Source organism: Onychomys torridus, chromosome 5, assembly GCF_903995425.1.
Source record: "Onychomys torridus chromosome 5, mOncTor1.1, whole genome shotgun sequence".
Taxonomy (NCBI): domain Eukaryota; kingdom Metazoa; phylum Chordata; class Mammalia; order Rodentia; family Cricetidae; genus Onychomys; species Onychomys torridus.
The window spans coordinates 35,025,049-35,169,227 of record NC_050447.1 but is presented as its reverse complement, the minus strand read 5'-3'; the positions used below and the strand labels follow the sequence as shown (position 1 = coordinate 35,169,227).

The window sequence follows — 144,179 nt, the reverse complement described above, 5'->3', positions numbered from 1 at the left end:
TCCATTCTATTTTGAAATCCAGTCATCTCTTCTGTTACTATAGCTGCTTTACTTAGAGCTAAGAAAGAAGAGGCTTCTAACAATGTCAAAGCTTCAGTGAGGAGCTCTTATCAGGGGCAAATACTGTGTTAGCTTGGGTGATTTTCCCCCCTATTATCCTATCCCTTGATCTTGTGGATGAGAGTGTTGCCTTAAAGCTACCTGGTGGGACTGGAGAGGTGGCTCAGAAGTTAAGAGCACTGGCTGCTTTTCCAGAGTTTCTGAGTTCAATTCCCAGCAACCACGTGATGGCTCACAGCCACCTGTAATGAGATCTGGTGTCCTCTTCTGGAGTGCAGGCAATGCAGGCAGAACACTGTATACATTATGAATGAATGAATGGATGGATGAATGGATGAATGAATGAATAAATAAACCAAAAAACTACTTAGCAGGTGACTTGGTGGTGGTAAATACAGACTTTTAAGTAACAAAGAGGAAAAGGTCAGGAAATAGACTCCCAGGTGGGGTATTGGTTCTAAGTTCTTTGAAAAAAGTTTGCAGAGACACAATTCAAATGAGGTGAGGAACTGGTTTTCTTTCCCTGGTGTGTATCCTAGGGACCAAACTCAGGGGATAGATTTGCTGTCAAGCACCTTTATGGGGCTATCAGTGACCCATACGGTTTTTGGGTCTTGTTTTATGTGAACAGGTGTTTTGCCTGCACGTGTGTTTGTGCGCCAAGTGTAGACGGAGATTTCTTTGGGACCGGTGGCTCTGTCCTGTCAACTGTCACCTGGCTCCCAAGTAACCATGCAGAGACTTATCAATTATAAATGCTTGACTAATAGCTTAGACTTGTCTCCAGCCAGTTGTTACAACTTAAATTAACCCATTTCTATTCATCTATGTGCTGCCCAGAGGCTCGTTTACCTCATCTATGAGCTTTCCATGTTGCTTCTTCGTCATGTGGCTTGAGACTTCTCTGACTCTGCCCTTCTCCCCAGCATTCTCTGCCCCAAAATCCTGCCCAGCCATCGGACAATCCGCTTTCTATTAACAGTGAGAGCAACATGTCTTCACAGTGTACAGAAGGATTATTCCCCAGCAACCGTGTGTCTGCCTGGTGCTCTCAGGCCAGAAGAAGGTATCAGATCCCTTGGGACTGGAATTAGTTGTTAGCCACCAAGTGGATGCTGGGAGTTTAACCTGAGTCCTCTGGAAGAGCAGCCAGTGCTCTTAACTGCAGAGCCATCTCTCCAGCCCCTGTAGATGTTCTTTTGATACTGTAATTATCCAAGGACTTGCTAGTTTTGCCCTTAACTAAAGTTGAAAATCTCTTGTTTACTTGTAGTGACTGAGTTTTCCAAGAAAACTGGAGACTATCCCAGCCTCTCGGCCACAGATATCCAAGTGCTGGCTTTGACTTACCAATTAGAAGCAGAATTTGTTGGGGTGTCTCATCTAAAACAAGAACCAGAAAAGGTACATCAGGAGTATTGGGTTGTTTGGTTGGTTTGGTTTGTTTTTTTAAATTTGTGTATGTGTATGTATCTGTGTGAGCATAAGCATTTGGGGTGATGGGGAGGGTGCCTGTGAGACCTGAAGAGAACGTCCCATCCATTGAAGTGGAATTATAGGTATTTGTCAGCCACTTAACCTTCAACATAGGTGCTAGGATCTGAACTCTAGTCCTCATGATTGAGCACTAAGTGCTCCTAACCCCTGAACCATGTCTCCAGCCCCAGGTTTGTTTGGTTTTGGGGGGTTTGTTTGTTTGTTTTTCAAGACAGTTTCTCTGTAGCTTTTTGGAGCCTGTCCTGGACTAGCTCTGTAGACCAGGCTGGCCTCAAACTCACAGAAAACCACCTGCCTCTGCCTCCTGAGTGCTGGGATTACAGGCATGTGCCACCACTGCCCGGCCTATATTTTTTAAAATGTATGTAGAGCCTCCTCCTCTTCTCTCCTCCTGCTTTAGAACAAAAACAAGGCAGAAGGAGAAAGTGGGTCCTAGAAAGCTTGTCCTCTGACCTCCACCTGTGTGTAGTGTGGCACCCACACTTCTGTACTCCCTGTCTGTCTCACACAAAATAAATGGGTCTTTATGTTTATTTATAAGGCATGGGGTCTCACTGTGTTGTTCAGTCTGGGCCTGAACTGTTTTTGTTTTGTTTTGTTTTGTTTTGTTTTTGTTTTGAGACAGGATCTCACTGGGTAGCCTTGGTTGTCCTAGAACTCACAGAGATCTGCCTGCCACTGGGATTAAAGGCGTGTGCCACCACACCTAGTTCATTTTATTTTGTATGTTACATTTATTTTTGTGTGTACATATGTGTGTGAGCCTACCACAGCTTACTTGAGGGGTCAGAGAACAACCTGTGGAGCTTGGTTTTCCTCCCTCCACTGTGTGGGTCCTTTAACCTGCTCAGCCATCTTTCTATTCCTAAATAAATTAATTGTAGAAATAATAACCTTGGGCTGGGGATGTTCCTCCCTCAGTAGAGTGCTTGCTTCATATGCATAAAGCCCTGGGTTCAGTCAGTAGCGGTGTATATGTTGGGAGTGGAAGCTCACTCATGTCCTGTAATCACAATATTTGGAAGTTGGAGGCAGGAGGATCAGAAATTCAAGGTAGATTGGTTTATAAAGTAGTGTAAAGTGAGCCTGGACTAAATTAGACCCTGCCTCAAAAATAACCTCAGAGCCATCATTGGACATAACATTAATGTGAGGCCCAATGTCACCAAATACCCAGTCAGTATTCACACTTTCCCATTCTGTATTTATTAATAGTTTGCTTTGGTGAAAATCTGAGTGAAGTTTATATAGATACCATATTTAATAAATTTAGCAAATGTATTCATCCTTTTTTTTTTTTTAAATAGAATTTCTATAGCCCAGGTTAGCCTAGAACTTGCTATATAACCAAGCTTGACTTTGAACTCTGGATTTTTTAAATTTTTTAAGGTTCATTTAAAGAAAAGTGCAAGGTGGTACTTTTGTGTGTATGAGTGTTTTGCCTGCATGTGTGTATGTTCAGTTTACCTGTTCACTGTACCTGTACCCAGTCCCCATGGAGTTCAGAAGAGGACTTTCAGATACTCTGGAACTGGAATTACTGATGGTCATGAACAACCATGTGGGTGCTGGAAAACAGACTTGGGCCCTCTGCAAGAGCAGCAAGTGCTCTTTCTTAACTACTCAGCCATCTCCAGCACTGACCTTGAATTCTTGATCCTTCTGCCTCTACTTCCCATGTGCTAGGATAATAGGTGCACACTGGCTCATATTCATATAGTCTTCAGAGCTGCCCTCTGGTTTCTCAGTCAAGTTTGGAGGCCTCCAGTTTAAAATAGACTCTCATTTTCTTTTTTATTATTTTATTTTTTGTAGCAGAAGCCTTAGACTGGGCTACCATCGCAGCTCAGTTGGTAGAATGTTGCATAGCATGTACAGGGCCTCTAGATTTCATCCCCAGCACCTCATAAACAGGCACGGGTAATCCTGTGCCTTCAGAGGTAGACACAGGAAGCTCAGAAGTTGAGAGTCATTCGTAGTGAGTTTAGGACCATCCTGGCCTAAGTGAACTGTCTCCCAAGGATTTAGAGCATAGCATGCTTTGACATAGCAATTCAGCTCTCTGGCCTTTGGCCTACAGCTCTCACCATAGAATACTTGCAAGTTTCACAAGTATACACTTCATAGCTTTTGTATTTTGGCACAAATACCCTGAAAGCACTTAATAATGGTGTCCGGATGTCTGAGTGTTGTCATTTTGTCTATATATTCTTGTGACTTCCAGTTTTTTATATCTCATAAACTAAGGAGCGAGATCTTGATTTTTGTTTGTTTTTAATTAGCCTTAATTCTGTATCTTCAACCTAATTGTCCTTCACTGCTGTTTCAGGTTAGAGTGAGCTCTTCCATTCAGCACCCTGAAACTCCTCTTCACATTTCTGGTTTCCATCTGCCCTCCAAGGTAACTTTTCAGGAGCCTGACCCTGGGGTTCTTTTCTACAGCACGTCGTAGCTCTTGATAACAAAGCAGATTGACCTGGGCCAGGAGAGTATTTTTGTAGTACTCCCAGACCCAGCTTGCATATAAAGTGGGTTCACCTTTAAACCTCTCGATTTTCATGTTTTTAAATTATCCTGCTTCGTGGAAGAGTGTTTAGCTGGTATTTATAAGGCCCAGGGTTCATTCCCCTGCACTGAAAAAAGAACTGATGTTTCATTTAATCTCAGCCTAAACCCTCACATGAAACAGTGGATCGTGGCCACCCAGCTGATGGGTCTGAGAACCTGGAATTCAGCTCCTTCATGTTCTGGAGAAACCCTCTGCCTAACATTGATCGTGAACTGCAGGAGCTTCTGGTAAGGCTCTGGCTTCTAGTCTCCTAGTGACATCAGAGCTTCTCGACAAGAGTCCTGAACCTGGGAGTTTGTCTGTTGATGTTTCAGATTGACAGAAGGGAAGAGGAGGAGGAGGAGGAAGAGGAGGAAGAGGAATTTGAAGATAGTGATGACGATGGGGGTGGGTGGATAACCCCCAGCAACATCAAGCAGATCCAGCAGGAGTTGGAGCAGTGTGACGTCCCAAAGGATGTTCGGGTTGGCTGTGTGACCACAGACTTCGCCATGCAGGTACGTGGGGTAGACCCAGGCCAACACTGTGGGGTGAGGGGTGTGGAGCTTCTGTAAACCTGACTATTCATTTTGTTTGAGGGGAGCCTATCATATTAGTGACAGTATGCATAGGGATTCAATTTTTTTTTTTTTTTTAAAGACTATTTAGGGGCTGGAGAGATGGCTCAGCGGTTAAGAGCACTGGCTGCTCTTCCAGAGGTTCTGAATTCAATTCTCAGCACTCACATGGCAGCTCACAATCTGATGCCCTCTTCTGGTCTGTGGGCATACAGGCAGACAAAGCACCTGTATACATTTAAAAAATTTTTTTTAATTTTTTAATTACATTTACTTAGTGTGTGAATATTCTCGTGCCATAGAGTATGTGAGGGTCAGGATAACTCGCAGGAGTCACCTCTTTCTGTTCACCATGTGGGTGCCTGGGGTCAGACTCAAGCTGTTGGGTTTAGTGGCAAGCATTATGCAACAAACCATCTTGATGGCCCTGGGTATTTGTTTTACACACACACACATTTGTGGGGGTTGGGGGACGGTGGGGGTTGGTTTTTTAGACAGATTCTCTGTGTAGCCCTGGCTGTCCTGGAACTTGCTCTAAAGACCAGACTGGCTTCAAACTCAGAGATCCACCTGCCTCTGCCCACTGAGTGCTGGAATCAAAGGCATACACCACCACGCTGGCTTTGTTTATAATTCTTTTTTTTTTTTTTTTTTTTTTTTTTTTTTTTTTTTTTTTTTTTTTTTTTGGGACAAGGTTTCTCTGTGTAGTTTTGGTGCCTGTCCTGGAACTCGCTCTGTAGACCAGGCTGGCCTTGAACTCACAGAGGCTCTGTTGGGAGGCATTGCCAATAAGACCACGCTCTGTCCCTGCAATTGCCCAGTAATGCAGATCCCTGTCTTCTCAGCCAGACCTTTCAGGTGTTCGCTAACAAAAGCCAGGGATTATAAACCAAACTAGAAGTTAGATTCCCATAACGGTGTACAAAATTATTGCCAAATTAATGGTAAAGAAGTTGGTTTAACTTGTTGTTGTAGAATGTTCTGCTTCAGATGGGGCTGCACGTGCTGGCAGTGAATGGCATGCTGATCCGAGAGGCCCGGAGCTACATCTTACGCTGCCATGGCTGCTTCAAGTATGTGGCCGAGGGTCTGGACCCAGGGTGTTTTGTTCCTGTCCCTGCTGATGGCTCCTCAGAAGAGAACCCTTTCCCTCCACCTCTGTTCCCTGTGGCCTACCTACTGTCCACCACACTGAAATCCTTGGGACAAGTTGCCAGTGACTGTCCCTCCACACACCTCTGAGGAGCCTCAGGTTAAGGATGTGGGTTCTGTAACAGAGGTCACTTGTTCTCTGATGACACGCACTGGCCTGTGTAGGAGAGAGGTCTGGGATTTGCTCCCAAGTGACATAGGCAGATGGAGCATAGGGTAGAGATGAAACACAATAACTGAGTTGATGGTCAAGCTGGGTGATGGGCACATGGGGATTCATTGTGTTTCCATGGCTACTCTATGTCTGTGGATTCAGAGTGTTTGGGTTCACATCTAGATGCCTTCTGGCTGTATGATTTGCAAGTTTTTACAGTTAGTTGCCTTCTTAGTTCTTTAAAATGGTCTTCAAATTGAGAGATTTGTTGTAAGGAACTGGGAACATGAGTCATAGGGGTTTAGCAGGGTATTTGGTACATAGGAGATGTTCCCTCTGATGGACTGCCAGTTGACTGGTCGCTCCCTTCTGCTTCCTATTCTGTGGGGGGCTGGTTGCTGTATGTTCCCAGGACTTACGGGCAGGCTTATGGCCATCCTGCATCTTTGGGCTGGGTCTGTGAGCATCTTGTAGTTCATCTGGCAGAGCCCAGCTTTGCAGAAGTCTGGTGTGGGGTGGTGCTGAAGCATTGGGGTGTTTTGCTGGGCCTGAGGGACTCTTGATGAGATTGGAGCTTCCTGGTGTGGGCTTAATCCCCTAGAGGATAATAGCCTCAGCCTTGGCACCACCTTCTACCGTTGTGACACTCCTTAGAGCTGCTTCTGCGGTCTCCTAAGCCTCTGTGATTAACGGTTCTTAGTCTTAAATGCACAAGACTCACGACAGCTTTGTCTCATAAACCTGCTGCTACCATGGCCCCCTGGACAAAAACTCCTAGGATCTGACACATTCTCTCTCTCTCTCTCTCTCTCTCTCTCTCTCTCTCTCTCTCTCTGCCCTTTCCCCTCTAAGGAAGGCAGCTGCCTGGGGCTGCTTTGTCCGTTAGCATGAGGCTAGCGGCCTTTGTTTTGGGAAGATGGGAATAATAGAATTTAGCTTTTACTGCATTTCTTGTCCTCTCGTTCTCTGCGGCTGGAGGTAGGGGCTCCTGCCTATGATGCCAGGGTTCAGCCTTTCTTTTGTGTCTCCCTAGGACAACGTCAGACATGAACCGAGTGTTCTGTGGGCATTGTGGGAACAAAACCCTGAAGAAGGTGTCTGTGACTGTCAATGACGATGGTACCTTACACATGCATTTCTCCCAAAACCCCAAGGTGCTGAACCCTCGAGGCCTCCGGGTAGGTGGCATGTATCTTGTTCCCCTAACAACTTCAGAATCAAATGACCGAGGGAGAACTGGGTGAGTGGTGCACGCCTGGAATCCCAGCACTGGGGTGGAGGCAGGAAGAGCAAGAGTTCAAAGCCAGCCTTGGCTACTAGACCCAGTCTCAAAAAAGACCAGAGGACCAAAGCTGAGCTAACCTAGCACCCACTGGTAGGGCCGGGAGCCCATAGTCTCAGTACACAGACAGGAAGGAAGAGTGTAAAACAAGTTATCTATGTCTGTCTGTCTGTTCTTCCTTCCTCCTTTCTTTTAGATTTATTTATTTTATTATGTATGCAGTGTTCTAAGCCTGCACACCAGAAGAGGGTACCAGATTTCATTATAGATGGCTGTGAACCACCATGTGGTTGCTGGGAATTGCAGCCAATGCTCTGAGCTATCTCTCCATCTTAAGGAGTTTGGGAAAGGAGAAACAAGGAGTGATTCTGGGCAGCGAGTGCTCAGTGGTGGCCATTTGATTTGGTCAAGGCAGAGCTCAGCAAGGGTCACCTGGAACATAGTAGAGGCCGGATTTATACAGCAGTTGTTTAAAGGGTCCGAGCTCAGTGAGGCAGAGGAAGGGGAGTGCCCAGCACAGGAGAGTCCTGAGTTTGTGGGAATGGGTATAGAAAGACAGCCAGGTATAGTGGCTCATGCCTGTGAGTCTAGCACAGCCTCTGAACCAGAGTCATCTGCCACTCTGGGTCTTATAACCTGGCTGGCCTCAAACTTGGCAATCCTCCTGCCTCAGTCTCCTGAGTGCCAGGATTGCAGGTGTGCTTCAGTGTGTTTGGTGGGGGCAGCTTGGCGGTGTTGTTGGGTACTTTTCTGTGTTGTAGCAGAGGGTACATGAGAAGCAGGTGACACTTGTCTCTTGGTGAAGGTGGTTTCTGCACTGTAAAGTTCCAGTTACTCTGAATAAAATAGTTTTTGCTGACCTTGAACAACTCCTGATCTTCCTACCTCTATCTTATACCTAGATTTTGGGTGTGTAGCCCAGCCAAGAATGCTTTTAAGTAGCAAAGATTGCAGCCCTGGATTTGAACCCAGCACCACAGAGTGCATTCAAGGCCACCTCACCTCCATTTATACAACCCCCTTTTCATGCTAATCTGCCTTTGCTTGGCGTAGAACCCATGTGGCCATTTCAGAATTGTTAATGCATACCTTTGTGGAAATGGCAGCAGCTTCTCTGACCATTTGTCTTTAGCTGAGAGTGTATAGTTAAGATGCTGCCTTCAGGTTTTCATCTGTCAGTTGAGGTAAGCATGATGTGGGAAACACATGTCTTGCTGGCACACAGTGGGCAAGACAGTTGTGTCTGCTTGCATGAGGATCTGAAGGGGCTCTTGAGCAGACAGTGACTGGACCCGTGTGAATGGGGTTGCCTGTTCTAACAGCCTGCCCTCTCAATGCAGTACTCGCTGCCCACTCCCAAAGGAGGCAAGTATGCCATCAACCCCCATCTGACTGAGGATCAGCGCTTCCCCCAGCTGCGACTCTCCCACAAGGCCAGGCAGAAGACCAATGTGTTTGACCCTGGCTACATAGCTGGGGTGTCTCCCTTTGTGGAGAATGACATCTCCAGCCGCTCAGCCACCCTGCAGATCCGGGACAGCACCTTGGGAGCTGGGCGGAGACGCTTAAATCCCAATGCTTCCAGAAAGAAGTTTGTAAAGAAGAGGTGACATTGCAAGCCTGTAGGCAAAGCAGATTGCAGCTCGCTGCTGAGGGGCTGGAGTCTCGACCCTGGCGTCTGGTCTGTAAACATCTACACAGAAGCAGTAGTCCAGCTTCTCTGACCGCCTCAGACTTTGTGCTGTGGGAAGCTGCAGGGCAACATGGCTGCCCTGCCTATGAGCATCCAGAGCCAAGACTCGGCCATGGGAAGGGGAGCCGGAAGCAAAAAGAAGGGCACCCTAGAGCAAACACTGAGCCTTCAAAGGTAGAAATGTCCAAATGGTAACCTTTTTCTAATAAACAGTTTAAATTCTCTATCCCTGGTGGACATGGACGCTAACAATGTATGCCTGAGAGCTAACTAGATTTTTTTTTTTTTGCCAGAAATTATAAGTATTCTACAATAAAGCTTTAAATTTTTAACTTTTTTTTCCAAATACAAAACAATTCATTCATCCAGGAGCTTCAGTATAGTAATCCACATCGCAGCCTTTGTTTGGGTCCACATCTGACTTTCTACATGCAAGTGTAAAGTATGTGTCATTCGGGGAAAGGACGGTCATTTACATAACTGCAGTGTATTAATCAAAGTCAGGAAAATTCCTTCTATTAAATACACACTCAGCCCGGGATAGTACAGAGTTACCGAGTAGTTCAGGATGTAGAGGAGTTGACCAGTTATCATCACTAGATGAACTGAGATCCACTTAGTCTGTACATGCTTGCAAACAGTGAATGCACCTGTAGGGATTTTGAGACAAAGGCTGAGCCAGCTGAGGGACTGACACCCACCGGGAGCCTAGCATGTAGGAGAAAGCAGTGGCTGGAACCCGGGGCACATCGTACCTTTCTTCCCATTTCACGGGAGAGTAAGGCAGTACCGTGCTAAGAGCCCCACTTTGTCTGCCATCCATTGTGTTAATGTTTAAAAACCAAAAACCGTGGTGGCGCTCACCTTTAATCCCAGCACTCAGGAGGCAGAGGCAGGTGGATCTCTGTGAGTTCGAGGCTAGTAGTAGATCTATAGAAAAAGTTCCTTGGTAGCCAGAGCTACACAGTGAATCCTGTCTGGGGAAACAAAAACAAAAGAAAAGAACCAAAAAAGAAGGAAAGGGGTACTGGAGAGCTAGTTCAGCAGGTAAGAGCAGTCTAGAGATTTTCATCCATTTCTAATCAATCTGTTCATTTCAAGTACAATCTTTATTTAGATTTGGTGCTGAGGATCGATCATAGAGCCTCCTACATGCTAAGCAGTGTCTCACCACTGAGCTACACCTCAGCCTGAAGTGAATGTCACTTCTGTGGTTTGCTGACTTACAGCATAAAGCTGTGTCCGCACTGCTTACTATAGGTCCGGACTTAAGCCTAAGAAGAGACAAGAGTTTAGCAAGAGAAAAGGGCAGGGTTGGAGCTCAAATGTGGAGTCAGGTTCCTGGATCAGCTGTAACTCGAGGAAAAAGATCTCAGACTAGCCTGGCGGCAGCGGCGACAATACATAACCTTGGGGAGGCAGAGGCAGGTGGACAGCCAGGGCTATACAGAGAAACCCCCTTTTGAAGAAGGAAAACAACTCTGAGACTCAGCTTTTTCCCTGCCAAATGAGAGTGCCGTACTTCACAGAATTGCCACAAGGAGGATATATGATACTTTTATAAGAAGGCACTGCAAGCTGAGAAATACTACTACAATGTCAAGTGACTGGTGTACTTACACACCTTTAATCCCAGCACTCAGAGGCCAACAGGCAGATCTCTGTGAGTTCTAGTCCAGCCTGGTCTATGGAGCGAGTTCCAGGACAGCCAGATGGTGGCTGAGACTGGAGATCATGTGTCTAGACTACAGAATGAGTTCAAGACCAGTCTGGACAACCTAGGGAGAGTTCATCCCAAAAGGACTTTTTCAGGCTAGGTTATAGCTCCATGGTAGAGCACTTAGCTAGCTTGCAGGAGGTCCTGCAATATAGGGTTAGTACTGCAAAAGTAAGTGAGGCTACAAACGATAGGTGGGCATTGTTGCGCATGCCTGAGGTCACAGCAGAAGGAAGAGAGAGGGATAAAGGGCAGTAAGTGAATTGATCGCTGCCAAGCCTGACACCCTGAATGTGACCCGAGACCTCCAGGGTAGAAGGAGAGAACAGCTCCCACACATTGTTCTGACCTCTACTCATGCACCATAGAAACAAATAATGGATTTATTGATTCTTATTTGTTTTGTTTTTTGAGACACGGTTTCTCTGTGTAGCTTTGCGCCTTTCCTGGATCTCGCTCTGTAGACCAGGCTGGCCTCAAACTCACAAAGATCCGCCTGCCTCTGCCTCAGGAGTGCTGGGATTACAGGCATGCGCCACCACCACCTGGCTATTTATTGATTTTTAATTTGAAGAAAAATCAGGACTTTGAAGACAGCCTTGAAAGTAGCACAGAGGGGAAAGGGAGGCTAGAAAAGCGACCAGGTAGTAATGTTCAAGGCTCTGGATTTAGTCCTTAGCAAGGATGGATGGATGGATGACTGATAGAAAGATAGACAGACAGACAGACGCTGGAGAGATGGCTCAGAGGTTCCAGAAGTCCTGAGTTCAATTCCCAGCAACCACATGGTGGCTCACAACCACCTGTAATGAGATCTGGTGCCCTCTTCTGTCCTGCAGGCATACATGCAGACAGAACGCTGAATACATGATAGGTAGATAGATAGATAGGTAGATACATAGATAGATACATAGATAGATACATAGATGGATGGATGGATGGATGCAGGCAGAATGCTGAATACATGATAGGTACATAGATAGATACATATATAGGTAGATAGACACACACACACACACACACACACACACACACACACACACACACACACACACACGATGGCTCAGAGGTTCCAGAAGTCCTGATTTCAATTCCCAGCAACCACATGGTGGTTCATAACCAACTGTAATGAGATCTGGTGCCCTCTTCTGGCCTGCAGTCATACATGCAGGCAGAATGCTGTATACATAATAGATTGATAGATTGATACATAGATAGATGGGTAGATAAGAGAGAGAGATGATAACCAAAAGAGAAAGAAAAAGGCCAGGTGTGGTAGCTAACTTGGGAGGCTCAGGGCACAAGGATCCACAGTTCAAGGTCAGCCTGGGCCATACAAGTTTGATTCCTGTCTGAACTACATGAGACCATGTCTCAAAAAAACTGAAAAGAAGCCAGGCCTGGTGGTAATGCCTGTGAAACCAGCACACAGAGATGGAAAGAAATCCAAAGCTGAGATGGTGAGTGTGTCTACACCTAAGTGCCTGGGTGCTCTTGCACTGGACCCAAGCTTCTTAGGCATGAGACTCTTCTGCAAGCTGAGTCACTAAGAAAGTAATTCTGTGAGCCAGTGGGTGCTGAGGCAGGGTGGCCTGTCATTGATTTGCTTTGGTCTCAAGTGTTTAATGTTTACTCCCACTGCATAGAGCCAGGGCCCTGGATCTGGTGAGGTTTGGGTAAATGCTTGCCATTGAATGCATGCGTCACACCAGTCTGCAGAAAACAGAGAGGACCTTGTCTTTGGTAGCAATTGAGTTCCAATTCCCTGGAGGTCTTCTTTCTCCTGGTGATTGTACAAGCAGAGACAATGAAATCCCTTCTCGACCTTGCCTTCTGTGAGCTGCAACCAAAATTTAAATTGCTACATGAGACAAAAAAAAAAAAAAAAAACCTTCATAGTTTTTGAAGGGCATTTCAATTGAACTATTGTTATAGACCCAGTAGAGGACACTTCGCTGGGTGGAGGAGCCTGTATCCCCAGCTCTTAGGAAGCAAGACAGGAGGGCTACAAGTTTGAGACTGGCCTGGGCTATACATTGGGAGAGATGAGGATTATCGGGTCCAAAGAAACTCCTTTTCCCAAGTTTTGGTTAGAGAAAAGCCAGCATTTCCTCAGGAACTGATGAAGCTAGTCCACACTTCCCAAAAGGCCATTCTCCTTATCTCTGTCAAAAGGGACATGGGCTCTTCCATTAACTTGTGCCTGTGGTGCCTATCAGCGTATCAAGGTCCATGCTGGCCCCAGACTCCTTCACTCCTTCAGTCCCTACTCACAAGTACGAATTACCCACTAGAAAGCTCCCAACCCCCCTCCCAGGCTCCCTCCTCCCAGGTACCCATTCCCTTAGAACCCTGGAGATTTTCCTCTCTTGGCTTTCCCAAGAGACAACCTTGGCAGTTTGGAATAAACTTTTCCCTTTTCCCCCAACGGAGCAGCTATTCTGATTTCTTTATTAGGCCTTCCCATTCGTTTTCCTAATTCAGGCACCATATACTACAGAAAACAAACAAACAAACAAAAAAAAAAAAAAACAATGCAAGAGTGGTGTATCCTCTGCCATAGTGATGGTGGGAAGTGGGAGAGAAGACAGGGTTTACAGCAGAAACTTCTCTCCCCTGAGACTGAGGCCTGTTCTCCCCAGAGAATTGGCTGGCACTCACAGGAACCGTTGAGGACAACAGATACCCAAGTCCCCAGACAGACCTGAGAATGGCTTTGAGCAATGTGCCAAGTCCATCATCGCAGCTCAGGGAAACGCTGGTGGCTTTGGGGACTTCTTGTGCTGAAGAGCTGGTCCACACCTGGACACCGAGTATTAGCAGTGACTAATGAGCCTGTTTGTACGTTCACCAGGAGGAGGAGGACTCCTGGGACTCCACTACATTTTATTTCTAGATAGTGACAACATCAGCAAAGCGGCACAGCACCTGACCCTGCTCTCCCCCTCGGGTGTGGGGGAGGGGCACTGGGAGCACCACTTCAGTCGTGGAGCGATGCCCACTGCATACATAACCCTGTGATGAAGGCCTGTTTCATGCAAGACCATGGGATGAAGGCCCTGTAATGAGCACAAACAGAAATATGATGAAAGCTTAAAGACAGTGCAGTGCTGACCCATGCTCTCCAGTGCTGGCTGGTTTTCTGTCTACTTGACACAAGCTAGAGTCATCTGAAAGGAGGAAGCCTCAATTAGAGAACGCTGCCATAAGATTCAGCTATAGGGCATTTTATTAATTAGTGACTGATGAGGGAGAGCCCAGCCCATTGTGGGTGGTGCTATTCATGAATTGGTGGTTCCAGGTGGATCTCTGAGTTTGAGGCCAGCTTGGTCCACAGAGTAAGTTCCAGAACAGCCAGGGAAGGAAGGAAGGAAGGGAGGAAGGGAGGAAGAAAGAAAGAAAAAAGAAAGCAAGCAGGCTGAGCAAGCCAGTAAGCAGCATGCTACACTCCTTCCTTCCTTCCTTCATGGCCTCTACATCAGCTCCTGCCTCCAGGTCCTTGTCCTGACTTCCTCCAGTGGTGAACTATGGAGAAAGTGTGAGCCAAACAAACCCTTTTCTCCCCAAGGTGCTTTTTGGTCATGCTGTTTCATCACAGCAACACAAACCCTGACTAAGACATCCCAGGCGGGGCAACCCGGGCTCAAAAAGAAGCACACTCGCAGCTGCCCGAAGGGGGCTCGAGAATTCTTTGGGGGCTGGGGATGTTTCTCAGTGGGCGGACCGCTTGGCCAGCACACATGAAGCCCTGGCATCAGTCCCCAGCACCTTGTAAGCAGATGTGGTGGTGCACTCTGGAATTCCCAGCACTTAGAAGTGGAAGCAGGAGGAGCAGAAGGCCTTACCTACATGGGGTGTTCTAGGACAGCCTGGCTACTTGAGGCGCTGTCTCAAAATAATAAGATAAACATTCATTGTTTTTTGAGGCGGGCTCTCATTATATACTCCAGGCTGGCCTTGAACTCACAGTCCTCAGCTTCTCAAGAGCTGAGATTACATGTAGGGTACTACTTAGACTCAAGACTTCTGACTCTGGGCTGCAGAGATGGCTCAGTGCCTAAGAGTGCCTTCCAGGGGACGCAGTTCCGTTCCCAGCATCTACATCAGGCAACTCCCAGTCACCTGTAAGTTCAGCCCCAGAGGAAGACACCTCTGGCCTGCACTTACCTGCACATACATACACACACATAATAAATAAAGATAAATAATTTTACAATGTTCTGACTCACCAAAAGGTGGTGGCACCACCCAGCTCTCAGGAGGCAGAGGCAGGCGGATCTCTGAGTTGGAGGCCAACCTGGTCTACAGAGTGAGTTCCAGGACAGCCAGGGCTGCACAGAGAAACCCTGTCTCAAAACAACAACAACAAAATATGTCCTGACTCTAACTCAGCTAGTGAGTAAGCAGGGGCAGAGAGCCAACTGTGTTGCCTGGGTTTACCTTTTGGACTATTCCTATACATAATGAACAAATCATGTGACTGTTTGGTATGTATCTTTTCTACAAGCTGGGAGCTTTATTCTCTACCTGGTATCACACTCAAGAAGAAAACATTTGTAAACCAGATGTACGGGACTATGAGGGCTCCTGCCCTCACTCTTCCGGGTCTGGCTGGCATCCTACATCATCAGTGGGCGCTGCACCTGCTGTACCTGCTGCACCCACTGCATGGTCATGCAATCCCCACCTTAAAAAGCCGAATGCGGAACCCCACCCTACTCTTTCTGTGTTTCCTATCTGCTCTGCTCCCTCCCCCAGGCCTGGCTCTCCCCCTAATCCCTTTCCCGTCTAATAAAGCTTTTTCTAACTCTGGTAGTTGCGGCCGTGGACCGAGACTTTTCCGGTAATGGAGACTATCTGATCACATAAGCTAAGCAGGGTTGGGCCCAGTTAGTACTTGGATGGGAGGCCAGGCTTGTTCTCACACACCTGTAATCCCATCATATGGGGGTGAAGTCAGGAGGATCAGGAGCTCAAGCTCATCCCTAGATATACATTAATACCAACTTGAGCTACATGAGACCCTGCCTAAAAAAAAGGAGATGAAAACATTTGTATACATTTTCACTTTTTTTTTTGAGACAAGGTTTCTCTCTCTCTCTCTCTCTCTCTCTCTCTCTCTCTCTCTCTCTCTCTCTCTCTCTTCTTTTCTCCCCCCCCCCCCCAGGGCTGATGGCTGAACCCAGGGCCTTGCGCTTGCTAGGCAAGCACTCTACCACTGACCTAAATCCCCAACCCAGAGACAGGGTTTCTCTGTGTAGCCCTGGAGCTTGTCCTGGAACTCACTTAGTGCACCACATCTGCTTACAAGGTGCTGGGGATTGATGCCTGGGAATTCCAGAGTGCTGGGATTAAAGGTGTGCCACCACCGCCTGGCCTGTTTTCACATCTTTGATTAAGCAACATTTTCTTTCTTTACTTACTTTTTCTTTTTTCTGAGACAAGGTTTCCCTGTGTAGTTTTGGTGCCTGTCCTGGATCTCACTCTGTAGACCAGGCTGGCCTCCAACTCACAGAGATCCGCCTGCCTCTGCCTCCCGAGTGCTGGGATTAAAGGTGTGCGCCACCACCGCCCGGCTTGTTTGTTTTTAAAGGGTTTTATTGTTTTGTACTACCAGGAATTGAACCCACGTTCTCCCACATGCTAGGTGACTACTCTACCACCACTCCACTCTGCCTCACTTCCTGCCATCGCAGTCAGGGGACAGCTCTTCATGCAGTCCAGGTGAGGGAGTTCCACCCGTTCCTCAACCTGGACTGTTTGGTGGGCTCTCTACAAACACCACAGGCAGCAGAACAACAATCCAATGCTGCTTCAAACTTCAAGTCTGATGCCAAGTCGTTTATTTTAGGCATATTTAAGCACAGCACGATTTGGTGAAAAGTTTCCTGGTTGATAATTAACTCAATCCCATGTACATAACAAAGCCGAAGACATTATTATATCAAAACTCTTTGTAAAGTACAAATGACATCTTCCATAAGGATAGGTTCTATGGATTAACTGAGAAGACAAATTTGAGACAAGGTTTTGGGGGAGGATATGGTGTGGTCTCAACCACATAGATAGCCCAAAGGTCACCAGGCTATTAACCACATCTGTTCCCAGCCTTCTGAACAGAAAACAGGTTATCCATCTCTCCCTTTGAAGAGACAGCCCTGTGTGTTTAACATTCCTGGTTCCCAAGAACCGCCTTGCCTGCTATACCATGGGACCGCAGTTTCAAGTCTTCCCCAATAAACCAAAGGATGTGTCCTTTCTATTTCCAGGAATAAATCATTTGTAGTCTGTAGATTAGAAATGGAGTCTACTAGGGCAGTGCCCAGCCTGAAGTACCACTGTTTTGTTGTTGTTGTTGTTGGGTTTTTGTTTTTGGGGGTTTTTTTGTTTTGTTTTGTTTTGTTTTTCTAGACAGGCTTCTCTGTAGCTTTGGAGCCTGTCTTGGACTAGCTCTGTAGACCAGCCTGGCCTCGAACTCACAGAGATCCACCTGCCTCTGCCTCCTGAGTGCTGGGATTACAGGCGTGCGCCGCCACCACCCGCGTACGGCTGTTTTTATACACTATGGAGTGACTTAAAGTAAAGCATGCCCTGATCTGAAACTGAGGAAGACATGAACTGCTGATCCTGAAAGAAAAAAGAAAGAAAAGGAGACATGACTGCTCCTAGGTATGGTGGAGGAGAGCATAGCCAGAGGCAGAGACATCTGGGAGAGTCCAGAGGGAACAGGACCCTGAGCCAGGCGGTTGAGAGGGAGTGTTAGGATTTTGCCGCTACTCCAGCGGCATGGCGGCACATGCGCAGTTCAGCAGTTAAGGAAGGGTCATCGGTGCACGCTGGTGATTACATGCGCACGGTGTGGTCACGAAGTCAGAGCATGCGCGTCGTAGCTCCGTAAACCCACCTGCACATGTTCACGGGAATCCTTAAAAAGACTCCTTCATCTCTGTTCTCTCTTCCCCCACTATCTCTGTCTCTGTCTCTGCCTGTGCTTCGTCCCCAGGCCTGGTTCTTTTGTCCACTCCTCCTAATAAAGCTCTGATACTAGGTTTTGTCGTGGATCATCCCTCATGACCTTTCCGCACGGAAACCAGTGCCACTATCATTTTTAAAACAACAGGGAGGAGTGGGGAGGAGAGAGTCAGGAGACCAGGAGATCAAGAGGCCCGGGGGGTAAAGGGTAAAAAGGACCGGTGTAGCCAAAATGGCTGGATTATATAGAGAAGAACCGCTGGGGTAAGAGCAGCCAGCCCCTGGGCTGGAGCTTTTAGGGTAGGGGGCAGGGTATGCCAGCCATACCCTGTACCAGGTAGGGACTGAGGGATGCTGGGAGAACCTGGTGCTAGGTCTGCCTGGAGGTTGGATCTGTTAGATCCAAGGTTTGAGACCTAACAGACCCTGTCTCCCCGTGGTGGAGATCAGATGAAGACTCTGCCTGCGTTCCCTGAAGCTGAGTTACAACTGGTTGTGGGTAGCCCTATCAGGTGCTGGGAAGCAGAGTCCTCTGGAAAAGCAGCCAGTTCACTTAACAGCAGAGTCAGCCACTCCAGCCCCACCTTTACTTGACTTCCTGACAGTCCATCTCCTTTTGTTCTGTAGGATGACTACACCTTCCTAAACATTTTATTTATTTATTTGCTTATTTATTTATTCATTCGCTCATTTATTTATTTGCTTATTTATTTATTTAGAGACAGGGTCTCACAGTGTAGCCTTGACTGCCCTGGAATTCACTATGTAGACCGGGCTGACCTTGAACTCACACAGATCTACCTGTCTCTGACTCCTGTGTGTTGGGATCAAAGGTGTGCACCAGCATGCCCCACAACCATAATTATTACTTATAGAGATTTAAAATCTTTTTGTTCTATGTTCTGATGTAAATCTTTGTGTAAAGTTACTATATTTCACCTGTCTGGCTATACAAATACTTCGGCGTGGCTGCTGTCTCTGGTGCCAGCCTCACTCTAGCTTCCTGAAGGGCCATACTGATCAGTTCTCGACTACCCGTCCATGTCCATCAGGGGCAGAGTTGAGGAGACCCAGGTGTGTGTGGGGGGGGCAGTTTTTGTGGAGTTTCTAAGGACAGAATCAGAGAGCTGCAAAAAGAAAGGAATAATTCATGCACACACCTCGAGCGCTCAGTCTAGTCACAGTGACTTGGCAAAACCTGAGCTAGTTCTTTGCCAGCCCCACCCTGCCCTTTGCGTGCAAAAGCAACTTCCCAGGGTTGAGTAAATAATAATCCACACAGGCGGGATATGCAGGCAGATCCAACAAAGCTTGGGGAATTACTTTTGGAAATCTCCATTTTGTACATAGGAGGGCCGGCAGGGGACAGTTGAATTTACCCCATATGTACCCATATCTTCAAATCCCCTCTCACTCCCTGGCTCCCAAGGAACCCTTTTTGACTTCCATGTGCAGGAGTCCTATTCCAGCCGCAAACTGCTTCTCCCTTCGGGTAACTTGGTATCCTCCACCCAGCGCCTCTGGGTGGGGAGTCCAGCCCCGCCTTCGCTGGCTGTACCACACAGTGAGTGGGCCGGCCGGGTAGGCAGGATATAAAGCCTGGGTTGCACAGCCGGCAGGACATACACTATCCTAGGCTGCACCGCAACGGATCTCTCGGTAACTCTTCAGGGTCGTCCGGGCAACCCGTTGCTCATCAGCCAATCAGCGTCTGGGACTACCATCTGCCCTTAACATCTGGAGCCATGGCGGGTGAGTGGTGCTCCAACTCCAGCCAGATTCATCCCGAGGAAGATGCAGGGTCTTGCTATGAGTGACAAGTGAAGTGATTAAGGTCCTGGGTGAGCCTTGACTAATTTCAGGAAGGGGAGCTGCTGTTCCTAGCCAGAGACGCAGATTATTCCGCAGCTCAGCCTCACCAGAGGGTAACTATAGCATTGCCCCTCCAGCACCCCTTCCCTAACAGAGCTGGCCACTCTCTTTTTGGCCTATTTAGAGACAGGGCTTCATGTATCCAAGGTTGGTCTTAAAACTTCCGCATAACCTTGAACTTAGGGTTCACTTGTGTCCACTGCCTGACTGCCAGGATTGTAGGCGTGCATTGCCATGCCTGGGTTATATGGCACTGGGAACGGAATTGAAACCAGGACTTTGTGCATTCTAGGGAGCACCCTACCACCTGAGCTATGTGAACACCTCCAACCTAGGGCAGAGAATATTTAAGCATTTGGGAATAAGTTGCTAACATTAAAACATACAGAGGCAATTTGTAGGGACTCTTGCTGGGCTTGGCACACACCTTTAATTCCAGCACTTGGGTGGCAGAAGCAGGCAGATCTCTAAATTCGAGGCCAGCCTGGTTTACACAGTGAGTTCCAAGACAGTCAGGGTTACATAGTAGGAGAGAGACTCTGTCTCAAACAAGCAAACAAATGAAAAAGGGATTGTCAGCTGCTGGAAGAAAACAGGAAGCTGTGGAGATGGGGGACGGGCTGGAGCTGGAGGGCAGTGTAACAGAACTGGAACCCAACTCCAGCCTTCCTGGCCCTGGAGAGTTTCCACTGTGACCCTGGAGGGGGAAATCTGATTTGCTATTTGCTCTGTTTTCGTGACAGTCTCCCCTCTTTGCTATCATCCCAGGGTTAAGTGTGGGAGGGGTCCTTGGAGCTCACCACCACACTTGTCCAGTACCTAACTGACACCTACTGCTTTCTTGAGCAACTAGCCTCCAGAGCTAAGCGCTTCCCCACAGGGGCTGGTTCAGCCCTAAGTTCCGGCCACATTTCCTCAGCTAGGGCAGGAGTCTACCTTGCCTAGTTCCTTTCCCTCTGTAGCTACTGCAGCCTTCATAGATTCACTCCAGGTCTTCCCTTGCTGAAAGCATGCGGGTAACAGGAGGATGCTAAGAGGGTCCACTAAGCTCTACCATGAGCTAGCTGCAGGGAGAGACAGCAGGGGAGTTTTCAACCACTAAGACTGTCTGCTGCTTTCCCTGTGTACCCGGCTCCCTTTATCCACGAGGGAATACTTGTTCCAGGAGCCCTCCATTGGAACCGCGGCAGCCCAGAGCCCATGCATATCACGTGATCTTATACCCCCATGCCTGGGGTTCACTTGAATGTTTTTTCATTCACCCATTTGTTCATTTTAGCCAGACTAGATTCTGACTCAACTTGGTCTAGAGATGGCAACAGCGGGCTGTAATACAGGCATCCTCGTTGGCTGTCTGCTATTGTGATAGAACACGGACCAAAAGCAACTCGAAGAGGAGAGGCTGTGTTTCGGTTTACAGTTCTGGGTAGTAGTTCATCACTGGAGGAAACTGAGGCAGGAACTGAAGCAGAAGAACTCTGTTTACTGGCTTGCTCTCCATGACTTTCTCAGCCTGCTTTCTTATAGAACCCAGCGGCACCTGTCCAAAGGTGACGCCAAGGACAATGAGCTGACCCTCCCACATCAATCACTAATCAAGAAAATGCTCCCCCACCCGCCACTAGCCACAGGCCAGTTTGATGGAGGCAATTCCAACTGGCCCCCTTGTCCAGATGGCAAGTAGACACGTCACCATTAAACCATACCCTTTTTACTTCGTGTCCCCAAGATTTCATGTTAATATCACAGTGTAAACAACCCACCTTTTAAAAGCCACACTCCATATTTTCAATATTTTACAACAAAGTTTCCATAAACTGTCCAAAGTCTTTAACTGCAGGTTCCTGTAAAGTCAAAAAACCAGTTAAATACTTCCTGTTCTGAGAGGAAGGCATCAGGACACAGGTACAATCAGATCAAAGCAAAAACAGCCTCCAACTGTGCAAGCAGTTTGGGGTCTGAAATCTGGGACTCCAGACAGTTTGGCAGTCCTGTGTCGAGCTGCGTCACCTGCAGCTCATGCAGCCTGTCTCCCGCCTCCAGGCCAGCTCCACTCTAGACAGCTCCACTCTATACCTGCCGCTTCCTTGGTGCTCATCCCACAGCCCTTGTATCTCCAGCATCCTGGGGTCTCCACTGCCACTGAGGCTGCACCTTCACCAGTGGCCTCTGCTGGCTTCTTACAGTGCCAGGCCTCAGCTGCTCTCCATGACCCCTTCATGCCTTCAAAAACAGTACCACCTGGGTGACCCTTATACGTTACCAAGTCACAGCTGATTTTCCAGCCCCAACTGTCCAGCAGTGGATGTCCCGGGAAAGCAAAGACTTCACTTGGGTGGAGCTAGACTCGGGTCAATCACAGCCGATTCCTCAGCTGACCAGAAACCACTGATTCTCAACATAAAACATCACAAAACAGTCCTGCTAGAGTCTCTGAGGGACTGTCAAACTTCCCTCCGAAATTGCACACACCAGGCTTCCGTCCACACTGTACCGGGCAGTCTCACCTGCCCAGTTCCCACAACAGCTCATTAAGCTCTGAGTGCTCAATAGCTTTTTCAGTCCCAAGCTCCAAAATCATCCCACAATCCTCAAAACAACAACAACCACAACAAAACCCAAACAACACTGTCAGGCCTGTCACAGCAATACCACTCTGGTGCCAACTTCAGTCCTTCTCTGTTTTCCTGTTGCTGTGAGAAAACACTGGCCAAAAGCAACTTGGGGAGCAAAGGGTTTATTCCGTCTTACAGTTCCTGCTAACAGTCTGTCACTGAGGGAAGCAGGGAAGGAACCCCGAGGTAAGAGCTGAAGCAGAGGCCATGGAGGAACGCTGTGCATAGGACTGCTTAGATCACTTTCTTACACAACCCTGGACCGCCCACAAAGGGGTGATACCACCCACAGTAGGCTGGGTGCTCCTAAATCAATCACTAATCAAGAAACTATCCCATTAACATACTCCTAGGCCAGTCTGATGGAGGAAGTTTTTCAACTGAAGCTCCCTCCTCCCAAGTACTAGTTTGTGTCAATTGGACAAAGAGTAACCAGGACACAAGGGTTTTTAAAATATGGGCCAGGTGGTGGTGCATGCCTTTAATCCCAGCACTCAGGAGGCAGAGCCAGGCGGATCTCTGTGAGTTTGAGGCCAGCCTGGGCTACAGAGTGAGTTCCAGGAAAAGTGCAAAGCTACACAGAGAAACCCTGTCTCAAAATAAAAACAAAACAAAAACAAAAACAAAAACAAACAAACAAAAAGAATTAGCTTTGCTGTGGTGGCACATGCCTTTAATCCCAGCACTTGGGAGGCAGGCAGATCTGAGTTCAAGGCTAGCCTGGTCTATAGATGGAGATCTAGGACAGCTAGGGCTACATAAAGAAACCCTGTCTTGAAGAGAGAGAGGGAGAGAGAGAGAGAGAGAGAGAGAGAGAGAGAGAGAGAGAGAGAATTAAAATTAAAAATAACAGCAGAGGCAGGTGAATAAGCTCTGTGAGTTCAAGGCCAGCCAGGTCTCTGTAGTGAGGCCAGCTGGGGCTACACAGTAAGACCCTGTCTCAAAGACAAACACACACATAACTCTAACAAAGCAAATGCTCCTGGCTCTCTCTGCAAGAACATCCTCTTTCTGGTGCCTCTCTGGTCACTCAGGTCTCTTGAGCTGGCATCCATGAAGCCGTGAGGCTCAGTGCAGAGCCCAAGAAGCACCCTAGCTTCTGGGTTGTCTGGAGGTGTGGAGCAAGAATAGGATGAATACTGGAGCAATTGATGGGGACAGCAGTCCATTTCCAGGTGACAGTCCAAAATTTAGTTTCCAGGTGACAGCTACCAAAGTTTAGAGTTAGGGTTGGCAAGATGGCTCCTTGGATAAGGATACCTGCCACCAAGCTTGATGACCTGAGTTTCATCTCTGGGACCCGCATAGAAAGAGAGAACCATCTCCTGCAAGTTCTGCCCAACACTCTCTCTCTAAATATCTCTCTGTCTGAACACATTACTAATGTAACTTAAAAGCACTTGGGTGGTAGAGGCAGATGGCTCTTTATAAGTTTGAGGTGTATATAACAAGCTGCTCCAGGGCATCCAGGGCCACATATTGGGACCCTGTCTCCAAAAACAAAACCACAACAAAACAAACAAAATATATGGGCCTGGAGAAGTGGTTCCCTGGTTAAGCGCACTGGCTGCTCTTGCAGAGGATCTGGGCTCAATCCCCAGCACCCACAGGGGAGCTCAAAACTGTTTGAAGCCTCTTCCCTCTGAGGGTACCAGGCATGCGTGTGTTGCACAGGCAATATATGCAAACAAAACACCCACATCTATAAAATCAATAAATTAAAAAATTAGATGTGATTTAAATTTTTATTTATTTATTCCCTTGAGACAGGGTCTCTCTATCTAGCTGTGGTTGTCCTGGAACTCACAGAGCTCCCAAGTGCTGGGATTAAAGGCTTTCACCACCACACCTGGCCAAAACTTACTGTTCCTAAAGTTTAGGCTCCACAGTAACCTATCCCACGCCCTCAGCCCCCACGATACCTAACAGATGCCCAGTTAACAATTGTGGTACAGCTGAGAGGTTGGTTTCTGATGACATGAGCATTTCGCGGGGTAAACGGAGTGGAAATTAAACGCAGGTGCAGGGGGAGGAGCAAGAATCTCCGGGGTTCAGGGTTCATCGAATAATGAGCCCATCTGTTTCTTGGCAGTGCGCCAGAGGAGGGACGGAGTGGCATTGGCAGAACCGTGCTGTGGCTGTGAGGCTGGCTCGGTAGTAGAGGGTATGAGGCTCCAGGTTCAATCCCCAGGACCTAAATAAAGCAAGTAGATGCTGAGCTATTAGATATGTGCGCTCCGCTGAGATGCAGGGCAAAGCGGAAGTTGAGCTGGAGGTGCTGACCGTAATTTCTGGTGTGTTTCAGAGCTAAGCTGCAAAACAAACATTTAGGTCTTTAATTACCCTGGAAGCTATTTCTGTCTGTGGAATAATTCAAACAAATCTCAGAACTAGAGAGATGACTGGGTTAAAAACATTTGCTGCGTAATCACGAGGACCAGAGTTCACATCTAACAAGTCTGGCACACACCACCCCCCAAAAAAAACCCTGTAACTCCAGCTCCGGGGGAATCCAGTGCCCCCCTCTGGTTCTAGCGGTACCCGCATATAAATTACAGACATACACGAAAAGTAAATCCTTAAAAAAAGTTATTTAACACCAGCCCAAGAAATAATGCTGACAGCACTCAGAGGGCCTTTTTGTAACGCAATCACTATCCCTGACAAGGGTATCATTACACTGATTTTCTGGGGAGATTACTTTATTTTCATGTAGGTGGCCAATTACCTGGGTTCTGAGGATCATCTCTGGGTCACCAGGCTTTGACAGCGTTACCACTGAGCCATCTTCCCAGCCCTCCCTCTCTCCATTTTTATTAGTTAGCTTTTCATAGCTGGGAACAGAGGAGACCCGGGAGTTTGTGGTAGAAGCTCCTCATCTCCTGGCAGACAGGGAGAGAAACAGCCAGAGGGCCAAATCTGATCTTCAGAGGCATGCCCGGAGTGACTCACTTCCTCCAGTCAGTCCCATCCCACCTAGTCCCCTAAACCCCTGCTTCCGAAGTTCCGGCACCTTCTGAAGTAGCGCCACCTGCTGGGGACTGAGTTCAATCCTTGAGCCTGCAGGGACTTGGTTTAGTTTGGTTTGGGTTTTTGTTTTGTTTTGTTTTTCCCGAGACAGGGTTTCTCTGTGTAGTTTTGGTGGCTGTCCTGGAACTCGCTCTGTAGCCCAGGCTGGCCTCGAACTCAGAGAGCCACCGGGCTCTGCCTCCTGAGTGCTGGGATTAAAGGCGTGCGCCACCACCGACCCGCAGGGACTTGTTTTTTAAAGACAGGGTCAGCCTTGCCCTTCAGGCTGGGTTGGAACCTATTATTCTCTGCTCCTGCCTCTCAAGTGCGGGGATTACAAACACAAACACAAACTACTAAACCTAGTGGGGGGGGCGGGGCGGGGTTCACCTTCAAACCATAATAAATTGAAGGCAGAACCAAAGCATGCAAACCTCACACTCCACTCAAGGGCACGCCTAACCCCATTCATTGGCTCTTCGTTTATGGCTGCACTGGACACGGTGCTACAGTTTTAACGGCTCAGTCGATGAAGTGCTTGCCTTCAAGCATGAGGACCTGAGTTCAGATCCCTAGAACCCGGGCTTTAAAAAGAAGGCCAGGTGTAGGAGCATGTGCTTACAACCTCAGGGCCAGTCAAGAAAGTCCCAGGGGCTCGCTGGCAGCCAGCCTAGCCTACTTGGTAACTTCTGGGTTAGTGAGAGACCGTGTCTCAAACAGGGTAGAAGGTGCCTGAGGATGACATGCAAAGTTGTCCTCTAGCTTCCACATGTACGTATGTACCCATGTGGAATCACACATGTGAGTAAGCTCGTGCACATACACACACACACACACACACATACTGGAATTGGATTACCATGTGAGATATTATGAGTAAGGACTAAATGGGACATTAACAAGGTGATTGGGGCAGACATGGAGGTCCCAGAATTTGGGAGGTAGACTTAGGAGGGTCAGGGGTTCAAGGTCATCCTGTACTATACAGTGCATTTGAAGCTAGCCTGGGCTATGTGAGGCCTTCTCTCACAGGAGGGAGAGAGGTGGTTGGGTCACATCAGCTCTGTCCTCAGAAATGATCTAAGCCACTCCAGAACTGTGGATTAGTGTGTGGGGAGATTGTTTTAGAGGAGGGGGTTGGAAGAAGCAGTGCGGCTCTACTTGAATCTGTCCCTCTTCATGTGTGTTACCAGCACTGTCTGAGGACTCCCCAGAGTCCCCACCAGCAAGAAGACCCTCACCAGGTGCAGCCTCCTCCCAGCCTCTAGTGCTGCGAACCAAATGCACCTTCACACATATGTAATAAATCTATCCAGTCTGTGGTGTTCAGTTACAGCAACAGTGAGTGTGATGGTCTGAATAAGAATGGCCCCCATAGGCTCATACATTCAAATGAGTAGTCACGGGGAGCGGCACCATTGGGAAGGATTAGAAGAATTGGGAGGTGTGGTCTTTCTTGTTGGAGGAAGTGCGTCACTGAGGATTTGAGCTTTCAAAAGCCCAGGCCAGGCCGTGTTGCCTTCTCTCTTCCTGTGGATCAGGACGTGCGTAGCTCAGCTACCACTCCAGCGCCATGAGTGCCACCCTGCCCCCACCATGAGGACAATGGACTGAACTTCTGAAACTGTAAGCAAGGCCACTGGTAAATCCTTTCTTTCAGAAGAGCTGCCTTGGTCATGGTGTCTCTTCACAATAGAACAGTAAGTGAGCTAAGACAGACGGATTCCAATAACCTATCAGTTCCCACCTCTTCCCTGGCTTCTAGCTGCTGAAGCTTGGCTGGCTGGTACAGATGGAAAACCTGATCAGAAACGTTCTATCTAAGATCTGAAGCTTTTTTTTTTTTTTTTTTAATTAGTATTAAGGGTGGAGCCCAGAGTTAGGCAAGCATTCTGCCATGAGTTACACTCTCAGCTTTAATTTTTTCTTTCATTTTTCAGATGGGATTTCTAGGCATTCTGAGGCCCCACCCCACCCACATCCTCCCACTGTGCTGAGGGCCTTTTTCTCTGTGTGTTTCTTCACCCCTAATGAACACCTTTCTTCAACTGCAAAAAATAAAATAAAAATAAATAAATGAGACTTTTGGGACAGGGTCTCCCAGTGTAGTAACAGTTGGCCTCGAACTCAGAGATTCACTTGCCTCTGCCTCCTGAGTGCTGGAATTAAAGGGGGTGCCAGTACACCTGGCTTTTTTGGAAACATTTTTGGATGTTGACATGATGTTCAAAATATTTTGGATTTTGGAGCTCTCTGGACTTTGGATTTTAAAAGAGGAATAAATTACATTTATTCATTTTGAGTGTGTGTGTGTGTGTGTGTGTGTGTGTGTGTGTGTCTACATAGTCATGTGGAGGTCAGGATAACCTCAGAGGCAGGTTCTCTCCTACCATTTGGGTCCTGGGGATTGGCCTTAGGTCATCAAGCTTGGCAGCAAGTGCTGTGACCTGCTGAGCCATCTCAGCAGCCTGAAGTCCAGGTTTTCAGATTAGAGCTGTTTAATGGATGATCTTAGCCACTCCCAAGCTGAAGAACTTAAGGTGGAAGCTAAGGTCTGGTCTCAAGCATTTTAGACAAGAGACTCATTCAGCCCATTTGGATTTTCCTTCCATGCCTCACTTTCTATCTAAACAGGGAGAAGAGCCCTGATTGTCCTGGCCCACTCAGAGAGGACATCGTTCAACTACGCCATGAAAGAGGCTGCCATGGAGACTCTGAAGAAGAAAGGTTGGGAGGTGGCTGAATCTGACCTCTATGCTATGAACTTTAACCCCATCATTTCCAGAAAGGACATCACAGGTGAGAACTGTCTCTCTCACTGACAGTGGACCCTGTGGCCCGGCCTCAACCCCTCTCTCCTCCCGACAGGTAAGCTGAAGGACTCAGAGAACTTTCAGTACGCTGCAGAGTCATCTCTAGCATACAAGGAAGGCCGCCTGAACCCAGATATTGTGGCTGAACAGAAAAAGTTGGAAGCTGCTGACCTCGTGATATTTCAGGTATGGCTAGGACAGAAATCATAAGAAAGCAATGTCTGGGGTGTTTGTTCTTATTGCCCTAGACCTGTCACTCTGCACTCTCTCTGAATAAATGATGTCGGTCAGAGGGTGGCATTGCATAGGTTCACAGATGATGTGTAGCTGGGCTGCCTGTGCTTTGTGTATTTATTTATTTGTTTGTTTGTTTGTTTTTCAAGAGTCTTTTTATTTACAAGTTTAAACCCGGGTCTCTCCATCCATCTGATGCAGAAGCTGAGCAAGACAAACCCGAGTCGCAATCAAGCAGGGTTTTTATAATGGTTAGGGTGGGGGATTTGGGGGAATTCCAGTTCTATCTATATTGTGTATTTATTTAAACCTTGCTTATTTGTGGGGGGGCACACTCACCCTTTGTGCCTGGAGGACAACTATCAGGAATTGGTTCTCTTCTTGTACAATGCAGTCCTGGGGATCAAATTCAAGTCATCAAGCTTGGTAGGAAGTGACTTTATCAGCTGACCAGTCCTAACCTTGGTTTTTGGAGACACAGTATTGTTATGCAGCCCTGGCTTGTTTGAAACTTACTATGTGGAACAGGCTGGCTTCAAAATTTCAGCCATCCTCCTGCCTCTGCCTCCTGAGCGCTGGGAGTATAGATGTGCCGACATACCTAGCCCTGGCACACTCTTCTGAGACAGGGTTTGGCTTATGTAGCTTAGGATGGCCCGGAACTCCTGATCCTCCTGCCTCTGTCTCCTGAGCACCGGGGTAAATTATACTTTCATGTAGGAACACGGCCCAGAGGATGACACAGAAGTCCCCAGCTTTTCTCCCCAGTGTGCCTAGTTAGTGGCTCTCCCTGTGGGCTCTGTTACAGTTTGTATTTCTGCTCCTTTTGTATCCCAGACAGTGTGTGGAGTGACGGTGACTTCTGTGTATGTGCAGCAGGCTGCATGGCTGACCCTCCAGGGGTTATTCTCCCTGAAGCAACGGTACCATCAGCAGCTGATATGAGGATTATGTGCGCCTGCTGCCCCATCTCCACCCCACCCCGTGTTGGGGTTACAGGCGTGTAGCAACCAGTTTATGTGGTTCTGAGAATCAAACCCAGGGAGGGCTCCACACATGCTGGGGCTGCGCCACACAGGATAGCTTCTGCATCTTACTGTAGTGCAGCTGAGGGGACAACAGGAGTGTCTTCCAGGTCTTGTCTCTGCGTCATTGTGGTTTAGACATAGGAGGCACTTGGGTGAGCCTCAGGTTTCCCTTCCATCTTTCACTGTCTTCAGTCTTGTGAAAGACTCACAGCAGGTCGTGAGCTGCCAATAGCACATCTAAGGGAAGTGTAAGCGCACCGGACCCAGCATCAGTCTAGTTTGGTTTTCTTATGGTTTTTCAAGACAAGGTTTCTCTGCAAAGCAATCCTGGCCATCCTGGAACTCACTCTGTAGACCAGGCTGGCCTTGAACTCACAGAGATCCTGCTGCCTCTGTCTGCCAGGTGCTGGGATTAAAGGCGTGCGCCACCATCGCCCGGCCAGTCTTGTTTTTTTTAAAATCCAGTTATGAAATTGACCTCCAAGCTGAGTATGATAGCACACAGCAGTAAGTAAGTAAGGATAAGTGAACACAGGCCAGCCTTAGCTACATACATAACAAGTTCAGAGCTAGCCTGGTCTATGTGAGATTATGTCTTTTTGTTTGTTTTTGTCTTTGAGACAGGGTTTTCCTGTGTAGCCCTGGACGTACAATTCACTCTGTAGACCAGGCTGCCCTCGAACTCAAAGATCCATTTGCCTCTGCCTCCTGAGTGCTGGGAGCGTGCTGCCACCACGCTCAGTTTAAGAGACTATGTCTTGACAGGGCACTTGTGGTTGGTGTGTAAAATTTTCACAGGTTAAAATTTCTTAATAATAATAAAAAAGATTATTTTTTTGGTTTTTTCAAGACAGGGTTTCTCTGTAGCTTTGGAGCCTGTCCTGGACTAGCTCTGTAGCCCAGGCTGGCCTCGAACTCACAGAGATCCACCTGCCTCTGCCTCCCGAGTGCTGGGATTACAGGCGTGTGCCACCACTGCCTGGCCGAGATTATGTCTTTAAAATCAAACAATATCCCTGACCTCTGCAGCCCTTTACTGTAGGTCAGGAGTCCTTTAATATGGGACAAAGCGGTTTAGCTTTAATTTTTTTTTTTTTTTTTAATTTTTGGTTCCTGGGTTGGTTGGGATGGATGGGTATAGTTGTGTAGGCCAGAAGATGGAATACCAACCATCTCTTTTGAGACAGGGTCTTTCATTGGCCTTGAGCTCACCAATGAGGCTAGCAGAGAGCCCAGGAATCCACCTGTCTGTGCCACCCCATCTCTCTGGGACTGGAATTAGAAGCACCCACTCCCAGCTTTTCACAGGGGTGCTTGGGAATTGAACTCAGGCACTAATGCTTGTGAGATCAGCTCTTTACCTACTGAGCCATGTCTCCAAGCCCTACAAATTCTTTCTTTGTCCTGGTTTTCCTCCTGGATGTGTTCATGAGCTTCGACCATGTTTTGAGGAGAGTAAAGCCTTGAGCAGACCCTTCTTCACTTTCATTGGGACCAGAGGGTGGATACGATGCAGTTTTGAGGTACTGGGGATGAATGCCAGGGCCTTATACTTGTTTGCTAGGTGAGTGCTCTGCCACTGAACAGTACCCCAGAGAAGACTTTCTCACAGGGCACCTGATGAACCTCAGTCACAGCGGCCAGTGCTCTACATTCTGAGCGGCTTTGTTTGTTCTAGATGATAGGGGTGGGGATCTGTGTGCACAAGGGAGCCACGTCTTGGGAGGATGCCTGCTAACACAAGCTCTTGGGAAAATGTTCAGACATTGCTCACTGAGGCGAACCTGCCTGCAGTCCTTACTCCGTGGACTTTGATGCCAGTTGGACTTCATGGAAATGGATCTTATTTGCAGGAGACTTTCTTCACACCCAGCCAGTGGTTGTAGTTTTTTAGTTTTTTTGTTTGTTTTGAGATGGGGTTTCTCTGTGTAGCTCTGGCTGGCTTGGAGTCATTATGTTGAACAAGCTGTCATAGAACTGACAGAGAGCTGGGTTTAAAGGTGTGTTCCACCATGTCAGGAAAATACATTTTTAAAATTATGTAAGTGGGTATGTGTGTGTAGGTGTAGGTGCCTGTAGAGACCAGAAGTGGGTGTTGGATCCCTTGGAACTAGATTTCTGATCTACTTAACTTGGGTGCTGGGGCTGAACCTGAGTCATCTGGAAGAGAAGTATACGCCCTTAACCTGTAAGCCATCTCTCTAGACCTGTGTTTCTTTTATTTTTATATTTTTATTTTATTTATTTATTTATCTATTTATTTATTTATTTTAATGATTTATTTATTATGTATACAGTGTTCTGCCTGCAGGCCAGAAGAGGGCACCAGAGCTCATTACAGATGGTTGGGAGCCACCACGTGGTTGCTGGGAATTGAACTCAGGACCTCTGGAAGAGCAGCCAGTGCTCTTAACCACCGCTGGGCCATCTCTCCAGCCCCGGAATTATTTATTTATTGAGGATAGGTTTCCCTTTACAGTCATGGCTGACCTGGAACTCACTCTGTAGACCAGGCTGGCCTCAAACTCACAGAGATCCACCTGGCTCTGCCTCCCGAGTGCTGGGATTACAGGCATGTGCCACCACCGCCCGGCTATATTTCTTCTTTTCTTGCTTTTTTGAGATGGTCTTGGTATGTAGCTCATGCTGGCCCTAAATCCTCAATATCTTGGCTTAGCCTCCTGAGTTTTAGAATAACAGATGCTCATTACCACATCCAGTTTGTGTGAGTGTGTGTGTTTGTGTGTGTGTGTGTGTGTGTGTGTGTGTGTGTGTGTGTGTATGGGAAGGGAGTGTTTCTGTGTGTGTGTGTGTGTGTGTGTGTGTGTGTGTGTGTGTGTGTGTGTGTTTCTGCGTGTGTGTGTGACTGTTTCTCTGTGTGTGTGTTTCTGTGTGTGTGTGGGGTTTCTGTGTGTGTGTGTGTGTGTGTGTGTGTGTGTGTGTGTGTGTGTGTGTGTGATACTATCCAGTCTGGCCTCAAACTCTTGACATTCAGCAGCCCTGCAGCCCCAGCCTCACCAATAGTTCATCCTAAGGCAGCAAGGCACTTCCCCCGGTTCCTTGTTTCACTAACAGTGCTAACTTTTCCTGAGGGATTGACAAGGGTCAAGGGCCCTGTGGTGACACTGTGGACAGTTGTTCAGCACGTGAGCTCTTCCTGGCCCTGAGCTGACTGACCCCTTGGCTGTCTTCTGCCCTACAGTTCCCGCTGCAGTGGTTTGGAGTACCCGCCATTCTGAAAGGCTGGTTCGAGCGAGTGCTGGTCGCAGGATTTGCCTACACATATGCCACCATGTATGACAAGGGTCCTTTCCAGGTAGGTAAACCATTGGGTATTTCCTGGGTAGACTCTTCCCAGAGAGCACAGCTGGACTCTAAGAGGGATGCATTGTTCAGCTCTTATAAGTCAAATGATGATTTGGATTTGATTTTTTTTTTTTTTTTACATTTACTTACTGTTTTTGTATATGGGTGTTTTGCCTGCTGTATGTCTGTGTACCATATGTGTGCAGTGCCCAAGGAGTCCAGAAAAGGGCATCAGATCCCCTGGAACTGGAGTTACAGACAGTTGTGAGCCACCATATGGGTGCTGGGAATTGAACCCGGGTTGACTGGAGATCAGAGAGTCTTAACCCCTAAACCATCTCTCCAGTCCCCTATGTAGTTATTTATCTATGTGGGAGGGGCATGCACGGGCCTCAGTGTGTATATGGAGGTCAGAGGATTGCAGATTGAGGGAGAAGACTCGGGTTGTCAGTCTTGGTGGTAAGCCCTCACCAGTCCTAGGACTTTGTTTTTAAAGTATTCCAGAAAAACACCAAAAGTGAGTGCTGAAGGCTAAGATAAAACTAGATTTCAAGATGTTCGGTGGATACTGTGTTGTGCACTTTTTCTCTTCATGTTTGAGATTTTCCATAGTAAAAATAAAATGAAAATTTTACTGACATGGTGGTGGACAGCTGAAATCCCATTTGGGAAGTAGAGTCAGGAAGATCAGGAGTTCAAGGTCATCCTCAGCTACCTAGAGAGTTTTAGGTCAGCCTAGGATACATGAGATCCTGCCTGGAAAAATAAAATAAAATAACTAAAAAAAAAAAAAAAGGCCTTTGTTGTTTGGAGGTCAAATAGTTGCAAAAAATTTTTTTTGACTTTTTTTATTTATTTAAATAAAAAAAATTGACACAGGGACTCACCCTGCAGACCAGGCTGGCCTCAAACTCACAGATCCTCCTGCTTTTTTGCCTTCTGAGTGCTGGACCCCCATGCCGGGCCATCTCCTCATGTTTTAAGTGAGTCTGTGGTTTGTGTCGCAGTCAGGGCTAGCCACAGCCACACACCAGTCACAGGCACAATTGGCACTTGTGCAGAGTCATGCTGAGGCTGCAGAGGAGCTGAAGTCTGAAATAAGAGCGCCAATAGGATGGACTCAATGGCGCCTCTCCCTGGAGCCCTGTTCATTAACTCACTGGGACCCAGGAGAGGAGGGTGACACTTGTTTTCTCTTTCAGAATAAGAAGACCTTGCTTTCCATCACCACTGGGGGCAGCGGCTCCATGTACTCTGTTCAGGGTATCCACGGCGACATGAACATCATCCTCTGGCCAATTCAGGTACCTCGTTGTCAGTGAACTTCCAGGGGAGTTTGTTAGCTGAGTATTCCTTGGAGTCCAAACCTCCAGACAGAAATCGCAAACTGACCTGAGGTGTGAGGAGGAAAGCCTGGCAACCCAAGCTTCCTTCAGGAGCTTATGACATAGATGACCTAGGCCTCTGGGGTACATGGTCAGTCTCTCCTAACCAATGTGCACCGGACCACCACCCCCTTTAAAAAAAAGAAAAGGGCTGGAGAGATGGTTCAGTGAGTAAAGTACCAGCCTTGTAGGCCTGAGTTAGAACCCAGAACCCGTGAAAAAAAGTGGATGCAGTGGCATGAATCTGCAATCCCAGCATGCCAAGTCAAGATGGGAGTCTGGGACAGAGAACTGCCCAGGAGCTCATAGGCCGGCTAGTCTTGACTACACATACCAGGACAGAAAGAAGAGAACCCCAGCATCGACAAGGTGGAAGGCGACTTCCCAAAGTTGTCCTCTAGCGTGTACACACACACTTTTTAAAGTGCACAATTCACTTCCAGGAAGACTGGGGAGCCCAAGGCTTTGACTCCACATGCTGGGGGCAGGTGGGCTGGAGAGATGGCTCAGTGGTTAAGAGCACTGGCTGCTCTTCCAGAGGACCTAGGTTCAGTTCCCAACACCCACATGGCAGCTCACACCTATCTGTAATTCCAGTTCCAGGGGATCCGACACCCTCACAGACATACATGCTACAGTGAATATAATATACAAATAAAAAAGTTATTTTGAAGAGGGGCAGGGTCTCATTATGTAAGCCTAGGGTGACTGGATTTAAGGCATGAACCAGCACATCTGGCTCCCCAGGACAAGTTAAGAACTGAGTTCATTCAGCTTGCCTTAACGGTGGGTGTTGGGGTCATTGGACCCTGAGGATGAAGAAAGGGAATTGGAGAAGACAGCCAGTGAGGCGGAGACAAGAAGAACCGTTTGTAAAGACCAAGCTCATCATGCAGAGAGGCAGAAAAATGCACATCTACATGCTCTCCCTGAGGCAGAAAAATGCACATCTACATGCTCTCCCTGGCAGAGCCATTGCCAAGGAGCAAGCACTCTCCCTAATGTAATAGAACTTCCGGCTCTTTTGGCAGAGGATCCAGGTTGGCACAGTTCCAAGATTTTATTCATTCAAGGGAAAGATCCACCAAGGAGGCTAAATGGGGTGACAGAAAGGGCGGGAGGCAGGAGGTAAGAGAAGTAACTGTGGCAACTCCCCAGGGCACCTCAGGTCTGACTGGACTGTCTCTCACTGGCAAGTCCAGATCACCCTTTTACAAGATTTTTAAAATTTTAGCCAAGCAGTGGTAGCATACGCCTTTAATCCCGGCACTTGGGAGGCAGAGACAGGAGGATGTCTGTGAGTTTGAGGCCAGCCTGGGCTATACAGAAAAACCCTGTCTCAGAAAACAAAAATGATTTTTTTTCTTTTCTTTTCTTTTTTTTTTCTTTTTTTGGTTTTTTGAGATAGGGTTTCTCTGTAGCTTTGGAGCCTGTCCTGGACTAGCTCTGTAGACCAGGCTGGCCTCGAACTCACAGAGATCTGCTTGGCTCTGCCTCCCGAGTGCTGGGATTACAGGCATGCGCCACCACTGCCCGGCTCAACAAAAATGATTTTTAAAACTTTAATTTAAATTTTATTTTATGAGTTTTGCCTGCATGTGTCTGTATAACGTGTGTATGCAGAGGCCAGAAGAGGACACTGGATCTCCTGGAACAGGTGTTACACCACCATGTGGGTGCTGGGAACCCAACCTCAGTCCTCTGGAAGAGCAGCCAGTGCTCTAACCACCAAGCTCTCTCTCCAGCTCCCAGACAGTTTGTTTCTTTCTTTGTTTGTTTGTTTGTTTTAAAAAAAGATTTCTATTTATTTATTTTATTGTTCTGTGTGTATATGCCGCATTTATGGAGGTGTCCACAGAGGTCGAAAAAGGTCATCCAACACTTAGTGCTGGAGTGATAGGCGACTGTGAGTCACTCCACAGGACTGCTGGGAACCAATGTGGGGGGTCTGAAAGAGCAGCAAATCTTAATGGTTGAGCCAGATCTCCAGCCCCCAGACCGGCTTCTTTTTTTTCTTAATAATTTATTTTATTTTAGCTGCATTGCTGTTTTGCCTGCTTGTCTGTGTGAAGGTGTCAGATACGGGAGTTATAGACAGTTGTGAGCTGTCATGTGGGTGCTGGGAATTGAACCCAGGTCCTCTAGAAGAACAGCCTCTTAACCCTCTTAACCGCTGAGCCATCTCTGCAGCCCCCAGACCAGCTTCTGATGCTTGTTTAGAGTACAGCCTGCCAACTGCTCCTACGACTTAGCTTTGTGTTCTGTGTCTTGCAGAGCGGCACTCTGCATTTCTGTGGCTTCCAGGTCTTGGAACCCCAGCTGGTGTACAGTATTGGCCACACCCCACCAGATGCTCGGAAGCAAATCCTGGAAGACTGGAAGAAGCGCCTGGAGACTATCTGGGATGAGCCGCCACTATATTTTGCTCCAAGCAGCCTGTTTGATCTAAATTTCCAGGCAGGATTCTTACTGAAAAAAGAGGTTCAAGAGGAGCAGAAAAAGAATAAATTCGGCCTTTCTGTGGGCCATCACTTGGGCAAGTCCATTCCAGCTGACAACCAGATCAAAGCTAGAAAATAAGATTTTTTTTTTTCTCCCCCTGGACATGTAGTTTTTTTGGTTTGTTTTTTTTTTTTTTTCCAGCTTGTTTGACTTTCTTTTGTTTCTCCCTTTATTCCACAAAGATAGGAAAAGAAGTAGGCTCACTACATACATTTTTGGATAGTTCTGTCATGGAGTGTATGGTTATGACTGCAATATGACCAAAATCAGATTAGGTGCCGCAGGTTGCTTGGGATATGGAGCAGGAGGGCTGGAAGATACTCCTTTAGGTCATCTACACAATATAACCCCTTTCTTAGGGCTAGCCCTGGCTACACGGCATCTCACTCTCCAGAGATTTGTTTCTTTTAATTACCTCTCTGTGATTTAGGGCAGAGGGGAATTGCTCAAAGAAAATAATGGCTGAGGGGCTGACTTGCTTAGCAGTTAGTAAGCTAGAGCCTGTTTATGATGCGTCCTGGTTTCAGTTACTGTGCACTGACTGATGTGCCTCCCAGGGGGATTGCTCTCGGCTCTTCTCTGTCTTGTACACAGCACACACAGGTCCTGGGAAATGAATGCTAAAACAGGTCTCTGTCTCATTCTTCAAATTCATTTTTTGCAGAAATAAATGAACACACAAGGGCATGGTGGTACAAACCCTTCAATACTTAAAAAACAATAGCCCCCTACTGAGCTGGAGAGATGGCTCAGCCGTTAAGAACACTTGTTGCTTCTGCCCAGGACCTGGGTTCAGCTTCCAGCTAAGACACCTACATAGACATTATCAGCTGTCTCTAACTCCAGTTCCAAAGGATGCAGTGCCCTCTTCTGGCCTCTGTAGGCACCGCATGCATACAGTGCACAGACATATATGCAAGCAAAGCATCCACACACGCGGCATAAGTCCTAAATGCCAAAACAAAACAAAAAACTATAGCCTTCCACCAAAACAGTTTCATCTATGCAAATGTCTTGAAGGTTTTTCTATAATGTTGTGAAGTCAATGACATTCCTTTCGCATTTTAAAGATGTTTTATTTTTAATTATGTGTATTCTAGGCATGTCTACCTGAGAGTTTGTGGACATGTGAGTACAGGTGCCCACAGAGGTCAGAAGAGGTCCTTCAGTCACCCAGAGCTAGGGTTACAGGTGGTTGTAAGCTCCTGGAAGTGGGTGCTGGAAAGCACACCCAGGTCCTTTCAAGAGCAGAAAGTACTCGTTAGCTCCTAAACTCTCCCTCGAGCCCTGATGATGACTTTCATTTTAAGAGACTATTTGGGGGCCTGGAGAGCTGGCTCAGAGGTTAAGAGCACTGACTGCTCTTCCAGAGGTCCTGAGTTCAATTCCCAGCAACCACATGGTGGCTCACAACCTTCTGTAATGAGATCTGGTGCCCTCTTCTGGCCTGCAGTCATACATGCTGTAAACATAATAAATAAATAAATCTTTAAAAAAAAAAAAAAGAGAGACTGTTTGGATCTCATGATTTCAGGGATAAAGTTGTAGGTCTTATTATTTATGGTGAATAATTTTAACACTGTGTGTGTGTGTGTGTGTATACACACATGCATTGTGGAAGTAGGTAAAGAATAACATTCTTCCCTTGAAGTACACTCTCAGTTGCTCATTTTGGCATAACAATTTTGGCATGAATTTAATTTTTATTTAGGTATGTTTGTGCAGGTGAGTGGGCCTATGGAGACTAGAAGATGGAGTCACACAGCTCCTGGAGTTACAGGCATCTGGTTGTAAGCCACCTGATGTAAGTGCTCAGAAGTGACTCCATTTGGGCCCTCTGTCAGAGCAGCAAGGGCTCTTAAAGGTTGAGACATCTCTCTAGTTGTCCCTCTCCCCCCCCCCCCCCCGTTGAAATTCTCGAAATGCAAGCTGCCCATGTTGATGGTGTTATGATTATCATCTCAGCATTTAGGAAACTGAGGCAGGGGCTCAGAAATCTAAGGTCTTTCCAGCCCTAAAGATGGCTCAGAGGTTAAGAACACTGACTGCTCTTCTAGAGGTCCTGAGTTCAATTCCCAGCACCCACATGGTGGCTCACAGCCATCTGTAATGAGACCTGGTGCCCCCTTCTGGCCTGCAGGCATACATGCAGGCAGAATGCTGTATATATAGATCTTAAAAAAAATTTTTTTTTAATTTGTCATCCTGAGCTACATAGTGAGTTTGAGGCCATCTTGAGCTATATGAGACCCTGTCTCTAGAAACAAACAAATCTTTAGGTGCATCTTTTTCCACTGTGGGTGCAATTCAAGGAAATTATAATAGTATACCCTCTTGAGATAGATGGCAAGAAAATATGCAAAGCTAGGTGGCCAGAAAATCTGCATACCTGATTTAGTGCTGGATGCTTTGGAATTTGTGGAGAATTCACTCCACCCATGACCTTGGGCTATCTGGCCTGATAGAAGCAGTGCTTCTTATCTGCCTATGTGATAGTTTAAAAGGGAGAAGAAAGGGGGTCTCTCTCTTGGGTGGTGAAGACCAGAGCAGGTGGTGTGAAGCAGCGTGTAATCAGTCCCCAGCTTTCCAAGGACTCTGCAACTGGACTTACCTTATCTGTATCATTGAGTCTATTTCCCCCAGAGAACCCCTTAATAAATAAATAAATAAATAAATAAATAAATAAATAAATAAATAAATATTGCGGTTCTTGTTACAAGTGGTGCAAGCTAAGGGTACGAATAAATAACATTATAATCGAAGGCTGCTGGCTACAGGAGTGAATTGCCACTACAGGAATTCATTTCAACAAATAAACCCACTTCACTGGTACCAGTGGTACAGACATCCAGGTTGATAGACTCAGGGTTCTCTAGAGGAATAGAACTTTAAAAAAATGAATCCAGATAGATAAAGGGGATTTATTAGAATGTTTTCAGACTGTGGTCCAGCTACTCCAACAATAGCTGTCTAACAACAGAAGGACCAAGAATAAAGTAAATTGTTCAGTCCCTGAGGCTGGATGTCTCAGCTGTTCTTCAGTATATGCCAGAATTCCAAAGAAGTCTGCTCTAATGAAGGAATAAATTTGCTATCGAGAGTGAAGGCAAGCAGGTAAAGAAAGAAAGCTTCCTGCTTCCAAGTCCTTTACCTAGGCTACCAGCAGAAGGCATGGCCCGGATTAAATATGGATCTTCCCACCTCAAAGATCTGGTTTAAAAGTGCATCTTCCCAGCTAGTTGGTGGTGGCACACGCCTTTAATCCTCATGTGTGGGAGGCAGAGGCAGGTGGATCTCTGAGTTCCAGGCCAGCCTGGTCTACAGAGTGAGTTCTGGGAAAGCCAGGGCTACATAGAGAAACCCTGTCTCAAAAGACCAAAAAGGAAAAAAAAAGTGCATTTTCCCATGTCAAATCATTTAATTAAGAAAACATTCCCTCACAGGTGTACCCAGCCACCTGAGTTTTAGTTCATTCCAGATGTAATCAAGTTGACAACCAAGAATAGCCGTCACATAGGCCAAAGGGGAATCTCCTGGGAGACCATTTTAGAGATCCAGAAACAAGTGGTGGCCAGGTGATGAAGACTGAGCTGGCCCAGGAAGGCTGCTTCACACTGAGTGGCCATGGACTCACCTGCCCCTGGTACCTACATGGTAGAAGGGGAAGACTGACTCCTGAAAGCCATAATCTGACCACACATGTGCCATGCATATGTGCTTGAAGGACGCGCGCGCGCACACACACACACACACACACACACACACACACACACACACACAAATAAATAATGTAATAGTGTTTTGTTTCGAGACAGGGTCTCACTGTGTAGCCCTGGCTGTCCTGGAGCTCCCAGACCTGCCTCTGCCTCTGAGTGCTGGGGTTAGAGGCGCCCACCTCTGCCCTGCTGCAATTATTTTAAGAACAAGAGGAAAGAAAGTGATGTAGGAATTACAGCACACAGTGAAAATGGGGTCAATGCATGCCCGGGGGGTGGGGGCCGTGTTTACTCTGACATACCCAACTAACGGCCACTCTTCTAAGTACTAAGCACATAGCAGTATGGGCACACTTACCCTTGCAGAGCTGCTTTACTGTGGAAAATGGCAGACACAGGAATAGGTATGCTGGGTGTTGAGAACGCCATGAAGAAGAAGCAGAATTAAAGGGATGGAGCTGGGGCTGAGGGACTGTTTCTGTTCTTTTTCGTTTTCTTTTTTCCAGACAGGGTTTCTCTGTGTAGCTTTGGAGCCTGTCCTGGATCTCGATCTGTAGCCCAGGCTGGCCTCGAACTCACAGAAACCCGCCTGCCTCTGCCTCCCGAGTGCTGGGATTACAGGCGTGCACCACCACTGCCCGGCTGAGGGACTGTTTCATACAGGCCAATAAAGAAAGCTGTCCATTAAGTTCATGCTTGTCAGATCAAGTGCTAAGTGAGACTGCATATCAGGATGTCTTTAATAAATTCCTGGGATAGGATCATGCAAATAAGCTCAAGGAACTGGAAGTTAGCTAGCAGCGCTAAAACAGGAAAGGTCAGAACAAACTGTGAGATCACTGCTGTAAGGAAAGGCCCAGGAGGCTTTTGAGCAGAGGTGTGCTAAGGCTTCTTTGAAAAGGGTAATTCTGGAGCTGGGCAGTGGTGGTGCATACATTTAATCCCAGCACTCGGGAGGCAGAGGCAGGCGGATCTCTGAGAGTTCGAGGCCAGCCTGGTCTACAGAGCGAGTTCCAGGACAGCCTCCAAAGCTACACAGAGAAACTCTGTCTCAAACAAAACAAACAACCAAACAAAAAAAGAGCAATTCTGGTTGGTATGTGAACAATCAAGCGTGAGAGACTGGGGTGGACTTGGCCCTCCCAGGGTGCTGTTACAATAGAGGCAACAGGTGTGTTTGACCAGATCAAAGGTCAGGGTTAACAGGATTTGATGATGGATCTGAAGTAGGTGAAGTCCAAAACTGCAAAGGTATATTGGCGTAAGCAATTGGAAGGACAGAGATTCCATTTGCAAGGATCTGGAAGGAGCATTTTGGGGTAGGGATGGGGAGTGGGAGGGACGGGACTAGCATCTACCTCCCCTCATGTTATGTTTGAGATTCTGAGAAGCTGAGGTGAAGCTGGCCAGCCCACAGCAGGGTCCCAAGAACGTACGTGGAACTTAAGGAATTTATCAGCTGGGTCCACGTGGGAACCTATAGTCTTTAAATCATGAAACTGGAGGCGCTCTCTTAGAGCTGTGGGAGGCCTGCCGACCAATCTCTGAGGCTCAATACTTGAGGTCAAGAGGAGCTTGAAAAGGAGTGGCCAGGGCTGGCACAAAAACACAGCTCTCTCTTCAAGTTTATCCTAGCGCTGAAATGAGTGGACATGGCTTGGGAACATGGATTTAGGTTATTCCAAATTCCCTGTTCCAGTGTGTAAGCACTTTCATAAAGTTACAAAATTATAGATCAGTGCATCTTAAAAATACATTGGTGGAAACATCAGAGAGATGGGTTACAGCCAGGCAGAGGAGATACTGTTTTAGCCCTTGGGTTGGTAGAGAATAGGATTAATACATTCCAAACTTTTTGTTTATTTGTTTGTTTAAATCTATGTGCTGTTTTTGTGTGTTTGTTTTTTGTCAGTCTGACAATCTGGAAAGAGAGAACTCAGTTGAGGAATTGCCTCCTTCAGATTGAGCTGTAGGGAAGTCTGGGGCATTTTGATTAATGATTGGTATGGGAGAGGGCCCAGCTCCCTATGGGTGATTCCACCCATGGGCAGGTGTTCCTGGATTGTATAATAAAGTTAGCTGAGAGAGCCAGTAAGCATCTTTCCTCCATGGCCTCTGCTTTAGTTCCTGCCCTGGCTGTCCTTCCTCTCCAGGGGGCTTGGTCACAGCAATAGAAAGCACACCAAGCCATTTGCTGTCAAGATCTTTGATCTGACACAGAGGTGGGTAAGGAATGGCTTTTTAGGGAGCTGAAGAAAGCCCAAGAGAAACTAATTGGCTCCGGACCTGCAGCATCCAACTTTCTACAGTCACTGAAGTTTTAATTGTTGGGTCTGGGGTCTCAAAACAATGGGGAACAGACCACCAAAGTCTATTACACCAGAAGCAAACTTTATTCCATAAAAATAAAAAAAAAAATAATAATTAAAAAAAATAGAACATGGCAGGGCACAAAAGCTTATCCACTAGGTGAGACCACAGCCAATGTTGGAATTCTGAGGCTGTGGCATCTGGAGGTGGGTTATGAGCCTTTTTATAGTAAGGGGTAAGTATAATACATAGACAAAGGAATTTTTACAATTCTGAAGTTTTAGAGACAAATTGTTTTAGGTTTTTACAATTTTCCATGAACAAGGTTTTAGCTAAACAATATTTGCATATCCCTGCAGCCCTTCTTGACTCAGTTAACTGATGTTTGCCCAAACCTGCAGCTTCTCCTGACATAGCTGGATTTCCCGTGGGAGGGGATACCAAACAATGCAAGAGACATTGTCATGTAGAACTCATTAAAAGTTAACTTTGGTTTCGTAGTGAGTGGTAGGGTTATCGAAGAATAGCTAACCCCAGGGCTGCCAAGGGCAATCTTTAGTCAAAGAAAACTAACCTTTGGGTTGTTGACAGAGCTGCCCATGGTAAAACGTGGAGGAGCCCAGTTAAAAGTTAATCCTTATTTTTTTTTTAGCCACGCCGTTGGCTGTCAGTTTTTATCTCTTAAGCTTATAATTTTGTATTTCTCTATTTTTTGTTGTTGTTGTTGTTGTTTGTTTTTGTTTTTTTGTGACAGGGTTTCTCTGTGTAGTTTTGGTGCCTGTCCTAGATCTCACTCTGTAGACCAGGCTGGCCTCGAACTCACAGAGATCTGCCTGGCTTTGCCTCCCGGGTGCTGGGATTAAAGGCATGCACCAGTGCCGCCCGGCGTGTATTTCTCTATTTCTGAATCCTTAATAATCAAACAGCCTTGGTAGATGCAGCTTCTTCCAGGAATTTTCCTTCACACTGGAGAAGCAGGAGAGCAGACTGTACCGATTTAAGAGCCAACAGAAGAAAGGAGAGACTCATGGAGTGTGTCAAACACTGTAGATAAGCCCAGTAAGATGAGGCCTGAGAACAGAACACCAGGCTTGGTCATGTGGAAACCACTCCTCCGTGATCTGGACAATGGCTATTTCAGTAGAGTGGAATGATACATGGTGTGTTCAAGGAGATGGAGAAAAGTGAACACATTACAGAAGAGAAGTGATCCCAGAGAATTCCTCACCAGATGTTGAAAACAGGCTATCTTCCAAACAAACTGTCGCTATCTTCAGGACTTCTGCAGGGCCTGCTTACAAGAGGGACTCACAACTGGGCTTGTTGACTATTTGCCTTCTTTCATAGGAGGGTCTAGGTGGTCGGGGTTATGGGATCCTCACCTGAGTATCTAACCACTCCTCCCAAACAGTTGTAAACAATTCTAACATAAATGCATGTGGTCTCGAGAGAGGCTAGAGGATATGGATGCTGAAGGATGAGAGAAGGGGACATTCATCTATGCAGCCCTGGGAAAAGCCATCATCCCCTCTCGGGACAGACCTTCCAGTGTGGCTACTTTAACGTCACCTATACTTCTGTCCATACCACTCACCCACAACTCTGTAAGTAAGCCTCAAAATTCATTGTTTTGCCCCAGTGAACACTGGTGGAATCATACATGCCAAGACCTTAGGAGGGGTGGATGTTGTTGACATCTTACCAAGGGAAGGGATTTTATTATTTATGTTTGTTTTAGAAAGATGTTGATTATAGATTTCTAGGTAAGGGAGGAGAGCCATTCCATTTGAGTTAAGCATGGAAGTCAGCCATGACATGAACTGCATGGTAAAGAGACAGAGTAAGGAAGGCGGAGTATTAGGGAAAGTATGCTTAGGCTCTGGCCGGCATCTGGGAGAAGAGGGAAGGATAGCAGAAGGAAAAGGTACACCTGGGCCAGGACTCAGAGAGGAGGCTGTGCTGGCTAGTTCTTATGTCATCTTACCACAAAATCATTTTGGAAGAGGAAGCCTGAGAAAATTCTACCAGACTGGCCAGGAGGGAAGCCTGTAGTGCATTTTCTTGGTTAATGACTGATGTGGCAGACCCAGCCCATTGTGGGTGGGGTCACTTCAGGGCTGGTGGTCCTGGATTCTGTTAGAAAGCAGTCTGAGCAAGCCATGATGAGCAAGCCAGTAAGCAGCACGCCACCATGGTCTCTGCATCAGCTCCTGTATCCAGGTTCCTGTCCTGTTTTGAGTTTTTGCCCTGACTTCTGGAATTGTGAACAAAATAAACCCTATCTTCCTCCAAGCTACTTCTGGTCTGGTGTTTTATGACAGCACACATGGTGTGGATTAAACAGAACCTGGCTCCTGAGGACTGCATTTGGAGCCAGGAATTCTTTATTTTATATTTTAAAAAATTTACACACCAATGGGATAACAGAGAGCCTTGGTGCTAAAGACAATTAAAGGACTGTATCTTTTTTTTTTTTTTTAAAGTTAATTTTATTCTTGAGGATTTCCCGCACATATACGAAATATATCCACCCCAACTCCCCCTTTCAACTCCATCTTCAACAAGCCTCCCTTACAACTTCTTGTCTTCTATTTTTGTGTCCAGTTACTGCTGTCTGTGTGGGGTGTGGGGCCTTCCACTGGAGCATGAGAAATCTTCCAATGGGTACACCTTCCCTCCCCCAGCAGCTACCAACTGCTAATAACACCACAGTAAGGGGTGAGCCTGGAGAGTACCTCTTCTATCTCTGGTAGAACTTTGGCTGACTTAATCTTGTGCAAATAATCTTAGCTGCTGGGAGTTCTTGAGTATGATTATCAATCATATCTTGGACTGGATCTTTCAGTAAAGTAAAGGGAAAAGGTACCTAGCATATGAGACAATAGAACAGGGTGGCATCAGGACTAGTAATGTTAATATTATGTATTTACTGTGAACCAGGAACTTAAGTTAACTAATACATATTACTGGCTTAACTCCGGTGACAGCCCTAAAGGGACAGCCTCTTTTACAGAAAAACAAATTGGTGAATGGTTGTAAAGTACAGGGAGTCAAGGCTCCACACAGGACCAAACTTAAGAGCCCTTGTTTTTATTTTTACACTTATTTGTGTTGTGTGCATTCATGCCATGGTGATTTTGTGGAGGTCAGAGGACAACTTGACAGAGTTAGTTCTTAATTTCCATCTTTTTTCTGGGTTCTGGGGATTGAACTTGGGTTGTTAGGCTTATGAGACAATGAGTCTTGTTTTTGAAAGACTAATTTTATTTATAATTATATGTTCATATGCATGTGTATAAACATATGCATAGAGGTGCCTGGAGAGGCCAGAAGGTGTCTGATCTCATGGAGTTGTAGTCACTTGCTCTGAGATAGTCCTTCTGTACACTGTGAATGTATTATTCTCATTCGCTAATAATAAAGCTGTTTGGCCTACAGCAAGGCAGGATAAAGTTAGGTGGACAATCAAACTGAGGACGGGGATGAAGGACAGAGTTGGGAGATGTCAGCCAGCTGCCCAAGAAGCGAGATGCTAGAGAACCAGTAAAGCTACGGGCCACATGGCAATGCATAGATTAATAGAAATGGGTTAATTTAAATGTAAGAGCTAGTTAGTAATAAGCCTGAGCTATTGGCCAAGCATTCTGTAATTAATATATAAGCCTCTGTGTATTTATTTGGGACCGGGCAGTCAGGACAAAAAGGGTGCCATTTAGTCACTGGCAGTTGTGAGCTGCCTGGTATGAGTGCTGGGAACCAAATTTAGGTCCCTCTGCAAAGCAGCAGATGCTCTTAACTGCTGAGCCATCTGCCCAGCTGCCTTTTCATTTTGGTTATTATACCTTTCCAGTGCTCTTTTAAGCTTATTAATGCCAAATTAACGTTCTCTGATTTTATGTGTACACGTGCGGTGTTTGCACATCTGTGTGTGCATGTGTACATAGTGGTCTGGGAGTCTAGCTCCCTGGGTTACTCAAAGAAAGACTTCTCAAGAGCGGGGAGTAGAAAGATTTCTTATCTATAATAATTCACACATGATCTGAGGGTATTTCTTTTTCTCTCCGGTTCCAAATCTTTGGTTCCAGGTATCCTTAGTTCCAATTCTCACACCTACTCTCGCAATACTTCTTATATTTCTTGGACTTCTTCATCTCTCACACTTTCCTCTCTGCCCACTCAGCTACATCCCTCACTCAGCACACACACACACTCGCACACATACACTTTTCACAGTGGCTTTCTACACAGGCCCTTTTCTACGTCAAACTCAGCACAATTATATGTTACATTTTCAGGGTCCGACCCATTCTCATAACACATGATACATTCCGTTTCTTTCAGGATAGGAAGGTCGTGTTGACTGGCCAGTGAGTAACTCTTGGCCATGCACACAGCTCTTTCCCAGACAGAAAGTGACATTCAGGACTTAACAATAACAGTTATTTGGCTGAACCCTACAACACAAACTGAGGCTGGGAGTATGTGCAAAAAGTCAAATACTGCAGAAGGTTGTGTCTACCAAAGTTGCTTCAAGTCTGACCTTGATTCAGCAAAAAACACTGGGAATTTGTCTTTGTGTATTTTCTGCAGGGACAGCCCATCTGTTTTGAGTTTGTTCTTAAGGTCTTAGTTAAATGTGTAAAAGGCTGTTCTTTGTAACTTTCCTATGTCAGTTATGAAAAATATTCTAGTATTTTAGAATTATAAGCATAAGCAGAAATCATCTTCCTGACCATCCATAGTTATATGTGTGCCCAAAAGATGTAAAACACACTACCAATGGGCTGTGGAAGGAACCCACAGATGTTCTTTTTAGGGAGGAGGTATTGTGGTGGCACATGAGAAAGTTAGTCAGAAAACAACCGGTTTCCATAGCCAGTGACCCCTCTGACTTTGCCTACTGGGGCTTCCCATTAGTTATTCATCTGGTAGGTCAACCTGTTGAATACTAGTTGTCACCCGCTGTATATTACCACGGTCCTCACCATATGTACATGCAAGTACACCTATGTTTGTGTGGAGGGCAGAGGTTGACTTCAGGTGTCCGTTTTGATTGCTCTGCCTCTTAATTCCTTAGTTAGGTTCTCCACTGAACCTGGAGCTCAGAGATTCAGATAGGTTGGCTGGTGAATAAGCTCTAGGGATGCACCTAGAGCTGTCTCTCCAGTGCTGGGGTTAGATGTACACCACATCTAGCTTTTTCTCAGGTGGTAGGATCAACTCAGTTCTTCATCTGCTGTCATACACATTACTGGCTTGCCTTGAAATCATGGACTTGTGCCTGCTTCTGCTTCCTCTGTGCTGGGATTAAAGACGTACCACCATGTCCTGCTGAGGCAGTCTGAGGTGTTCTTTTTTTTTTTTTTTTTTTTTTAAGATTTATTTATTTATTATGTATACAGTGTTCTGCCTGCATGTATGACTACAGGCCAGAAGAAGGCACTAGATCTCATTACAGATGGTTGTGAGCCACCATGTAGTTGCTGGGAATTTAACTCAGGACCTCTGGAAGAACAGCCAGTGCTCTTATCCTCTGAGCCATCTCTCCAGCTCCCTGAGGTTGTTCTTTATATATACTATGTTCATGATGTCCTATATTACTAATTTATTGTTCTTCTTTGATTCCCTCATCATCTGGTTAGTGGACACATTATTTTTTGAGATGCTATGAACTGAAACCAGGGAACTGCACATGGTAAGAGAGTACTCTTATAAGCTACACATGAACCCTTAGAACTATCTGTGCATATCTCACGGGAGATCACAGAGATCTACCAGTAGCTACCTACACTTGGCACACTGTGATAAACACCAGTTCATACAAGTAGAAGCAACTAGCAGAACAGAGAGACTCTGTGTGTTATCTGCACATGTATTCAATATGAACAACTAAAGAGACATCTGGCCCCACTAATATACTAAGTATTCTTCCGGGCAAAATGGTAGGTACAAAATAACAACTCAAAAAGTTTCTTCCTCTGCTTTCTATCACCTCCATAATGGTCTCAAGTTTCAGTCACTTCTCCCCACTGAGGATACATTCAGGCCAACAACACAAAGTCTGAGGAAAAAGACGGCAACACACTGCAAAATGAAAACTTTCAATGTTTTATTTTTGACTGCAGCTGTTTACAGAAATATAATTGCGAGTATACAAATGTTCCAATAGAAGCAAAATATCTTTTTAATATTTAACAAGTTATCACAGATAGCTAAAAACATAGATGCAAATGAAAATTCCCCCAGAGAACAAACTGAGAATATCTGGTGTCAGTGCTCTGATATTCCAACTATGAAGCCATATACACAAATGTCACTCTTACATCATTGCAGGACAATGCAAGAAGGCAGTCAGTGGTTGATCAGTGTGCTCAAGCAGATAAAATTAAATAAAAACTCAAAATGGCAGAATGGCAGCTAAATCACTTGAGAACAGGTTAATGAAATAGTCCAAGTTACTCATTAAAACACAGAGTGAAAGAAAAGCATGAAACTCAGTCAAGTTGCCAGGAAAGCGGCAGTCCCTTGGAGCTTACCCTTGGAAGGAACAAGGTGAGCAGTCATCAGATAGAAGGAGTTAGTTCAATTGCACTGCAGAAGGTCTCTAAGGAGTAAATTGTGATCACTTCAGTGCAGGACAGTTCCTTTTTCTTTTCTTTCTCTGTCTCTCTCTTTGTACTGGGGATTGCACCCACCTTGGGTTCTAACTACCTAGCTCTAACTCCAGCCAGGACAGGTTTTCTTGGTCACAGAAGTTTCATTTTAAACCCACTCTCATGCATCTGGGATTATGTGTGAGTGTAAGCTGTCCTGAGGTTCATGAGCTATAAATAGTAACCAACAGGCCACCCCTACCAACCATACATTACTCCTGGGGTGGTTCTAGGCTGGGGGAGGACCAACATGACAGAGCAAGTAGGGGTGACATGGTTGAAGGCAGGATTTTTAAAGGAGGGATTACAAACTGGGGCTTGAAGACACTGCGTAGAATGCTCTGGGTCCAGCCACAGATGCGGTAATCCAGCGGGGGAGGGGGTACTACAGAGGGTGTCTCTAGAACATCCCAGCAGTTGCCTACTTACTCTCCAGCACCAGTTTGTAGAGTAAGCCACTTAGCACTGCTAGTGTGGGACAGACAGCAGTGATTCTCAGAAAGCAAGTAATTCATTTAGTTTTATTCTGAAAAGTGAATCTTTCATGAGTTAACTCATCAGTGATTTGTAAACAGTGGAAGGAAGATTAATGATGGAAGTGCTGAATTATAAAGGAAAAATATGGATAAATCTGCTTATTTGTTAGGATGCACACAACTGAGAAGGGAAAAATAGCCAGCCAAGTTATACAATGCACTGTCTTATGTTACTAAGTACTTCACTTGAAGCATGAGTTCCAAAGAGAACCACCACTCTACTGCAGCATTTAAATGCCAAGTAAGCTACTTGAAAAGAATCCTTATCAACTAAGAGAAATCAACTAAGAGGTGTTATGTTGGCCTGGCCAGCCATCTGAATTACTATCTCAGATACAAGAAAAATAATATGGAATGGTAATTCTGTTCTGAGAGCTGGTCCAGCCAGAGCAAAACCGTGGCCTGCTGGTAAAGTAAGAGGAAATGAAGAGAAAGCTTGTATTACACTGCCCACAATGTACCCATTTTATGCATAAACAGGAAACTGTAGCACCCATCAATTATTTTAGCTAAGTAAATGTCACACCAATTAAAGAAATAAAGAACATTGCACCTATATATTGAAATCAGTCAGTTAATGTAAACTTTTTAGTCAGTGGTAGGAAAATGCCAAACTAAGTTAAATTAATTATTAGCAACTACACTGTATATACACAAGACATGAATTTCTTAGGCAGTACTGAGAATAAATTACTATTGTTGCTAAATGATCACAGATTACTAGGTAAGACTGAATAAAGAGGGAATCTCTAAGAGTGGGGAAGGAAAGTTTCTCACTTTCACTAGGCTCTGAAACTCAGGTGCATCAGACTCACCTGTGGGCTTGGGTCAGACTGCTGGGCCCCACTGCAGATCTAATTCAGCAAGGCTGGGCTACTGCCCAAGAATGCACACCTCTAACTAGTTTCCTGCTCATACTGATGCTGGTTGCTGGGGTGGAGGACCATACTGGTTTACATAAACCACATACATACAAACTATGCATTATAGTGTTCTTATGTAAGGGACATAAAACATACAAGAAGGAGAATGGTTCTAAGTAGCTCTCCAATATACTCATCAGCCAAACACTTTACTATTCTAAAATGATTTGCTACAGTGCAGTTATTTCTTTACACTACATTCCCAAGTCTTTAAAGTCCTTTAGAAAATAGCAACTTCACACTAATTCCGAGTTACTTTAAAAAGCAGTCAAACACACCAAGCCAGCTATCCAAATAAAAATGGATGCAGTACTCTGAATTTGGAATGATTAAAGTGCACAACAGGGTATTAAGAATATTGCATAAAAGTTTGCCATCTTCTGTCCAACGGTCACAAAAATACTTCCATGGGGAACACAGCTCCACTCCAGTGTTTAATTTACCACTGTCCTTAGTTTGTGGCTGATGGCCCTTTCTTCAGGCACCCCATTTGGTATGGAGCTAGAACAGCAACAAAATGGACAAAACCAGGACACTCAATCCAACTGCATCTAACACTAAAGAAATTACCTTAGCTCTCCCAGGACTCAAATGACTTCTTCCTAATTTTTTTCTGATACTAAGCTTTCCAAGGCCAATTAACTAAAGTTCTGATAGAAAAGAAATATAATAAACTACTTTGTCATGTTTAATTAAAAAAAAAAAAAAAGCATCAACATTACCCTCAGGCCTTACAAAACCTATGTTGTCAATGACTGCTTTTCACCAGCTAATTAGGAGCAGAGGAGGTGCTATGAGCAAGCAGTCTTCATACATTTAACAAACACTGTGTGCATGGACTCTCGCACGCACCCGAGTTTCCGTTACTGCTCTGTAAGACCCAGCTCTAATTTGTTGGGATGAGAAAATTAAAGTTGATCCATGTAAGCCTCAACAGCACACACTCACTCTCCAGGAAATTCTGCCCAAGCACTTTCTCTGTTATTTTCAAGTCAAAGGGACAGACAAAGTTTTCTTCTGTCGTGACCAAGGAATGGAGAAAAGATGGCCAAATGAAGAAGTATAGGTTGGGACCTGTTAAAACCAGTTGTTCATCTATTTCTGGCAACAGTGGAAGGTGGAATTACAAGAAGGGTACACTGGCATGGTAAAAAAGGCACTTTTCCATAAACATTTAATCTCTCTATAAAATACTAATGTAAAAAGTTGCCTGGAAGAACAAGAGCAGTAAAAACAGAATTTTATTAATATACAAGGCTTAAATGGCATGAAAACAGAGTTCAAAAGTAATTAGGGCACCAGGACAACTTACTAACTATACTGTAGAGAGTCAATCTCCTGCATCATGAATGCCACTCCACAGTTTAGCTCCAGTAACAAAAGCAGGCAAACAGGGAAGGCTCTCGGTGTGAGATGGACCAGTGCTAATCCTCTCGCTAATGTGTATACCCAGGTTCTTTTTCTCTCCCTTTTGTGGTGCTGGGGATCAAATTCAGGCCTTGCACATGAGATGTAAACTCTGTACCTGTGAACCACATCCCCAGGCCTGAGTTACTTCTCTACTACATATGCTGAATTAGCTTTTCTTTTTCATTGAGTCCCTCCACATAACCAAAAGCATGCAGCTATAAAAAGGAAATCTTGATTAGAGAAGGAACTTATGCTCCAGATGCAGAGTAAAGCTGCGAGGTCGCCATAACTTTTAACTAATTAAAAATCAGGAAACAGGGATAACAGAAAATTTTACTAGAAAAATTCTGAGGCTAACCCCCGAGAATATGTACAACTATTCTGAGTTTAAGAATCAGTCAGTCATTTTTTCACTGTGGTTCTTATTTGCTGACAGATTCCATTTTTTACAAACAAACATTTACAATGGCTTCAAAAGGCCAAAGGGGCCCAGGTAAGGTGCTTCATCCCTCCAGGCCCAGTACTTGGGCAGCATAGTGCAACCTCATTGAAAACAAATAAAAACAAGCATTCAAATAGGTCAAAAGGAATTATTTTCATTCTAAAGGGACATGTGCACAATTTCTTCCTTCTATTTTTTTCTGGGTAGATTAGCCAAAATTCTGGTAGGCAATAAACCTATGATGAGATTCTAAACTACAACTTACAATATTATATAAAGGTGGGGGCAAGGAAGGATGGGAGAATGGGAGGGAGGGAAAGAGGTCTCTCATTAATACTGCTTTGATAATAAACAAAGCCCTTTAACACTCGTTCTAAGGAGACAGGGTAGACATACCAAAATTGGCTAAATAACAAATAACATGATGTTAGAATTAGAAAAGACTATAGCAAATCTTAGGAACAAATTATCTAAACTGGGCAGTGGTGGCGCACACCTTTAATCCCAGCACTCAGGAGGCAGCAGCAGACAGAGCTCTTGAGTTCAAGGCCAATCTGGTCTACAGAGTGAGATCCAGGACAGCCTACACAGAGAAACTCTGTCTCAAAACAAAACAAAACAAAACAAATTATCTAATTGTCTTCTCCTTGGTGTGGAATGACAATAAGGAATAGCAAGCACACATACATGCATGCATGCATGCTCACCCATGCTCACCCACAGGAGACAGAGAGAGAGAGAGAGAGAGAGAGAGAGAGAGAGAGAGAGAGAGAGAGAAGCTCCAAGCATTTCTATGAGTTGCTGAAAGCAAAAACTGAATGTAACCAAGGAATATAATGTAGTTCACAGTTTATTTAGGTCCTTCTGCCAGATATAAATTTAATAAATCCTGATTCTCAAGGTCTTTACTGGCTCACCGAGTCTTCCCACAGGCAGTTGTAACTGTAACAGTAACTGAGAAGCTGCATTTTTAGCACAAGTATCAACCACTGAGCTAACTCTTCAATAAGAAGACAAATACTTCTTGTAACCAAATCATATATTCAGAACATTGTACTTAACACGGACCTTTAGGGGCAAGGAACATTTAGCAATGTAAGAAAACAAATAAACTTCCATCATTATTGAACAGGAATACGGTAGCACAGCACAGCCCTTGTGTAAATAACCACACAATTGACGAGACTGAAAATGAGGGTTTGCCTCCATCCACTCAAACCACTGCAGTTCAGGTGATGTTCTGTTCTAAACTCAGACATTATAAAACAGAAATTGGTCCCAGTGACTTGGCATTGCCAATCAGCATTTTACAGGGATAAGCTTCTAGTACAGAACAGACAGAAGTCACCACACAAGCCAGACTTCCTGCTGCACTTCATCCACAGTGCGCTAGTAACATTCTAATTTCATCTTGGTGCACAAACAGAATTCCTGAGTCTCCTACATGATCTCAGAAAGTAACTCAGAAATAAATGTAGTTTTAGACGCTGACGCCTGTTCTTCTAAGACCTGCTAGGTCTGCTTTCTATGATGCTCCAGACAACATGCTAGTGTCTGTTGTACATTTGAAAGCTGAAGCACTGAATTGTGTGGCTGACTCTTCTCGTAACCTGAACTATGCTGGGTGATTCTTCCCTGTAGGGAGTGGGGGAGAAGGGAGATATTGAGGAAAATGCTTTTGGTTTAGAGAATTTATAAAGTAGTTCTGGATATTAAAAGATGGGAAAATGTTATTAAAATTACAAACATGGTATTTTTAGTGTCTTTATAAATAAAAGGCATAGGATACAGAAAGCCAATTAATAACAACAACAATAATAAAATATTAAATATATAGTGAACAAAGACACAGTGGCTCATTCTTGTCAAACACCATTTGACACTACCTCAGTAAGATTCCTTGCTCTTTAACACTTTGCTGAGTGAAGATCCAGCAAACACACAGTAGTTGCCTTTAGCTCACTAGTAACATCAAGGAACTGCCTGATGGAATGGCTACAGATAAACAGGCCATCTGTTTCAAAAGGTACTTAAATACTCAATAAAGACATAACAAACCCCTCACTGTTATCAGACGCCACGTTGTGGTAGAACATCAGACAAACTCACAAATTTACCACAAAAATGTGTGGCAAAAGAATAGTTTATATATGTATATATATATATATATATATAAATTTCTATATTTATGCCAATGTACTCACTCAGTACAAATAGCAAAATAGTATACCATTTCCTAAATATAAAATATAGCTTTCCAAAAAAATGAAACACACATTAGATATAAACCATCCAAAACTTGAACGATTGAAACTGTTTTCAAAATTAAATGACCAGAGTAGGTCTCTTTCTGGAAAGTTCCCTTCATATCGGCAAGAAGCCTGTACTACTGAAAACGTAATCCAATGCCTCTCAGAGAGAAAGGAAGGGTTAGGGCAGAGGAAGAACCAAGAGAAGCAAATGACAAGAACGAGAGCCAAAGAACAAAGGAAGATCACGACGGGGGATCTGACCATATGAACAAAACCAACACCACAGCTCACAGCTCCACAATGGAGTGGGACAGGGAGAGACAACACGGAAAGAAAGCGAAGGCTAAGGAAAAGAAACTACAAACTGGCTAATTTTTAGACACTTAAAGTAAGTAAAAGAAACAAACAGGATACCAAAACATATCGACACACAGAAGCCACACATGTTGGCCTTATGCTGCATTGACACTTTCCACATGCCAAGATAAATGAGCCATAAGCATGTGTCCAGATGTAGGTGGTAGTGAGAAGCAGGCACCCCACAGGTGGCAAGAACACCCAAAACTCTACAACTAATGCTACAAATCCAAGTTCTGGAGTGTGTAATTTTGCTCTCTGTAGATGTAACATAAGTTAACTCTTCCTTTTAAATTAATGATGTGACCCTGTAAAGCCCAAGGCTTCTGGGAACATCAACTAAGTGACCACTTCAACTGTAAAGCACTGAGGTGACAAGTGAACTATAGTCACTGCAGCTCAGGAGAAGTACTAGTTTGAGAAAGTTTTGTTTGCCTTATTGTAAAGTGAAAATTTATACTGTTTTTCATTAGAGGGAAAAATGTGAAGACTTCAGAACAGCACCGTTCATGGAAGAAAAAAAAAGAGAGAGAGAAAGAGAATTGGTTTTTCTCAGGAATCAATTCCCAATAATTCCTAAGAGTATTCCTGGCCCAGTCTGCAGGCTGCCAGGTCACTGGATCAATGTGGCTGCCTTCTCTCAATTACTACAGGGTCATAAAGCCAGTGGTATATTAACAGCTGTCTAAAACTGAAGAGGAAAACAATACAAATGCATATAAATTGGGAACACTAGTCTAACGCTGGGTAAGAAGAAAACAGACTAAAATTACTCTGTCAGTTGAAACTACTGAAGGTGAATATGAGAACATAATGTCATATATTACTCCCTTCATTTTCATAGAACAAAATATTTTTATGCAGTTATGGCTAAATCCCTTAGTAGAAATACAGAGAATTAACAACTTTCTAAAAAATGACCTCAGTAACATTCCAGCTGTACCCAGTTTTGAAAGCACGTCATCTGCATGTGTGTGATGAGGAGTCCTCCTATATGCAGCTTTTTTCTAAGTTATACCTTCAGCTTCTTCACGAAAACATGTCACTTTGGCCAACATCCATGCTTTTCACATCAACAAAATCACAGCCTTAGTCATCACTAAACTTTACTTTGTCCTAAGCCATTACTTGACTAAAATAATGTAGGAAAGAAAGTAAGAATGTAAGTAAACATGACAAATATGATTTTCTAATAGCAATAATAACTGAGAGGCCCAGCGTTGCATTTAAAAACTAGGACAAAAGCAACAATTCTGTTAGCTGGAAAAATCAAACAGGTTCTCAGTCATCACTGTTACTAGAAACAAAAAGCACATTGGTGGCGAATTACTGCAACAGGCAGCATGGGTGTGTTCTCACAGTCAGGAAATCTACCCATTTTCTCCAATATAGTTCTTCACAACAGTCCAATAATCTTCACAGAACCACAATTTCTCAGGACATCTTGGAATCATCATTACTTTCTTCATGGAATTTCTGGAGGGAAAAAAAAAAAAAAACAAACCACTAGGGAAGAAAGGCATTTGTGAAGTGTCTGTCACCTTAAATGACCCCCCCAAAGGACACCGTGTATATAGGGAACTTTATCTATCATCTTCAGTCTCTCTTACTTTTTTGGTGGTGCTGGGTATTGAACCTAGGTTCAAGTATGCTAGGCAAGTGCCCAACTTAGATATACCCACCCAGCTTATTATTCTTCTATAGAATTTCCTATCTTACTCTCTTTTCTCTTCTATGATTGAGTCTAGGGCCTTGTGCTAGCTGGATCTTCTAAAGCAAAGAAGCTTCCAGCCAGAAGGAATGCCCAGTATTTCCTATATGACCTAACCTATCATTCAGAGTGATTTGCTCAAAGTAATGTCCTATTTTAAAAGGGTAACGTCTAAGCAGTGCTATGAACCCAAATCTGTTATGAACAAATTAATGCTTTTCACTAAGAAGCCAAAACGTAATACTTACGCATCTCATTAAAAGGAGCCGGTTAAATTGTTCCCTTGGCTCTGCAATGAAACAAGCAAATCAATCTTCTCCATGCTCTGACTGTTGTTCACAGAGGAGGCCAGTGGGGAAGTCTCTGGCATTTGCTGAGAAAGAAGTGTTGTCACAGAAGCCTGGCCCTCATTTTGTGTCTGGCCTGGCTGATTTATGGCCATCAGCTGATCTGGCAAGGTACCTGGTCCAGAGGTTAAAAGCTGACTGCAATCTGTAGAGAAATATCTGATTAGATAAGATTCATGAAAAAATACCTTTTAGCTGACAGAGGAAATTCACTCCTATGCTGATCTAGTACATTACCTAAGCCTAAGAAAATGGTTTTACGCCGGGCGGTGGTGGTGCACGCCTTTAATCCCAGCACTCGGGAGGCAGAGGCAGGCAGATCTTTGTGAGTTCGAGGCCAGCCTGGGCTACCAAGTGAGTTCCAGGAAAGGTGCAAAGCTACACAGAGAAACCCTGTCTCGAAAAACAAAGCAAAGCAAAAACAAAAGCAAAAACAAAAAAGAAAATGGTTTTCACAGGATGACACTGGAGTTTACCTTGGGATTCCTCTAATTTATATAAAAATACTACTTAGGCTGGGTATGGTAGAGCACACCTTAATCTCAGCATTTGGGAAGCAGAGCAGGTAAACTTTTAGGTTCAAGGCTAGCCTGGCCTACACAGCAAGTGCCAGCATAGCCACAGCTACATAATAAGAACCTAATTCTAAATACTACTTATCATCCAACTCCTATGTAATTACTTGACCTAACACGAAAAACGGGTGTCTACCTTCCTCTTTTAAAAAAAATAAGTGGCTGAGATATTATCTGTCCTTATTTCGTTTTCCTTTGAAATTAATAGCTTAAAATGGCAAACGTATTTTTATACACCACTACATTTACCCCTCCTAATATCTTTGTGAGGTCTAACAAATCATTGGCTTTTTTGGTTTCTGTTTCTGAGACAAGGTCTCATGTATCCTAGGCTGTCCTCAAACACACTTTGAGTTTGAATTACTGGCCTTCCTGCCTCTACCTCTGCAAGGCCAGGACTATAGGCATGCACCATCATGACTAGTCTAACATGGTCACTTCTGAAAACATGGACATCTGGGCCCCACGAAGGCCTCAGTCTTCAGTTGGTGGAGTCTGCTCTGCTCTTAAAATACCATGCTTTGTGCTTCCTTATGATAATCTGAACATCTCAACTGAGTACTGAGAAATTTGTTTCTTACTATTTTGAATGCCAAATAAGAACATTCCTGAAGTCTGTTGAGATGAGCCAGGAGAATTTTGTAGTTGGTTCATGGCGCCTCCTGTAGTGTTGTGAAATAAAGTAGCCTGTGACTGGGGTGAAGAGGTGGCTCCTTGGATTCCAGGTATGTTGTTCTGAGGAGAATAAAGAGGAGACTGTTGCATGTCCTGTTGGTTTATACTGGTCTGCAGTGCCGACATGGATGCTGGAGAGAGGAAGAGTGTTACTTGCTGCTCTTGAGAACTAGGTGACCCTTGTACTAACTGGATCTGAGGCGAACTATGGAACAAGGAGGTCTGTGGTGACTCAGACTGCGTAGGACCTGGGTTCTGAAGTGAAGAAACCGTAGGCTGATTCTGAAATTGCATGGGCTGCTGCTCTTGGTTCATTGGGGCCATATTACTTTGCTGGTGAAAAATTGCCTGGTTCTGCTGCTCCTGACTAGCCATTGGGTTTTGGTTTGGGCTAAATATCATGTTTGGTGGTGGCTGCTTCTGAGATGCCATTGTAGCCATGGCATTCTGATTACTGAATAAAATGCTCTGCTGCTGCTGCTGCTGCTGTTGTTGTTGCTGCTTCTGCTGCTGCTGCTGTTGCTGCTGCTCCTGAGATGGAGAATTACTTTGCATACCAACGATTGAGCGCTGTGTTTGGAAAATTGCTCCTTGCTGGCTTTGAGGCATTGGATTAGATGGAAGGGAGCCAAGGGCCACCTGAGGCTGAAATAAACCTTGCTGAGTGGATTGTGCCTGTTCCTGGGAAAGAATAGGGGTTGAGATGTGTGAGATTGGAGGCTGCTGCTGAAAAGCAGCTTGCTGCTCAGCGTTTGACGTTGACTGAAGTGGAGAAATCGAGTTCTGTGCTGCAAAAAATGAAATCTGCTCTTCTTGGGCTACTGTGTTAGTTTGTAGGTTATTCATAGAACTCTGGGAAAGAAATATGTTGGGTGATTGCTGGTCTTGTGGAACTGAAGAGCCTTGTAATACAGTGATGGTATTCTGTGAGTGAAACATTGAAGGCTGCAATTGTTCAGAGGACGCTGTGGAAGTCTGACTGTGGACAATAGGATTTGGACTGTGAAAAATTGAACCTTGAGTTTCCTGGGAAAGGTTCTGAGCATCGGCAATAGGATTTTGAGGATGGAAGAGTTGAGCCTGTGAACGAGAAGACTGCTGTAAAAAGTTCCCAGACTGAAGTGACATCATCTCGTTTCCTTGCTGGAACAAGCCACTCCCTTGCTGCTGGGTACCACTACTCTGAACGCTCATTATATTTTTTGTAGATGAAAAGAGGTTTACTTGAGGTTGGCTGTCTCCACTGTGCTGCATTTGAACCATGGTCTGAAAGACACTGTTCTGAACTTGTTTCGCCTGTGCTCCAGTTCCTTCTCCGTCTCCTGAGCTTGGCGCCTGAAACATAGTGGAGCCAGGGGTTGTAACCTGTGGGGTGGTGGTTGTGGAAGTTTCATTTCCAGAAACTGCAGGGGAAGAAGAGAACAATTCACACTGCATTTGCATGTCCTCGTTGGTAGGCAATGCACTCATCATGTGAGAAGGCTGCTGGTAAACTGGAGACTGCTGAAGGCTTCCATTTGCTGAAGCAGCTGAAGGAAATAGTTCTGACTGAATCTGGGCAGCTGCCTGGCAAATGCTCTGCTGCATCTCCATCACCATTGCAGCAGATGACTCCATCACTTGCTGTTGCTGCTGCTGCTGCTGCTGTTGCTGCTGCTGATTAGATAGTGTGTTTTCAGTTGGTTGATGGACACTGTCAGCCCTCCCAGGTAGTAAGTTATCTGGTCTGGTGTGAACTACAGGCTCTGTTGAAGAAAACATTCCGGGGCTTACACTACTTTGAATTTGACTGACTTGGAAAATGTCTGCGTTAAGCTGTTCTTGAACATTCTCATTACCATCTGGAGCAGAAAACAGAACAGAAGATAACTGCTGTTGTGCCTCTAAAACCTGCTGCACCAAGTCAACACTTCCACCGCTGCCACCAGCAGTGCCCCCTGTAAAACTTCCTGCTTGCAGATGCTGAATGGTACTCTGGAGCTGGCTCACACTATTTGGCGGTGGGAAAATATTTGATGAGATCTGCTGTTGTAGCGTCTGTGCTTGCTCTTGCAGCGGGGACTGCTGCTGCTGCTGCGATGCCTCAGTCAACTGTGACAAACTAACCACTGTGCCATCTGACTGTAATGTATCTCTGGACTGAGCTTCTCTGGTCTGAAACTGTGTAGCCTGCTGCAGTAGTGCATCGTTGCTGGGCAGCTGACTAGAAGCAGAAACTGCTGGAAAAGTCCCAGGCTGTGAGATATCCTGTGTCTGGATAGTTGTCAGGGTCTCTGGGTTGTATGCCTTGGGCTGAAGCTGTTGCTGATTTTCATTTTCAGAAGGTAAGTGGGAAGATGGTGGTGATGAAAAAGAGGCATTTCCTGCTATGTTAGGAATAGCTTCTAAAGCTTGCTGAGTCGAACCAACTGTCTTTGTAGTCTAAAAAAGAAAAAGTCACAGACAATATGTACATATAATCATTAAGTAATCACATTTATTACTTCAAAAATTATTCCTATGAATGCACACAGAATAAACTTTTTACTCTACACTATCAACTAGAAGTTGGTGTTAGGACTGATTTTCGGGCCAGGAGGTGGTGGCGCACACCTTTGATCCCAGCACTCAGGAGGCAGAAGCAGGCGGATGTCTGTGAGTTCGAGGCCACCCTGGGCTACAGAGTGAGTTCCAGGAAAGGCATAAAGCTACACAGAGAATCCCTGTCTCAAAAAACCAAAAAACAAAACCAAAACAAAAGACTGATTTTCTATGACATAATTAATGTCTGACATTCAGTATCATAATCAGTTTTTGGTATGTTTAACAAAATTAAGAATAGTAAGAGAACATTAATCCTTTTAATCCTATGGTTTGTGTGTAATCAAGCTTAAAACACTTCCATATTGTGGATATCAGCAACAGTGCAATGGGGGAAAACAAGTGAAAGGGAGAATTAAAAAGACAGTAGAGAAGAAACCATAATCAAAATGTTTCTACCTCCGAGAATGCTAAAATCAATCAATTTTGGGGGCAGGGTCTTTCCAGGTTGGCCTTGAACTTATAGTCTTGGTTCCTTAGTCCCAAGACCAACTTATAATACCTTTTTTTTTTTTTTTTTTTTGGTTTTTCAAGACAGGGTTTCTCTGTAGCTTTGGAGCCTGTCCTGGATCTCGCTCTGTAGACCAGGTTGGCCTCGAACTCACAGAGATCCCCCAACCTCTGCTTCCCGAGTGCTGGGATTACAGGCGTGCGCCACCACCGCCCGGCTTAATACCTTTATAAAAGTCCCTCATCTCACATGTATTAATTCCTCCTCTTGTCAAAATGTGTATTGGAAGTTACTTTGCAAAAAATTTTACTGACATATAAAGCATTTGCTCTGAAGAGCAAAATTTGTTAAGTATATCCAACGGGAAACAAATGTCAATGAAATAAGGTGAATATAGCAGTTTTCATAGTGAGATAAAGATATGGAGCACTAGTTAATATAACTCACCTGAAAAATAGGGGAAGATCTTTTCTCGGCTGTTACTTCCATTGGAGTAACATCTTCAGTCTTAATCATACTGCTTGACATGAGTGGAGTGATCAGGGCATTAGGAAGAATGTTTACTTTATCTAGGTTACATCCAGACGTTTTCATTGCTACACACATAAAAAAAAATTGTAAATCATCAAAACAACCATAAAAACAATCTATTTACTATAAGCCATTGTTGAAATCTATTTTTTTTGTTTGAAGTAGTCTCTATACAGTCTTGACTGGCCTCAAACTTGTCATCTTCCTGCTTCAGCCCCCAAGAGCTCAAAGTATGGGTGTGTTGTGTCACCATACCTGGCTTAAATGCCTATTACTTATTTACTTAAATGTGTATTTTTTGATGCTATAAGGTATGATACATTTATCTAACTTTTAAAAAAAGATTTATTTATTTATTATCCATACAGTGTTCTGTCTGCACATATCCCTGCAGGCCAGAAGAGGGCACCAGATCTCATTCATTACAGATGGTTGTGAACCACCATGTGGCTGGGAATTGAACTAAGGACCTTTGGAAGAGCAGCCAGTACTCTTAACCTCTGAGCCATCTCTCCAGACCCATTTATCCCATTTTTGAGAGACTCTTGTGTAGTTCAGGCTGGCTTCAAACTAGATATGGAGTCTAGGATGACCTCAAACTTCTGATCCTCCTGCCTTTACTTGGCACTGCATGTGTAGGTCACTATAAATGCAAAGCCAATTATTGAGCCCAGGGTTAATGCATCCTAGGTAGGCACTCTGCTTCCTCTGCTACATCCTTGGTATGGGCTGAGAAGGCATGCCAGGTAATCAAACCTAGGGACACCTGCAAGCTAGAGCACCACCCCTAAAGAAATGTCCCTGATTGTAGGCTAAATAATAAACTGAAATGGTTCAACTATCAAGCTGTATCCCACGAGCCACATCTAAGTGTCCTGAGTTATACACAATGCAACAAGGATCACATTTAGCTTATTTTAGCATACAGACTGGTAATCTCCAAGCATTCCAACCTTTTAAAGGCTAAGACTATTGAAGTATCTCTCAATTTAAGAAAATATCGGGGCTGGAGAAGCATTGACTATTCTTTCAGAGATCCTGAGCTCAATTCCCAGCAACCACATGGTGGCTCACAACCATCTGTAATAAGATCTGGCGCCCTCTTTTGGCCTGCAGTCATGCATGCTGTATACATAATAATTAAATAAATCTTTAAATTAAAAAAAAGAAAGAAAGTATCAAGTAATTTAGAAATTTTTATTCACTGAATCAATGCTTTAGAAACTTGAACAATTAAAGGTGGTACATTACTGAATGCATTTCTCAACCACTTTTTACTTCCATCAACCTCCACTTCCAATAGCTATCGATTTACAGCTAGGAGAGGCAATTACTACTTCCCAATCTGTTTTTACCACCAACCCCTCCTACCCACCCCACCCCCGACTTTGATTCTTTTCTTTTTAGTTTTACTTGAGTTTGACATTGGTATTTTACAGAGGCTACTGCTATTGCTACTTGGCAGTCTCTGAATTGATCATGCAGCTAAAGCCCAAACAAAAGTTTGAGACTCTGGAAAAGAAATACAGTTTTGGTCTGTTTTTTTTTCAAGACAGGGTTTCTCTGTGTAGCCTTGCTGTTGTCCCAGAATTCACACTGTAGACCAGGCTGACCTTGAATTCACAAAGATCTGCCTGCTTCTGCCTCCAAGAATGCTGGTACTAAAGCATGCACCACCACTAGCCCAGCAGAAATAGTGATTATTAAGATGGGTCTGAGCGACTGTGGGACTGGCGGGTAAGAGAGATTTGTCCTGACTATGGGCCAGGCAGGAAAACTCTAACTACAAATGGCGCCCAACGTGGGGCACGAGTTTCCACCTAAAACCTGAGAAAAAAGATTCTAAAACGGAGCTGAAAACAGCTTCCTAGTTGTCTCTTCCAAGTTAGCGGCAGCCTGCCGGTTTGAGCTACTATGGCAGGTTCCTGGCGTGTGCGTCTGACCTGCAGTGTGGCGGGAATGAGGAGTCTACAAGCGGCACTTTACTCTGCTGCATATTGGATTTAGCCTTTGCTAGTTTTAAAAAAAAAAAAAAAGAGTTTCTGGGCTATGCACTGCTTTGATAGAACTGCTTCTGATAGTTAATGGTACACATGGCTCCAGACCCAGAGCTGGCGGTAAACTGTACCACCGCCATGTTGGGAAGCTGGGGTGGGCGGAGCCAGCAGCCACAGCTATGTTTCAGTCTTACAAAGATGGATATTACACAGAGAATCTGGTTTGTCTTGTCTTTGGGATTTTTAACTACAGAAAAAGATTTGATCGTAAAAGCTATTGAGTTAAACAAATATGTAAATTTTAAAGGTACCTTGACTTCAAAATTTGGATATAAGGATATGTTGCTTTAAAAGAGAGTCTCTGCTTTTGTTTCCACAGAAAGCCAGAGGCTATGGATTTGTTCCACATTAAGATACATCAGGTTTGATCAGCCAAGACCACCTGAAAGGTCTCCAATGACACCATGGCCCAGATGATCCAACATCCAAAATGCTTTCAAGGCAACTGGCTCAGAGGTTCACCCTAATGGACTACTCCATAATCCTAAAATTTTCTTTGTGTCCCCATAAGATACAGTGCCCCCCTCCAGCAGGAAGTAGTAAGAAAAACTACGCCCACATTCCCAAAATTATCAAGCTGGCTTTGGAGATGGAATTGGCTCACTCCTTCTCTAAACCCAGACATATTGCTAAAAAAAAAAGGTTAAGAGATTCTTGTGTCCCAAATCAGAAGAGCCCTCTGGTGTGGGACAGAGAAAAAAACATTTTTCTTTAAAGCAGGTTGATTATAAATGAGATCTCTTTCTAAAGAAAAAAAGGGGAATATGATATAGATATAATAGGATGAAAGGGTAGATTAGGGAACTTACTTCTAAAGAGCAACAACTTGTTTAAAATGTTTTACATTGGTTTAGATTTTAGTCTATTGATACAAACTTAAAGTTAATTTTGTTATACTATGTATATATTTCTACTCATGTTTAAGGTATTGTGTTTGTATAGCTCATTTAAAATTGTAATGGATAATTAAAAATAGATTAATAATTAATCATCTGTGATAATCATACTCATAGCCATGTTAGTTAAGTCTTCTAGGGATACATAGAGATATTTCAGATAGATAGGTAATCTTCAAATACTTCAAAGACCTTCAAAATATGGCATTTAAAATATTGTTACAATTTAGACTTTCTGGACAGTGAGACATGTCTGCTCCTGGCAGCACCGATTTACTTCAGAGAGGAAGATGGGCATTAAAAACACTTCATATCTTATCTTCACCTTGGCAAAAATAGCCATTTGGGCTAGAAACTGTTCTTGCCTGGACTGCTTGATCGACTGGACATGTAGGACCCATAGAAAGGTGACCACTAAACTTTGCTTGACAAAATGGTCCTTCAGGTTCCTGCTTCGCAGAGGAAATGGCCAGACATTCTACAGGACACTGAGAGAAGTGACCAAGAGACTCTAGCCCTGTGGGCTGAAGACAGATGCCCAAACTTTACAAAGGAACATTAGGTGACTGTCCAGGCTGCCAGCTGTCTCTGTCTACTCTTGCAAGACTCCTGAAAAAATGCTTACACCCTTCTCCCGGTTCTCAGGTAATATTATATCCTTCTGAGGTCTTTGATGTGGTTGAAGACTAGATAGTTATAATTTTCTCAGTTATGATAAAAGATAAGTTAGTTATAAAACCTTGGACTCACAAATATAAGATAGATAGGATACCTTCTTTCATATTGTAACTGTAATTCTTGCTTGATAATTGTTTTGCTATATGTAATCTTACTATGTAAAAGTTAAAACCTTCCTTAAAAAAAAGGGGAAGTGCTGTGGATATCGCTCTGTATAAATAAAATTCTGTTTGGCCAGTGGCCAGGCAGGAAGTATAGGTGAGACAAGAGAGAAGAGAATTCTGGGAGGTGGAAGGCTGGGTGGGGGGAGACACCACCAGCCGCTGCCATGAAAAGGAACATGTAAAGACACTGGTAAGCCACGAGCCATGTGACAAAGTATAGACTAACAGAAATGGGTTAATTTAAGATAGAAGAACTAGATAACAAGCAGCCTGCCACGGCCATACAGTTTCTAAACAATATAAGTTTCTGTGTGCTTTCTTGGTTGGGTCTGAGTGTCTGTGGGACTGGCGGGTAAGAGAGATTTGTCCTGACTGTGGGCCAGGCAGGAAAATTCTAACTACACTTCTCATATTGTTTTATATTTCAGCTATGAAGGTCAGTTCCCAAAGCTCAATTTGTTCTTAACAAGTAGAGTTTTTATATAAAGGACTAAATTTTTTACCACTAAAAACAAAACCAAACCATGGCTTTTTAAATGTTCAGTGCATGTCCTTTTATATGATATTCCATATAGGATTGGGTTGTGATCTACTGGACCGGATTCTCTATGAACACAGGATTAAGGGATGGACTATAGTCAAGCACCAAGGCTCACACCTGTAATCTTAACATGCTGGAGGCTGAGACAGGAGACTTCCAGGAGTTCCAGGCCAGCCTGGTTAACAGAGTGAGATCCTGCCTCAAAACAAACAGGACAGATTACAAACATACCTGATGTTCTTTAGTAATTAGAGTATTCATCTAACAAACATGAATTAATTGATTTCTTTTTCCTTTTGGTTCTTTTTGAGACAGAGTTTCTCTGTACAGCCCTGGCTGTCCTCAGACTCAGAGACTCACCTGCCTCTGGGTGCTGGGTTGGGATTAAGGGGATATGCCACCACCGCCTGACTGAAAACGAATTTATTTTAATGGCTGACACAGATCTATAGAATGTAGCTGAAACAAAATTTTAAATCAAGTTAACTCAGTTTCTGAGATCTGGATTCTGTTCCTGTGAAGAGCTTGGCATAGTCTACAAGTAAATGCTCAATAAGCAGTAGTTATAATGGCCAGGCCTGAGAGTCTCTTTAGTTAAGTCTCAGAAGCTTCCCAGTCTATTTGCAAATGCATCTTTTTTTCTTTTTCTTTTTTTTGGTTTTTCAAGACAGGGTTTCCCTGTAGCTTTGGAGGCTGTCCTGGAACTCGATTTGTAGACCAGGCTGGCCTTGAACTCCCAGAGATCCGCCTGCCTCTGCCTCCTGAGTGCTGGGATTACAGGCATGCGACACCACCACCCGGCCCATTTTTTTTTTTTTTTTAAACTAATCTATTCTGGAAAATGTTCATGGTCACAATTACAACAACAAGCTGTAAGGAACTATTCTACATGTGAACACTCAGTTTTACTATAGAAAAATTTCATTGTAATTAGTAAGATTTATCAAGCTTCTTATGTCCCTTTATATAACTTAATCCACATGAATTAAAAGGCTGAAAATTGAAAAAAAAAAAAATTACAGAACTGTGCCATTATGTAATCTGCACCTTCATAGGTAAAAGCATAAAAGCATCATCACAACATACTATAAATTGTGGAGCAGTAATCTGCCCTATCACTTTGTAACAGCCTTAAATCACTTTATATTCATGGTTTCCTTTGTCCTTGGGTTTTTTGAGACAGTTTTATTATGTAGGCTAGACAGGCCTGGAGATAATGAAATTCTTGTCTCAGATACCCCAGCACTGGCACTGTGGGCATGTACCATCATACTTGCTTCTGATGTTTGTTTTAAATTGGTAGGGCAGGGCAGTAGTGGTACTTGCCTTTAATCCAAGCACTAAGGAGGCAGAGGCAGGCAGATCTCTGAGTTTGAGTTTGAGTTCCAGGACAGCCAGGGCTGTTACAATCTCAAAAAACAAACAAACAAAAACCTTAAATTGGTAGGTCAGTAAATAAACATGTCAGAAGGAGGAATGGTTAGATCCAAGGCAACTTTTCATATATCTATAGTTCATATTTCAGTATCAGTAACAAGTATAATTCCTTTAAGAAGGAAGATTCATAATCTGCTTTACTTTTTTTTTTTTTTTTTTTTTTTTTTTTTTTTTAAAAAAGCAGGGGAGTGAGGGTGGAGTTTAAGCAAGGTATCTCTGTGTAAAAGCCCTGGCTGTCCTTGAACTTGCTCTGCAGACCAGGCTGGCCTCGAACTCAGAGATCCACCTGCCTCTACCCCTTGAGTACTGGGATCGAAGGTGTGCACCACTGGTAGTAGGCTTCTGTTTTACTTTTTTGTATGGTTTATACACATTACTTTTAAGGGGTTTGGGCTTTTTTTTTTCCTATTTATGTATTTATCTGTGTGTATGTATGGGTACCCAAGTGCCATAGTGCGTGTGAAGGTCAGAGGACAACATTTAAGAGTGGTTCTCTTCTTCCACCATGTGTGTTTTGGGGATTTAACCGTCATCAGCCTACTGGCAAGTGCCTTTATCCACTGAGCCCTCCTAAAGGCCCTTAAGGGTTTTTCTTCTTTTGAATTTTATATATATATGCATATATTGTATGTACATTGGTGTTTTGCCTACATGTATGTCTGTGTGAGGGAGTCTGATCCCTGGGAACAGGGGTTAGACAGTTATGAGCTGCCATGGACATGCTGGCAATGGAATCAGGTCTTCTGGAAGAACAGTCAGTGCTCTAAAATGCTGAACCATCTCTCCAGTCCCCTTGAAGGTTTTGTTCTTTGTTTTTTTTTAAACTGAAGAATTTAAAAACAAACTCCTCAGGGTTGGGGATTTAGCTCAGTGGTAGAGCGCTTGCCTAGCAAGCACAAGGCCCTTGGTTCAATCCTTAGCTCAAAAACAAAACAAAAACCAAACTCCTCTACTCTAACATATTTGTTATCATTTGATATAAGGCCTTGCTACATAGCCTATGGTGGTCTTGAACTCATGATTCCTTTGCCTCCCAAGTGTTAGGATTACAAGTACACACTATCATGTTTGGTCTATTATGTTTTAAAGTATATCAGTATGCTAAATGAAGGAAAATATCAAGTTGAAAAATAAGACTCTGCATCAGTTAAGTTAAACATATTTGTTTTATAATTTGGAAAACACCTTGCTAAGTATCACAATACATCAGAGAAAACAAAGCACTAAGGTTTACTAGTGAACACATAGGATGGCTAAATTAGTTTCCAAGAAATATCAACTTGGTACCTTTCATGGCTTCTTCAAAAGAGCAAGGTCTTGCTGGACTAGATATCTCCTTTTTCACATTTACATTCAAAGCACCAGCTGCTGCTATTAAAAATAAAAGTCATACATTTATTTCAACTTATTGACCCTGGTAAAATATATCTTTTATTATATAATAATAAAAAATTTAAATTATTATTATAATAATTTAATACTAATACTCAGCACATCATTGACTTATTTACTATAAATCCAAGGTTGAGGTAATTTCTACTGCCAGAAGACCACCCTCTAAAATATACTCATCTCCAAGGAGATAGAACACACGATCACTTACCAAAACAGAAAAATTTAAGAAGTCTTTTACTACTGTACATGTTGGTAACAGGAGATGAATGGAAGACTGACACCAAATATCAGACATATAAGACTTAATACTTATATTAGAGCACTAGCAAGAAAACCTTTATCATTTACAAGATTATTCTTTCATTCAAACTTTCAAAAAGAATCGTTACTAGCATTAACAGAGAACTCCAAGGCTACTATTAAACTTTCTATAATAGTTTTTAATTTAATGAGCTCAAGAACAAAGGACATTTCTAAATAATAATATTGCAAATGAGTAGGTTTGGCTTCAAATGGTAATTATTCTATGTTTCATGGATTCCCCTCCACCTTTTTTCTGAGACAAGGGTTCCTTTCCTAGTAGTGTGTTCTCTCCTGCCCACCCGCCCTCTCTTTTGGTTTTCTCAAACAGGGTTTCTCTGTGGCTTTGGAGCCTGTCCTGGAACTAACTCGCTCTGTAGTCCAGGCTGGCCTTGAACTCACAGAGATCCACCTGCCTCAGCCTCCTAAGTGCTGGGATTAAAGGGTGTGCCTCTTTCGCCTGGCCCTCCCAGTGGTTGTCAACTTGTGGGTCACAACCTCACGGGGGTCATTTATCAGATATCCTGCATTCCGGATATTTATGACTCGTAACAGTGGCAAAATTACAGTATTAAGTATCAAAGAAATAATTTTATAGGGGGGGTCACCACCACATGAGGAACTGTATTAAAGGGTCAAAGCATTAGGAAGGTTGAGAACCACTGTCCTAGTTAAACCAGGAGGACATGGATTTAGCTAGACTGGCTGGCTACCACCCCACAGATCTTCCTGCCTCCACCTCCCAGTGCATATGGGTGCTGGGACCTGAACCTGGGATCTCTGCAAGAGCAACAAGTGCTCATAACCACTGTGCTGGCTAGTCTGATGTCAACTTGACACACAACTAGAGTTATCTGAAAGAAGGGAACCTCAATTGAGAGGAGGCCTCCATAACATCCGATTATAAGGCATGTTATTAATAATTAGTGATTGATGGGAGAGGGCCCAGCCCATTGTGGGTTGTTCCGTCCTGGGCTGGTGGTCCTGTCCTGACTTCCTTCAGTGATGAATAGTGATACTGAAGTGTAAGCCAAATAAACCCTTTCCTCCCCAACTTCTGTTTGGGTCATGGTGTTTTGTTGCAGCCATAGAAACCCTAACTAAAAAACCGCCGATCCCTCTCTCCAGCATGCACCACTGTAGTCAGCTTTTTTGTGGTGTGGGCCCTGGTCATGGAACTCAGGGCCTTACGCTTGGGCAGCAAGTACTTCACTGACTGAACCAGCTCCCTAGCCCATATTTTTTTTAAAATTCCCTTTCTTATATGTATGTGTGTGTCCAAGTATGTGTAGATTCATGTTCACATGTGTGCCCATTTGTGTAAGAGGCTAGAGGTAAACCTCAGTTATCTGTCCCTAGGAACCATTGATTTTTGTCTATTAAGGCAGGGTTTCTCATTGGCCTGGAGCTTACTAATTAGGGTAGTTTTGCTGGCCAGCAAGTCTCAGGGACTCTATCTCCAACTCACTGGCTCTGGTACTTACAAAATGTGTTCAGGGAGCAAACTCAGGGTTTCGTGCCCAAGCACACTACAGACTGAACTCTCAAACCTATTAAAAATGTTTTTAATGCAAGGTGGTAGTGGCATACGCCTTTAACCCCAGAACTCTAGGAGGCAGAGGCAGAGACAGGTAGATCTCTGTGAATCCTGCCTTAAAAAACCAAAAGTTTAAAAAAATTACTTATTGTTTGTATGCACGCATACACATGTACAACAGCACATTATGTGGAGGTCAAAGGAGAACTTGTGGGGACTGGTTCTCTTCTGCCACATGGGCCTCAGGGACTGAGGTTGGGCTGCTGGGCCGTTACGCACTGAGCAAGCTTGCTGGACCCCGTTACTTTGATCTAAAACACATTCTAATTTCTATTGTCAAGGCTTGTTTGTTTGGTTTTGAACTGCAGTCTTCCTATGTAGCTCAGGTTGGACTCAACTGGCAATCTTAATGCATTAGTCTCCTGAGTGCTGAGACTACAAACTGGATTCACCTAGCCTGGCTTTCAGTGCTTTAAGCATTTTCTAAAAAATTAATATTAGTATGGGGGAGGTGGGCATGCCATGACCCTCAATTTATTTATTTTACATTTATAAACATATCCAAAATGAGATTTGAATTGGTTTACTTTTAATGAATTATTTCTCATAACAATATCAAGAGTTATTTCTAATTGAATAAAAAGACAAAATTGGGGACTGGGGAGATGGCTCACTTTATTAAGAGCACTTGCTACTCTTATTCGGGACTCAAATTCAGTTCCCAGAATCCACATGGCGGCTCCCAACTGACTATGTAACTCCAGTTCCAGGGGTCCCAACACCCGGGCCGGCAAGCTCCAATGATCTACTTGTCTTTGTCCCGCAGAGCTGGGGTTCTGGGGATTGATTCAAGTCCCCATGGGCAAGCACGTTACTGAGTGAGCTATCTCCTCAGCCCCGCCTTGGTTTTTTGGAGCAGGAGCTTTCTTTCTCTATCACTTTTCCTCACCTCTCTCTCACTGGGTCCTGAAGTATGTGGGAATAACATTATCAATGAACTGCAGATGCAGAACTACATCCTGAAATAGTCCTCATCAGAACAAACTGAGCCAATAATAACTGTAACAGAAACTGAGCCCCCAGGCAATGCAACAAGCCAGTAATTTTCATTTCCAAAAAGCTCTTCCCATTTCTATCAGAGGCTTTAATTCTTCAAGTAACTAAATAAAATAAGGCAAATAACTCATAAGTCATGTTTCAGCTAAACTATCTTCTGTACTTTAAACATTTCAGTTGCTTTTGTGCTCTGATGTTGGAGCCCACTAGGATTCCTGGTGGCTGTACTCAGCACAACAGCGTAAGAGGTTAATTGGACCACGGGCCTGAGTATCAGGCGTTTGTAAGGGTCTACACTTGGTATAGACCTAGCTAGGAGGAGGTCCTTTGCCCCTCCCCTTGGCATTGCTATAAAAAGCCCTTTGGAATAAAGCTCTGGGCTGGTGGATAAGGATCCAGGCTCACCTGAGGCTATCCTGCGTTTCTCTCTGTTTCTCTCCCCTCTTTATTTCTAAGTCTCTCTCTTATCCCTCACTGCTCAAAACTCCCTCACTGCTCAAGAGTCTCTGGGGAAAATAAACATGGGGGTTGGTCTCCCACACTCTGATCCCCTGCCCCCAACAGGGATTCTCGGTTTCTCTAACTGTTCTGGCTATCCTGGAACTCACAGAGATCCACATGCTGGGATTAAAGGCACATGCCACCCTGATTTCTAAACCATGAAGTGCTTAAAATTATATTTGAAACATTATTGTGGGAGGTAGTGGCTCATGCCTTTAATCCTAACATTCAGAAGGCAGAGGCAGACAGCCTGGTCTACACAGTTCTAGGACAGCCAGTGCTATTACACATAGAAACCCTGTCTCAAAAAACCCAAACCAAACCAACTAACCAACCAACCAAACAAACAAACAAATAAAAAACCCACCAAAACATTTATCATCAGTCTGATAGTTTTTGTGTTATTAATTATCATTTCAAGTTTCTCCTTTTCACCTTCTCAGAATGCACACTAGGGCCAGAGGTATATAGTTTAGTGGTCAAGCATGTGGTTAGGATACTAAGGCCCTGGAATCAAGCCCAATGTGATCAGGAGGAGGGGAAAAAAGGGCCTCATAATTGAGACAAACTTGTGAGTTTCACCTTCTGCATTTAAAAGGCACTCAATGAATAGCTAGGGTCTTCACTAGGAAGTAAGCTGTGACTAACTCTGGAGCAAATAGCACTTCAACTCTTTTATTGTTGAGAATAGGTGGAAATGGTTCTAAGAGTAACTGTAGTATCTTATAGCTGTATTCTTAGAAAATATTACTCATCCCCAAATCAAATTAGTAAAAATTCATACTTACAGTTTTCTTTTTGGTTGTCTGGACTTCCAAATTTTTTTCAAAGGACTAAAAATTAATTATTCATTTTAGTTTAGAATTTTTCATTTTGACATACCTGGGTCTGGAGTGTAAGTAAATGGCTGAACATCATGAGATCTTCCAGCATTGGTCACAACATATATTCCCACTGATACAGGCAAAGTTATATGTTGGTCATGATATGGGGGAACTTTCACAATAAGATGGTTCTAATTAAAGAAAAGTATAAAAATCAGAAAGAAAGCCAATGTTTAAAAGGAAAAATAAGAATATTACCTATTACCTGTACAGTTTTTAAAAGTTTGATTAGAGAAAATGCACTAGATTTTTACAGCCAGGTGTTTGCTATGGAGCTCAAAGCTGCCTCAATCTGTAGACCTTCCTGCTGCGCTCAAACCCCACATTCATGGATTACAGGTGTAGGCCATGACACCAAGCAAAAAGTGATGATTTAAAGGTTGATAGGCAGCATGTCATCCATCTTAGTATTTCTTGGTAAAGCCCACATTTTACAACACATCACAAGGTCCCCGCTTGACCAACTTCATTTCATTCCTACTCTCCCGATGGCTTTATACACTAGAGCTAACTGACCTCATTTAAACTTAAATGTTGTCTATCCCTTTAATTACTAAACTCAGCTTTATCTCAGACTTGTATTTTCATCTTCTCAGATGGCAAGTTCCTTACCCATACCCAGGTCTTACGTACAAATGCCACCTCCTCAGAAGTCTTCCCTTCCCCGCCCATTCTTTAGAAGCAGTATTCTTCCCCAACCCAGTCACATTTACCTTCCTAACAGCACTTTTTAACCATCTCAAACAACAAAAAGTAGAAGATCCACAAAGATCTAGGGTGTTCTGCCCACAATCTGTCAGGATAATAGTACCTACCATACACAAAATGCACCCAGACGTCATTTGAAACATCTTACCGACCCAGCCGGCAAGTCTAACTCTTCCCCACTCAGCCTCTAAATGCTGGGTCTTACAGGTGTGTGTGCACCACCATGCCCAGCTCCAAAGTTCTGTTATTTCAACACCTTTTCCTCTCTCTAATACTTCATTTTTTGTTTTCCATTTAATACGAGTTCTAGGTCAGTTCTCTAGGATACCAGATCTTACTCTATTCTAAGAAAATGTTTCCCAGAAAGGAACTTCAATCTCTCAATCTCAATCTCTCTCTCTCTCTGAAAAAAAAAAACTTTAAAAAAATGAGCAAAACCACATAATCAATGACCTATCATGTTATGATTTAGTTTGTTTATAAACTCATTTGCAGAAAGTCCAAGACAGGGCCAGGGAGATGGCTCACTAGGTAAAAAAATGCTTGCTGAAAAAGCCTATTGACCTAGTTTGATCCTGGAAACCACAGAAGTGTGGAAGGAGAGAACTGACTCCACAGAGTTGTCTTCTGACTACCACATGCACACTCCCCCAACACACCCCTATACAATAGTAAAACAACAATAAATTCACAACCCTCTAAAGACCTCTGCATTCCACCTGCCACACAAACCAGATGACCTGGATTTGATACCTGGATCATATATATGGAAGGACAGAGCAAAGTCCATAAATCTGTCCTGACTTACACACACACTACATGCTATGTGTGCTCTCATATACATCATATATATTTTTAAATGTAAATTTAATTATTGGGCATAGCTCAATTGGTAGAGTGCTTGCCTAGCGTGCATGAAACCTGGGTTCTAGCCCCGGTAATGTAGAAACCAGGCATGTGTGTGATCCCAGCACTGGGAAGCAAAGGCTATATAGTGAGTTCACAACTGGCCTAGACTACATAAAAAAAACAAGGGTGCGTGGGTGGGTAACACCCCCACTTCTCAGAAGGGAAGTCAGAATCAACGAATGGATGGAAGAAGAGGAGAGAAAAATGATACAAGTGGGAGGTAAGAGGATGAGGAAAGGATGATAAAGGGGGAGAGAGGGAAGGTAAAGGGGGAGAGAGTACTAAAATAAGGAAGATTACATTAATCTAACCAGTATGTCAAAACCCAAAACATATACATAGTGAGACCCTGTCTAAATTAGTAACAACAACAACAACAACAACAACAGAAAACCAAAACATGTTCACAGCACAAGAAAATATTCTACGGAGTAATAATGCTTCAATTACTAGTACAACTAGGTACATAACAATTAAATTAGAACGAGGGGTTGAAGTGCCCTCAGAAAAAGCAGACTTTAGCTCAAAGTTCACTTTTCCTTCAGGAACAATGAAATGAACTGACAAGTCTTCCATGGGTATCTACGACAAGCTTGGTATGGCAAGGATCCCACTTGTTCCTGTCAATAGTGCTCTGGAGGACATTACTGCTGGTCATGGAAAGTGGGGGGTTACCTGGTTATGTAACAGAATAAATAAATTATCAGAACTAGGAAGAACCTCAAATAATTGAGTGAAGCTTTTCAAATAAAAATGAATTGCTCAGAATAAACAACAAAAATATTTTAAAAGTTTGAGTTATATACCTGATGAAACAATTCCATGTCTATTTCAGCTTCTGATTTCCAAGAGTTTTCATCTGATGGAAATAATAAAAGTGATTTAAAATTTTGAACTTTCACACTCTGTAGCTTTAGCTTTAACTGTGTTTTATGACAAGGGAAACATGGAACACTCTCGACCAGTTATATGCCTACTTACCAGAAACATTTTCCTGAAAAATAACTTTAGTTCCTTTGAGAAAGTTCTTCCCAATTAAAAACACTTCTTCCTCTCCTTTCACCGAACAGCTATGCAAGCTTTTCTTTAAGATTTCAGGAACTCCTGCTGGCTGAGCTGTGGACATACGCACATAAACATTCCATAAAAACAGCCTCCAACACTTAATTCTTATCTACAAACAACTTATATCATGAATCCAGTTTTATTGAGTTGTTTCTGTTGATCATTAATTTTTTTTGGTTTTTTTTTTTTTGAGACAGGGTTTCTCTGTGTAGCTTTGCGCCTTTCCTGGAACTCACTTTGGAGACCAGGCTGGCCTTAAACTCACAGAGATCCACCTGGCTCTGCCTCCCGAGTGCTGGGATTAAAGATCATGAATTTTTTTATTACATTTTTATTTATTTTAGACTGCGTGTTCACCTGTGTCTGTCTCTGTACATGTATGCATGTACACATGCCACAGTGGGTGGGTGGTCTGAGAACAACCTACAGGAGTCAGTTCTTTACTTCTACCATGTGGGTTCAGACTATCAAACTCAAGTTGTCAGGTTCAATCCCCAGCACTTACACGGCTGTTCACAATCATTTATAACTCCAGTTCCAGGGGATTTGATATCTTCTTCTGGCCTCTGTGGGCATCAGGCACAATGTAGTAAACAGATATATATGCAGGGAAAAACAGCCATTCACACTAAGTGAAAATATATTTTTTTAAAAATATTCATGTATTATTTATAGTGGCCCTCCTCCATATATACCTGCAGGCTAGAAGAGGGCACCAGATCTCATTACAGATGGTTGTCAGCCAACATGTGGTTGCTGGGAATTGAACTCACAACCTCTGGAAGAGCAGTCAGTGTTCTTAACCTCTGAGCCATCTCACCAGTCCCTAAAAATCTATTTTTAGTGTGCTTGGGTTAGTGCCATGGCTCTGAAGACTTGACTAGAGTGTCAAATCCACATAGCAGAAGCAAAGAGAACACTCCTACAAGCAGTCTGCTGACCTTGAGAGTGCACCGTGGCACACACACATCTAAATACACAGCACATACATACATACACAAACACACAATAAATAACAGATGTAAAATTTGTGTTTGCTAAGTCAAAGAATAGCTGTGATAATTATTTGACAAACTAGTACAATAAAAACAAAACAAAACAAAACAAAAAATCTCAAAAAGAAAATAGGTTATACTACCTATAATAGGCTAACAGGAAATTCAACAACATGATTTTTCTGTTTTGAAGTTAAATATGAATTATAAAAAAGCAATGCCAAGTCAGGCCTATAATCCCAGCACTTAAGAGACTGAGGTAAAGTTAGGAAGATGCTCAGTCGATACAGTGTCTACCCCGCAAGTTTGGGGACTTGAATCTGGATTCTTAGCAGTCTGTAAAAGCCAGTGTGGCAGCACATGCTGGAAGGTGGAGAAGGAAGATCCCTGGAACTCACTGGCCAGCCGCCCTAGACATACCTATGAGCTGCAGGTTCTGTGAGAGGCCCAGTCTCAAAATAAGGTGGAGAGTGACTAAGAAAGACACAAGCTGTGCACATGCACATACATGTACTTGTCTCCATACTTGTCCATACCAACACAAACACACTCACACACACACACAAGACAAACAAACAAACAAACAAACAAGAACCTGGATGATCTCTACAAAGAGATAGGCTTTCTCTGTGTAGCCATGCTAACCTGGAACTCCAGAGATACACCTGCCTCTGCCGGGATTATTGCCCAAGTATGAATGACCTTTAATGGTAGGCCCCTGATCAAGATCCTACCCCCGTTCCCAAAAGCCAAAGAAAATAACCCAAGCAATTCACAGTAAAAACCTCGAGAAATAGTAATATATTAAGAAAAATTCTCAGAGCTGGAGAGATGGCTGAGCAGTTAAAAGCACTGGCTGCTCTTGCCTAGGTCCAGGTTTGCTTCCCAGCACCATATGGTGACTTCTAATTGTAACTCCAGTTCCAGGGGATCTGATGTCCTCTTCTGACCTCCTCAGGCACCAGGCAGGCACATAATGCACAAACAGACATGCAGGCAAAACACATATGCACATATAAAATAAACTGATCTGTAATGATTAAACAAAGAAGACATTTATTTATTGGTGTAACAATTAAAAACTGTAACAATAGTAAAAAGCACATAACACTATCATTGAACTTAAAGGCACACTTGCACGTGTTTTCTCTTTTATTTTATTTTTTGTTTTTCTGTGTAGCCCTGGCTCTCCTGGAACTCTCTATAGACCAGGCTGGCCTCAAACTCAGAGATCCACCTACCTCTGCCTCCCAAGTGCTGGGATTACAGGTGTGCGCCACCACTGCCCGGCTTCACTTGTTTTCTTTCTATACTAAAGTTAGAGGTAAGAGTTTCATTTCTCCGTGGGCGGAGGTGGTGCACGCCTGTAATCCCAGCACTGGGGAGGCAGAGACAAATGGATCTGTGTGAGTTCAAGGCCAGCCTGGTCTACAAAGCTACAGAGAAACCCTGTCTTGAAAAACCCAAAAAACAAAAAAGGTTTCATTTTCTCATTCACAAGCATTGTGCTGTACCACCACTGCTTGTAACAAAATATGTGACATGCCGTTATTTAAAGTTATTTACAAAGCTTGTTTCACTTTAATGTTCTAACACATGGTAAAGATGCTTGGAAATGCTGGGAGTTGGCAACTGCCTTCTGGCATCCTATTTAAGTGACTTATTTCGGGGGACATAGCTGGGAGACCAATCCAGGCCACTTCAGTGACACTGTCTCCAGCTCAACTTATATGAAGTATTTAAAACTACATTACCGTTTATTTACTGTGTATCACAACTTGTGGGAGTCAGTCCTCTTGCCATGTGGGTTCCAGGGCCGACTCACACCGCAAGGCTCGGCAACAATTACTTTCACCTGCTGAGCCATCTTGACAGCCTCAAATACTTAAATATATATATATAGATAGATAGATAGATAGATAGATAGATATAGATATAGATATATAGATATAGATATATTTTTGTTTTCGAGACAGGGTTTCTCTGTGTAGCTTTGCGCCTTTCCTGGAACTCACTTGGTAGCCCAGGCTGGCCTCGAACTCCCGAGTGCTGGGATTAAAGGCATGCGCCACCACTACCCAGCTTAAAATATATATTTTTTAATTTACCTTAATTGTGTATGTTTTGCCTGCGTGTAAGTCTGTGTACCTCATGCATGCACTGCCCATGGAAATGGAATGGGGCATCAGATTCCTGGGACTGGAATTACAGACAGTTGTGAGCTACCCTGTGGGTGCTAGAAATCAAATCAAGGTCTTCTAGAAAAGCAACCAGCACTCTTAACTTTTGAGCCATCTCTCCAGCCTTTTTACATTTTTAAAAAAGATTTATTTATTTTATGTATGAGTGCCCTATCTGCATGTATGTCTGCAGGCCAGAAAGGCATTAGATCCCACTAGAGATGGTTGTGAGCCACAACATGGTTGTTGGGAATTGAACTCAGGACCTCTGGAAGAGCAGGCAGTCCTCTTAGCCGCTGAGCCATCTCTCCAGCCCTTTTAAAGATCAGTATATATGATGGTCACAGGAACCTATAAATAGCTATATACCTTTGCAATGTATTTTAATATTTTTATATTCTGAGATGGATTTCCAGTAGCTCAGATGTCCTTAGCCTCACTAAGGAGCTACGGATGACTTGCAGTCTGAGACATACCCTGTCTCTCAGAACAGGCAGTCTCCCTGCTTCTACCCCTAGTTACTAGAATACAGTTGGTGCCGCCATACCCAGTTTACCACTGTTATTTTGGGTTTTTTTGTTTGTTTGTTTTTTGTTTTTTTGTTCAAAGAGACAGTGACTTGTTATTTTCTCCAGTCTGGATTTTTAAAAAAAATACTTATCTATTATGTATACAGTGTTCTGTCTCCATGTATGCCTGCATACCAGAAGACTCCAGATCTCATTATAGATGGTTGTGAGTCACCATGTGGTTGCTGGGAATTGAACTCAGGATCTCTGGAAAAGCAGCCAGGGAGTCCTAACCTCTAAGCCATTTCTCCAGCCCCTCCAGTCTAGATTTTAACTCCTGGATTCAAGCTGTCTTCCTGTGTCAGCTTCCCAAATGGCTAGGAGCATGAGTGCTTGCCACTGTGTTCTCTTGACTACAGCTTTAAAATGTTTTCAGTTTGAGATGTTCATGAGCTGAAGTATAAAACATTAAAATTTACAGATACCTGAAAATTGACAGTACGTAAAGAACTCTTCATATATCTGGCTTCTTACTTACTACACAAAATGGGAGAAGAGGGTGTCTGCAGTGTCAGAGTGGAGCCATCTTTCCTTGTGATATTAACTCGAAAAACCAATCGGGCACGAGTGCTCTTTTTCTTGGAACCAGCAATTCCTATTCTGGCTTCAACATCAGCATTCCTCAGCTTCAATATTCCTACACAGTCCACCCTGAAAACAGGAAAAAAAAAAAAAACATACTAAGTACCACTATTATTGTCTAAATAGTACAACTTTTTTTGGGGGGGGGGAGTAGGAGGGTTGAGACAGGATTTTTTCTGTGTATCCCCGGCTGTCCTGGAATTAGATCTGCAGACCAGGCTGACCCAGAACTCAAAGACCCTCCTGAGTGCTGGGATTAAAAGTGAGTGGCACCACTGCCCAGCAATAGTATATTATAAAACAAGTTTCTTCTTTTTTAAAAAAAGGCTGATTCTTTACTAATTCTTTGAACATGTAATAGTCATAAGGCCCCAAAGTCAGAAAATACCAAAGGATAAATTTTAAATATTCAAAGCTCTTAATCGTGTCAATCTTCATTTTAAAATGGAAAAAACAGTAAAAAATAAAATTATTCTTTTTTTTGAGACAGGGTTTCTCTGTAGCTTTGGAGGCTGTACTAGAACTCGCTTTGTATACCAGGCTGGCCTTGAACTCACAAAGATCCACCTGTCTCTGCCTCCTGAGTGCTGGGATTACAGGCGTGCGCCACCACTGCCCGGCTATAAAATTATTCTTAAATGTGAACATAAGTAATGGCCTACAAGAGATTTATTCTGTGCTTTTAAAAAATATAGCGGCAGTGGTGGTGCATGCCTTTAGTCCCAGCCCTCCAGAGGCAGAGGCAGAGGCAGAGGCAGAGGCAGAGGCAGAGGCAGAGGGATCTCTGAGTTCCAGGGCAGCCTGGTCTACAGAATGAGTTCCAGGACAATTAGGGCTACACAGAGAAACCCTGTCTTGAAAAACCAAAGAGAAAAAGAGACAGACCCTCAAAATCTTCTATTTTCTGGAACTAGAAATATTTTCTTGATTATCATAAAAGTTATAATATATAAAAGAACTATCAGACTGCAACCCACAGAACCATGGAGGCTATATATATAGCAAGGGGAACCCTAGGTTGACTATGGCTTATAATAAGTTTTGGTTTCACTCAATTACTGAGCAAGCCTCAATGAAACATTTCACTATTAAGATAAAAATTTATACTGTATCAAGCTGATAACAGAAAAATAAATTAAATAAATAAATAAATAAATAAATAAATAAAGAAAGAAAGAAAGAAAGAAAGAAAGAAAGAAAGAAAGAACGAACCCAGCCATACCACTCTTGGGCATATACCCAAGGAATGTTCAATCATACCACAAAGATACATGCTCAACTATGTTCATAGCAGCATTATCTGTAATAGTCAGAACCTGGAAACAACCTAGATGCCTGTTCACCTGAAGAATGGATTAAGAAAATGTGTAGCTGGGCAGTTATGGTGCACGCCTGTAATCCCAGCATACGGGAAGCAGAGGCAGTCGGATTTCTGTGAGTTTGAGTCCAGCCTAGTCTACAAAGTGAGTTCCAGGACAGCCTCCAAAGCTACACAGAGAAACCTTGTCTCAAAAAACCAAAAAAAAAAAAAACCAAAAAAAAAAAAAAGAAAGAAAGAAAGAAAGAATATGTGGTACATATACACAATGGAGGACTACTCAGCAGAGAAAAACAATGACAGCATGAAATTTGCAGGCAAATGGATGGAACTAAAAAATAATTATCCTCAGTGAGGTAATCCAGACTCAGAAGGACAAACATGGTGTGTACTCACTCATAAGTGGATACTAGATATAAAGCAAAGGACAATCAGACTGCAACCCACAGATCCAGGGAGACTACATAGCAGGGGGACCCTAGGATGACTGTGGCTTATAATAAGTTTTGGTTTCACTCAATCACTGTGCAAGCTTCAGTGAAACATTTCACTATAAGGATAAGAATTTATACTGTATCAAGCTGATAATAGAAAATAAAAACAAACAAACAAAAACAAAACAAACAAACTGAGTCCAAGTATTAAACACGAGTTCTACAAAGAAGACATAATAAGGGAAATTGCTTTTCTATTTCTAACTCTGCTGTGATTTTGTTGTTGTTTTTGTTTTGGGTGGTGTATAAAAATACATTTGGAGGTTGGGGATTTAGCTCAGTGGTAGAGCGCTTGCCTAGCAAGTGTAAGGCCCTGGGTTCGATCCTCAGCTCCACACTAAGAAAACAAAACAAAACAAACAAACAAACAAACAAATATATATATATATTTGATAGTGAAGTGTAAAATAAAAAAGAGCTACTTAGTAGTAAGCCTGAGCTAATGGCTGAGCAGTTATAATTTAAAAGAATAAGAAAATAAGGTAAGATAAAATAAAATAAAAAATTTCATAGGAGCTAGAGAGATGGCTCACAGGTTAAGAGCACTTGCCACTCTTACAGAGAACTTGGGTTTGGTTCCCAGCAGTCATGAAGGCTGGCTCACAACTCTCTGTCACTCTAGATCCAGGAGATCCAACATCCTCTTCTCATCTCTGTGGGCAACTGCACACACATAATGCACATAAACTCACACAGTCATACACACATACCCATAATTTAAAAATTCTGCCAAGAGCCAGTTCCAGCCTGGACTACACAATAGTTCCAGGACAGCCAGGGCTATGTAGACAGATCCTGTCTCCAAAAAGAATAAAACCAAAACTAAAACAAAAAAACCCAACCAAACAAAAAAGTATAAAAAATTTGCCATGCATAGTGGCACACATCACTCAGCACTCAGATGGCATGGCAGACTTCTGTGAGTTTGTGGCCAGCCTGGTCTGTATAGAGGGTTCCAGGCCAGTCAGTGTGACATCCTACAACCTTGCACAGGGAAAAAAATGTATCAAGTACTTACGCCAGTGTCATGTTGTTGCTAGGATCAAGGCCAACTTCTATAACAGTGGTGCCTTCAATGTCCACTTCTTTGCATGGAGTAGTATTTCGTCCAGTCACCCTACAGGCTTGATAAAATCCATGTGGTTTCACTCGACCAGAATCATTGCCCACAAACACCTGCAACACTACTGGTTCATTATGACCTTCCAGCTGGAATCAGATAACATGCAGAAAAAGCACTAGTTAGCATTTCAAATAAGCTCATTATAAACTAAGCATTCAAAATCAAATCCTGGCTGGGCAGTGGTGGCACACGCCTTTAACCCCATCACTTAAGAGGCAGAGGCTGGCAGATCTCTGTGAGTTCAAGGTCAGTTTGGGCTACAGGTGAGTTCCAGGAAAGGCGCAAAGCTACACAGAGAAACCCTGTCTCGAAAAACCAAAAAAAAAATCTTGTATTTAAAACTAGATGAAGAAACCGCACTTGGAAGGCAAAGACAAGCGGATCTCTGTGAGTTCATCTAAAGAGCAGGTTCTAGGACAGGCTCCAAAGCTACACAGAGAAACCCTGTCTCGAAAAACCAAAAAGAAAAAAAAGTTAGATGAAGAAATAGTAAGAAAAATAGGTAAAAACTTTTTTGAGTTGTGAAGACTGAACCCAGGTGCTCACCCCTGAGCCACACACCCAGTCCAAAATCTTTCTTATAAAAAAACTGGAGGGTTGGGGATTTAGCTCAGTGGTAGAGCGCTTGCTAAGCAAGCCCTGGGTTCGATCCTCAGCTCCAAAAAGAAAACGGAATCAGGCATGGTAGCATGCACCTTTAATCACAGCAGACAGGTGGATCTCTTTGAGTTCCAAGACAGCTAGAACTATACACAGTCCTGTCTCAAAAAAATAAAGCTAGCGGAGGGAGCTGAAATAAAGGCCAGGCTCAAAACTAAAGATAAAGAAAAATATTGCACGGGATCTACAATAACTACATTTTAATTACTTTAGATGCCTAAGCTAAACCATCACATAATCTATTTGTATAAGCGAATGGGAATACATACACAACCGCTCAGACAGTGTATCTATTCATTATGCTTTATAGTAAAACACTGAAGCTGCTGATAAAGTGCACAAGAGAAACTACAAAAATGTCACATCTTTATATCCCACTATAGGAGCATCTCTGGGCAGTGACTACCATTATCAGGGAAATAATTAAGGAAATAAGGAAGTGTGTATGCACTCTGATTTCCTTTTACAGATGGATTATGAAATTATTTAGCAGAGAACAGAGAACATGTCAAGTTTTTTGGGATTTTTGTTTGTTTGTTTTTGGAGTGTCTGTTGAGTGATTAAGAACACTGACAAAACAATTAAAATATCCAGCTAAACACACACAAAGCATAACTTGAATTTCCTTCTTGCCTATTATGTGTCCTGGACTTGAGGGATTGGATGCAGATAGATTAGAGCGGTAACACTGGTGTAAATAAATGATCATAGACAAGTTTCCCAATCCTGAGCTTTAATCATGATTTCATTCAAAAATGAAATGACAGTTCATGTTTTCAATAATAATATTCTTTATAATAAATATACCAAGTGATAAAATTTTACTTCAAGTCAAAGTTCTTAAAAGGTAATTCTTACAACTTTAAAAATCTTATTTTTGTTTTGAGACAGGTAGTCCTGGCTGGCCTGGAACTCTCTATAGAGACTATGTTGACCTCCAACTCATGAAGATATGCCAGTCTCTGACTCTTAAATGCTGGAATTAAAAGCATGTGCTACTAGGGGCTGGAGAGATGGCTCAGAGATTAATTTTGTGGAATATTAGGCTAAGATATGTTGTATTTGTTTATGCTGTAGAACATTTGTTTAACGATGTAAAGATGTGTTGCATTTTTATGTTACATTTGTTTAACTCTGTGAAGCTGTGTTACTATGCCTACCTAAAACACATAACTGGTCTAATGAAGAGCTGAATGGCCAATTGTTAAGCAGGAGAGGGAGACAGGTGGGGCAGAGAGGCAGCGAGAAAGAATAAAACAGAAGAGAGGAGAGAGGAGAGAGGAAAGAAGAGGAAGAGGACAACTGAGGCTAGCCACACAGCCAGCAACAGAATAAGAAGGAAAGAGAGGTATACAGAACTGAGAAAAGTAAAAGCCCAGAGGCAAAAGGTATGCAGGATAATTTAAATTAAGAAAAGCAGACAAGAAACAAGCCAATCTAAGGCTGAGCATTCATAAGTGTATTTATCTGGGAACTGGGTGGTGGGCCCCCAAAGGGGAAAGAGTTAAAAAACAAAACAGAAAAACAAAACAAAACAACAACAACAACAACAACAACAAAAAAACCTCACGAACTAGAGTACTCGCTGCTTGGGGCGGTGGTGGCGCATGCCTTTAATCCCAGCATTCGGGAGGCAGAGGCAGGCAGATCTCTGTGAGTTTGAGGCCAGCCTGGGCTACAGAGTGAGTTCCAGGAAAGGTGCAAAGCTACACGGAGAAACACTGTCTCAAAAACAAACAAACAAACAAACAAACAAACAAAAACCACAAAACCCCCCCCACAAAAACCAAAACCAACCAACCAAACAAAAACAAAGAGTACTCGCTGCTCCACTGCTCGTCCAGAGGTCCTGAGTTCAATTTCCAGCACTGACACGGTGGCTCACAACCATCTATAACAGAATCTGATGCCCTCTCTGGCCTGCATTTGTACATGTGGACAGAACACTCGTATATTAAAGAAAAGCTATAAATAAAATCGTGCTCTATCATGCCTGGTTAAGTTCTTAGCAATTTCTACTATGTTTCTTTGCATTCACTTAAAACTGCTTCTTGAATAAAACTTTTCTGGACGAATCTACTACCACTACCAAACAAAAAAGGAAGATAACTGAAAAGCTGTAGATATTTCTTCTTTTCAGAACATACTCTCATCTTTCTAACTAAAATTTAACCAGGCATGCCTATAATTTAAGCACTCAGGAGACTGAGGCAGGAGGTGTGCCATGAATTCAAGGCTGGCCTGGATTATAGTAAAACATATCTCAAAAAAACCCCAAAACCAACCAGCTAAACAAACAACAATTCAAATATTATCTAAGTACTACTATTTGGCTTGTGGCCCAATTAGACATTTGTTTCCTATTATACTGAGCTAATAATTCTATCCTTCTATTCCAGGAAACTTTTTCTGAGGTTTAAATAATTAATAAAAATTAAAGGAAATTCATCACACACACATGCATTATTTTTACAATTATTTGATGGTTGTGTGTAGGGAGCATGTATGTGGGCATGCGTGTGCCATGGCGTGGGTATGTGGAGGTCAGGACAACTATGTAGAGCCAGTTCTCTTTGGGTTCTGGGAATAAACCTTTACTGGCAAAGCCATCTCATTGGTCAGTCTTCACACATTACTAAATAAAATGAGTACCTTCACTGTCGGAAAGCCTTGCTGTGTTCTGTCCTTTACTGAGCCTCGGCTGCCCTCTGTCAGGTACCGAGCTCGGTGCTGGGTTTCAGGCTGTACAACTATCTTCAGTTCCTTCCCCTCACTTTTAACCGGATACTGTCCACACAACATAGGGCTCTTCTTTACTCCAGTTCCCTTTTGGTTGTCCAATGTTCTGAGAAACCAAAGCACAACATGGGAAGAAAACATCAAAAACTTTTCTACAAAAGCTACTTCAATAAAGGAAGAAACAGAAAGATGAAAACACTAAAAATAACTGCTTAGAATATTGATAAAATAGAACACAGCCTAAAGGAAGAAACATCCTATATAACCAAAGTATCTAAAATATTTCTGAACCAAGTATAACTATATGCCATGAAAAAGAAAGCTGGACAGGGAAAAGGGAAAAAATGGTTGGGTGGAAGAAGGAAAACGATGCAGTAATTTCTGAAGTTTTCACACTGCAATCCAGTTAAAATATAGTGTCAAAATCACATGAGTCTTCTAGAAAGCTAAAAGACTATGGTCACATTTTAATCAGATTTGCAAAGCAAAAGAAAAAAGAGAACAGCGAGAACTACGAAGCCAGCACACAAGGCCTACAGGTTCAACAATGGAGGGAGATGTATACATCCTTTTGGATTTCTTTCTCAGTAAATCAAAATAAGAAATTTATAATAAAAAATCAGTGACTCAATTTTTATTGGGAAATGAAGTTTACTTTAAATAATAAGTGTAATTTTTTTCCAGATTATTTTTATCTGTGACTGGTTAAATGAAAAAAGCTCAAAAAAAATCTTATAATCTGAGCTCGATAGCAAAGGTAATTGTACTTAGTTTTTTTTTAATTGTGGAAGCTTTTGTAGTTTTTTGGAGACAGGTTCTCATAATACCCCAGGCTGTCTTCAAGCTGCTGTCTAGCTGAGGATGCCCTTATAGTGCCACCCCACCTAGCACATGCCTGGCTCTAAGACTATGTTTTAAGCATTTGTTTATAATATAATATCCAAAACTGTGATTAGAACTTCTATAAAGTAGCTAATGTAATACAAATACCCGATGAAAATAAGCAGAATAAAACCATACACACCCCTTTGAGCAATATGAAACAGATTTAAAATTATCCATTTTTGTTCCTGAAAAGTCAGGCCTATCATGCTTTTTTACTCACAACAAAGTAACTGGATCCCCAGAAGAGGATCATGATTTTTAGAACAACTTAAACCTGCTCTAAACTTTACCAATACAGATGTAACCAGCTGTTGCCGCAATAAAAACGACCCCTAGGGAAGGGCCAGAAGTATGGAGGAAAGGCCAACCCTGACACAGGATTCAGCAGCACTGACAGGGCAAGCTCACATGAGATGTTTGCTGATGAAGGCAAACAGGAAGAAGAAGAAAAAAAGACTAGGAAAGCCAAGAGGAAAAGGAGCTTCGATAACAGGAAAGTGGGCAAGACCAGACCCTAAGCCATTTACACAAGGCTGACACCATTAAGTCAAAGATTACCTGTATGTGTGAGTCATTTTAAAGGCCCTAGAGGTATAAATCTATGAACAAAAGTACCAGGCTGAAGCTGGAACAATTTGTGACAAATAATGTGTTTATTAGTTTGTTTTTTTAGAGTTCTGAGTGAATTCAAATGTTTGGTTTGAAGAGTGTACAATTTCTTAAACATGAGATTCTATAATGATCTCTTTGTATTCGTCTTATTACCAAAGAGGGGAAAAAGATATATGGAAACTATGCAAACATATCCCCCACATACATATATATACAAGAACTGAAAGAAACTGTAACATAATGATAGTAGCAGTTTACACGAGTGACTAGATTATAGGTTATTTACTTACTTTCTTATATTTTTCAAATATTTATAGTTCATATGTATTAGTCATAATAGAAAATGAAAAATTTTAGACTGAAGTACCAAGAAAACTTGAATGACATGACAACTAATTTTGTCAGGTGTGCTTTTTATATTTATTTATACTAGTCAAGCTAGCATTTTGAAAGTAAATGAAAATGATTCCTATAAAACAAGTATCTTGTTTGGAATGAACATCTGTTGAATGAATTGATATATATGCTAAAAAATATTTATCTTTGATACATATATCAAATATATATTTATATACACACACTAAAATGATAACAGGGGCTGGAGAGATGGCTCTGAGGTTAAGAGCACCAACTGCTCTTCCAGAGGTCCTGAGTTCAATTCCCAGCAACCACATGGTGGCTCACAACCATCTGTAATGAGATCTGTCTCCTTCTTCTGTATACATAATAAATAAATAAATCTAAAAAAAAATACAAAAAGATAACAAAGAATTAAATAATTTCTAAAATACTGAAAATAATTCTGCTTTTTAAAAAATTTTTTTGAGAGAGAGCTCTTATCACACAGCCCAAATGGCCTTGAACTCACTATAAGCCAGGCTCGTTTCCCTCTCATAAGCCCATGGCCTCAGCCTCCCATGTGCTGAGCTTACACACATTTACCACCTACCATGCCTGTTCTTGCAACTATATTCTAAAATTCCCTAGGTTTAAATGGAAAAATGGAAAGCATGTATATTTACATCTATAGACATGGTTGATTGATTTTTGCAGGGCAGGGCATCAAAGCCAGGGCTTTCCTCATTTTAGGAAGGGACTCCATCACTGGAGTCTTACATCTAAATGACAACTACCATAGACAATGTGATGTGGCATGTTCTACTTAGAATGACATTCAGGTTCTGTGCTAGATATTCCTTCAGGTTGTCTATGTCATCAAAGTAATTTTTACTACAAAAAAGTCTAATATGACTTTCATATCCACATAATATCACATCTAAACTTATAGAACTTTAGAAGAAACAAGGCTGCTGAGTCTCAGGCCATTAGCTGAAGAATTTAAGAATGATACAGTCAGCAATATTTACATATAAGCAGCTTTTAAAAAAAGATGTTTCCTTAATAAGCTCTAACTTTTTAGTTGTAAAAGTAACTGTTCTTCTGTCCATCAGTTATTAAGACTTCTGGTATCATGAAGATAAATGAACTGCTATATGCAACACACTCTAAAGTTCATTTAATAAATATTTAGCATTATATAAACTTCAAATTATGTCACCTCATATTGAAGACTATATTACTCATCTCTCAAAACATTTCAAGATTTCATGTTTCTAACATCTTTCTCATCATTGGAAAAAAACAGGCAATTAGCTAGAACTACAGATTAAGAATGGTTGTCCATGTATTTTACATTTGCTTTCATCCTTTCCTCAATATATTCCTCATAAATTCAAATTTTAAACTTCTTCATCATTTCCATATACTATTGTCAAATAATTGTCCATTACCTAAGAAGATGGGCATTTCTTCTGCTGCTTGATGAAGTTTCTGCTTCATGAATTATTTCATGAAAGTTTTGTCTTGACCAATGTCATTATACTTTCCCTGGTAACCTCAAATCATTTCTAAGATATATCTATCATACAAAAGCAGAAGCAGAAAAGATGTACGTCAAGAAATCTTTTCAATCAGCAACAGTAAATCACTGTTTGACTTTGACTATCCCTAAGTCAAAACTTTACTGTTCTTAACTGGAAACTTTAATAACCATTTCAGTACAAATAGAAAAATATCTTTCTCTGAAACTTTATGAAGACCTTTTCCACCGCAGCCCAGAAAGCACACATTTATTGACATCCACACACCTTTCAGATCTGTACTATCAGTCACACTTCCTTAGAGGACTTGGGGTGTTGCATCGTGTTTCAGAGCCTTAACCTACATTTTATAGTTGAATAAAATACTCCTTTTTCAATTTCTGGACTATTAAACTGTGACATATTAGGAAAAGCTGTATATCACGTTTTCTTTTGGAAACTGCCTAATGTAGACTTTTTAAAACTGTAAAGCATTTAAATTATTCAACTAAATCATTCTAAAGGAATTTATTTATTTATTTAAGTAAAAGTATAAAGGGAAAAAAGTAGGCTAATTTTTTTCAAATTAATTTTTAGGTTAGACTATAAGGATATGAGCTTCATTATGGGATTTCAAACTTGTGAGTATAGACTTAACTAATTCTTGCTTAAATGACTGCTATTAATTTTAAAATGTACACAGGGGATCATTTACAGGCACATTTAATATTTATTATGGCAAATATATTACTGAGTTGGATTTTTAATGTAACAGATCAAAGATGTCATCATGGAGTACACCAATCAAAGCTTTTTTTTTGGCAATGTGGGAATTGCAAGTGATCCTGGGTTACCTAAAGAATCATATTCTGCCTCCTTAAAAACTAATTCTCAAAATCTAATGAGTTAAATTTTACTGAATATACTGTAGAAAACTTACTTTCAAAAGTCCAGCAACTAAATATTACAATTAAAATACTAAAGGAGTCCTAAAGTAAATCACGTTAATCTGTATTATAGCATGGAATATTCTGTAACATAACCATTGAAATGGATTTGGTGAGTAGTGTACCAAGGGCACAGATGGAACAGAAAGCTTGAAATGTACCCATGATCCTGTTTCATCGTCTTTCAAGTAAGAAACAGAATGTGGAGGGCGAGAGGGATAAAAAGAGTAACATTTTTTAAAAAAATTCCTGAACTGGAACTATGTATCAAAGAAAAAAAATTCAAACAAAGGAACCTATATGAGAATAGAGTCATCTTTGTTTTTTTCTTGTTTTCATCAAGTAAAGATGAAAAACAAAAATAAAACATAAAATTCTTTTAAAAATATAATGGAATGAACCATATGAAATAAACTGCTAAAAGAACAAATTAACTTCTGGAGAACATTTAAGTGTTTTAGCTAGCATCACCATACTATTACTTATTTCTACAGGTAAATATATTTTTAAATCCTTTTAAAATAAGTCAGTTTGAAGTTTAAAAGTTATTTCAAAACAGATTATCTTTTCTATTACACCTACTACTAAACATACCCATAATAAAATTCCTTTGCTATAATCTACTGCTATTTTAAAATTATTTTTCTAGTAAAATTTGATTTTAAGTTGAAAATTTCATGTACTTCAAGGATAAAATTAGCATTTTTGCTTTATATGCAAATTTGAACTGAGAATTAAGAAAATTTGGGAATGATTTACGTTTTTGCTTTGCATAATGGTGATAGAACTTTAAAAAATGTGGATACCAACCCATTTCCAGCTTTTGAGTTGCCTTTGTTGTCCGTGGTAAGCTGAGAAAGCACATAGTGAGGTGCTTTGGCACTGTCGGCATCAAATATATCCATATTAGATTCTTCACAATCTCGTCGTTTGACCCCCGGCCTCTGCTTTGGATTTCGTTTTCGTGATTTACGAGGTACCTCAGTGTTATCATTGTAGGAACTGGTGCTCATGTTACTGAAGTTGGAGGGGGAATCCTCCATCCACATACTGCAGCTCTGCTCAGATTCCAATCCACACCCCTCATCCTGGCAGGACATCCGACTGTTATCCAGCAAGTCCTCAGGTGGTGGTGAGATGTACAAAACTGTGTGCCTCTTCGGGGTTGATGGATGCTGCTGAACTGTGTTACCGGTTAACTGCTTTTCACTTACCCCTCTGTTACTTACCCCCACGGCTGAGGAGCAGCTCTCCACTTGCATAGCCTTGCTGTCGGTGACTGAGGTAGAATAAATGGTAGGGCTGGAAGAGGTGGTAAAGGAGCTGCAAGCACCGCCCATGGAGGAAGAGGAGGGAGCTGAAGAAGCATCTGCAGTGTACAATCCAAGAGTAAATACACTATACATGTTTTCACCTATGCTGGCTAGCAGTCCCAATGAAAATGTGATTTGTGAACTGATTGTTTTCCCCAAAACAAATAATTAGAATTTGGTTAAGTTTTAGAATATAAGTGCTTTAAGCAATACAAAGCCTAAGAAATACAATTTTTAAAAAATGCCCAAATAGCATTTTTACTTTTGTTATAATTGATAAATTTTTAAGAATCTAATTTAGTGTTTTAAGCTGTAAAGCAAGAATAAAGCTTTTATTGCCTCAGCTGAATGTTCTGTTGAATTTTAATCATTTAAAAGTAATATAGAAAACCCCAATATGAAATATATGTTTGTGGTCCACATTCAATGCCAATTAAATAATTCATTATAGAATTTGAAAAGTGGGACTGTGCTTAGCCACAAAATATTAAAATAAGTTTCTAACCTATGAAGCAGAGAACTACAGGTCATTTTTAATGCAGACACTCCCTGCTTCAGAGGCAAATCCTGGAATAAAAATATGAGAAAATAAATGAGAAAAGAGCTGCTGATTATTCCAGATACCAATTATAAAATGAAAAATAAAGAGAGGGAAAAAAAGATAGTCAACTGAACTGGAGGCAAAATGGAACTGGTACCATCACTGTAACTTGACTGTAAAATCCTTGAGAATAAACGTGAGAGGGTAATGGAGACATGCTTGGTTGCAGAGGATAAACAAACAGGCTGGTCACTGAAAATCTCAAAGTTGGAAACAGCACATCAAAACCATGAGTAACAAAAAAAAATCCATCCTTTAAGAATGAATAAAAAGCAGAAAAGGGTGGATACTAGATGGACTTTTCTTATAAAGTCTTATGTGTTCAAAAATTAGCTTCTTTCTATTAGCTCTCTTTTAAAAAGGCCTGCTAATTGTATATGGTAGTAAACAGCAAATCTTACTGTCTAAAGCCTAGCAAAAAAATTAAGCATGAAAATTTCTAGAACACAAGAATTCCTATAAAAATATCTTAAATCATTTATCAAGTATGCATTGCAAAATTTAAGTAAGTCTCTGCAGAACAGATTGTGCATCAATTAGCAGTAGCACTGAGACATACTAACACTGCTTAGGCTGGAGGTTACCTGTAATTCAAATTACTATTTTATCATGTACAATATATAATTGTACACATAAATAAAAATCGGTAATGTGCTTAAATTTAATTTGTGTCTACAACCATTTATGCTACAGTTTTAAAACTGCACAATAAAAATTCAAATGTGATGCACCATTACTTAAATGTAATGCACCGTTAATGAAATCACTCATTTTCAATTGTAGAGCTAAAATGTAAGAAAGTCAGTGTTTAGGTAATAAAAAGCTGTGCTACTAAATTAACTGAACCCAACTGAAAGCATGTATCAAAACATATGAATTACTTCAAAGAATGACAACCACCCCCGAATTTTTCATTGTTGTCAAGGTTGAAGAGCACAGTCATGTTAGCGATCTGTAATGTGATCTATGTAATGCCACTCAAAAGTTTTCTCCCAACTACCATAAGTCAAAGAACCTGAAGAAGTTGATGATACCAGTTCCACTTTACAGTCTGCATCCTGTCAAATGCAGTAGCTGAAATTAGAAAATTCAGTCACTTTTAAACTGCATTCCAATTTAAAGAAAAATTTATCAAATTTGTATCATGCATTAATGCAATGTTTTCTTGGTAAATAAATATTTTTAAAGATCTGTAAAAACTACAAAATCTAGATGCTAAGGTCAATGACAGTTTAGGAGCTGGTTTGTAGCCACTTTGGGTTTAAATATATTTTTTCTTTTCCTTTGGAAAATACAATGGTGCTCATTTTGGACAAAATAGGAAAGATATATCTAATGTTCCTTCATCTGTTCCAACTATTGGCTATAATGAAACTAAAATTTGTGTTTGTGTGTGTCTATATTCTTGACTTTCAGAGAAATTCTTTAACAGCACGCACTATTTGCAGTGGATCACACAAAGCAAGCAGCATGAATGCTATAAACTTGTATTTTTCTAAAGCACTTACTCCAGCCCACCTTTCTGAGTCTAACTATCATGCGCACAAGAATGCAGAATATGAACATCTCAGAGATCCCTGCCAAGGACAGAGGGAAAGTATATGTGTAAGGCCATAATGAAGTCAACAGCAAATTATGTAGTTCTGATGTTCTGATATATGTGTTTTGGTTTTTGATCCAGGATTCCTGGCTTACAGCTCCTAGAAATCTCCTAAGTTGAATAGAACAATAAGTATCTATGGTTAAAATTTTGGCCTTCTGCTTCAGAATGATAAAGATGGGTTTTGTTGCCTTTTTTTTTTCTTTTAAAAAAACAGTGTCTCTCTTGTTTTCTGGTTTTAATTTATAACAAGCATTTTTCAACCGCCTGAGATTGTATCAATAAGGTAGTTTGGGGGGAAGTTGCTAAAACACACAAGACGGGACAAGGGGCTGATTGCCACAAGAATAAACATGTCCTCAAGTCAAAGGGTTAGTGCTCACAGCCCCATCCTCCCACTTAGAGAGCCTGGAGATTAGGGAAATAAACAACACCAAAAATTTAGCCAATCATATTTATATGTCCTATGAATCATCTCATTGGTCTATTCATTTCTGTGCTTTAAAATACTCTTAAAATGAATTAGAAAATGTGTTTCCTGAGTTCTCTGAGTTGCTGTACTAGAAAATTAATTGAATTAAAAAAGGGGATCATAGAAAGTTCATTTATACGCAGTCAGATGAATACTGGCAAACAAGTTGGGTTGGAGATTATTTAAATGTAAAATCCTTAGATTGTATAGCACTACAGCAGCAGTACCTGATACAGGCAAACTACTGAGAGTTCAGAGATAACAACTTGCCCTTTATCTAGAGAGTCTTTCCTAAAAATATAATGTAACTACTTAGAGATTGCTTATTTACATGTTAACCCTAAATTTACCACAAAAAAAATCTTAATATTATTTCATTAAAATATAAAAACAAGGATAACAAGGACATTTTCAATTTCTAAACACTAACCTGTCAATTTCAAGTATTACTAGAACAATAATACAGAATAATTCTGGGAATACTATAAATATTCTTAAGTTACCTTTAAAGACCTTTCAGGCAATTATATAATCATTCAAAAAATTAACTGGCATTCTATAAAACTGAAGTGATAAGAAAATCCTGCTTGTTTATATTTTGGGGGGCATGATTTGTTTGAAGCAGTCTTACTATGTATCTCTGGCTGGCCTTGAACTCACAGAGACCTGCCTGCTCCTGCCTTTTCAGTAGTGGGATTAAAGGGGTGTGTCGCCACGATCAGCTGTTTTGTTTTTGTGGTAGGGTCTTGCTGTGTAGCCCACGTGGGCCTTGTATTCACAGCACTCTTCTTGCTGCACCCTGCTGAGTGCTGAGATTGCAGGTGTGCACTGCCATCTTGGTCTTGTGCACTCATTTCTATTTGTAAGTTCCTATGAACAAAACATGGTAACACTTCCCTGGCCTGTTTTCAGTACAAACACCCTATTTTGATGTTAGGAATGTTCAGTCTTTGTTAAACTGCTGCTTATTAAAAACACAGAACCCCAAAGTGTTTTAATAAATGCTTTTTTAAAAGTTACAGCTGGATTTTTTTATTTGCTTTTTATTTATTTATTTGTTTGTTTGTTTGTTTGTTTTTTGGAGCTGAGGATTGAACCCAGGGCCTTGCGCTTGCTAGGCAAGTGCTCTACCACTGAACTAAATCCCCAACCCTTAATAAATGTTTTAATCTCTTTTTAAAATGTTTTATTTTGGGTTTATGTGTATAGGTGTTTTGCCTGTCTGAATGAAATTGTACCATGTGCTTGCAATGCCCAAAACGGTCAGAAGAGGGCACTGGGTTGTGTCAGATTCTAGTTATAGACTTGTGAGCCACTAAGTGAGTGCAGGGACTCAAACCCTGGTTCCCAGAAAAACACTCTGATTTTATTGCCTTATAGAGCAAAATAGTTACAATGTATTTCCATGATTAATTACACAATCTTATTTGTTCCTTGAGTTACTCCCCCCCCCCCACGCCCCAGACAGGGTTTCTACCACCACCGCCCGGCTTACCCATCTTTTGTAACCATGGAAGTTTTCCCCTAAACTTATTTACTCATCTAAGTACTATGTGAATACATCTCTATTTTCTTTTGTGAAATAACTGTTTTTAAACTTAGCTTAATTTATATAAGCTAACTATTTTTCCACAAAACTTTCTGTGACCACAGAGAATATCACAAATAGGAAATATCCAGAGGAAAACTGACAATCTACAATTTACTAGTGAAAATTTATTACCTCAGAAGAATATATTAATTAAAAAAAAAATTTTTGGAGCTAAGGATCAAACCCAGGGCCTTGCGCTTGCTAGGCAAGTGCTCTACCACTGAGCTAAATCCCCAACCCTAATTTTAAATTTTATAAATGAAGGGAATCAGCCAGGTGGTGGTGGCACACGTCTTTAATCCCAGCACTTGGGAGGCAGAGGCAGGTGAATCTTTGTGAGTTCAAGGCTAGCTTGGTCTACAAAGCAACTTCCAGAACAGAACAGCCAGGGCTATTACACAGAGAAACCCTGTCTCAAAAAAAAAAAATTAAAAACAAGATAAAAATAAAATAAATGAAGGGAACCTGGGCATAGTAGCATATGCTTTTAATTCGAGAACTTGGGAGACAGAGGTAGGTAAAACTCTGTGAGTACAAGGACAGCCAAGCAAGGGCAGCCAAGGCTATGCAGAATGACTCTGTCTCAAAAAAAAAAAAAAACCACCCAAACAAAAAAGGAAACCTCAGCCAGCGGTGGTGGCGCACACCTTTAATCCCAGCACTCGGGAGGCAGACAGGCGGATCTCTGTAAGTTCAAAGCTAGCCTGGTCTATAGAGCAAGATCCAGGACAGGTGCCAAAGATACATAGAGAAACCCTGTCTCAAAAACAAACAAACAAAAGGGGGGGGGCATCAACATCATGTCTCTCGTGTCCTGTGGTTGTATTCTAGTCTTTGCAAATTAAATGTCACCCATTATGATGAACTTGAACTGTCCATATGGCTTATTTTTCTTATTGTTATAGTTATATATTTACTCTGTGTGTGTGTGTGTGTGTGTGTGTGTGTGTGTGTGTGTGTGTGTGTGTGCTCACATGTCATTGCACACATGTAGAGGTCAGATGACAAATTGTGTGAGTCATTTCTCTTTGTCTGCCATGTGAGTTCCAGGGATCCAACTCAAGTTGTTGGGTATGGTAGCAAGTATCTCAACTCACTGACCCATCTCACTGGCCCTCTTTGGCTTCTCTGAATTGACAGAGGGAATTAAGAGCACAGATTAGTAGCAGAGCAATGCCTACCACTCACGAGGCCCTGGCTTCACTTCCCATTACAAAGAAAATGTTGACACATCATTAAAGGTCACTATGAATGTTCAAAATACCTGGGATAAAAAGATTGTCAGAAAAACATGCCAGAATATACAAATATCTAATTTGTTAAGAAAAAATAAACTAGATTTTAAGTTTTATCATATACAGAAACCTATGTTATTTTATATATCCCTTGCTTAAACAACACTTTAAAATGAAGAACTCAGTTCTAGATGGTATAAGTTATTTAACAACCATAACATTAGTGCTTAAAATGATATTGTATTTTATCTGATAATAATACTCACAGAGAGCTTAAAACTAGAACTATTCTTTAAGATCCTCAAAACAAATAAACATGTTTCACTGATTTAAAATCCATCCCATTAATGATATTTAATTAAGACCCTGAGTTCAGATCTGATCCTAGCAATTAAGTATGCACACATATTTGTACATTTTCAATTATCTATGCAAATTAAATTTTCTAAAAGGACCCTGCAAAGGCCATGAACTTTTTGTAGTGTACTATGTAAGCCAATAGTGGAACAGAGAAGGAGGCAACTACTGCCTACTCAGAAATATCCCTGAAAACCAGCACAGGCACTGGGTATACACTTTCTGATCTATCATACACCAAGGAAACTCGGTTATTCTTGATGAGGAGCATTATTTGTCTTACTGGTAAACATCTTGTCTCACAAAAGTCACCAGATATAAGGACATATATATTTTCAGATCAAAGAAAAAAAGACACAAGGTTTTTGTTGCCAATAAACTGAAACACAGAAGACACAGAGTGGCTGCAAACCTGCTTTTTCAACACCTTACATGCCAACCTTCATTTTCTATTTTTCTTCTTATAATATTCATGTAAAGTTTAATACTTTACAAACAGATTTAGTTTCAATCAGTATCAATCTGCTATTTAGAAAAAAAAAAAAGGAGAGAAGACAGAATGAAAGAAGTAAGACTTATGGAGAAGTCTGAAAGCGAGACCGACCTATGCCCTGGGTGAGATTGGATGGGCTAAGTGTCTCTGGTGCTATTTGTCTTCACTACTGACAGACACTGCCACACAACCCACCACACGAAGCCTGTCTCTGAACGGTGAAGCTAGAATGCAAGTTAAGCTCATTAATGGAAACAACTAGCATCCCAGCACATAAAACAAGCGATCCAGATTATTTACAAAAAACAACAACAAAAATTGTAGGACTGATCAATTTACATGTTTAAAACAGTTTCAATTTCCCACATGTACTTTTCCCACCCAAAGTAAGTTTACATGCTATAATAATCAATATTTTAGGATAAACTTAAAAAAATTAGTATCAGATAAATGCATGTAAAGAAAAACTTTTTACCCAAACTTTGGTTAACTCATATTCACCAATTTATTTTCCTGTTTATAAATGCAATCTAATCCATAAGCCAGAATGCTCTCTTTTATGTGGTTGTTTTAAACTTTTAGGCTGTGCCTTTATCCAAACATTCTTAAGAAGTAGAAGGAGCCAGGCAGTGGTGGTGCACGATTTCAGTCCTAGCTCTTGGGAGACAGAGGCAGGAGGATCTCTGTGAGTTCGAAACCTGATCTACATACTGAGTTCCAGGACAGCCAAGACTGTTACACAGAGAAACTTTGTCTTGTGGGGGGTGGTGGGAGGGGGGAGAAGTAGGAGGAGACATATTCTGAACAAAGCATTTAAGGCTGTATATAACAAAGATCCTATCTCAAAACAAAACAACAACATGCCAACTATTTTTAATTTCTTTGTCACACCAAATGGCCACATACTTTCTTACAACACCCTCTAGAAAGTTACCAATTGGGGGTGGTAGCCCATGCCTATAATCCCAGAACTTTAGAGGCCAAGGAAGGAGGATTGCTATAGTTAAATGCCTGCCTGGACTACATACCCTGAGTCCTGAACTACATACCCTGAATCCAGGTATGCTGACAATATGCTGTAATCCCAGGACTTGGAATGTCAGGAGGAGCAGGAATTTGAGATCATCCTCTGCTACATGGCTCAAGTTTATCTGAGACCTTCTCTCAAATAAATAAAAACACTAGGCCATCAGATGGCTTGGACAGGTTAAGGCACTTGCTGCCAAGCCTAAGGATCTGAGTTTGATCCTAGGTCATACAAAATGAAAGAAATGACTGAAAAATTGTACTCAAAACTTCACATGCACACCACAGAAAGTGCATTCCTCAATAAATAAATATATAAGCTGGGTGGTGGTGGCGCACGCCTGTAATCCCAGCACTCGGGAGGTAGAGGCAGGTGGATCTCTGTGAGTTCGAGGCCAGCCTGGTCTACAGAGCTAGTCCAGGACAGACTCCAAAGCTACAGAGAAACCCTGTCTAAGGGGGGAGAAAAGGAATAAATAAATGTTATAGAACAAACAAAAAATTACCAAACAAAATAAACAAACCCAAACCAAACCAAAATAGAACAGAAAAAACCCTAACAGAGACTATGTACGTATGATGTAGTGTGTATGTGTGTGGGGGGGAAATAGTCACTTATGTGGGAGTGTATGGAAACCAGCCAGGATAATCTTCCTCAATCACTTCTCTACTTTATTTTCTTTGAGACTTGTTTTGTTGTTATTTTTACTTGGTTTTTTTTTGTTCGGTTTTGATTTTTTTTTTTTTTAAAACTAAACCCGAAGCTTGCCATTTTTGATTAAACTGGCTGGCCATGGAGCCTTTGAGAGATCCACCTGTCTTTGCATACATACACACCCCAGTCAAGGTTACAGAAATGTACCAACGCAACAAGTTCTACATGGAGTCTGCAAATCTGAACTAAGGTTTTCAAGCTCGATTACCATCTCCCTAGGCCTCAACAGAGGTTCTACTGTTCAAGCTTTATGACTGTAGCTACCTATACATGTTTTAAAAAGCTGCCTTGTGGATTAGTGTACTGAGGCTATACTGCTTCTAAAAAAGACAAACTACAGACATCAGAATCTGGAAGGTAGAGATAGGTAGAGGAGGATCTGGAGTTCCAGGCTAGGCTTGTCTATATAGGGAACTGGAGATTCAAAATAAATGAATTATACACTCTTTGTTATCTTTTTGTTATTGTTTTGTTTTTGTTTTGAGACAGTCATCCTACGTAGCTCAGGCTGGCCTCAAACTTAGCAGCCATACCTGCAGGCAGGTATGGACTCTAGAAAGACTTTTAACTCAAATTCTTGAGCTAAACAATGAATTGCACACTGGATGTAGTAGCACATACCTATAATCCCAGCACCCTAGAGGCAAAGGCAGAGGGAACCCCCGGAGTTTGAAGACAATCTGTTCTAAATTTACACTAAGAAATATCATGTCCATCAAATATCCCCCAAATGAAAATAGATGAAGTAATTTGCCTTTTTTTTTTTTTTTTTTGGTAGTGGGAGAGAAGCAGGATCTCATATAGCTCAGGCTAGTTTCAAATTTACTATGTTGCAGAGGATGACCCTGAACTACTGATTTCCCCCCAAATCTCAAATGCTGGTATTATAGGTATATTACCTAGTTTCTTTCTTTCTTTCTTTCTTTCTTTTTTTTTTTTATTGATTGATTGTGCAATGGGGTTTTGCCTGCATGTATGTTTGTATGAAGGTGTTAAATCCCCTGGAACTGGAGTTATAGACAGTTGTGAACTGCCATGTGGGTGCTGGGAATTAAACCCAGGTCCTTTAGAAGAGCAGTCAGTGCTCTTAACCACTGGGCCATCTCTCCAGCTACTACCTGGTTTCTTAAATTGAGATAATAAAGGTTAATACTAATTTCCATGAATATTTATTATTATAAACAAATGTCAGGGTTAAAAACTCTAAATGTATAACTAAAAATAATATTCGGTTGCTATAACTTTTATTTCTCTTGGTCAACTCCTTATTTTGCTAATACTATTAATTCACTGACTTTATTTATTTGTTTGTTTGTTTATTTGGACCTGAGGACCGAACCCAGGGCTTTGCACTTGCTAGGCAATAGCAAGCGCTCTGCCACTGAGCTAAATCCCCAACCCCCTGGCTTTTTTTTTTTTTTTTTTTTTTTTTTTTTTTAAAGAAAATAGCCTCTGTCATAGCTACTTTTTTTTTTTTTTTAATAAAAACTTGCATCACTGTCTAAAGTTTTCACTTCTGAATCTATCATTTATTGACATATAGAACTTCAAATTCTTAAATACTTTCCCAGGAGAATTCTTAAAAACAAGCAGGTAAACGAATTTCAAACTAATGAAAGGTTCTGACCTTGTCTTCATATAGGAGAGGAACTGGTCCTCCTGTCCTCATCTTCCCGCATCCTAACCCTGGGTCTCACAAAGCAAAAAAGATACTACTGATGAGCGTATGTAAAGGGGTAATAGTACAAGACCAAAATCCTAACCATTGAAAAGGGGCTGGGAAACATCCTTTTACCCAGGATTCTGGATTCTGGATCAGCAGCATCACATTTATTTATGCCCTCAGTACTATGTGAGGAGAAAGAAAAATAATTCTGCATTGGTGAATCTGAGAAACACATTTTTAATAATTAATAAAGAATGTCATGAACACACATATTCCCGGTCTCTAAAATTTTTTAAAATTTAAACTGATTTAAAATTTGTGAAACACAAACCTTTATGGCAGAACTAGAAGTCTGTTCCCACCAGGCCCTCATACCTGATAGCAGCCAATCCAGCTCCTTCAAAACTCTGAAGAATTAACTATATCAAAAGTCATCATTTTTATGCATTTCACATGTAAACAGCAAATGCTACAGATTTTTGTTTTTAAAAAACATCAGATATTTAAATTAATGTGCATTTCCCTAGCTATCAAGCTTCTGGCCAGAAGGACATTGAGTAACTTGGTAATATGTTCTCAGTTTTTCTCTTTGATAGTTGTATCACCAAGGCTATCGATCTGATAAATAAAATTGTGACTCCAATGATGTCACATGTAATACATACTGATGTCCCTACAATTACTACTCTATAATTTAAACTCTTATCCATAACAGTATATAATAAAGAAGTCTTTCCTATTAATAAGACATCAGAAAATAAACTATATTGGCTACTAAAAAAAGTAGATATGCAAATTAAAAAATCATTAATTACTTGAATTTAGATCACAGAAATTTTCTGTGAGAAGAAAACTTTCAACATTACTTTTTTATTCTCTTTACCATTTTTATAATGCCAATGATTTCAAGATAATAAGAATTTACTGGGATGGAGATATGTTTTGGTGGTAGAGCACCTGCCTATCATGCATGAGGCCTTGAGTTTAATCCCCAGGTCCACAAATGTAAATACATTTATGTACATATATGTATATAGACAGATAGCTTTAGAATATTTCCTTTGGTCAAATCTTTTATCTTCATGTTTCAATTCACAGCTTTTAATCTAATTTACCTGGAAAGACTTCCTCAACTATACAGGAGGTGAAATTTTTCATTAGTGACCCCAAATCAAGGGCTTTAACTATCTATTCATAATAATTTCTGAAACACGTGGCTATTTAAAGGAAAGTGTTCTTTTTCTAAACTTAGCTATCTTTTTTCAGCTTTTAAAAGGAACTGGATCTACTGAAAACAGATGTTAAAAAGCACAGAAGAAACAGACTTGTAGTTCTATGCAAATTCAAAATGTACTTATAAAAACAATTTCAAGACACAAAGAAATCAGTTAGTCAATTTCTACATGTGGATTTAAAGTGAAACAATACTTCTTTAAAATATTTTCTATTTTGTTTTATGATTCAATCTTTAAAAACTAGATTTAAAGCTCCAAATAAAAAAAAAATTCAGAGCCACTTTAGAATCTGGTAGATATGAGATCATCTTATCAAATTGATCACTAAAAAGCTCACTAATTCACAGTTAAATCCACAGAAACTGTTAGAAAATGTCTGGCCACACATGAACAGTGAGGAGGGCCAATATTTCCTTATCCTAGTTTAAAGTTTTCCTGCCATCAACCAAGGCTTCACACTGCACTGGTTTGAGAAAGGCTGGTACACAAGGCTAATGGTATGTAAGTTAATGCATAGATGAAATTAAACACCTGCTGCTAGAACACAGTACCAATACCGTCATCTGGACTACAGCCTTCCCTTTTGATTTCTCCTTGTGAATGTTTTGATGGACTTTAAATACTATTTTAAAAGATGACATGTATCACAAGGCAAGAAACCTCTATAGAACAGATGAAACTTCAGAAAAGACATAATGTATTCATTTTTCTAAAGCAAATACATTTAGCAACCTATAATCCCAACTTTTTAAAGTACTATAGTTGGGCAAGCTAATATGGAAATCATTCATACTAATTTATTACTAATCAAGATTTTTTTCCTATTAGTTTAACTGTCATTTTTTATTGTAATTCAAAGCAGAAGTCTAAACCAATTTAACTGTAGTTACAAAGTGTATGATTTGAGAGCTGAGTAAAAATAAACCTGACAAATTTCAAACATTTTTAATGCTTTTTCATTGGTACAAGAGAATGTATTTAAATAAAGATTGTATTCAATTTTGCGATTATTTTCCAGGAATTTAAAATAAATCAGGTCACATGTATCCTTAAATGTAGGAAAAAGGTTATAGTTATATCCTTATAAACAGAAAAGAGACTTCAGAACTTGAGTCCTTTTTCAGATCATATAACATTTTTCCCTTTGGGCAAGTCTTTAAAAATATTTGCTAAATAAAAGGTCAAATATAATTTTCTAACCGTAGCTTGATATTTAACCTTTGTATGTACACTCAATAAAGTCATTTTAAACTGGTTCACATATTTGAAGACAAGGTCCATTTTAGAAGATAGCATTCAAATGTGCCCAATTTAAGATTTTATATATATTTAAAAAAAGAAAAAAAAAAAAACCTCACTGAAAACCTTTCCATTTAAAGGGTATATATAGTCTTCAAACTCTTCTAAAACAAACCCTCAAATCATACTCTTTTTGATATGAACTTTGCCAATACTGTTCATGTTGGCCAGATAGTACCCTAGTTTTGGTTAATAAAGTAAATGAAATGCGTACCAGCAGCAACGACAGCTGGAGGAGGCGAGCCCGCCTCGCCACCACTTGTCTGACTCATTGATGCGACAGCAGTCTCTCTAGGTGGAGGTAACTGTAACTCCTTTGGGAGAAGATCATAGACAGACTCTGTAGGGAGGAAAAAAATGTGAAGGAAGGTCAGTCAATGTTACCTAATAACATGTACATAACTAAGTATCTTTTCTCTTTTGAGAATTATATATTCACAAAAAACAACTGTATCATGAAGGTTGTGAACAGTTATTAGCAAGTATTTGTTCTTCTAGTATATAATTTTATTAAAAACTGAAAAATAAATTTTCATTGGTTCTCTGATTTTGGTTTTTTTTTTTTTTTTTGAGCTGAGGATCGAACCCAGGGACTTGCGCTTGCTAGGCAAGTGCTCTACCACTGAGCTAAATTCCCAACCCCTGATTTTGGTTTTTACTTTTATTCTTTATTTGTTCAAGACAGTCTCTTATATTTAAAAATATAATAAATATATTTTTTAAATTATCTAAAACTAAAATCATAATCCAAAAACTCACAAAGGTTTACAGATACAAACACATCAATTTAAATGCAAAGGCAAGGCGAAACCCACCTACAATCCTAACACAAGCAGTCAAGGCAGGACCCACAGGTTTGAGGCCAACCTGACTCAAAGTTAGTTCCACACTAGCCTGAGCTATATAGGAAGATGCTATCTCCAAATATAAAACAAAAACTACCCCCCTCAAAGAATGTTTCTGAGCTGGGCAGTGGTGGAGCACACCTTTAATCCCAGTAGTAAGAAAGCAGGGACAGGTGGATCTCTGAGTTCAAGGCTAGTCTGGTCTAGGAGCAAGTTCCAGGACAGCCAGGGCTACATACACAAAGAAACCCCGTCTTGCAAAATAAAAACAAAAACAAACAAAAAGTGTTTCTAGAGAAAATGATCCCTCCAATATTGCAGACCCAGGGCCCTCAGGCATGCTGGGCAAGCATTTTACCACTAGCCCCCTGCTAAGACTTCTTTTACAGAAGTAAAAACACTATAAGGGAGGCGGGTGGTGGTGGCACACGCCTTTAATCCCACCACTTGGGAAGCAGAGGCAGGTGGATCTCTGTGAGTTCGAGGCCAGCCTGGTCTATCTACAGAGCGAGTTCCTGGACAGGTTCAAAAGCTACTCAGAGAAACCCTGTCTTGAAAAAAATAATACTATAGGGGACTGTGTGGAATGTCAGAGGCTTTTTTTCAGGATGCTAAAAATGTTCCATAATTAGATTAAGGTGATGATTAAACAGTTCTTAAATATACTAACAACTATTAATTTTATTGTTTTAAATGTATTCTTTTGCACGCACACCCACACCCACACCCCACACCCCACACAATTAAGTATTGTTTCTTAGAAAAGGAACTAGAGGCTGGGTGGCTCACACCTTTACATTTAACACAGAAGCAAAGGCAGGCAGATCTGTTAGTTGAGGCCAGACTGGTCTATGGATCAAACTCCTGGCTAGACAAGGCTACACAGCGGGAGGCTGTCTCAAAAACAAAACAAAACAAAATTAAACCAGAAAGAAAAAGAGCCTGGGGTTGGGGATTTAGCTCAGTAGTAAAGCGCTTGCCTAGCAAACACAAGGCCCTGGGTTCCATCCTCAGCTTTAAAAAAAAAAAAAGCCGGGCAGTGGTGGCGCACGCCTTTAATCCCAGCACTCGGAGGCAGAGCCAGGCGGATCTCTGTGAGTTCGAGGCCAGCCTGAGCTATCAAGTGAGTTCCAGGAAAAGTGCAAAGCTACACAGAGAAACCCTGTCTCGAAAAACCAAAAAGAAAAGAAAAGAAAAAGAGCCTGGCTTAAATAATTTTAAGCATTTTCGAAGCCCAAAGCAGGAAGAATATTTAGGCCAGATTGAGTTACACAGTTAAGTTCCAAGCTGGCCTGGACTATAGAGTAAAATCTTGAGTAAAAATCTCTCCTGATGGAAAGAGTTTCTCAAGATGAATAAGCTATGAAGTTTGTGGAAAACAGTAGTACAGCTGTTGAGATCAGATGTAAAGACAGTGTTATGTTCTTTTAAGATTCACTTATTATATACACAGTGTTCTGCCTGAATGCCAGAAGAGGGCACCAGACCTCATCATAGATGGTTTTGAGCCACCATGTGGTTGATGGGAATTGAACTCAGGAGCTGTCTGAGCTATCTCTCCGGTGTTATGTTTGAGGTAGAAAAATTAGTCCTTTCTAAACTTTATGAAGAAGGCTCCAATAAATGACTTCTTAATGTTGATTGACATGTTAGAATGAAGGTCACAGACCTGTTGGCAGATGTTCATTCATTAACCGACATAGCAAGAAGAGAAGCATCCAACTTTAGATCTAACTTTGGCTATAACACTCCTCATAACATCTTTCAGAGTGGCCATGTACACACTTACAGACTCTACGATGATGTTAAGACTTTTTGGCTGCAGTTTCAAGTTAGGATCTTACAATGTAAAAGGTAATGCACAGCTCTATGTATTGACCCATTGGTTATTTCATATATTTATTGGGGCTATACCATTAAAGCCAGAAAGCTGCAAAGAGATAAATAGAAAAGCTTCAGATGAAAGAAATGACTTGCTGTGGAGTAGTTAAAAGAATTGCAAGATATTTTAAGGATAAAGCTTTGAACTAGAGCTCAGCTGGGTTGGAGAATAAACTAAAGGAAGACATGAAATTGTTCTTAAAGATATAAGGGAGGAAGCAGTGAAACAGGCTGAGGAATCTTTGAAGGAAGATGAATCAGATGATGACAATATGTAACATTTTCTTCACCATCTCTTCTGTTTTACATTTCTGTGACAGCTCCATATGACTAGCACCCATCATATATACCCCGTGATCAATTTTCATTAAATTTTTGTCTCATACACACACATACAAAGTGGGGAAGCATAAGTGAGAATTATGTAAGAACAAGTATGGCTCCTAAAAATGTACCTAATAAACTTCATGGATAAAATTGGCTTCTATATATGAAGGCCAAGCAGCAAGCAAGGTTTTTTTGGGTTTTGTTTTGTTTTGTTTTGTTTTTGCTTGTTTGTTTTTGGCTCTCCTGGAGATCAGGAAAATGCTACATGCACAGTTATGCTTAACTCAGCATTATTATTTATTTATTTATTTATTTTCCCGAGACAGGGTTTCTCTGTAGCTTTAGAGCCTGTCCTGGAACTCGCTTGGGAGACCAGGTTGGCCTCGAACTCACAGAGATCCACCTGCCTCTGCCTCCCGAGTGCTGGGATTACAGGCGTGCGCCGCCGCCGCCGCCACCACCACCACCACCACCACCCGGCTAACTCAGTAATTTTTAAGAGAGAGAGAGAAGAGAGAAAGAAAGGAGGCAGGAAGTGGTGGCACATTTAATCCCAGCACTCAAGAGGTGGAGGTACATGGATTTCTGAGTTAGAGGCCAGCCAGGCCTACAGAGTGAGTTCCAGCTAGGGACAGAAATCCTGACTTGAAAACCCCAAAAACTCCCTATGTACATGACGAAGAAATATCAACTTCATAAAATAGATAACTTTCTACCAACCGCACCCAAGGATATAGGAAGGAGATAGTCATTACGTCAATAACTTGAATATTTCTAATTTGCAAATAACAGGTTTAAGAGGAATATATTCATCATTATAATTCATCACCGATAATGAAAAATTAGTGCAAACACATTCTGATCCCTTCCCTGGCTATAAGAGCAGGCTGTTTGGTTCACTTGGTGTCTTAGTTGGGAGACCACCCTGTGATACATGTCCCAGTATTGCAACACTAAGCCCAATACAAAACTCTCTAGCAGTCCTTTCTTGCTGCTTTCAGCAGTGAGGGCTGAGCTGCTAACACAAGAAGCAGAGTCAATAAGAAAGCAAGAATGGCAGCTTGCAGGCCAGACTGCAAAAGGTGGCAAGGTAGCTAGCTGGCTGTTTGACGGCTGAAGAAGAGGGAGCTCAAGAGTTCCCAAAGATGGCCAGGTTAGGATGAGACAGAGAATGCAGACAAAGAGCAAGAGCAGAGGCTGAAGGACAGATGGCTCTAACATCCAAAAGTGACACCCCAGACTGGGGTTATTGGAAGACTTCCAGAGACTTGTCAAGCTTTTGGAACTGAGGGTCTCAGATACCTCAGGGTCTGGAGCTGTAAAACTGACAGCTGCCAAGGGCTAAGGAAATCTCCATATCTTGACATACCCAGAACTCAGCTTCTGCCAAGGGCTAAGGCATTCTAACTTCCTAGGCCTTATAGAAGCACTTACACTCTGTAAAGCTTATACTTTGTAGCGCTAAGGATCTTACCAGAGGTCTGCACAGGAGCTGTAACACTAGAGGGCGCCAAATGCTACTGCACTGGCCTGCCTGTGGCTACCTCACTGCTGTCAAACTCCGGTTTCTTCCTATCAAGGTAGGACACAAGGTCCCCACAGTCTGACAACTGGTACAAGGGCACAAAGAAAGAAAATCAGCAGAATGGGGAGAAGACTCAGAAGACTAAGAATTTGCTGTAAGGGCCCAAACCAATCAGAAAAGAAGAAAGAATGAAATCAACATTTTTAGGTACTCAAAACAAATTAAAGTTTCTAGGTACAAAGGCAACAATGTAAAAAAATTAGTGGAGGTGGCGCATGACCTCAGCACTCAGGAGGCACAAACAGGTAGATCTCTGTGAGTTCCAGACCAGCCTGATCTACAGAGCTAGTTCCAGGACAACCAGTGCTGTTACACAGAAAGAAAGAAAGAAAAAGGTTAAAAATATGTGATGAAACAAAGGGGGAATGGTGATAAAAACCTAGGACAGTAGAGTTGTCCTCTGATTAAAAAAAACAAAAACTTGGAGATAAACCGGGCGGTGATGGCGCACGCCTTTAATCCCAGCACTGGGGAGGCAGAGCCAGGTGGATCTCTGTGAGTTCGAGCCCAGCCTGGTCTCCAAATAGAGTTCCAGGAAAGGCACAAAGCTACACAGAGAAACCCTGTTTTGAAACAAAACAAAACAAAACAAAACAAAAACAAAAAAACAACAAAAACCTTGGATATAGGACAAGGAACAACAACAACAAACAAACTGGGTCAGACAATGGATTCATCCTTGTTTTTTTGAGATCATCATTGAATAAACACACACAATAAAAGGTGGTGTTAATAGATGGGGCACAGCTCAGAGCAGATGAAGTTTAAATAGGAAGATGTGTTCCTAAGAACTACATTATTACTAGTTTTTGGATTATTAGTCTCCACTTCACCTTTATTGACTTGAAAAAGGGAATTCAATTGGGGTTAGACTAAACACCAGAATTGTCAGAAAGTTAATTTCCTTTATAACATTTCTCAAGAATCTCTGATATACTTTCAGGTAATCAAGCTGAACACAACTAATATTGACTTGTGCCTATAAAGAAATGAAAAAGAAAAAAAAGCAGCTTCTGTGTGGTGTTTCTTGGCCAGGAGGGCATGCACATGTACATGTGCACACACACAAGGGTTTTTTTTGGTTCTTTTGTTGTTGTTCTTGTTTTTTCGAGACAGGGTTTCTCTGTAGCTTTGGAGGCTGTCCTGGACTAGCTCTGTAGACCAGGCTGGCCTCGAACTCACAGAGATCCACCTGCCTCTGCCTACTGAGTGCTGGGATTACAGGCGTGCGCCACCACCGCCCAGCCACACAAGTATTTTTGTTTGTCAGGCAAGTAACTAAATAAAAATACTTGTGGTAAGAAAGGATGAAAAAGGAGGGAAAGCTCTGTGAGTTGGCTGTCAGCCTTGTCTATATAGTAAGTTCAGGACAGCTACACAGTGAGAGCCTGTCTTAAAACAAGGTCTTTCTGTTGTGTAGCTCTGGCTACCCTGGAACTCCTATATAGACCAGGCTGGCCTTGAACTCAGATATCCATCTGCCTCTGCCTCCTAAGTGCTGGGATTAATGGTGTGCATCATTAATGCTGGGCAAAGACGACACTTTGTGTTGAGAATACTTTAAAAATACAATGAGAAATGGCTCCAACAGTTAAGAGCTCTGGCTGCTCTTACAAGGGCCAGAGTTCAATTCCCAGAATCCACACGGTAGTTCACAACAGACTGTAACTCCAGTTCCAAGGATCCAATGCCCTCTTCTGGCCTCTGTAAGAACCAGGGACACATGTGGTGCATAGACATGCATGGCAGGCAAAATACCATACACATAAAAAAATTTAAAAGGCATGAATTAATGCCCCAAACAGGTTCTATTAGACAAATAATAAAAGTTCCCTTGATTATCAAATATAGACACATGCTATCTCCAATGCTCAATCATCAGGTATAGATACAAATTGAAAACTCCACTTGAAAACACTTTCATCTCGTTTTAAATACGAAAACAAAAACAAGACCCAACAGCCTTGTAAATATGACTACCATATAGCATAGAAAGTTTCCTTAATGCACTACCTCCAAAAAAAAAAAAAAGAAAAGAAAAAAAGGCTTGGGAAGTATTTGCCTTATCCGTCCCCTCCTCTGTTCACTGCCTCAATAAGCATGTGAAATATCAATCTAAGGTTTCACATCAGACACTCTACAATGAAGTCCTGACATCTCCAGTGTGCCAACTCAATTCTGCACCGAAGAGACAGCATTCTTTTTGTTTAAAAAACAAAAACAAAAACCACTTCAGCCTTGACAGTCATCATACTTGGCAACTCCACTGGAAAAATGTACTGGCTACAGGTCCACTGGATGTTTTGTTTCTGAAAGATTATAGAGTTCCAAGAGTAACTGGTAGGCGATCCTCTGTTTTAACAAATTTTTCTGTTTTGAAATATAAGCCAACTTACTCATTTGCTATCAAATATGTATTTATTCAAATTATTCTCCAGACTGTATTGTTTTCCCCAAACATATTAGCGTTTTAAGGTATTTAGGTAATATTTACTGTAGACATTACACGACTGGGGGGAAAGGAAACTAAAGAGTTCCATAGACAGTATTCAGTTATTTAATTATCTGTTACTTTAGGACAGGGGATGTAGCTCAGTTGGTAGAGTAATTGCCTAGTGTACAGTCAATGCCCAAGACAGCATAAACTTGGCCTAGTGACACACTCCTATAATTCCATCACTCTGTAAGTAGAAACAGGAGATTCAGCAGTTTCAAGGTCATCCTTGGCTACTCAGGGAGTTCAAAGCCAGCCTGGACAAGAAAACCACAAAAGACCACACACACACACACACACACACACACACACACACACCAAAACCAAACAAAACCAAAAAACAAAACAAAACAAAAAAACCCTACACTTCAAATTTCCTGTTATTTTGTATGGTTGGGGAGGGGGCAATAATATATTTTTAAAAAAGTAGGGCTTTCAAGATGGTTTTGCTGGTAAAGATACTTGCCCACCAAGCCTGGTGACCTGAGTTTGATCCTTGAAACCAACACAAAGGTGGAAAGAGATTGCTTACTCCACAGATTTCCTCTGGCTTCCACACTGGCATTGTTGCACACACACATTCACTCATATGCACACATCATGTACCACAAAATAAATTTTTAAAAAATGTAAACTAATGAGAATAGGAAAAGCAACAGGAGCAATAAAATCATAGAGAGAAAGGAATTTAAGAATACAGAACCAGACTGCAGAGATGGCTCAGTGGTAAAGAGCACTGGCTGCTCTTCCAGAAGACTGGAGGTTCAATTTCCAGCACCACATGGCAGCTCACAATCATCTGTAACTCCTGTTCCAGGGGACCTGACACCCTCACACAGACATACATGCAGGCAAAATGCCAATGCATATAAAGTTAAATAAAAAAAATTTAGAAAAAAGAATATAGAACCAAGCTGGGGCATAGTGGCACATGCCTTTAATTCCAACACCTGTGAAGCAGGGGCAGGCAGATCTCTGAGTTCAACTCCAGCCTGGTCTTTATAGGGAGTTCCAGGACAGCCATACTTACTACATAGTGAGACCCTATCTTGGGTCAGGGGCAGGGAAAGCCCTAAAACCCCTAAACGAAACAAACAACAAAAATTCAGAATCAAGAGCTGAGTGTGGTGGTACACTCCTTTAATCCCAGCACTAGGGAGGCAGAGGCAGGTGGATCTCTGTGAGTTCTAATTCAGCCTAGATCTGGAGTTTTGATGATTGTGAGCTACCATGTTGGTGCTGAGAACCAAACTAAGTCCCCAGTAATAGCTGCAAATGATCTTAACCACTAAGCCACCTCTCCAGTTTGTTTTTCATATTTTAAGAAAAAAACAAAACAAAAAACTAAGCAATAACAAACTAAAACATTAGAATTCCCAACCCTTGGGAATTAAAATCTGAAGTGACTTTATTTTCCCCTTATACTTAAAAAAATTATTTTAAAAAAGTTTTACTTATGTGTGCATGTATACCTATGGATGCTGTAAAGGCCAAAAGAGAGCACCAGATACCCTAGAGCTGGAGTTGAGAGATTATGAGCCACCTGACAACGGTACTGGGACCCAAACTCTGGTCCTCTGAAAAACAGCAAGTGCTCTTAACTACTCAGCGCAATTTTTTTTCCTTTATACTTTCATGAAAAAGATTTTTAACTAGCCCCCCCCTTTTTAGATTTACTTATTTATTTAATGTACATAGGTGTTTTGTTTGCACAGCAGAAGAGGGCATTGGATCCCATGGAACTACAGTTATAGATGGTTGTGAGCCACAGTGTGGGTGCTGGGAATTTAACTTGGGTCTAGCCTGTGCTCTTAATTGCTGAGCCATCTCTCCAGCATTCTAGGCCGTGTGTGTGTGTGTGTGTGTGTGTGTGTGTGTGTGTGTGTGTGTAAGTCAGAGGTTGATACTGAAAGCCCTCCTTGATCCCCCAACACTGAAGATCTTTTCATTGGGATTTTGTTTGTTTTTGTATTTATTATTTATCTGTTCTAAGGATTAAACCCAAGGTCTTGAGCAGTATGCTAGACAGGTGTTCCACTGCTGATCTACACCCTCAGTCCAGGATGTTTTTGAGGTCTATTCATGTTGTAGGATATATTTAGTATTTAATTTCTTTTTATAGTTGAATAATTGTATCATCATCATGTGGACATTACCATTTGTATTCTGATGGCATTTGAGTTCCTCTCTTTTGGCTATTGTAAATAATACTGCTATTCATAAGCTTCGAACATGTGTGTACACATATTTGGGGGTAAATGGAAGCAGTACCAGGAACTGAATCTAGGGCCTAGCACCTATTATACTAAGTGCTCTACACCACTGAGCCACTGAGCTATATTCCTAACCATTCTATTGCTGTGGATATCACTCTGTATAAATAAAATGCTGTTTGGCCAGTGGCCAGGCAGGAAGTATAGGTGGGACAAGAGAGAAGAGAATTCTGGGAGGTAAAAGGCTGGGGCAGGAGAGAAGCTGCCAGCCACTGACATGACAAGAGAGATGTAAGGTAATGGTAAGCCACGAGCCACGTAGCAACTTATAGACTAACAGAAATGGGTTAATTTAAGATAGAATAAGTAGATAACAAGAAGCCTGCCACAGCCATACAGTTTGTAAACAATGTAAGTTTCTGTGTGTTTACTTGGTTGGGTCTGAGCGTCTATGGGCCTGGCAGGTGAGAGAGATTTGTCCTGACTGTGGGCCAGGCAGGAAAACTTTTTGAGATGGTGTCTTATTTTCTCTAGGCTGGCCTTAAATTTATTTATGCTGTAGCCTAGGCAGGCCTTGAACTTGTGATCTTCCTGTTTGGGCTCCTTAACATTTTAGGCCTAGCTAATTTGAGTACCAAATTTTAATTTTTTTTTTTTTTTTTTAAGCTGAGGATCAAACCCAGGGCCTTGTGCTTGCTAGGCGAGCGCTCTACCACTGAGCTAAATCCCCAACCCTTTTTTACAGGGGGTGGGGGGGGGTTTGAGACAAGGTTTCTCTGTGTAGCTTTGCACCACTCCTGGAACTCACTCTGTAGACCAGGCTGGCCTCGAACTCACAGAGATCTGCCTGCCTGCCTCTGCCTCCCAAGTGCTGGGAGTAAAGGCGTGCGCCACCACCGCCTGGCCAAGTTTTAATATTCTTAAGTATAAAAAGTTTTTTTTATACAGGGTGTCATGTAACCTAATATGAAACTGTCCATGTAGCCAGATATGACCTTGAACTACTGATCCTCCTGCCTCTACCTCCCAAATTCTAGGATTATAGATGTGAGCCACCCCACTTGCTTTTTAATTTAAAAAAAAAAAAAAAAGGCCTTAATTGAATTCTTCAAAACTCTTTATGAACCTGCTAAGTCTATGAAAGTTGAATTCCTTTTTTAAAAAAACAGGAAGCATTTTTTGTTCTTGTGTTGAAGATGATGGAAGTACTTATGACTATCACAGGTAGTTTCTTTTAAACTTTACCTGTGGTAAGGTGTTTAATCAAGAAATTGAGACCACTCATTGTTCTGGTCTTTAAGCTTGAAAAGTTTCATTAGGAAAGAAATCTTTTGTCTTTCTTTCTGACCCCCACCCCCACACACATATTATTGAAAATGAATGAACTGCAACCAAAGCCCAGAATGAACTTCATAGCTTCCTAATAAAAACTTAAACATTAGGCCTGATGGTGGTGGTGCACACCTTTAGTCCCAGTCCTCAGGAGGCAGAGAGAGGTAGGAGGATGTTTGTGACTTTGAGACCAGTCTGATATACAGAGAGAGTTTCCAGAATGGCCAGGGCGGTTACACGGAGAAACCCTGCCTTGGGGGGGATGACGACAAAAAAAACCTTAAACATTCAATCATGAACATTTTCTTCTATCATTAAATATTCTTTGGAAAAATGATGTTTATTTAGTTTTGCTTGAGGAAGGGTTTGGTTACATATGTAGATCATGCTGGCCTTAAACTCTGTTGCCTCAGCCTCAGAAATCCTGGGATAACAGATGTATCACTACACCCAATTAAATACATTTATAATAATCATAGTATTTAATCTATGAAGGTTTATTAAACAAAATAATGAAGATGATAATGAAGATTCCCTTAAGATAGAGAAATAAGGGGTTGGGGATTTAGCTCAGTGGTAGAGCATTTGCCTAGCAAGTGCAAGGCCCTGAGTTTGGTCCTCAGCTCTGGAAAAAAAAAGAAGATAGAGAAGTAAGTCAACTATACCACAAAGAATTTTAATTAGCTAAATGAAACTATTATTATTATTACCATTATGAGTGTATGCATGAAGTGTGCAAGAGTGCGCACAAGCCACGTTGCCCATGTGGAGGTTAGAGGAACTCTGTAGAGCCAGTTCTCTCCTTCCACCTAATTTATGAGTCCCCACAGGTCAAATTCAGACTGCCAGGGTTGTTTAGAAAATGCCCTTACCTGCTGCTGAGCTACCTTATGAGCCCAACAAACCTTTGTTTTTGTTGTTTTGTTTGTTTGTGTTTCGAGACAGGGTTTCTCTGTGTAGCTTTGGAGGCTGTCCTGGAACTCACTCTGTAGCCCATGCTGGCCTCGAACTCACAGGGATCTGCACGCCTCTGCCTACCAAGTGCTGGGATTAAAGGAGCATGCCATCAAGCCCACTCCAACAAATCTTTTTAAAATAGCTATCTTAGTTATAAACATTCTCCCAATGAAATAAAAATCATGCTTAGATTTAGATGTTTAGATTTATACAACTAAAGAAAGTATAGAGACAAAGAATTTGAATTCAAATTTGTTCTGACTCCACAAAGTCTAAGAATGAAACTACAACACTAGATTACAAAAAGATCTGGGTGTGGTCTTGTCTAATAACATACAAGTTATTTATGTACTCTATTCTCTATTCTCAAAATAAAGCTAAAAGACACAAGCCTGCACCATTCCCTGGGAAATGCAACAGCAGAAGAAATTTAGAAACAGACAGAAAAGTGTTCAGGAACAGTGATCATGACATACAAACTCTTGCATGATCAGCAGCATTACTCCTCCTGAAAATAACCACACTGTGTTCATTACAGTGGTCTATCAATTGTATTAAAAATAAATTAATGGTCCTTTATGAAAGGATTGGCTAGTTAAGTAAATCTTGTTATTTAAACAATATAATACTTTGTAGCCATTGTAAATTGTAACAAATCTACATTTAATAGCAGCAGTAAGCTGCTACAACAGGATGTATTCAAGAATTCTATTCATGAGGCAACATATAAATGGAATAGAGGTATATACATGAAAGAATCATCATGAACTTATTAATGGTAGTCACTATCCAATTACAGCAGAATTTCATGTTGATTTACTCTTGTTTTGTACTTTCCCATATTTTAAAATACAGTGTAATACTGTATGTCTACAAATACATATGTATTTATGTGTGCATATTTAAATTCTGACAGATCAAACATAAGGCAGTATCATCAGAGAAAAGTACAAAATCAATGGTAAGAGGGCACTGTAGATCATCATGCTTGTTATTCTCAACATGTGCAAGCTGAGGCAAGAGAACTACCATGATTTTGAAACCACCTTAGCCTACAGTGGGTAAACTGTCAAAAGAGATGGAAGCCAGGTGGTGATAGCACGTGCCTGGATGGATGGATGGATGGGTGGGTGGATGGGTGGATGGGTGGATGGGTGGGTGGATGGGTGGGTGGATGGGGATGGGTGGGTGGATGGGTGGGTGGGTGGGTGGGTGGGTGGATGGGATGATGGATGGATGGATGGATGGATGGATGGATGGATGGGTGGATGGATGGGTGGGTGGGTGGATGGGTGGGTGGGTGGATGGGTGGATGGGTGGATGGATGGATGGGTGGGTGGATGGATGGATGGATGGATGGATGGATGGGAGGGAGGATGGATGGGTGGGTGAGTGGGTGGGTGGATGGATGGGATAGGGGATGAAAAGAAAGGAGGGCTGGAAATGTAGATCAGTTGAGAGGGCTTGTTTATCATGCACAAAGCCTGAGTTCAATCCAAAAAAAAACCTAAACGGGGCATAGTGGCCCACCCTTATAATCTCAGCATTGTGGAGATGAAGAATAAGGATCATAAATTCAAGGTCATAAGATCATTTTTTTAAAAAGCAAAGCAAAAACAGTCCTACCACCACCACCAAAAAGAAGGAAAGAAAGCAGAGAAAGGTAGGGAGAAAGGGAATAACTAAGAAAAACATAAAATGTGAACTTGTGTCCTGAAACACTCCTATACTCTGCCCAAACTGTTTTTCATCCAGTTAATAATGCCCAATCCTTGAAAACTAACCACTCCTCTTCAACATTCCTAAACCCATAGCTTCAAGGTTGTGATGCAGAAAAATCAAAGCTTACACAGACTAGTACCTCTATGAATTCACATCCTTCCTCCAAGCATCCTAGAAGCCTTTTATTAAAGGTATTGTCATCCTGTCAGCTTTCCCAGCAAACAACAATGGTTCTTTGAAAGCCACCCCTGTCTGTCACTCTTGGAAGTTCATTTCTCCATGGAGAAATCAGACCACAGATCACATTTTCAAACTTCCTTATTCTCATCTCTTTCCCTTTGTTATCTAGCTAGCTGGCTATTTTTGAGAGAAATTCTCAAAATTTCTGTGTATCCTTGGTTGGCCTTAACTCACTTCATACACCAGGCTGCCTCAAACTCACAGAGATCCACCTATCTCAGTGGGAGTAAAGGTGAGCATACACATGCATGACTATTATCTATCCCTTTAAATTCAAGAGAAGCACCAACTCTTAAATCCTAAATCTGTTTTTCCCTTGGGTGCCAAAACTTTCTTGTATTTGTTTATCTGTTTGCTTTGTTGTGGCACTGAGTGTTGAATTTAGCATCTTGTATATGCTAGCCAAGTGGTCTACTGTAGTGGGTAGCCATTCCAGCTTTGACCTGGAAGTTCCAACCCCCAGTGAGGCTTCAGTAACTATCATGCCTTTACAAGGTGGGGCCGAGAGAGGATCCTGAAGACCCGAGATTCGGATGCACCAGCTCTCTTGGTTCCTGGACCCTGGATGCTGGAGGTGGACCGAGCAGAGTTCTCCAGAGAACACAGCCAGACTGCGCTACACCTTTCCCAGACCTTGTTACCTATCCCTTTACTTGTAAGTTACCCCACAAAATAAACCTCCCTTTTAATTACATGGAGTGGCCTTAATAATTTCACTAATAGTCTACCATCAAGATATATTCCCAGATCTCTTTTTCTTTCTTTCTTTTTTCCTTTGACAACATCTTACTTTATCCCAGGCTGGCCTTGAACTAATTCTGTAGACTAGGTAACTCTTAAATTTGAGAACCTCACGCCTTGAACTCCAGAGTAGCTGGGACTGTAACAGTCCTGTGTAACTAGACCTGCCCATCTTTTTGTCACTCCTTTCATCAACTCCTTCACCCCCAAGATTCCTACTGATGTTGCTATTGCATTTTTCTACCTCCCTTAGGAACTCTTCACAAATGCTTTTAGCAGTTAAGTTACTGTACTATCTGTCACTACTTCCTCTTCTCACACTTATCACTTAACTAGGCTTTTGTTCATAATGCTGCAATCAATTCCTAATTGACTAATTTCTCACCTCTGACATAGAGGACTACTACTACTTTCAGAAATGTACTGGTAGCTAAACAGCATTTGCCACCCAGCCTGAAGACTAGAATTTGATCCCCAGAACTCATACAGTAGAAAAAGAAAACTGATTTTTTGTTTTTTGACAAGTTGTCTTTTACCTCCATATGTGTGCCATGGCATGCTTTCTTTCCCCAAAATATAACTTAAAAATACCTATATGGCCGGGTGGTGGTGGCGCACATATTTAATCCCAGCACTCAAGAGACAGAGGTAGGCAGAAATCTGTGAGTTCAAGGCTGCCTACAAAGCATCTTCACACACATGTGGACATATATTCACACAGATACACATAGACATAAATAATAATAATAAATCTTTTTTTTAAAAGTGTCCTTGAATACCTGGTATGGTGGCGCACCCTTAATCCCAGCACTTGGGAGGCAGAGGCAGGTGGATCTGTGAGTTTGAGGCCAGCCTGATCTACAGAGTGAGTTCCAGGACAGCCAGAGCTAAACAGGTTAACCCTGTGTCAAAGTCTCTCCCCCACCCCACGTGCCCCTTTCCCCCCCCACACACACCAAAAAAAGAAAAATGTCAAATGTCTTTGAGGTTTGAGAGATGGTGCACACTGCTCCTCCAGAAGACTGAAATTTGGTTCCCAACACCTATTACTCCAGTTCCAGGAGGATCTGGCATCTCTGACCTCTGCAGACATACACACATGTGCACATATCCCCAGACACGCAAATAAAATTAAAAACTTTAAGTCTTAACAACGAAAAAGATTAAAAATGCTGGGTATGGCAGCACACACCTTTAGTTTCAGCACTAGGGAGGGAGGCAGAGGCAGGTAGATCTCTGAGTTCAAGGACAGCCAGGTCTACCTGGAGAGTTCCAGGACAGCCAGGACTATACAGAGAAACCCTGTCTTAAATAACCAAAAGAAAAAAAAAATTAAATCTTAAGTGGAAAAAAGATAGAGGTTTTAATTATATTCCCCAGAATCAAATTTGATCTGAGTATCATCTAAAAAGTCATAGGATGACTTTTGGCTTGAGATTAAAACAATTTCCAACAATTTTGACATGGCACTAAACATACTTCTGTCATCTTGTACTATTTATTTATGCCAAGCTATATTCTCAGCACTGAAGTTTACAAAATCAAAGTTATCAGTCAGTTCTGAAAAACACTGAATATGGCTCTACATCTGTGGTATCAAACATTTAGCCAAGATTTAACTTTTATGTAAAGAAATCATATTCATCTCATTAATATGCAAATTTGTTGTGGTCTTTAATAAACAGTAAAATTATATATATATACACCAAATAATTATTTTAGAATAAACCTATTTATTGATTTATTAACCGTAAATGTTAGATCTGTGTATTAACTTCATATACCTATGGTACGTGGGGTCATGTAAACACTCCTCAGGCCTGAAAAAAGGTTATGAGTAGAAAAGTAGAAGTCTTGACCTAAACAATCCTACTTGTTAATGCAAAGTAACTTCTCAAAATAAAATCAACTCATTTGGCAGATGCACTAGAAACCAAATAGTTATAATTCCAACTTTTGGCAGTTTCAACTAACAAGTGATAAATTTCTGTGAACTTGTTAAAGCAGTCAAGTACAAAGAAGTTAAAAAATCACTAGGAAGACTGAAGTAAATTCAGTAGTTCATTAATTATAGCTAAAATCAGCATCAAGAGGGGAAAATAGCTCTAATAAGAGACTAGGATACAACAAAAATTTCTGGGCCAGCAAGCCTGACAACCTCAGTTTGATCCCCAGATGTCACATAGAAGGAAAGAACTGATTTCAAAAAGTTGTCCTCTGACTTCCACACGTGTGCCCTCCCCACATTATGCACATAAAACCACTACTACTACTACTACTACAACATTAAGGAAATTCCAGTAAGCATGTATTCTTTTTCAGAGCATTTTGTTTATATCAAGGTCTCATACAACTCAGACTGGTCTCAAACTGATGATAACATTGAACCCTTGATTTTCCTGTCTCAGCTGGGAATATAGGTATGCACCATTAAGCCTGGAAAGCTTATGCTCTTTCACTGTACAAAATGGAGTATTTTGGGGATTGGAAAGATGGCTCAGTAATTGAGAGCACTTGTTGCTCTTCCAGAAGAAGCAGGTTCAATTCCTAGCACTCAGATGGCAGCTCACAACCATCTGTAACTCCAGTTCCAGAGATCTGAAGCCTTCTTCTGGCTTCTGCAGGTACTGTGTGCACATGGTGCACAAATTTACATGAAGGCAAAACAACCATGCATATCGCAGTAGTAGTTGTAGTAGTACTAATCTGTTGTTTTCGAGACAGGGTTTCTCTGTAGTCCTATCTGTCCTGGAACTCACTTTGTAGACCAGGCTGGCTTCAAACTCAAGAGATCCACCTGCCTCTGCCTCCCAGAGTGCTGGGGTTAAAGGTGTGCATCACCACCACCCAGCTAATAATAATTTTAATGGTGTATTTTCTTCCAATAATGAATTTATATCAGTTTGCCATCTTTCCTCCTTATCTCTCATACTATATACCAAACAGTTTTAGGACCAAACCAGTCTTAACTTGAATTCTCTGAGTTACTGGTGGCAAAGGCCTCTGTACTCCTGGATACTCTGGGGGTAGAAACAGGAGTACTCAAGTTCAAGGCCTGACTGGGTTACACAGTGAATTCTAGAAGAGCCTGGATAATTTAGTGAGACTATCTCAAAGTAACAAGTAAAAGAAAAGGTGGCATCTAAGCCAGAGGTCAAGCACTTGCAACAGTTCCCAGGAACTGTGCCCACAATACAAGTGGTGAATTCAAGTTATTCATTTTGGCAAATGTCATTTCATTTCAGCTCCCGGTTCAGATATTTTACTGTAACATGTGAAGAAAGGACTAGGAAAAGGTCACATTTTTAAAAAGTTGACCAATAAAATAAAATTCTAACCTTTGTACATTAACCCATGCATTCATATTTAGCACGTGCATGCACACCCACACACAATGTTCAAATTATATCAAAACTCAAGAATTATTTTGGTTTGGAAAAAAATACAACTAGAAAAATATATATTTAAACCTGGAATTTTCTTTTCCTTTTTGTTTAGTTTTGCTTTGTTTGAGACAGGTCTCACTCAACAGCTGAGGCTCCCTGGAAACCACTGTTAGCCAAGCTGGCCTTAAACTTCCAACCCTACTGTTTCCGGCTCCTGAGTAGCTATATGCGCATATGCCACCAGGTCTAGCCACTTACAAATTTAAATGAAGGAGAATTAAATACAGTTAAGTACATATGTAAAACTGCTCTCCACCACTGTTTATGAATAGAACTGGAAACACCCTAAATGTAAAGGCCATCAATGCAAAAGAGTGATAAATAGCCAGGCGGCGGCGGCGGCGGCGGCGGTGCACGCCTTTAATCCCAACACTTGGGAGGCAGAGCCAGCCTGGTCTACAAAGTGAGATCCAGGACAGGCACCAAAACTATACAGAGAAACCTTGTCTTGAAAAACAAAAACAGGGATTTAGCTCAGTGGTAGAGCGCTTGCCTAGCAAGCGCAAGGCCCTTGGGTTCGATCCTCAGCTCCACAGGAAAACAAGAAAACAAACAAACAAACAAACAAACAAACAAAGAGTGATAAATAAATAATCAAACACATCATGATACAATGCAGTTGTTAGAAACACAGATTTGGACATCAAATGTCTACACTGTAACATACTGTTTGGTGAATCAGGCTATAAACAGTGTAAGATCATTATTAAAAAAAAAAACAACAACCTAGGGTTGGAAAGATGACTCAGAGGTTAAGAGTACTTGAACCACATACAGCTCCTCCAAGGGACCAACTCTGGTTCTAATGTAACTCCAGCACCAGGGGATCTGACATCTTCTGGCCTCCAATGACACCTGCACAAAGGTCAAGGTCAACCTGGTCTACACAGTGAGTTACTACAAGCCAGCTAGGACAACAAAAAATACAAAACAAGAAGCCAGTGGTGGCACATGCCTTTAATCCTAGGTAGAAGCAGGTAGACTTCAGTGGATTCAAGACCAGCCTGGTCTATAGAGTTCCAGGACAGCCAGGCTATAAAGAAACCCTGTCTCAGAAAACCAAAACAAACAAACAAACAAACAAACAAACAAACAATGAATCCTACTTATGTATCTCCACACATACGCACAAAACCCCAACCCACACACAAATAATGATTAAATATAAACTAAATCTTCTTTAAAAAAATTCTATTTAGTGGGGCTGGAGAGATGGCTCAGTTGTTAAGAGCACTGGTTCTCTTCCAGAGGACCCAGGTTCATTTCAAGGGATCCAACACACTCACACAGATATACATGCAGGCAAAATGCTAATGCACATGAAATAAAAATAAGTTTTTTGTTTGTTTGTTTTTAAGAAATCCTATTTAGCTAGACATAGCATAGCTTATGTGCCATCCCAGCACTTGGAAGGCAGAGGCAGGAGAATCACTAGAGTTCAAGGTCAACCTGGTCTACACAGTAAATTACAAGCCAGCTAGGACAACAAAAAATACAAAACAAGAAGCCAGCGGTGGTACATGCCTTTAATCCTAGGTAGAAGCAGGTGGACTTCTGTGAATTCAAGACCAGCCTGGTCTATAGGGTTCCAGGACAGACAGGCTATAAAGAAACCCTGTCTCAGGAAACCAAAACAAACAAACAAAACAAAAAAATCCTACTTATGTAAGTTATACACAGAAAACATGTGAGAAAAGATTTTTACTTTCTTTTCTTAGTATTTTCTTACTGTTTAAAGATTGTTTTGTTTTGTATTGAGACAGGGTCTCATTATGCAGCACTGGTTGGCCTAGAATTTGCTTTGTAGACCAAGAGGGCCTCAAGTTCAGAGATCTGCCTGCCTCTGCCTCCCAAGTGCTAGGATTAAAGGTATATGCCAGTATACTCAGCATATATAAAGGTTTATAATCTTACTTTTTGAATAAAAAATACAGCTAAGTTATGTTTCATTTATGACTTAGAGGATGTTCAAATGTACAAAGAAAAAAACAGCTTATAGAATTCAATTATTTAAGAATAAAAACCAGTATATTGATGATCAGAAATAAGAAAGGTATAAAATGAGCTATCTTAGATAAAAGAGTTAACAGTAGTTATTTCTATGTGATAGGATTACATATTTTCTCTTTTACATTTTATGCTTTATGATTTTAACAACGGCTTTTCTGCAATAAAATAAAATGCAAAACTCAAGAAACTGAAGCAGGGGGGCAGTTTCAAAACAAGACTGGAGATATAGCTCGTGGCAGAATGCCTGCTTAGCATGCATAAGGCCCTAGATTTAGTCCCTAGTACCAAGAAACAAAAACAAGTTCAATTCCTAGCAACCTTCCAGCCCCACCACTACCACCAAAAAAAGAAAAACACTTTTTAGGACTGGGAATATAGCTAAATGATAGATAGAGCACTTGCCTAATACCTCTAAGGTCCTAGGTTCAATTCCAAACGCACACACACAGCATTTATAAGTTTAATTTGTTATAACCTGAAAAATAAGCTTCAAGTTTTTGAAAGAATTTTCTGTAAAAAAAAAATATAAACCGGGGTCTAGAGAGGTGGCTCAGTAGTTAAGAGCACTGGCTGCTCTTCCAGAGGACCTGGGTTCAATTCCCAGCACCCTCATGGCAGTTTACAACTGTCTGTAACTTCAGTTTTAGGGGACCTGACACCCTCACACCAACATACATGTAGGCAAAATATCAATGCATATAAAATAAAAACAAATAAATTATGAAAAGGGTGGTGATAACACATGCCTTTAATCCCAATACTCGTAGGCAGAGGCAGGAAGATCTTTGTGAGTCCCAGGCCAGCCTGCTCTATAGGGGAAGTTCCAGGACAGCCAGAGCTACACAGAGAAACCCTTTCTTGAAAACAAAGAATAACATATCCTAAAACAAACAAAAAGACTCTATTTCCTCTGAATAGATTCAACTTTTCTTCAAAATTCTCAGAGCAAAATATATTTTCATAAAATATTCATAGACGGCCGGGCGTTGGTGGCGCACACCTTTAATCCCAGCACTGGGGAGGCAGAGGCAGGTGGATCTCTGTGAATTCGAGGCCAGCCTGGTCTACAAAGTGAGTTCCAGGAAAGGCACAAGGCTACAGAGAAGCCCTGTCTCAAAAAACAAAAACAAAAAATTTTATATATATATATATATATATATATATATATATATATATATTCATAAGGTATCAGCACATTGTAAAACAAATCTCACATATATCAGACATAGTAACACATGCTGTAATCTTAGTACTCGGAGGCTAAAGTAGACGATGAGTTAAGAAGCCAGCCTGAGCTAAAAAGTGAGGCTCTGTCTCTGAAAGAAAATTCATATAAATCCTCATATAAAATTATCGCATATAAACAAAATTACTTTAATGTTCATATAAAACAAGCATTAAACCACCCAACAGTGCCCTTTAACCAAGCCCTTCAATGAATATAATTATATCAATTTAACATAACAATTATCCAAGGTCTTCATTAACCCCATCATGTCTAATTAATGATACAAATATAAGTACAAGAACATCTTTTTGAGACTCAGTAGAGCTTAAAGTTTCCATAGCTACAGAAGTATATCTCACTTGACTAATGTAGATTTTTTTCTTTCTGGCTCACTGCCACAATTCTGTGACATTTACTGGATAACTGCAATCCTCCTGCTATTATTCAATATAAACATTTGCTTTCTACAAATCAACAAAATGAATCAACCATGCAATAGTGAAAAATATTATTTCATCCCATCTAAATGAAGCTAATATACCTACTCATTAATTTTTCATGAAGTCATCTATCTGGCTTCTCAAATTTCAGTTTTGATTATTATGGATATAGCATAGCAGCCAAAGCTCATGCCTGCAATGCTAGGAATTAGAAGGCAGAGGCAAGAGAGTCAAAGTTTAAAGTCATCCTCAGTTACATAGTGAATTTGAGATCAGCCTGAAGCTACCTGAAACCCTGTCTGTCTCAAAGAGAAAGAGAGAGAGAATCAGTATGTGTCACTTAAACTTTAAAAATTATGAACATTTTTGTGGTAAAATATTTATCAAATGTATATCATCTTAGCCATTTTTAAGTACATAATTCAATGGCAGTAAGTAATTTGTAATAATATACAAGCATAACTTTTAGGCATACTTTATCTCTTTTTGTTTGACTTACTTCACTTAGTATATTTTTTGTTTGTTTTGGTTTTCTGAGACAGGGTCTCATGTAGCCACACCTGGCCCCAACTCACTATGTAGACAAGGCTGACCTTGAACTTCTGATCCTCCAGCTTCCACCTTTTTTTTTTTTTTTTTTTTAAGATTTATTTATTTATTATGCAAACAATGTTCTGCCTGCATGTATGCTTGCGGGCCAGAAGAGGGCACCAGATCTCATTTATAGATTGTTGTGAGCCACCATGTGGTTGCTGGGAATTGAACTCAGAACCTTAGGAAGAGCAGCCAGTGCTCTTAACCGCTGAGCCATCTCTCCAGCCCCCAGCTTCCACCTTTTAAGTGCTGGGTTTATAGGCTTATTCCAAGACTGGCTTACTTTCTATGTTTTGAAATTATTACACAATGTGGGAAGTATCAAAATTTTACTTTAGTTTTAGGGTGAATAATACTCCACTGTTCTCACACATAACATACTTTGTTTAGCCGTCACATGTATTCATGGAGATTAGTTATTTCCATCTTTATTTTTTAATTTTGAACCAGTCTCAATATGTAGTCCTGGTTGGCTTCAAATTCACAATTTTCTGGTTTTTTTTTTAAAGCTAAGGATCAAACCCAGGGCCTTGCAAGCAAGCCCTCTACCACTGAGCTAAATCTCCAACCCCAAATTTACAATTCTCTAGCCTGCTGAAATTATAGATGTTGCTACCTCCCCAGGCTTGTGTGAGTGAATGAAGAAGGGGCTTGTTTATGCTTGGCAGGCAATGAGCTACATTCCCATCCTTTCCATCTTTTGACTATTGTAAAGAATGTTACAAGCATACAAGTATCTGTTCTAAATCGCTGCTTTCATATCTAACTATGAGTAGAATAGATGGATTGTGTGAGAATTACTATGCTTAACCTGTTGAGGAACTGCCTGTTGTATATAGGCACTCTGCATTTCCACTCTCAATGTATTTAACATTCCACAATCAATACTTTATTATTTAGATCTAATCTTTTACAATTAAAAAAAAAAAACCCAAGTACATAAACCCTATTGTTTTCATCATACTATTTCAACTTTTCCTATATCTGTTATTCTTGTATGTGTACTAACATAATTCATATACTGTACAAAAGTCAACTAAAGTGAATAATGGCTTTTAATTTAATATAATCCAAGTTTTCATAGCCATTATTTTAAATTACAAAACACTTTTACCACCCCTAAAAGACTCCCATATCTTTTCTGAACTATTTATGCCCCTATTCCTCATTCCCAACCCTTAGGAAACACTAATCTACATGTCTCTAGACTTACCTAACTTTTGTACAGTATTAGGAATGGGACTGTATAATATGTAGCCTTTTGTGATTAACATGTTTTCAAGTCCACATTATAGTAAGTTCTTTATTTCTTTTTATGGTCAAATAATATTCCATTGTGTGGATATTCCGAATTTTGCTTAACCACTTATCCATCAATTTATAGACATCTGGGTTTTTCTACACATTTTAGGCTATTTATGAGTAATGCTGCTATAAACATTTGTGTGTGGACATATGTATTTATTTCCCTTGGGTACATATCTAACACCACAATTTCTAGATATAGGGTAATTCCATGTGTTTTACTTTTTAAAGACTTACTCTTATTTCATGTGTATGAGTGTTTTACCTTCATGTATATCTCCATCACATGTTTGCTTGAAGCCCTTGGAGGCCAGAGGAGGGTGTCAGATGCCCTGAACTGGCATTGCACAGGGCAGTAAACTGCCATGTGGGTGCTGGGAAAGGAACCCATGTCTTCTGGCAGCCGGTGCTCTCCAACACTGAGCATCTCTCTAGCACCCACGTTTGAAATTTCACGATTTTACATTCCCACAGTAGTCTATTGATCTCCACATGATTATAAGCAGTATCTTTTTGTTGTTGTTGCTGTTGTCCTTTTGTTTCTTTGAGACAGGGTATTACTATGTTACCCACGCTGGTTTCAAACTCCTGGGCTCAAGGGATCTTCCTACCTCAGCCTCCTGTGGGACTGGGACTACAAGTATGTACCACAATGTCTGGCTCATCTTTTTGATCTCAGCCATCCTAGCAAGGAAGAGAAGTATCTCTGGTGATTTTTAATTGTATTTCCCAATGTTAATGATAAACATCTTACATGTATTTATTACGTGATTTATATAATCTGTTGTATGTTTTTATGCTAAAAGTTATGCTTAGTAATATTTATGAAATTTTTTTTAAATGAGTATGTCCTTAAATATAGTTTACTAGCATTAAAGTCAGCATGTCCTTAAATAAAAGTACATTTACTAGAACAAGAATAATTTTGCTGCCTTAATATATAGAAATAGTTGTCCTAATCAATAAAACAAAGTAGTCAGACTTTACTCACTCTGCACTGATAAATGTTTATCTCATTTGCCTGACATTTTTTAAGGATTAATTCCTATGGTGCAGCTCAGTGGTAGAGTATACACCAAAAATGCAAGTATGAGGACTCTGGTTCAATACGGAACAACACAAAAAACATCAAGTAAAGGCGGTCTTGGTGTCGCACACCTTTAATCTGGGCACTTGGGAGTCAGAGACAGGCAGATCTCAGTGAGTTCAAGGCCAGCCTGGTCTACAGAGCGAGATCCAGGACATCCAGAGCTACACAGAGAAACTCGCTCTTGAAAAACCAAAAAACCAAAAACAAAAACAAAAATCAAGTAAGTTCCTTCAGGTTACTCTTACTTCTAGACATGTATGTTGTGGTACATACCAACCCACATGCATACACAATTAATTAATGTAAAAAAGAAACAACATACTCTAAGACTTCTCATCACTACCCCATGTACATGACTGTGAAGAATAGCATCTTATCAGCTTAAGCCTACATTTGGTTTATAGCCTCTGTCATAGGACATATGTAATCCTATCTTATTAATTTATAGAGATGACTATAATGAAATCTTTAAACAAACATACTTGGGTAATAAAGTCTCTATGGTCATTCATGGTAGTGCATGCCTTTAATTCCAGCACTTGGGAGGCAGAGGCAGTTAGATCTTAGTGAGAGCAAGGCTAGCCTCGCCTAATAAGAACCAGAACATCAAAAGCTATGTAGAGAGACTCTGTCTCAAAATAAATAAAGCCTCTATCAACAAACTTGTTTTCTCATAAAAAAAAAAAAAAATCAATTTAATCTAACATCCTAACACGCCTAGCTTTTACAAGGCCCTGAGTTTGATCCCCAGCACCACATAAAAGTAGCTTTGGAGGCCTAGGCCTGCAATCCCAGTACTTGGGAGATGAGACAGGAGAATCAGAATTAGTTCAAGGTCACCCTCAACTACATAACAAGTTCAAGGCAAACCTTCTGGACTGTAAGATGCCTGTTTCAAACAAAACTCCTTCATACTGTTTTAAATTTATGAAAAGAAGTAATTTAGTAACTCCACATTAAGTCCCTGAGTGTTTTTAGTGAAGAAGAGCACTGTGATTTCCCTCAAGTAGGTTCTCCGGGCCACACTGAAATATCCTAATTCCTAACAGAACTTTCAGGAAGTTCAGGAAACAAAACCAACCCCAGCAAGATAAAGATTAATTCCTGAGGCTCCTATTCTGTCGCCCATCTCTTCTCAATTTCATTTTGTCTCTGAAACATAACAGCGGAAATAAGCAGCAGCAGAAACAGATTCTATGATGTCATAAAAGTACTGCCAAAGAAATCAAGTGCCCTGGGTCAGCAACTAACAGCTTGATGATGTGAGTCCCATCTCTGGAACCCATGGTGGAAAGAGAATCAACTCCAGAAAGTTGTCCCCCAATCTCACAAGTATGGTGAGCAATACACCTCACTTCATACACATAGACAATAATAAACAAAATTAAACTGAGAGAGAAAACTCTGGCTTCTGTTTATTTCTTTTCCTACTTTCCACTTCTAAGCATTATTATCAGCCAAGACAGAGTTTAATCTATGCTATGCTACAACTACCTCTTATAGTTTTGTGTGTCAACTTGACACAAGCTAGAGTTATCAGAGGAAGGAGCCTCAGTTGAGGAAATGCCTCCACAAGATCCAGCTGTAAGGCATTTTCTCATTAAGTGGCCAATGGAGGAGGGCTCAGCCCATGGTGGGTGGTGCCATACCTGGGCTGGTGGTCCTGGGTTCTATAAGAAAGCAGACAGGAGGCTGGAGAGATAGCTCAGCAGTTAAGAGCACTGGCTGCTCTTCCAGAGGACTTGAACTTCCAGAATTCAATTCCCAGCACCCACATAGCAGCTCATAGTTGTAACTCCAGTTCCAAGGTAGCGTACATGCACATGCAGGCAAAACACCAATGCACATAAATAAAACTTTTAAAAAAAGAAAAAAGAAAGCAGACTTGAGGAAGTCATAGGAAGTGAGCCAGTGAGCAGTTCCCCTCCATGGCCTCTGCATCACCTACTGCCTCCAGCATCCTGCCTTCTTTGAGTTCCTGTCCTGACTTCCTTCAGTGATGAACAGCAATGCTAATAACCTTTTCCTCTCCAATTTGCTTTTTGGCCATAGTGTTTCATTGCAGCATTAGAAAACCCTAACTAAGACACTCACCTAGGACAACAAATGAGTTGCTAATTGTGAACATTAAAATATTCCCCCAAAATGGACATGAGCTCCTATCCCTAACGAAGAAGCTATCTTCAACTGACAACCACACAAAAAACAAAAATCATCAATGGAGTCTCACTGAGTATGAAAAAAAAATATTTTCAATAAATAAAATAAGCCAGGAGGTAGTGACACACACCTTTAATCCCTGTACTTGGAAGGCAAAGGCAAGCATGTATCTGGGTTTGAGGCTACCCTAGTCTACAGAATCAGTTTCAGGACAGCCAGGGCTACATACAGAGAAACCCTGCCCCGCCCTTCTCCCCCAAAAAACAAAAACAAAATAAATATATATTGCTGCAAGAGGATATTATGTTTCTACTGATTTCTATTATACAACAAGTTGAACTTCTTCCATTGCCTTATGGATGCTTTCTAAAGAATCCTATATTGTTGTAATCCCCACACTGGACAATTATAGCACTTGGGAGATAGAAACAAGAGGACAGAGTTCAAAGCCATCCACTGAGAGACCAGCATTGGCTACCAAAAAAACAGAAACAAAAAACCTTTCTCTAAAAACAAATAGGTAACAACAAAATACATGACAGCAAATCATTGGGATTATGAATTAACAAGAAGCTGGCATGAACTAGTCAAGACTTCTGACATGTTTTAACATCATTATTTTCATAATGATGATATTTACAGTCTTTAGGTATGACCCAGATCAATAGAAACTAAATAAAAATTCAAAACAAAAAAAATAATCCAATAGTTATTTTGTCTGTTTGTTTGTTTGTTTTCTGGTTGTTTTTTTTTTTTTTTCCTTTTTTTTTTTTTTCAAGATAGGTTTTCTCTGTATAGCTCTGGCTGTCCTGGAACTCCATCTCTAAACCAAACTAAATGCTGGTATTAAAGGCATGAGCAACCACCACACTTTGACCTTTTTCTTAGTCTGTTTACTTTCATTTCTTAGGTGTCTGTTTATACTGAGCATTGGACCTAGAATCTTGAAAACACTGTACTAATGCTGTAATTCCCAGATCATCTGTCAGACTTATTTTGAGAAAATGTCTCATGAAGTTGCTCAGACTGGCCTTGTCATTGGCCTCAGCCTCCTAAGTCCACACTACCAGGTCTGGCTATTAGTTTTGTTTGGCAAACAAGATATACCAAAACAAATGTTTTTCAGCAGAGAATGTCTAAGAAATAGTGACATTTTCCCCCAGATGAGCTTAAGTAATAGAATTTGTACATAACTAGAAATCATGTTATTTTTAAATACATATATATATATTTTTTTAATTATCTGGAGTTTATTACCTAAGGTGATCAACATTGTAAGTATTAACATTCTTAAATATCTTTGGAAGGCATTTTTTGGTTTTGACTGATAATTGCATCTATCTGTACATACTTGAATGTAAACTCAGGATTGTACTAATGTAGTGCTACTTCCTGCTTCTTTTCACTTAACATAAAATACATATATATTATATACATCACACACACACACACACACACACACACACACACACACACACGCTAGTGCTCACCAATTAAGAGCACTTCTGGCTCTTGCAGCACAGCAGACAGGGATTTGATTCCCAGCACCCACAGTTCCAGGAGATCTCACACGCCCTATGGTCTCCTGGGCACTGCATGTACATGGTGGACATGCATGTAAGCAAGATATTGACACTCATAAAATAAATCCTTTAAAAAACAAAAATACAATTTTTTAAAGATATATATATATATAAATTTTAAATTTATGTGTATATATGCCATGTATGTGAGGGAGCCCTTTGAGGCCAGAAGAGAGCACTGAATCTCCTGCAGTTGACATCATTTTAATATTTGTGCATTATTGTATTAATTAGTTAAGACCTTGTACCTACTGTCAGGCAATCATCACATTAATTAAAATCATGGTAGCAAGAAGGCTCAGCAATGTCTTAATAAGTAAGCTAAAATCAAACTCTGCTGAATGGCAAGGGTATTCTTTTAATCTATTTATTAAGTTTAAGAATCCCCAATTTCAGGTTTTATAACTTGTTTTCTTAAAAACTTAAATTGGCTGCACATGGTGAGGAACACCTGTAATCCAAGCACTGAGAGGCTGAGGCAGAAGGACTGAAATTTTGAAAGGAAGAAGGAAAAGGAGCAGCAGCTGCAACAGCATGACTCTATAGCTTATTATGTGACTCTAGGCAAGTCACTAAAAGTCCATATGCCTCCATTTCCTCATCTCTAAAGTGGGATAATTGCTACTTAACATCTCAAAGGGTTACACAAATTCTGAGTCCACTGGTCCACTAGGATGCAGGAGCTAGCAACAGCCCTAATCCCAGCACTCCAAAGGATGGGACAGGAAGACTAAAGTTCAAGGATAACCTAAGCTATGAAACCCTGCCTCAAAAAAAAAAAAAAAAAAAAAAAAAAAAAAGAAAGAAAGAAAGAAAGAAGGCTGGGAGAAGATGGCTCAATAGTTAATTAAGAGCACTGGCTGTGGGTGCTGGAGAGATGGCTCAGAGAGAGGATAAGAGCACTGACTGTTCTTCCTGAGGTCCTGAGTTCAATTCCCAGCACCCACATGGTGGCTCCCAACCACCTGTAATGAGATCTGGTGCCCTCTTCTAGTCTGCAGGCAAACATGCTGTATATACAATAAATAAATCTTAAAAAAAAAAAAAAAAAAAAAGCACTGGCTGTTCTTCCAGAGAACCCGGGTTCAACTCCCAGCAACAATATGGTGGCTAACAACCATCTGTAACTCCAGTTCCAGGGGATACAACTCCCTCTTCTGGCTGCCTTGTGCACTACATGCATGTGATGAACAAGACATTCACATAGGCAAAACACCCATCCACATAAAATAAAGACACCTAAAAAAAAGCCAGCCTTTATTTAATCCCAGCACTCAGGAGGCAGAGTCAGGCGGATCTCTTTGAGTTCGAGGCCAGCCTGGTCTACAGAGGACACCAAAACTACATACACAGAAACCCTGTCTCAAAAAAAAGAAAGGAAAAGGAAAAGAAAAAAGAAACACACACACACACACACACACACACACACACACACACACAAATTCAGTGGCTAGGGAAATGACTCTCTGGGAAAAGTGCCTTCTTTTTTTGTTTTGTTTTGTTTTGTTTTGTTTTGTGTTTTGTTTTGTTTTGTTTTGTTTTTCAAGACAGGGTTTCTCTGTGTAGCTTTGTGCCTTTCCGGGAACTCACTTTGTAGACCAGGCTGGCCTTGAACTCACAGAGATCCGCCTGCCTCTGCCTCCCAAGTGCTGGGAGTAAAGGCGTGTGCCACCGCTGCCTGGCTGGGAAAAGTGCCTGTAATCCCAGCACCAGAGAGACACAAACAGAAGGATCTTTGGGGGCTTGCTGGTCAGTCAGTCTAGCCAAATTAGTTAATTCCAGGCTCAATGAGAACTTCCAACAGAAAGGCAGGGATAGACTGAAGAACCTCTGGGCTCTACACAGAGGTACATACATGCACACACAAAAAATAATTCAGTAAATCATGGGGCCAGTAAGGTAGCTCAGCGGGTAAAGTAAAGGCACTTGCCAACAAGCCTGTCAACTTGAGTATGATCCCCAGAACCACATGGTGGAAAGCAAGAACTGATTCCTGAAAACTCTTTCTGACCTCCACATGTGTACTATAGCACATGTAGTAAGTCAATGTTTTTAAAGAATTCAGTGGCAAGCTCTTGACATATAGCCCTCTGCTATGTTCAACAATTTTTCCCACTGTGTGTGCATAAGTGCTTGTGTGCGTGCGTGTGCGTGCATGCACATGTGTGTGTGTGTATATGTGTGTGTGTATGTGTGTGTGTGTGTGTGTAAAATTTCACATCCTATAGCCAGAACTCACTAGCTTTGTTTCCATCTCTGCATCCCTCCTACCTCACCCACCTCACCTACTGGGACTGCAATTTTGACACATATTTCAAAATACTGATACACCAGAAGCATTAGTCTCCTAATACACTTCATCTTGCAAAGATGGCAAAGGAGAATCAAGAGAACGAAGAAATGAACTAGAATATACTCTTCTAGCCGGGCGGTGGTGGCACACGTCTTTAATCCCAGCACTTGGGAGGCAGAGGCAGGCAGATCTCTATGAGTTCCAGGTCAGACTACAGAGTGAGTTCCATGACACTTAGGGCTGTTACACAGAGAAACTGTCTTGAAAAACCCAAAACAAACCAAAAACACTTCTACACAACTTAAATCCAACACCTGGGAGACAGAAGATGTGTAGGCCAGCTTTGGTCTACATATTGAGTTCCAGGACAGCCAGGGCTACATAGTAAAATTCTATCTCCAAAGGAACAAAAAGCACAACAAAACAAAACATCCCTTCTAAAAATGTCTCTCTTCTTCAGAGTGTAGTTTAAAAACATCTTCACACTAATACACACACACTTCTGCGCTTCTTAGGTACAAATATAAGAGAACCTTTATATGCTCTAAATTATATTGTTAAAACAATATCGCTGGTGCTAAAGTCAAAACAAACTAACTTTTAGGGGACTGGAAAAAGGGCTCAGAAAAGCACTGGCTGCTCTTCCTGAGGACCCAAGTTTGATTCCTAGCACATACATGACAGTTCACAACCATCTGTAACTCCAGTCTCTGGAAATCCAACACTCTTTTCTGGTCTCTATGAGCAGAAGGCACACACATGCTACATAGACATACAGGCAGGCAAAATACCCATACACATAAAAATAAACAACAACAAAAAACAAACAACAAAAAAGGAAATTCTTAACATTTATAAAATACATCCTTAAATAATTAACACATTTGCCCTGTCTTTCTCCTACCTGATAATCTAATTATGATACACCCTGCTAGGGCTATATAGTTCAGAACATCTGTCTCTCATTCTTGAAGTCCCAGATTAAATGCCCAGGACTGCTCTGCACTGCGGCAACGCCCTTTCATTTCAGCACTCAAAGCAGAGACAGGCAGAACTAAGTTTCAGGCCAGTCTGGTCTAAATAGGGAGATGTTCCAGAACAACATAGTGAGACTTGTCCCCAAAACCAAAAGTAAATAAAAATCCCCAGTACTGTCCAATAATAAAATAATTAATACAGCCAAAAACTATAACTAGGCACTTTAATACACACTAGTTAACTAAGGAGATACCTACGTTTTACAGAAGGAATAATAAAGTTTAGAATAGTGAAATCACTTGCCCCAGGTCACAGAGCTGAAGAAGTTGCTAAACTGGTATTTAAACCTAAGCTCAATTACAACACCCACTTTCCCCATTGTATCTACAGGACTACCTACCTCTAAGGGAGGAAAAAGCTATATTCAAGACATAACAGAAATATCCAAGGCCCCTTTCAAAGAGATCATAAATACTTGTTACTGAATACATATATTTATTTCACAGTGGCACATGGCTTTGGGGAAGTACTGATGACAACACAGAAAGAATTGTTTCTGCTGCTGTTGACCCCCTCCCAGCCTCTTACTTTCAGTTTGTTTCCATTTCTGAATAATGGAGAAATAATTAATATCCTTGCTATCTAAAACAAGACTCTAAAATTCAAAGATGGTAAGTATAAAGTCTTTAAAAAAAAAAGAGAGAGAGAGAGAGAGAGAGAGAAAGGTTTTTAAAGTAATTGTCATCTGTTTAAGGTACATATCCTATTAACTTTTTCCAGAACATTCTATGGGCTTTTCTTTCCAAGCATGGTTTAATTATCTTGATTACTTAGCTGTTTTCATCCTTAGATATGATGATATAGAAATCACATCTATAACTGGTAAATAAATTATATAACATTTTGTGCCAGGCGGTGGTGGCGAACGCCTTTAATCCCAGCACTCAGGAGGCAGAGCCAGGAGGATCTCTATGAGTTTGTAGCCAGCCGGGTCTACAGAGATCCGGGACAGGCTCCAAAACTACACAGAGAAATCCTGTCTCGAAAAACAAAAACAAACAACAGAAAAATTATATACCATTTTGAAATGGTACAATATCCAAAAGTTTTCAGTTTGGAATTTTCAAACTAAGTATGTGTTTGGTGTCACTGCCTTATTTATTAATTCATCATCTTTATATTTGAACCTTTTCAAATTCAGTTTGTGTTAAAAGAAAAATTAACTGACATTATAAAGTGGAACACCCAACACATAATTTTAAATGGAGGGGTTTCCCCAAGGCCTCTCAAAGCAGATACAATAGCCTACAAGCACTTCAAGTCCAACAACAAAATCCACTGAAGCATTTAGCTGCTCTAAAAGAAGGATCAGGCCCCTTAGCAAAAAACTACATTGTGTGAGTCTGCAAAGTTTCCCACTTTTCCATTTCAACTCCATCTCAGAGAAAGCCTTTGCATACTGACACAATATGCTCTAAAACGGCACTCTGCTGACCTTCCAATAGTCCAGCTCTATGAAAATTCTGTGATGGGTGTAACTTCAGAGAATCTGAAAAACACAAAAAGCATTAAGTACTTTTTATGCTGAATGAGAAAAATGCCAAGGATAGCATACATCTCTTATATAACCATTATGTATTTTTAAGAGCTAAAGCCCATATTAGTTTAGTTTAGTTCCTGCAAAAGGAAGGTTGGGTTGCTTCTACACTGGTCTCTAAGCTAAACTTAGATTTTGATAAAGCATTTGTTTCATGGAAAAATTATCTGATGATTACTGCCCGAACGGTGTAGCTGTCTTGACTATATTTAGCATCCAATTGTACCTCAGCCCTATTCTAAGGAACACCTCCTGATCTTTTCTTTTCCTTCTGACACTTCAAACTACAATATTTCTAAGCTATTTCAGGTAATATCTGAGAACCATCCTACAGGATAGTGTCTGCCAACTAAAGTCATCAGAGCAACAGACAATGGCCTAACAGTTACTAAGTAGGGCTCTGTGTACAAACTCAATAGTCTATAAAGTCAGCAGCACTTTCCAGGGTAAACCACATCCCTCTGATTTAATTAAACAATATGAATGCACTAATGTTAAGTTTCAGTCCCGTCCTGTCCCCTACCCGCAAGAGGTAAAATTATCCAGTCGATTTATAAAACTAAAAACAGAAGAAATGCTGGATTTCTCGGGAAAAGGGTTCACCGTGGTATGTTTTAAAATATAAATGAATCGTTAAGAACTTTTGCCCCCTCCCACTGGTATTAAGAGGTGATGAGTGCAAATGTGAGTATTTTGGGTTTGATACCCGTTGCAAAGGGAACCTGTTCTGACACATTCTTGTGGTGTCCAGTGTAGGAATTTAACCCCAGCAGAGACCACCTCAAGTGTTAATGTTTTAGATGCTGGGAATCCCCTAAAGGCCTTGGCCAAAAAATAGTTTTAAATGAGAAGCTCTGCTCATTGCTCCTCTCTGCAAGAAGCCCTTGAAGAGCAAAGAAGAGAAATTTCTCAAAGGGCAAGACTGTGCCCGAGCCTGGTACTCCAGGGAGCGGAATACAAGTAATCCAGGGAGGGCATCCCTATCTTTGTAAAAGAAGTAATGAGAATGCCACGGAGATGAAAAGAGAGAAAAAAAGAAAATTCGGGCCTTTTCCAGGCAAGAAGATGACGAGGAAAGGAAGAACGCCTGGTCGAGAGGGGGGCCGTCCCGACATGGGGAGGGAGTGGACTAGGCCGGAGCGGGGGGGGGGGGGGGGATCGGACGACCGCGCACAAACAAGCCGAAAGAGGGAGGAAAAAAATGGTGACCCTGGGCTCGGAAGCCGCTGGGGGCCACGCAGCCCGGCGTGGGGCAACTTTGCCGGGGAGGAGAGTCCGGCAGACAGGAGCCCCGGCGTCCCGACCCCCTGGCGGCCCCAGCACCGGGACCGGTGGGGTGATTCCTGAGCCGGGGGAGGACTGGGCCGGCAGCCCGCCCAGGGTGGCGGAGCCGGGAGCGGCCGACCGTCAGGTTGCGAACCTCGGGGGGCCGCAGAGGACTCGGGGGTGGCTGGGTGGGGGGAGCGCACAGCCCGAGTCCCTGGCCGCCCCGCGCTGCGCCGGGGAGGGGCCGCCGCTCTGCAGCTCCCAGATCAGCCCTGGCCCTCCGGGGCGCCCCGCGGCCGGCCAGCCCGGGACTCTCGAGAGCGGCCAGCCCAGGCTGAGCCGGGTTCCGACGGGGACCCCCCGGGACTCCTCCGCGCGCCCGCGCTCCCCGCCCCCACGCCCCACCCCCGCTCTGACTCACCTCGCGAGTACAGGGACTTGGGCGATTCCAGGTCTAGGTCCGCGCTGAGCAATGAGATGAAGTCCGAGGGCATCGCAGCTCGACCCAGCCCGGCCCGAGGGCAGCGGGAGGGGGGGAGCGGCGGTGGCGGCGGCACCTCCTCTCCGGGACCGCGGGCACCGAACCGGGGGCGGCGAGGCGAGGGCGGCAGCCGCTGCCTCCTCCTCCTGCTCCTCCTCCTCCTCCTCCTCCTCCTCCTCGAGGGCAGTCACTTCCCACCCGGCCGAGCAACGAGAAGGGCGGCGCGGTGGAGAACAGCTCTGCGGAGTAGAGAACTGACTCCCGGTGAGTCCGGAGAGAAGAAGGTTCGGGCGGCGGAGGGGGAGAGGGAGAGCCGAAGGGTCCGTCCCGGGCTTCTCCTCGGCGCACACTGACGGCCGCCGCCACCGCCGCCGCCGCTGACAGCAATCTGAGCCCCGCCCCCTCGGGAGGCACTGCGCACGCGCGGAGGGGGGGGACGCCAGCAGCCCGGAAGAGCCTCGAGGCCGCCGGAGGGCGGACAGGCGCGCCACGGAACAGCATCAACAAGGGCCTCGCTTCCTGCCGTCGTCGCTCCCGCCGCTGCTGCTGATCCCGGGCTGGGAAAGGGCCCCGCCAGCAGGGAGGGAGGGAGGGAGGAGGAGGAGGAGGGAGGCGGCCTGGCTTCTGGGGCCCCGGGAAGGGAAGAGATTTTTGCCACGACCTGGTTGCGGCGAGCCTGAGGCGGCCGGCCCTGCACCCGTGGTGTACGCAGGAGGACACCGACCCTGGGGAACCTAGATGTCTGCAAACGGGGGAAAGACCTCCAGAGACTTGCTGCTGCGACCCAGGCCGGCAGGCGTGAGCTCGTACAGGGGAATGGAGTTCCGGGGCTTGGACAGCAACCCAGCCCTTCGGGGTTTTTCATAGCAGTTTCTGCAGTGAGCTGGCCAAAGGACTCTCAGACTCATTTTTAATTAAGAAAGGGCAGACCATACTCTCACCACCACCACCACCCCAGGTTATCGAGGGTTTTTTTTGGAGGGTTTTTCGTTTGCTTATGGATGTTTTTGTTCTTGTTCATGTTGATTTTTTTTTTTTTGGAGGGGGGGGCTCCCTGGCCTGGAGCTCACTATGTAGACCAGGCTGGCCTCAGACTCACAGAGCTGTGCTTGCCTCTGCCACGCATACGCCACCATGCCCGTCTATTCGTTATTTTCATTAAAAATAATTCCCCCAGGTTACCCACACCATGTTTATGGCGACTGCGTTTATTTATTTAGATACATGGTATTGCTACGTAGGTCTAGGTGGCCTGGAGCTCACTACGTAGATTTAAACTGGCCTCAACTTTAGGGCAAGCCTCCTGATTCGGCCTTCCGAATGCTTGTATCACCGGAGAGTACCGTGACATCGGGCTTTGATCTTTTTCATTTTATTTATAATGATGTCTCTGATAGTGAACGCTCAAATTTATTCAAGAGTAGAAAATAAAAGACAATTTGAAAATTGGATCCTGTGAGTCCACCTGGCTGTTAGAGACAGAGAGAGAAAAATCGAGAAGCAAACCTCAAAGCCTACTCTTCCAAACAGTTTTTTCACTTTTCATTGTTCATTCAAGTCAGGATGGAGGATAAACATGTAAATGAGGGGTTTTGGCTAGTCTGTTCATGGGGGCTAAAAGTTTCCGTTGCAAAAAAACAAATCCTCACCTACACCACAGACTGTTTCCTGACTCTAATAGACATCTGGGAAATTTTTAATCAAGCTATTAAAATATCAAATGGAGCATAGGGTGCACATGTTGAGAAATAATTTTTAATTTTGTGTGGAGTATTGATGCCTGCAGCCACATGGGCAAGGTTTTTAAGACGGTTCAATTTGTGTTTGTGTGTCTACAAAGCTAGTCACAAATCCTAAAACCCTGCTATTTCATATGTGTAAATCCTTAACAAAGCTTTGCCCGCCATGAATTCAGCCACTTCATCAGGCCTTGGAATGCTGCTGGTATTGGGGAAGACTCTCCAAGCAAAGGAGGACCCAGTGCAGGGATCTCTGGAGTGGGCCCTCTACAGAGCGTCACCTACAGACCTAGAATTTAGATTTGTGTCATCAGAAACTGCCTATCCTTTCATCTCAGCATCTGATAGAGGTTGCCCAATTTGCTTCAGTGAATTCTTAGAGTGATAATTAATCAACCCTGTGAGCATTTTCCTCTGTCAGAGGGAAGAAAGATTTTCAGAGCTACCCCAAGATACAGCAGAGCAAAACAGGAAACTACCCTCAAACTTGTATGGCCACTGCCCTCTGTTGTAACAAGCCCCAAGGGAAGTCCCTTCATAACTTCTGAGAGCCCCACTCACTTGATAAGAAAAGATTCAGACCTCCTATTGCCCAACAGGCTGAGGCCAATTGAAATCCTATAGCTCGGAGTAAAGCATGGGTTGGTGACCTAGCCCTTCCATTAGTCACTACATAATACATGAAGAGGAAATTGCAATGCACCAGGCCACCGAGCTGCAGTAGTGAGAAAGTGAGGTGAATCACTGAGCGTATTCCCTTCGCCAAACCCATGAGACTGAAACACACTTAGGGTATAGGAAATCCCCTTTCTGACCCTAATTAACAAGTCAAGAAGTGCCAAGGCCTCTTCCCTTTCTTCAGCTCTTCTCTGCCCTTTATTGGCTTTTTTTTCCATTGTGCTCCCTAGTTTATCAAATTTCCTCTGATTAGAGAAAAGCAAAATGAAGAGGGATCCCCAAAGTGTGATTTAGCTTTGATAGTTAATTCTCCAGACTAGGATTCCACAGGTCCAGGATCCACCAACCCAGCAGGCCCTGCACTTAATACTCTGTGTGTGTATTTTTTTGAGACAACATCTCTCTGTAGCTTAGGTTGGCCTGCTATTCAGTACGCAGATCAGGAGGTTGTCCTCAAACATCCAATGATCCCCGTCTCAGTCTCCTAGTGCTGAGATTATAAGCATGTGCCACCCTGAACAGCAAGCATATATAACTAAATGAATGCAGATACATTTAATTTTTTGAAACAGGGTTTCTCTGTGTGTAGTTCTGCTGTCCTGGAACTCGCTCTGTAGACCAGGCTGGCCTTGAACTCCCAGAAAATCTGTCTGCTTCTGCCTCCCGAGTGCTGGGATTGAAGGTATGTGCCACCACCGCCTGGCTCAACTGAATTTTTAAAATGTATTTATTATTATTGTATGTGTATGTGCATGTATGTGGGCAAGTGCGCCATGGTGCATGTTTTGAGTCAGAGGACAATGTCGTGAAGTGTGTTCTCTCCTTCCACCTTTATGGAGTTCTGAGGACCAAACTCAGGTCTCCAGATTTGTGTGGCAAGTACTTTTACTCATTGAGTATCTTACCAGCCTGAAAAGCTATTTAGAAGGAGAATTTTTGTGTCCATGCTTTATAGCAACGTAGAAACCTAGATTTATGCCAAGTGTGGCTCACATCTATAATGCAAACACTTACTAGGCTGGAGCAAGAGGATCAGTACAAACCTGGGGTTCCATTTGGACTACAGTTTGAGACCTTCTCTCAAACAACAACAAAAGCAAAAAACAAACAAACAAACAAAACCTAGAATTTCATTTTATTCTTTTCAACTTCAGTAACTTAATTCAAATGAGCCAAGAGCAGTGACTCATACCTGAGTCTTAACACTGAGGAATGCTGAGCAAAAATACTGACAATTTCTGGATGGGCATGGTGGCACACACCATTAATTCCACTTGGGAGGGAGAGGTAGGAGGATCTCTGTGAGTTCAAGACTAGCCTGGTCTACAAAGTAAGTTCCAGGACAGCCAAGACTCTGTTACACAGAGAAACCCTGTTTCAGAAAAAAAAAAAAAAAAAAAGAATATTGACCAGTTTTCAAAGCTGACTTGGGCTATGTAGTGAGTTCAAGGCCAGCTTGAACTACGTAGAGAGACTGTCTCAAAAACTCAAAAACAAAACAAAACAAAAGACCACTGTAGCTCAGGAGAGTGTTTTCCTAGAATGGGCGAAGCCCTAGTTTCAGTGGTCTGTTCTGTATACACTGTGATGACATGCACTTGTGCACTTATAATCTGAGGAGAGGCAAGAAGAATAGAAGTTGAAGATCTCCTTGGTTATACCCAATATGACCCTAGCCTGGGTTACAGGATACCCTGCTTCAAAAAAAGTAAGTAAATAGTGAACTGTATGCGGGGATACACACCTGTAACCCCAACACTCACGAGGTGGAAAAAAGGGAATCAAAAGTACAGGGGATCCTGTATCAAAAAGAAGAAAACAACAAAACAGGTAGATGTGGAAGTGTGTGCTGTCATCCCAGTGCTTGGGAGATAATCAGAAGTTCAAGACCAGCTGCATGAAACCTTGTTTCAAAACAACAAAATCAAAAGCAGCTGGGTGTGATGGTATATGCCTTTGATCCCTATACTTGAGAGGCAAGGCAGACAGATCTCTGTGAGTTCCAGGCCGGCCAAGGCTACATATTGAGACCTCATCTCAAAAACAACAAAACAATTTGATCATTGTGTCCTTCGTAAATTATATTTCTCATGGTATTTCCCTGTGTATTCACTAATGTCTCGGTTGCATTCCCTTTTATCTGGAATTCATGTAATGGTATATTTTAGACACAATCCACAACCTGTACTTCTTCATAAAATAGTGAAGACAAACAAGAACAACAAAAATTAAATCATTTAAACATCTAAAACTTGGAAATTGATGCTTCTTGTCAAAAATTACAATGGGTTCATGGAACAAAATGTACAGATATGGTAGTATGTGTAATTCTTTTATATTACTTCCCAACCATATATCATATTCCCTAGTCATT

General features: G+C 41.9%; 3 protein-coding genes and 1 pseudogene across 11 annotated transcripts in view; 3 read left to right on the top strand and 1 right to left on the bottom strand.

The window, feature by feature from the left end:
* Nob1 (NIN1 (RPN12) binding protein 1 homolog) overlaps nt 1-9,190 on the top strand; it is a 12,277-nt gene extending 3,087 nt beyond the window's left edge. The window contains exons 3-9 of the mRNA XM_036189104.1: nt 1,334-1,464; nt 3,887-3,958; nt 4,225-4,353; nt 4,441-4,623; nt 5,659-5,756; nt 7,023-7,167; nt 8,612-9,190. Of these exons, the coding sequence (XP_036044997.1) occupies nt 1,334-1,464; nt 3,887-3,958; nt 4,225-4,353; nt 4,441-4,623; nt 5,659-5,756; nt 7,023-7,167; nt 8,612-8,881 (1,028 nt within the window). The 3' untranslated portion in view covers nt 8,882-9,190. The remainder of the gene's footprint in view (nt 1-1,333; nt 1,465-3,886; nt 3,959-4,224; nt 4,354-4,440; nt 4,624-5,658; nt 5,757-7,022; nt 7,168-8,611) is intronic.
* A 10,005-nt stretch (nt 9,191-19,195) lies between these two features.
* Nucleotides 19,196-36,516, top strand: Nqo1 (NAD(P)H quinone dehydrogenase 1). The gene is made up of 6 exons (XM_036188221.1): nt 19,196-19,405; nt 27,784-27,948; nt 28,018-28,148; nt 32,427-32,540; nt 33,733-33,834; nt 36,190-36,516. The coding sequence occupies exons 1-6, from the start codon at nt 19,399-19,401 to the stop codon at nt 36,493-36,495; spliced, it is 825 nt and encodes a 274-aa protein (XP_036044114.1). The 5' UTR covers nt 19,196-19,398; the 3' UTR covers nt 36,496-36,516.
* A 16,723-nt stretch (nt 36,517-53,239) lies between these two features.
* Nfat5 (nuclear factor of activated T cells 5) lies at nt 53,240-139,795 on the bottom strand. Of its 9 annotated transcripts, XM_036188731.1 has the most exons (16): nt 139,329-139,795; nt 137,540-137,593; nt 104,795-104,920; nt 92,207-92,346; nt 91,788-92,065; nt 86,588-86,780; nt 83,171-83,361; nt 80,237-80,409; nt 75,931-76,065; nt 75,756-75,808; nt 73,331-73,463; nt 68,947-69,030; nt 61,803-61,951; nt 58,231-60,745; nt 56,976-57,219; nt 53,240-56,492 (listed from the first exon to the last, which is right to left on the bottom strand). In XM_036188731.1, the coding sequence occupies exons 1-15, from the start codon at nt 139,399-139,401 to the stop codon at nt 56,984-56,986; spliced, it is 4,533 nt and encodes a 1,510-aa protein (XP_036044624.1). In that variant the 5' UTR covers nt 139,402-139,795; the 3' UTR covers nt 53,240-56,492; nt 56,976-56,983. The 9 variants fall into 9 exon arrangements, with proteins under 9 accessions (XP_036044624.1, XP_036044620.1, XP_036044621.1 ...); XM_036188727.1 differs by having other exon boundaries at nt 91,788-92,346; XM_036188728.1 differs by having other exon boundaries at nt 68,947-69,027; nt 91,788-92,346.
* LOC118584475 lies at nt 106,788-107,584 on the top strand (annotated as a pseudogene).
* Nucleotides 139,796-144,179: the final 4,384 nt, after the last annotated feature.

Coding starts and splice junctions, on each gene's coding strand:
- Nqo1 (XM_036188221.1), top strand. Junction 27,949..28,017: donor TTCCAGAAAGGACATCACAG/GTGAGAACTGTC, acceptor TCCTCCCGACAG/GTAAGCTGAAGGACTCAGAG. Junction 32,541..33,732: donor ATGACAAGGGTCCTTTCCAG/GTAGGTAAACCA, acceptor TTTCTCTTTCAG/AATAAGAAGACCTTGCTTTC.
- Nfat5 (XM_036188727.1), bottom strand. CDS start 139,401: ATGCCCTCGGACTTCATCTCATTGCTCAGCGCGGACCTAGACCTGGAA. Junction 69,031..73,330: donor TACTTACACTCCAGACCCAG/GTATGTCAAAAT, acceptor TATTTTTAATAG/CAGCAGCTGGTGCTTTGAAT. Junction 61,952..68,946: donor TTTTGAAGAAGCCATGAAAG/GTACCAAGTTGA, acceptor TTATGTGTGTAG/CAATGAAAACGTCTGGATGT.